Genomic DNA, 110,734 nt, shown 5'->3' with positions numbered 1-110,734 from the left:
TCTTGTCAAAACCAACTCTACTATACGGAAGCGAAACATGGACCATGAAAAGGAAAGATGAAAAACGAATTCAAACAGCAGAAATGAAGTTCCTCAGAAAAACTGCTGGATATATCAAGTGGGAGCACAAAACAAATGAAGAAATCTTACAATCCCTAAAAATCAAACCAATTAATTACTACATAAGACAGTATAAACAAAAATGGCTAGAACATTTAAATCGAATGGACAACAGCAGACTACCAAAAATATTATACAGATACAAAATAAGTGGAAAAAGAAGAATCGGAAGACCAAGAAAGAGATATTATACAGATACAAAATAAGTGGAAAAAGAAGAATCGGAAGACCAAGAAAGAGATGGCATGAGACCGGAACAGGCCACATGGCCTATATTCCATGTTAGGAAGAAGAAGAGGAAGTTTTTTCTTTAATCTTTAACAAAAGCATTAAAAATTATGTAATAAAGATAACAAGATTTAAGTATAATAATGAATATGCCACTGACAAGAGCTGAATATCAGTTTTGTAGTTTAGATAGTTTAGACATTTCCCTGTAAGAGAGAACTTAGTCAAAACATTAAATTAGCTGAATTTCAGTTCAAGACTTTCTTCAAATCTTTTAACTTGTGGATCTCAGAGCTGGGTTAGAAGTAAAACACTTAATCAAACACTAGAGACTGCAGATACGAGAGTCCTGAGGAAGATTAGAGGCATGAACAGATGGCATCAATGGCAATATCATATTAAAAAAGGATATTAGGAAAGAACTTGACATTGTCGGCATCCAGGAATGCGTTAGCAGAGCTAATCTCAGGTGGTACGGTCACTTAAACAGAATGGACAAAGAAAGATTAGCAAAACAAGTGTTCTCTGCCAGGTTGGCAGGAAAATGACCCAGAGGAAGACCAAGATATAGGTGGATTGATATGGTACAAAGTGCCTTAGAAGATAGAAATATAAGATCTGATATTGTTGGAGTCTTGACAGGTAACAAATTTGATTTGGATGAAAATTGCAGATACGAAGTTAGTAATGATGTAAATTTTTCATGTAGTACTATCATATCCTGTACACCCCTTGAGGGTACATGACAGGAATTTGATGATGATGACATTTCCCTATCGATTATACACTGTAGGAAATGTAATAAAGAAAATCTCCTTACTTGAAATAGACGGCAATTATATAACTTTTTTTATTGTTTTAATTACTGCAGACAAGATCTAGGATATGCATTTTATACTAGCAACATAAGGAATGTAAGAAAAGTTGATAAAAAGAGAAAATATTCAGCAATAGAATGAAAATAGTAAATGTAATTCTGTAAGGCTTTATTTAGTGGATTTTCCCATCATTAGAAGATGTGGAAACCCATATTTAAAGACAACATGGATAATTTCCAAGCCATTTTGTGTCTCCACTAAGTTAGGACATGGTTCACTCTTGAGTGTGATAAAACGTCACATAAGGGATATTTTCCATCATTAGTGTGGTAGAGGAAGTGAGGGAAAAGATCAGTATACTATCCATATTTTTTGGTCAATATGCCAATAACTAGTCTTAACTATGCTGCCGGCCAAGACGTCAATGTTATCACTGATGCGAAGTGCATATTAAAATTGTAATAACATTGATATTACATTGAAATATATGATGGATGCAAAGCGTATGAGGATGCATATTTTTTCATAATGGCCGGTAAGGTGGCTAATAAGGAAGATTGGTCAGTCTTCCATGAACATTTCTGATGTTTGAATGGATGATGATGTCATAATAGTTCCATAGTATTATGATGAAGTAAAATTGTCATAGTCATAGTGTAAGAGTTATTCTTCAGTTCACAGGACTGCTACCATATAAGAAGTCTTAAATTATCTAAAAGTGTTTGTATATCTGTAGTTATTCATCTTTCTGCCACTATGAGATATGAGATAGTGGTGACAGGAATATATACATATTATGTTCCTTCCAACCACCAGAGTATCCAATGTTTATTTTGACAAAAATAAAGCATAATAACAGGAATACTACTACCATCAGTCATCACAAGACTGAAAAACCGTCATCTATGCAAATGATTTGATCTACCTTCAAAGAAAATAGTTCTATGAACCTGTTCTTTAACATACTCCATCCGTTAGGAGAACGTAGCAAACTTGAGCCCAACCCTAATAAAGCCAATTTATTAATTCCCAACAAGCGATCCTATAAATATCCTAGGAGTGCCCTTCCTGGAAGCTTAACTACTGACAACAGAAGACTTGACCAGCAAGAGCAAAATCTCTTTACGTATATGGGACGTATCAGCCTTCTTTCTTTTTCAGCAACAACCACTGTCATCAAAATTGTCGTCATCCCTCCACTACGACATGCCATCCATCTTACAGACCTCAGGGAAAATACAGAAGCTGATCTGTACAAACCTATGCTCCATTCCTTTTGAAATCCTGGGTGAACAAGAGATGGATCTTCTGCATCATCTCCATTGCTTACAAGGCAGTTTGATTTCCTGGGTATCATAAGTCGCTTATTCACTAATACCTATTAGAATGATTAAGAAAATTCTTTTCTCCAGTCAACAACATCTAGTCAAGTACTTACTGGGATATTCTCTCTCACTTCAGTATAAGAAACCACAAAGGACCTCGCGCATAAATGATTCCTGAACACAATCAGAATACAAGTTATCTTCTTAGACAAACCTTAGTCAAAGGAATAAATTTGTTATCTCTAAAATCCAATTGGACTGAAAAATCTAATTCCATAATCGCCTAGCACCTAGAATATAGAAATTTTTTCAAGTAGCCACCCTTTCAGGTATGATATGATCTGGACTGGAGGTAACACAGGAATTTTCTGGCGAAAAGGAGAAAATACAGTAAATTTCAGATCGCCCACACTTTTTTTGCATATATATGGAGAGTTTAGAACAGTTAATCACTCCTTTCATTACTGCCCTCTAATAAGATGTATTTAGTTTTGTACAGCCCTGCTTGTTCCCATGGTGACACTAGAGGAAGTTGTATTTCTTCAGGTCCCTCACCAGTAACTAGCAAACTGAAAATCATCTTTCTAATTCCAGAATTCAAGTACCATTTATTGAGAACCCGGAAGCGGGATGGGCAAAAATCCAGCAAAAAGTTATACTCTACAATAATTGAAGCTTTCTACAGCTCTATCTCAAAAATTCTGCCTTAAGAACACTAAATTTTGGGGAACTCTCGGTTCATAAAGCATTGGTGCACTTCACCGATACAATGCATGTTAAGAAATGATGGGAGCTCAAATTTATCTGATGCTTCCCCTTACCTTTAGTAACTTGATCCAACAAGAAATCCAATGAGTAATGTCCCTAGAGGGGGGGGGAGTCCTGTGAAATCCTAAGTGCAGAAGGACAACACAAGGTGGATTAGCATCGAGTGGACTCCCAGCCAGCTATGGACTTCACCTACGCCCTTCTGTCTTTCCTTCAGGTTTTCAGGAGCAGTATGCAGACCTTGGCAATCCACAATCAAGCGGTCGGAATGAACCTACAACTGATACTTTGTAACTGAGGTCTTGGTTCAGACCTGTGGTGTTCTTTTGAACAAACTGACTTGCCTCGTCTCTGAGAGAATCAACCAGTTCGAAACAACTGTCAGGCGAGTAACACTTTATCCAATGCTCTAATATAAGGCGAATATTCCGACGCTTGGCAGTGGTCATGTTATGTAGAGCAGCTAAGTCAACTCCGATGCCTTAGCTTGCACTACTTAAAATAACACATAATAACCTGAGAGCTTACGAAGATTGTATTCTCATAAGCACTTAAAAACATTCACCTTTGAAATAATGTTGGATCTTTAATATCCACTATTTCTGTGTATGTAATTATGCAATTTCTTTGCTTGTGACATTTTTCATTTTCCTTTAAGAAGGTGCCATAATTCTAAATTTTTAATATTTTTTCTTCTCTCAACGTATGATAGATCATATGAATTCAAGTGCCAACAAATCGAAACAATCTGAGACCATTTTAGCTACGCGAAAAAAAGAAAGAAAAGAAAATAGCCTATTTTTCTATAGTGATTACTAAAAATAACTTGCATTCTTCCCATTAATTTAGTACTTCCATCGGCATGCTTTTAAGCAGTATACCTTGAAAATCAGCAGTTACTGAAGCCATTTTTTTCATCTGTCACAACATACATATAGGGATTATAAAAATTAACTTTTTTTTTAAGAAGCGAAGTGCTTCGGGGGCATAGCTTGGTTATTATCGGTCTTGACAAATTCGTGGCTACAGGCCTTCTTTCAGCGTGCCATTTTCAACAAAATACCATGTGATTAGCAACCTGACACCAGCCCAATCTGTTAGCCTTCATGGGAAAAAGTTTCTGTTATAACAGTCAAGTTTTGCTTGATATTTCTTGTGATATACACAAGCTAACGAAATAATTTAGTTAGGAAGGATGTACATTGATCTATTTGCCAAGCAAGTTTCGTTTGCAGTAACTTGATGTCAAAAGTTTATACAAATTAAACTGCACTGCATAATAATAACGATGTTTAATTATTGTTAAACTATCCTCTACTTAATTTGTAAAAAGAAATCGGTAATGAACACTGCTTCAGTCAACGTGGTAACGACATGAATAACCAGCGAGTGAAGGAAGCTTCGTTTTACAATTTGAAGTGCCATGGTGCTTTTATAAACATGGAATGTTCAAAAAGAAAAACATATTTGTTAATACCGAGAGCTTTTGGAGTGGGGGAGAAATCGAGAGAAAGAACTCCAACTAAAGTAAATATAGAAAATATCACAGAAAAAATAAGTGAACACGTTAAGCAGCTCCAAAGTAACAACTGCCGATACTCCTGTGATTCATTTACCCTATTGGATCATTTTATTCACCTTCAAATTTATCGGAAATCTGTTTCGTTTTTTATTCTAACTCTACAACCTAGCAAAAGGGCACTATAATCTGTAGAATTACTATGATGGGTGAAGCATAAGTGCTTTTCGTATTCCCCTTTATCTGAGAAGCAAAATCTATGGATGGGGTATTATTATTGAGCTTTAAGCTTTCCCTACGAGGGCAGTGAGATTAGCTGTGTTCATCTGGATGTAGGATTGACTTAGGTCTTTTGTATTTGCAGTATTCTGATTAATTGTAGTCAGTAGCTTGTTTGATCTGCGAGTTAGGGTGATTTCTTGTCTTGGTAAAGATCATTTCTGCTAGATCACGGAGAAAGGTAGAGATGTAAGGAATGTTGACGTTTCTATGGATCTTTGACCTTTTCTAAACCCAAATTGTTCATTAGGTATTATTCCAAGCTTATCTGTTACAGATTGAAGCTTTGTGAGGATAACGTTTTTCAATTACCTTTCCAAGGCTGTATAGAAGTCTGATGTGTCTGTAACTTTTGGAGAGATTCTTTCCTGATTTCTTCAATGGTATGATGACTGCTGTCTTCCAAGCTACAGGGAAGCGCTGGAATCTGAAGATGGCGTTTGTTATGTTTACTAGATAAACTATAACTTTTCTTGGGAGCAATTTTCTTATTCGGTTAGTGATGCCATCTGGTCCTGGAGCTTTTTTTTGTTCAGATGAATTATGATGTTTATGTTTATGTTTATTATTTCAGGTGGGGGTAATTGGAGTAATATGGTCTGAGTTATGCTTCTAATGATATAAGGTTTTCTTGACCTGATGGTGTTCCTTGTAAATGAGGTTAATGTTTAGGTTTTCATAAGAGGGATTGCATTGCGTTTCTAGGTTATCTATTAGAGCTTCAGCTTTTTCTATATCTCTGTGATCAATTGCTTTCTTCATCTACATGGGGAGAATTAGTTGACTTTTGATGTGGAGCGTTCTCAAGAACCTTCACATGGAATGATCCTATGGGTTTATATTGCCTAATTTAGTTTCCCATTCATGGTTTTGGTGTTTTTTAAGAGCTCCACAGACTTTCATTTAGACTATTCAATGTTATTTTGTCTTGTGGGATTCTCTTTTAGCTTTGTTTTTGGCTCTGATCAGGTCCATGATTTCCTCAGGGATCCGACTGATTGGGTGAAGGACAGTGGTTTGTGTAACTGATGCAAGTTCTTTTTTCGATTTGGCTGGTTAGGTTGTTTACAGCTATATCTCTCTCTTTATTGTGGATGACGGGTACTGGGCCGATGTGCCCTGGGAGAATTCTAGAGAACTTGCTCCGACCTATAAAGGAGTGTAGTGGAGAGAGCTGCTCCTGTGTACCGAGTTTAAACCGGATGGGGTTTTGGTCAGTGATATAACTCATTTATCATTTCCAGCTGATATTGGTATGTCATGTTTCTGAGAATAGCGATGTCAAGTGCATCTGAGCTTCCAGCTGGTCTGTGATGAGTAGTCTCTGTGGGTCCAGCTATGGTTATGGAGGTTTGTGTTGAATAATTGTATAAGGTATGGCCTTTGTTGTTGGTTGTGGAGCTGAACCAAGCTGTATGCTTGGCATTAAAGTTTCCAGCCATGATTATGGAGTCTGTGAAGCAGAGAATTGAGTCCAAGTCAGATACTAGTAATGGAATGCTGGGTGGGTTGTATGCAGCATACATAAATCCTGATTCTACCGGCGTTGTTATTATAGTATGAACTTCAATACCTGTTATCTCTAGGCTCGTGGTTTGTAGATTGATTAAGACGTTGTGTTTTAGATAATTTTTACTGAATACAGCTGTGCCTTCTCAACTGGCAATAAGTGTCTGTTTTGTACATTGCATAGCCTCTCAGTTTAGGTTTATTTGCTGGTCTCAGGTGCATTTCATTGATTAAGATTATGTCCAGATGATATCTGTGAGTAAACTCTTGTAGTTCTAGGATTTTGTTGGTCAGACCATATCCATTCCATGTTATGATTGTGAGGGAGTTGGGTTTGAGTTTTCTTTTATTAATTACTGAGGTCTTCCAGAATTGATTGAGTACTTTGAAGGATGCCGAGGGACTAGTTTTGCTGAATTCCTGTAGCATGGTAGTCAGTGAGGCAGTTAATATTGATGTTAGATTAGAGCTTGTTTGCAGAATGAAGCAATCTTAGCTGGTGCAGCCTTGGCATATATTTTGGTGATGATTGGGGTTGCCTTCCTTCCTGTATTGCTTAAGTGAAGGTTATTTGGGCTGGAGGGTGAATTGCACGGTTGCTTGGAACATCATTGTGAAGAGATGGAGGGGTAGCGTTTGCTGACCTGTGGTTCTTTTTATGAATAATGCAGTTGACTCATTTCGCCGGTGTAGATTGTGGTTTGGTGCATGTGACCGTCTGGTGGTCCTCGCAGCAGTTTAGACACCTGAAGTCGGCCTTATTCTGGGAATAAGGCCGACTTCAGGTGCCAAACCTCTTGCATTTATGGCACTGCCCTGCTGATGCATTCTTTCTTAGCAGCTCCGTAGAAATTCTGAGGTCGCAGATATCAGTTCATAAATCTTTTTCTGCATTTTGTCGATCTCTACCAGTGGCATTGGACTTTTATCTGACCTGAGCATCCTGCTCACTTTCACTGGGGTCAGATCTTGACTGGTAAGATCTGCAGTGATTTCTTCAGGGGGGGGGGGTGATACCTTCAATGACCCCACGAGGTACCTTCAGGTTTTTTCCGCCGAATAAAGCAAAGGTATGGTACGGAAGATTTTTGTTGTCCTTTAACTTTGTCATTTGCCTATAGTCTGTTACAGTGGATGATCTAAGTTTTTAGCCCAGGAATATGAGATGTTATGTTCCCTGATGGCTAATGAGACAGAGGTCCATTTATTTTTATCCCGTAATACGACGGGGAGGGGGACCTTTTCCATGTTCCTCGGAATGTCCTGTGTTGGTGAGTCCTCCTCCTCCTCCATGTGATGTGATCTTTTGTTGGGGAGTTTTTGATAGCAAAACAGTAGTGAATTCTCCATGGGTTCTCATCCTCGCCATTTGAGTCATTTTTTGGGTGTACAGGTTTAAAAAGAAACCTGTCAATCTGATTCACACTTTGTCATTAAGAGCTTCAGCATGTCTAGTGCCTGTTCTTTGTTTAGGTTCAGGATCTGTTCCTTGATGCTTTCCATACTAACGTGTCCTGTCGACTGGAGTTATTTAAGGGCTGTAAAGAGTGTGGGAGACTTTGCAATGAAGTAGGCCGGTGAGCCTACAAGTATAATCCCGCAGGTCTAACGACCTGCCAGCACAATCCTGTTGACTGGAAAAGTCAACTAGCCGAAATTAAGAGGCATTGTTGTATTGTAGGGTTGTGGGAAGAAACCGTGAACTTTATTGGCTCAACTTGAATTACCTACTTGAGATTCACTTCTACTATTTGCTACTGTCACTAAAGTGAGAAGTGAATCTCAAGCTGTCAGAATTCAAAATGACAATAAACTGAAACTTAGAAAATTCGAAACCCTTAAACAAATACAAAGGAATTTGACTTATTTGAAACCACACCTCCATCCCGACGAAGTTGTTATTAACAAATCAAGTTATAATCTTTCTGATGGAGAGAAAAGTGTCCTCAATAAAGGCCTAAATTTTGTTTTATCTCCCAGATCTATTCCTAAAGAATTATTACTTACTAAGATCGATAAAGCTACCCCCTTTCTTCATACCCAAGAGGTAAACGTACTCTGCATTGAATTCGTTTTCATCATCAATAACTCCAAACCCCCTACAGAATATATCTCTTCATCGGAACGACAGGCTATTAAGAAATTACAAAACAACAAAAATATAATTATTCTTCCCGCAGATAAAGGCAACGCCACGGTAGTTCTTAATATTGATGTACCTACAGTATATCATAACAACATAATGGAATTGTTACGGAGTGACACTTACTCGATCCTCGAGAGCGATCGCACCCGTGAACTCCACAACAGGACCAACAATCTACTGAGAACTACATATGAACTACCTAGAAACATACGCCTTTCTCTTCGTTCTCTCCATCTGCTTATTCCACAATTATATGGACTTCCTAAAATTCATAAGGAAAATATCCCACTTCGACCTATTATAGAAGGAATTGACTCTCCAATATATAACCTTTCCAAATATCTGGTTAAATATCTGAAATTTTTTTCCAGTAAGTCATCTTTTATTAAAAACTCAGCAGAGTTTTGTATCATGTATAAAATATATTATTATTAAGGAAGATGAAATCATGGCTAGTTTTGATATAGTCTCCTTATTTACCAATGTTCCATCCACTCAGGATACCAATGTAAACAAAATTATGGTCTTGCAATGGATAATCCGTTGACACCTGTACTTGCGAACATCTGTTTAGAAGATCTGGAAGATAAAGCTATCTCTTCTTATTCTTTGAAACCAAGAATTTGGAAAAGATATATTGATGACATTTTCCTGATTTGGAGCCATTGCCGTGAATCTCTCCTGAACTTCATAGAACATTTAAATAATCAACATCCGAACATAAAATTTACGGCTGAGTGAAGCTAGTGGTTCTCTTCCTTTTTTGGACCTCAAACTGACCCGTTCCTCAGAGAAATTAAAAATCTCGGTTTACAGAAAACCTACCCACACCAACAGATATCTTCGCGGTCGATCCCATCATTATCCTCAAAAGTTTGGAATCATTTCTACACTAGGCCATCGTGCTCACTCTCTTCTTGATGATGAGATAGAACTTAATAAAGAACTCCATTTTCTCAAGTCTACTTTTCAACTAAATGGTTATTCACAAAAAAACAATTGGCAAATTCGTATTAAATTCACCCGCTCGCCATAATGAAGAGACCAATAGTGTGAAAGGTAATATTTCTATACCATACATAAGCTCTGTCTCACCGAAATTGGCCAAGGTTCTTAGGAAATACAACATAAGAACTTTATTTACTCCTGTTTCGAAAATCCGCTCCTTAGTGAGCCGTAATATCACAGTTGCACCAGATTTGGTGCAATTGTGATATACCATACTTTGACCAAACAGAGAAATCGATCGAGTTACGCATTGAAGAACATAAGAGAGACGTCAGTTACAAAAGAACGCGAACCAGTGCTTTGTCTAGTCGTGTTCTGTTCTCGGCCGATTTTAATGAAGAAAACCTTAGCCATACAGTCCTATGGGACAAGTCTAATGACCTTTTAACCTTTTCCATTGCCACGATGAATTAGAAAGGAAGATAATAGAAGCAAAAGAAATCATTTTCAAACCCTACATCTCAACAACAACAACCTGAGTTACCACTTTTCAGGCTGTCATTGTGCTACGATCGAATACTGGCGTTCCCGAGATGCTTTGCGCGCCCAACAATGAACCAACGAGAGAACAGTTTTGAATGCGCAGACTCCAACGTTGAAATATACACACGAACTTTCCGTGATGTTAACTGTTATTTCCTCTATGTTTTACTGGTTATTTATTTTTTAATGTGCACCATCATTCAATTTTTTTAAAAAATGTGTATCAACCGAGTAAATCAATCTTCCTTATTTTTATTTTTTATTTTTATTTTAAACTGATGGAATCAATAACTTTAGTGAATATATTTTAATTTAAAATAACGTGAGAAGCAATTATAGGCACCGAGATTATTGGCTTGGGTCCAATAATTTTTCAAGTTATTATTATTACCGTAATACTAGTTTTATAACGCTTCGCTATACGACGATCCCCTTATACAACGTTTTTCAATTATAACCAGCGCCAATTTATAACAGAGGAGGGGGGAATAGAAGTTCTGACGAACATCCACAACAAAAATCACTTCATTTGATGCCTTCTTATATATCTTTTAAAAAAGTACAATTTGATTAAAGACAGGGAATTAAAGGGGTTTGTGATATGTTCTTTCTTGTGATTATTTCAGTTGCTTTAATATCATTGTTGTTCTAGACGATTATCAAAACATTCCAGCCACCCTATCCTACAATTCAGGAATCCCTCATATAAGGGTTTAAGCAACAAGCTGCTACCGTGAAACAATCGCTGCGTGTCTCCGTGGCTATTTGTTTATAACGTTGGTTGCTCATTACATCTCTTTGTCTTTTGGTGTTTGGATGATTGTGAATTATAAATTGTTTATACTTATTATTTTCTTTTATAGTTGTTCATAATGTCATAGTTTTGATAAAATTCCGAATATGGTTACTATTGTTTCCAGCGAAAACAAGTCCCGTAACTTATTACAGTACCTACTAAGAATAAGATGATTAAATTTGTCGGCAATGCTGTATCAGAGAGAGAGGCCACAGGCTAAACTTACCTCGCACTACTCTTGTTACATTTGTTGAAAAGAAAGTTTTAGTTCTCGTTTGTTTGTCATATCCCCACGTGTCTCCCCAGGGCACAGAAGTCTGTCATACGTCAGTTTACTGTCCGAATTTAACCCTGTGAGAATGGCTAGTCCTCGGCAGAGTGCCAGCACCATCGAGCGATTGAGCCCTTCCAACTACTAACCGACTTGCTTAACTTTCTGCGTGAGCCATTAGTAGCAGAGACTCTATCAATCAACCTACCTTCGCCTGCAAGTTATACAGGGTGTCCCAAAATTCACGCAAGAAGTAATTTTGATAGAAAATACAGGTTTTTAATTAAAAATTGTAATTTCTTATTGCATGGAATAGCATATTGGGTAAATGGCCTCCACGGCTTTGCTGGCACATACGCACTCTTTGTCGAAATTTTCCATGACCGTTTTGCATAAATGTGGCTGAATTTCGTTGATACAGCGTTGAAATTCCTCCTTCAAGGCGTGGGTGGTCGTGGGCTTGTTGGTATAAACCTTAGACTTAAAAAAAACCCAAAGAAAAAAGTCCAACGGCGTTACGTCACATGATCTGGGCGGCCAATTCTGATCACCAAAACGGGAAATTACACGACCAGGAAATGACTCATGCAGTAATTGAATTGTTTCTCGGGCTGTATGGCATGTGGCACCGTCTTGTTGAAACCACATGTCGTCCACATCCATATCTTGCAATTTAGGAACAAAAAACTGGATTATCATGTCGCGATAGCGAGCACCATTAACTGTTATTGCCCTACCAGCCGCATTTTCGAAGAAGAATGGACCGATGATGCCTCCAGCCCAAAATCCGCACCAAACAGTGAAACGTGGATGCATTTGTTTCTCAACAATCACTCGGTGGATTTTCTGAAACCCAAACGCGACAATTTTGTCGATTAACGAAGCCATCAAGATGAAAATGAGCCTCATCGCTGAAGATGATTTCGTTCGAAAAATAAGCATCCACTTGTTCCATGATCCATTCAACGAACTCTCTTCGCTGTGTGTGGTCAGTAGGCTTCAGTTCTTGAGTCAATTGAACTTTGTAAGCATAAAGATGCAAATCTTTCGTGAGAATACGCTGTAGAGAGCTTCTCGAAATGCCCAATTCAAGACCACGGTGGCGAAATGATATTCCTGGACTCTCAGCAACACTCTCACGAACTGCTTCGATGTTTTCTGTTGAACGACTTGTTGAAGGACGTCCAGAGTGTATAAGATCACTAATTGATCCAGTTTCCATGAATTTTTAAATTAATCTTTTCACAGTTGATGAAGTTCAATCACTATTCCGACCATATTTTGTGCGAAAATTACGAACTGTAGCTGCCAAACCTTCATTATTTTTAAAATATTGCTCAACAATGAAAATGCGTTGTTATTTCGTGCAGCGCTCCATTTTTAATAACCCTGAACTGTCAGCTGTCACGCTGTGTATTTTTTTTCTCGTTGGCAACACTTTACCGCACAAATGGCGCTAAATTTAAATCTTGCGTGAATTTTGGGACACCCTATAGTTCTTAGTCAAGTGAAAAGTGTGACACTAATTAATACTACAGTTATCAATAAACGTGACATCTTATTGACGGAAGGGGAAAACTTTTAATGTTGTAGATTGTAGATTAGTGTCTAAACATGTCGCTGTGTGCTCCTTTAAGCCATGCGATTCAGAATAAATTTTACGTTTCCGAAAATTATTCTAAATATCTCTTTTGCATAACAGATGAAAACGAATGCTCTATTTACATCATTTTCACACAGATAGGACTACGTAAGACATTGTTTAGACATTACATGCACTCTGCAAGTGATAAAAAGGCAGCGATTCACTATACGATGAAATTCCCTATTCGGCAATGGTTTAGAGTCTAATCCAGTGTTTCTCAACGTGGGGAGTACACCTCATAGGGGAACAATTTGAATATTTTGGGGGAAATTAGAAAATGATGTTGTATTTGTCACCTCATCACCGATATACCCAAAAAACTCACCATTGTCGGCAATAAATTGTCGCTGTTGCAACCCTGACTTTCCGAGAAAAAAGCTGACATCACTAGTACAGCAGTCAGTATCAAGAATAACTCTCAGAAGACCAAAATGATGAGTCTATTAGAATTTATTCAACATAAAAGAAACAATACCATGGCTTTCTGACGAGACAGAAACGAAATACCAAAATTCAACCAGTTTTGCAAAAAAAAAAAAATACTTATTTTCATATTTAGTTGAATGTGGCATTAAATGACTTGCTACTGAAAAAAGAAATCATCTGGATATCACAAACCATGGGGATTTGAGAATGAAAACGGCTAAATTAGTAACTCAAAAACTCTTTGCAGCAGACATCAAGCTCAAGGATCGCATTAACTTGGATTTTATTTTCTCGAGTTCAGTTCGATTTATGTTTTAGAATATACAAAGTGTAATATAAAATTTATATTCATTGAAGAAAGTCAAATTAAAAACACTTTTACCTATGTTCCTTTTTAATTTAAAGTACATATTTATATTATACTTTTTCAGAACTTGGCTATTATGCTAGAGGGGGGGCATCAAAATCTTTGAGGCGTTGAGGTGGAGCATGATCCAAAAAGCGTTGCGAAACACTGATCTAACCTGTCGTGCGACCTGGTATGCATTTATTATTATTAGACGTTCATGAAGTCAACGACTACTCATGGCGGGAGCCCCCTCCATTAAACACACAGCTCATCATACCGTGTCTTGAATGCATCCACTTTCTCACACCCATTACGCTTCCAGGCAACGCATTCCAACCACTCTCAACTCACCACGAAAAAAAGAAAAAAAACTTTTAATACAGCGTCCTGGGATGGCCTCTTGTTCTCCCCTATCTCCATCCATTCTATGAAAAATCTCATACTCATTAATCCAATAATTACCCTTTAATAACGTTATAATGTCTGGTGATGCTCCACTCGTCCTTCTATCCACTAGACTCTACAATGGAATTCCAGCGACTACAATCACCTTAGTCAATCATCTCTGAACCCTTTACAAGATATCTTTATCCTTCTGAAAACCACGCAACGAAATCTCGGTACAGTAATCCATATACAGTCGGAATAAAGTCTTCTACAATGGAGTCACTACATCTTTACGTTTACATATCAGTGTTCTTCCACAACTCCTAACGAGGATTGTTAGGACTTAGACCTAGCAGAGATAACAAACCAATCAGTTCACAACAAATAAATGAAGTTGCTATTGTCGTTTTTGAGGAGGCCGTGAATAAGAGCGTTGGTTCCTGCTTTGGACATGCTGTATCAAGATAGATGCATATGCCTTACACAAATGTCTAGAAAATTCTATGAAAGATTCTGATTTGTTACTCATTCAAGATAATCCTGACACTAGAGTGGCACCCAGAGCACGTTGAAAGTCGATTTATATCCAGTTTAATATTTCTTGCTCGAGTGGACTTTTATGCTCTATGGCCATTTATGATGTTGTGTGTGTGTGTGTGGGGGGGGGTGAGTCTCAGTTTCACCTGATTGGAGCTGTGAATACAGACAATTACTGCTTATGGGCTATGGAAATTTATTTTCGCATAATTTTGCAGCAAATGAATCGCTGGATCATACTCCACAAGGCGTTCAACAGGGATATTTAATTACGATAATCCTGTATGTTAGCCATATACATCAATATGAAAACACACACACAGTATATACACGGAGTTGTCAAATTATTCAGTTCAGTGCACGACTATCTCTAGCGCAGTTTCAAGTACAGGTTACAGAGCAAACATCAACAAGACATACCTTCTTTCTTCACTGGAGGTCATTGCTGAAAGTAGATTTTGTTATATATCAGCAGCATGGAGACGATGGTGGACAAAAGGCATGTGTCAGAACTAAAAAAAAAAAAAAAAAAAGGAATTTTTTCTGCACTATGCTAATAGATGTCTCAGATTTCACTACTCATGCATGGTCTCCATGAATCAGTCCAGTGTAGTAGTAGTATTGTAAGAAACATGTTTGAGCTGACCAGAGTTAAAAGTATAATTGCTTGTCGACCATGTTTGTGGAACATAAGGAGGATATTCCCCATCTTGAATAGCCAATGATTCATCAGATCTCAAATGAATTGAACACAAGATGAATAGCCTCACTACCAACATTTTGATATCTATTACAAACAGATTCCTTGTCAACATGATATTAGGTATGTGGTCACAGTTCAATGTATTTGAAGCATGGTTACGGAATTATTTGACACTTAGTTCACCCCTGAGCTAAGAGTTGGATAATCACTGACCTACAGCACCTTTTGTAGCTTGAATGGACAAAGGACCAAATTATAGGTTTGAACATCTCTTGAGTTTAACAAAGAATAATTTTCAAAGATACGTCAGGCCTCCATTAAGCAGTGCGATTATCTCAACTCAGACAATCAAAATCATTTACTTCTTAAAGACAAATAAAGAACCTTGTCTCATTTGGAATTAGGCCCACTAACTTTAAAACTGACTAAAATCCTATATTTTCATTCAAACCCGATTTATTAAGAATATAAAGAAAAATAAAAAATATTAAATCAGCTAATGCCTTTTATTTCCTTATAGGGAGTAGGCGTTGGGGGGAACTTTTTCTAAGACCTTTCTTCGACCGATTACCGAGTTATTTGATCTCTGGCACGGGTAAGCAGGTTTTTCCTCCCAGAAACTCGGGTTTTTTATCCTGTAAACTGAAGAAAATCGACCATAGTACCCACATTATCTCAGACAGTAACATATCTTGTTAGGGTTAGGTACCAAGAGATAGCAGCACTTGTTTGCCAACCTCTTCACCAGTGGCTGCCTATAATTAGTGATAGTCGTGGGCAAGCTATCTCTGATTGGCTACCGGTGGAGATTGAACTGCCCACTCAGTCTCCAAAAGCTAGATAGGGTATAATGGCCTCACTTACTCCCTATAAGGGAATAAAAAGGTGTTAGCTGATTTTTTAGCTAGCTAGGGAGTAGGCGAGGCTTTTAAACCCTATCTAAACCTTTGGAATATGAGTGGGCAGTTCAATATCCACTGGTACTCAATTAGAGATAGCTGGCCCATGTCTATCACTAATTATAGGCAGCCAGTAATGAAGAGGTGGGTAAACAAGTGCTCCCTTGGTACTTAACCCTAACAAGATATGTTATTGTCTGAAATAATGTGGGTATTATGGTCGATTTTTTTGAGTTTATGGGATGAAAAACCCGATTCCGGGAGGAAAAACCCTCACCTGTATTTAAACATATTTTCGAACAAAGGATACAGTAATATTAAACTTTTTTTCAAAAACCAGCAAGGATATTTTCAGCAAGGATATCATCAAAATTTGTTTGATGATATCCTTGCTGATTTATCTGTATCTGATATTCCTTTTACAAATATTTTCGATTTAATGCGTTTTCTAAAAGAACTATCATTAATGGGGTTTCTCTCCCCAAAACAAATTGAGATTCGTTCAAATTATTCTACGTACAATGCTATTTAAATGAAGTTGAGAAAATTAACAAATAAGACAAATGCATAGGTTCGTTAGAGATTGGAGAAGAACAAATAGTGAGGAGAGAATGGAAAATGAATCTGTTACAACCACTGTCCCACAGTTCAGAAAATCAGAAAAAATACCTTTCATAGGTAACAGCAAACCTAGAGACTGGAGAAGTCAAAATGTGTGTGGTAGTGATATGTTATTTAGGCAGTATAGTGTATATAGAGATACATTCCAGCACTGGAAAGACCCTTGTTTTAACCTAATAGTAAATCCCACAACCCTATAACCCTAATTTTACTTTACGAAGATTGAATAGTGGTTTATGTATCGAGCAAATGATTGAAAGTGAATGCAAAATTAGAATCATAATGGTTTGATTGATGGTGTATCAAAACAATGTTCTTTCCATTTTTGAAATAGACTATTTTGATATTTGATGATCTCTCTAAATACCATATCATTCACACATGCATTCCGACTTCTCTGGTCTAGTTTTTTAAATCTAAAATATGGATCAGATTGATGTTCTGTTCTCTCCTCACTGATTGTTGTTCTCCAATCTATGGGAAACCTTTGCATGTTTCCTATAGAGGCTGTGTTAACTCTCTCGGTTTCATCTAGAATTGTGTTGTACATAGGAAATTTGGATTCCATTCTCTGAAAGGATAATGCTGTTACAACTTAAGGGAAACCCCATTAACATAAATATCATCCAAGCTTATGCACCCACAGCTGACAAAAGCGAAGAAGATGTTGAAGTTTTATGAACACCTAAAAGAGATTAAAAACCTAACAAAGAAACATGATATAAACATAGTGATGGGTGACTTCAATGCAAAAGTGGGAAGAGAGGGTGATGGAGAAATTGTTGGCGAATATGGCTTAGGCACCAGAAACGACAGAGGAGCTCGCCTAGTCCAGTTCTGTCAGGAAGAAGATCTAACAATAGCAAATACCTAGTTTAAACTTCCACCCAGAAGACTGTACACTTGGAAATCGCCTCAGGATAACCAACATAACATTGTCAGAAATCAAATTGATTATATACTGATAAATAAAAGATTCCACTGTAGTATAAAGAGTGCAAAGACTTATCCTGGAGCAGATATCTCATCAGACCACAATCCCATAGTTGCAGAAGTACGTCTTAGATTAAAATCAGCTAAAAAATCACAAAAGAAGAAAAAGAAAATTGATGTAGAAAAACTGAAAGACCCGAACATAAATAAAAGTGCCAAGACACAGCTTAACCTGCGATTACAACAGATTAACATAGAAGAAAATAAAAGTCTGGAATCTCTTTGGAATAGCTTAAAGAATGCCATCGTAACAACAAGTATTGAAGAAGTAGGTTATGTGAATAATATAAAACAACAGGAATGGATGACAGATGAGATTCTTTCTCTTATTGATACAAGAAGAATGTACAAAAACAAAGACCTTGCCAGGTATACAGAAACACATAACATCATCAAGAAAAAATAAAAGAAGCCAAGGAAAATTGGATGAAAAATTTATGTACTGAAATTGAACTGCTTCAGAAGAAACATGATAATTTCAATCTGTATAAGAAAATCAACGAAATTTCTGGAAAACTGAGGAAAAAGCAAATAGTGTCTCTAAGAGACGAAAATGGAAAAAGAGTTCTAGAAGAAGAGAATAAAGCACAGATTTGGATAAAATATGTAACAGAACTTTTCAATGATACTAGACAGAAGCCTATAAATATAAAATATAACATTCAAGGACCAGCAATCATGAAATGCGAAATAGAGAATGCTATACGAACAAGTAAAACAGGAAAAGCCATTGGACCAGATGGTGTGCAAACAGAATTTTTAAAATTAATAGAACCAGATAACATCAAACTTCTTGAAAAACTATTTAATAAAATATATGAAAGTGATGAATTGCCATCGGATTGGCTGAAATCTACATTTATCACTGTCCCAAAGAAACCCAAAGCGAATTCCTGTGGTGACTTCCGACTTATTAGTCTAATGAGCTAAACATTAAAAATATTTTTGAAAGTAATTCAGAATCGTATTTATAGAAAAAGTGAAGAAACTGTAAGTGAAACACAATTCGGCTTTCGGAATGGTTTTGGTACTAGAGAGGCTCTTTTCTGTACCCAAATATTGATACAAAAATGCATAGAAAAACAGAAATCTGTCTTTATGTGTTTCATAGATTTTGAAAAAGCATTCGACAAAGTCAGACACTAACTTAATAGAAGTCCTTCAACAAATAAGGCTAGACGAACAAGACATAAGACTAATAACAAATCTGTATTGGAATCAGTCAGCTACCGTTCAATTAGACAACATTACCACCAGTGATATTAACATCAAAAGAGGAGTGAGACAAGGATGTGTGCTCTCACCACTCCTGTTCAACATATATGCAGAGGTAATCTTTAAATAAGCATTGGAAGAAGGTTCAGAGGGAATCATAATAAATGGAAAGATTGTTAACAACCTTCGATATGCAGATAACACCGTGCTAATTGCAGATAATATTATGGATATCCAAAAACTCATTGACAGAGTATACATAGAAAGCCAAAGAATGGGAATAAATATAAACATCAACAAGACAAAATACATGATCATCAGCAAACATCCAACCTCATCAATGAAACCGACACTCGATGGGAAAAATATTGATCAAGTGTCAAGATATAAATATCTTGGTTACTGGCTTAATGAACGGTGGGATCCAGAAATAGATATAAAGACAAGGATTGAAGTTGCACGGCAGTCCTTCATGAAAATGAGAACACTATTCTGCAATAAAGACCTAAACATGGAAGTCAGATGCCGAATGCTGAAATGCTACGTGTGGTCTATTCTGCTCTATGGAGTTGAAACATGGACATTGAAGGCGACAACCATCAAGAAAATCGAAGCCTTTGAGATGTGGCTATACAGAAGAATGCTAAAGATATCATGGACAGAAAAAATTACCAATGAAGATGTCTTAAAATCCATTGGCAAAGCTAAACATCTTGTACAAATAATCAAGAAACGAAAAACATCATATCTTGGCCACATCATGAGAAACAGCAAATACCAACTTCTACAAACTATTTTGATAGGAAGAATTGGTGGCAAAGGAACTAGAGGAAGAAAAAGAATATCATGGTTTGACAACATCAAGACGTGGACAGGAAAGAGCAGTGCACAACTGCTCAGTTAGCACAAGAGCGCAGTTTGTTTGCCAAGATGGTCGCTGACTTCTATCGACTATCGATAGAAGATAGCACAATAAGAAGAAGACCCCTTCAGAAAAGTCTATTGTGTGAAATATGTACTGTCTGGAGAAAAGTCTACCAGATTTCTTAGAGTAATGGAACTTTCAAACATTAATTGGTGTTTCTTCCCGATATTCATGAACTAAATGAAAACATATTGAACTCTGGTTGTAAAAATGAAACCGATATGTTTTTATTGGTAGATTAATGAACACCATAATAAAAATACCTTTTCCCTTCCATTTTAGAAAAGAAGAAAAAATACTTTTTCTACGTTCTACGTACAACGCATATGCTAAATAACCAATGCACAGCTTCGTTAGGGATTGGAGAAGAACAAATATTGTGGAGAAAAAAGAAAATAAATCTGATAAAAAAATACACATTTTAGAAAAGCAGGAAAAAAAAACTTTTGTCCCACATTTTACTTCCATGTAACTATTCGCTTATGTCTTTTATGTAATGATTTCTCAACACAGTTATTTGTGTTCATTATTGTCTTCCATGTAAATATTTGCTTAATTAAAATGTATTGAACCTGAACCAGTGCTTGTCTATGTTTATTTTATGTTAAGATGTCTACGAAGGGTGATTTAAGAAATATATTAAGATTTTTCGAATATCTTATCCTAAAAGTATTACCAGTTACTACGATCTCGAAACAAAACCTGCCCAACTGATACGTACACGGGGGGAGAATTAATTACCTGTTTGATTAATGGAAAATTACCTTGGAGAGAAATACATGATCTAACTACAACCAACCACAAGACAGGTCTCAAAACTTCACTAGAAACGATGCTGTCACATGTTGACTGTTCACAAAGCAGTTCAAAACGGGGGGGGGGGGGGATTTAATTACTTTTTGATATGGGAGGAACCCTCCTGATTAATGTACATAACGCTAGTCTGATGACCTAAAAATGATTAAAGCTTTCAAGTGAAAAAACCCATGACCCCTACTTGGATCGAAAATCATGTGACCTAAATCAACCATAGAGACTGATAAGGAGATGAATTTAATTTCATATTTATTACCTGTAAAGCATATTGTCTTTCGGACAGTTTGTGAAGTATTCTACGAAATTTGATTTTGAACAAAATTAAAAAATACCATAATCTAGAACGTCGACAGCCCATTATTATCTTTTTCAGAATTTTTCAATAATTATCTTGAATTAAGTTCTTCGAAAATAAATATAATATATTGTCGGCTAAACGATTTGACAAAATTAGCGCAAAAACTTATAAATGACATTGGTTCTCCAAGGTAATGCAATATTTAAGTGAAAAGGTATGCAAGGAACTCTTATTTTGACTTCGGAGAAAATAAAATTTTCTATATTTTTAGTCTATCAAATATAACCAAGCCCATTTTTCAAGCATAGAACAAGGAACCGTAATTATTCTTATCTGCAACTAAGACGCAGCTACCAGCACGAGATAATCTGCTTAAGTGTTGTCCTCAATGTGTGAAAGATTATCGCACACCTTCCATTGGATATGATGGCCGAATAACACTTGTTACCGATGTTCTTTCAACAGATAGCACCCATCGTATCCAGATTTTGCTCGACGTACTTATGTAGACGTCCTGGCCAGTTGAGAGGTCAATGTGTTTTTAAAAGTACACAATTTTACATAAAAATTTGTTTTGATTTTATAATCTTTGAGTACATTTAAAAAGTAAGAAAGGGGTGGTCTATTTAAAATTGCATTGGGCCACCAAAACCAGTAGTGTTAGCACAGTTTGAAATTTTCTTCCCCTCAAGATGATCTTCTATTTGGTGAAGAATGTTATTCGCTACTTTCCTTGAAAAAAAATTATTTAATATTTATGTTAAGTAATAAATATTAATATTAATTTTTAATATATTAAATGAAAATATGTGCGAAGTAAAAAATTCCACCAAATAATGCTCATTAAAATCTTAGAATGTCTTATTCGAATGCTTCATATGACACAAATATCTAGCTTTCTACTACCAAACTACTACTTTCTACTTTCTACTACTACCAAACTGCTTATAGAACTCGTCATTCGACAACAGATCAATTATTCCATTTCTGCCAAACAATAATAGACTCATTTCAGGAAAAACCAACAAAAAAGACAACTGCCATATTCCTTGATATGACTGCTGCTTTTGATCGTGTTTGGATCAAAAAATTAATACAAACAATACATGATATTGGAATTAGAGGAAACGCTTTAATCTGGATTGCTGATTTCATCAGAGGAAGAAAGATCAAAGTCAGAATCAATACAGCAATATCAAAAGAGCGGAGAACCTGGGCTGGTGTTCCCCAGGGCTCAGTACTCAGTCCCTTACTATTCCTTCTATATGTCAATAATATTCATCCCTACCTTACAGAAGACACAAAAGTAACTTGCTATGCAGATGATATAGCCATCTGGCACACTAGTGCTAAAATCAAAGAATCAGAGGAAATTCTAAACAAATCCATGAGAGGATTAGAAAAATGGTCAGACGAACTCAAACTTAAAATCAACCCAGACAAAACAAAACTAAGTACATTTAGTACAGACAGGAAAAATAGACATTCCTACAATCCCAAAGTCATGATCAATAACAAGCTAATTGAAAAAGTCACAAATCCAAAATACCTTGGTATTACGCTTGATCAGGAATTACGTTTTGCACAACACATCTCTAACACTTCCAACAGAGCTCTAAAAAAATTAAATATACTGAAAAGGCTTTGTGGAACAAATTGGGGTGCAAAGCCAAAAATCCTCAAAACTACTTACACTACACTAATAAGGCCAATAATGGAATATGCAGCACCTATCTGGTCACCTTCGGCTTCATCGGTAAAGAAAAACCTAGACAAAATACAAGCAAAAGCATCCAAGATTATCATTGGTGCAGTCTCATCCACTAACAACATCAGAGCCCAACAGGAATGTGGGCTTGACCTGCTGGAGGACAGACGAAAATTTGCCACCATAAAATTCATAAATAATATCAGAAGCTACCAAAGTGATCATATCTCCCTAAAAACCTATGAACATTGGAACCAAATTTGCAGACTTCACAGATCATCGACTTTACAATATGATGACACTATCAGGAAAGAAATAGGTCTTGATCAGCTAAATGTCCACATAAACAAAGAACCTCTATTTTCCAGTCCTTTACCTTCAAATACCTTCATAAATCTAAACCTTACCAAACTCTGTACAAAAAAAGAACCAAAAGAAATGCTTAAAGAAAAAGGCCTAAATACCATCAACCTTCTTTCATCCTCCAAACAGGTTATTTGTTATACCGATGGATCATCAGACACCAATATGATTAATGGAGGCGCTGGTGTTCTCCTTCTACTCCCGAAAGGTGAAAAACTTTCAATAAAAGTTGGATCTGGGAGAATCGCTTCCAATTTTACCAGCGAACTCTACGCAATAATTAAAGCACTAGAAGCCTACTTAAATCTATCATCATCTCAACAATCTGAAGGAATTATAATTTACAGTGACTCAAGATCAGCTATGGAGGCAATCAAAAATGGCAATACCAAGCTCACACAAGACATCCATAAACTCTTAAATCATCTAAAGTGTTTAGGTAAAAGTTGCATTCTACAATGGATTCCTGCTCATGTAGGCATTGATCACAACGAAGCAGCTGATAAATTAGCAAAAGAGGCCAGAGAACTCAACCAAGAAACTCATATGATAACTCTTGCTGATGCCAATGCACTAGCAAAAGCTAAACTAATTCCATTGAAATCAGTGATACAACATCAAATTCCCGAGATCAATGCTGACAGAAGGACCTCCACCACGATAGCAAGACTACGAACAGGACATTATAGAGGAATGAAGATCAATACAGATGATACGAGAACATATAGAAACTGCAACAACTGCCCCAATACTGAACTGACACCCACTCACATCTTTACCTGTCCAGCAATTACAGCAGCCTTGCAAGAAATAGATCCTAATCCTGAACGACAGCTCTATACAAACAAAATCACAGACATAGCCAAAGCAGTACAAAGAGCGCACGGAAACATCTAAGACTCTTCAAAGGACAAGACAACAACATCTAGCTTTCAGCTCAACATCGCTTTGCAGCTGAAAGATTTCGTGTTGTAGGTTATCAGGCACGTCGGTTGGTTCCACATTGAACGGTGTAGCAAAATGTTCAATTCCATTTGTTTACTTTTCACGTCCTTGAATCTTTCATTAAATGCCTCACCAGCATATTCAAGTGTCATAGAATCCTTTTAACCTTTCAGAGTGGGGAAACGCACTGTGTTATTCCTTTCGAGTTGCACTTTCCACAGCCTTAATTTAGCTTCAAATGATTTCACGTTTAAAAGCAGGGAGATGAGAAGCTGCTTGGGTCCCTGCAGCTTGACGTTCAACTCTGAGAGGTACTTGGTAATGTCCACCATGAACGCTAGATCACACAACTACTTGCTATTATTGAGTTCCCTGACAAGTTTTCCCTTCATCTTCATGAACATGTTTCCCTGACTCAGCCAGCGAACTTCACAGAGATAAACAAGATCACCGTACGCCGAATCAAGATCATTCAGTAACTCCTTAAACTGGCGGCTGTTAAAACCCTCTGCTTTTGACAAAATTTATGCATGACACTACTATTGACATCACATTGTTGAGCCGCAACGACAGTGCACAATCAAGACTGAGACGATTCAGTTCTTTCTTGACAAATGCAATTAACCCTTTTTGCGAGCTAACCATGGCTGGAGCTCCATCTGTAGTAAGGCCACGTAAATTTTCAAATGTTAGCTCAAGTTTTTTCATTGATAAAACAAGTCCTCACCTCTTGTAGTGCCATACATGGCTTCCAGTGAGAGCACTTCCCCACTAACGAAAACAGCCAGTTACGCAGTATTTGTTATGTCCGTTGTCTCGTCAAAAGGCTTTTGCCGAGACAACGTCAATTGGAAATTGGAAATCTCCTGCAGAATCCTTCAATGTTTTTTCAAATACTTTTGCTAAGTCAGTAATCCGATCTGAGATGATTTTCCGAGAAAAACTAACACTCTGAAACAATTTTACTTTGTCTGGTGCTAACAACTCCGCAACAGCCACCCCTGCACTCTTTCACAAACTCTATTCCTGAGAGATACTTGTGACATTAAAATAAGAAATATAAACACGTTAACACAAGAAGATTTTAATATTTGCCAAATATTTCAGTCTGAGACTAACAGACTATCCTAAGTGGCTACATAGGAAAAGTTTTTTATAGGTGGAATACCAACAATTGATCATTCAAAATTATAACGAGCCGCGTGATGGTACATTGCTAAGCATTAAAGAGAAGTAAATTTCATCAGAGTGATGAATAAATTATAGCTATTAATTCACAATTTCATATAACAATCTTAATTTATAAATTCAATTAAAGATAACATTAGACTAATGTAGGAATTAAAAGATCTCAATTAAAAAAACAAATCCTATAAAATTCTTACAAAAAAATTTCGATTCCGAAAATCCAATCCAGAACAATAAAAAATCACTACATCGAGTTCCAATTCCATATATTTCTGGAATTTCACAACCAATTTCAAGAATTCTGAAGAAACGTGATTTAACAGCCACTTATATCTCTATAAACAAACTATCCACCTATTTCCCACCTTCTAAAGATAAACGTCTTTAGAAGATTGGAAACTATGTCTCTGCCTGGTGTATATCAAGTTACTTGTAATTGCAATCTGTCGTAATTTGGACAAACCGGACGCTCTGTAGAAAAAAGAATACAAGAACATTAATCGTATTACAACAAATCCGATAAGTCTGGATTGGCAAAACACGGGATAGAGACAAGCCACAACATCCTCTGGTCCAAGACCCTCCTTCTACACAGATATCGCTATAAATTTGAAAGCCTATTCAAAGAGAGTGGTGAGATCTTACTTCAACGCCCTAACTTAATCGAAATGATTGCCTATCCTTGTCAAAAATATGCTAAAGTTTAATCTGGATAACTCACTAGGTTTTTTTTTTTTAATTGAGACCCTACAGTAGTCTAATGTTTTCTTTAATTGAATTTATAAATTAAGATTGTTATATGAAATTGTGAATTAATACCTATAATTCATTCATCACTCGGATGAATTTACCTCTCTTTAATGCTTAGCAATGTACCATCACGCGGCTCGTTCTACTTTTGAATGATCAATGGTTTGTATTCCACCTTGTAAATACTGTTCCCATCAAGCCACTGAGGATAGTATGTTAATTTCAGACTGAAATATTTGGCAAATATTAAAATATTCTTGGGTTAACGTGTTTAGATTTCTTAATTTAGTGTCACAAGTATCTCTCAACAATAGAATTCTGTTCTTACACGGGGAAAAGACCAAAAAAATTGGTAAACTAGGTAATCTATTTGTAATACAAGGTAAGTTACCAACGAGAATCATTTTTCTAAAAAAATGCCGCGACATTCAGATTATCCCTAACTTCGCTAAGGATTAAAGAAACTTTTAAATCTCCTTGAGATTAAATCTACAGGAACACCAGCTTAGCTTTAATCCCTAATCAACTCAGAGCAGCTGAACATGATCTTGCTATTAACATTCGTCAAGTTGCTGATCTCCGAACTTTTATCTCCGCAAACTTAGACCCACAACTCTCCGACATAGTTCTTAATGTGGCTAAACGGTTTATACAATGTTCTTTAAAAAACAGAATCGACATCCGCAAATTCGATGTCCTTGTTTTTAGAGATATCCAGCCTTTCCATGTTTCAGATAATTTGGTCGTCAACTTGTCCGGTCGCCCTTTAACGTGTAGTGAAATACTCATTCTCTCAAAAGGACATGATTTTGGTATAGTCGCTATAAAGATTCCTTATTTAGATTTCCTTGTTAACATCAAACGGAACCTAAGTCAACTCTCTCTCTCTCTCTCTCCGGTAAAAAGGTTAATTCTCTTCGCCTAGAAGTTGCTTCCACGCTACTAAAAGCCAAGCTTCCTCCTTCCAACATATCTCCTTCTGAAAAGAAAGCACTACATTCCTTAAGTAGCAACAGTCACCTTGTTATCACTAAAGCAGACAAAGGAAAAGCAACAGTAATATAATGGATTCCTCAAATTACAGAAGAAACATTTTTCTTTTACTTCAAGATCGCTCAACATACCAAGAACTTGATCACGAATCCACCAACAGGCAACTGATGAAATTAAATTCCCTTCTAGATGAGGTTACAAGTTTAGACGAAGACACTATAGAAAGGTTAAAAACGCATTTTGCAAGACCTCCTAGATTTTATGGTCTTCCAAAAATTCACAAGACAGCCTACCTCTCCGTTATATAGTGGAGTGGATTGATTCACCTACTTTCCGCATAGCCAACTAAATTATTGAAATCACATATAGGCAAATCATGCTCTTTTTTGAAAAATTCTTCTGATTTCTTAAACAAATTAAAAAATATCTCATTAAACCTACTTATCTTATGGTGAGCTTCGATGCAGAATCTCTATATAGCAATGTACCTCTCAAAGAGACCTTACATTTACTGGCTGACATCTTCCCACAAGATATCGTAAAATGATTCGATTTCGTGATGCACTCTGGGTAATATTTCTTGTGTCAAAACAGATTCTACAACCAAGTGGAAGGAACGGCCACGGCAAATCCACTTTCACCTGCTTCAGCCAACTTTTATTTGGAACATGTAGAAGACATCCTTTTTTCATCTATATATCCTCAACCATCCTTTTGGGTTAAATATATAGACGAAATGTTTTCACAGTGGCCTCACAACAGAGATTCCTTACCTTCCTTTTAGCCAAAATCAATTCTCTACACCCTTCTATTAAGTTTACCATGGAGATTGAATAAGACAAGTTATCCTTTTTAGACATCCTTCTCATCCGCTCACCTTCAGGTATTCTGAGAACAACAGCTCACAGAAACCCCACTTTTATTGGATGTTACATTCTCAAACAATCTGCCCATCATCCTTATCAAAAAACAGGAATCATAAAATGTTTAATTGGACGAGCAACATCTAATTGCTCAACTCCCGCGAATTACAAAAAGAACTTTCAACTATCAAACATCACATGAAATTCAATGGCTTCTCCGAAAAGACCACAACATCTGTTAGATTCCTACCATCCAATCCAGAACAACAAAGAATCAATATGTCGTGTTCCAATTCCATATATTTCCGGAATTTAAAACCAATTTCAAGAATTGTGAAGAAGTATGATTTCACAGCCACTTATATCTCTATTAACAAACTATCCACCTATTTCTCCTCTTCTAAAGATAAACGCTCAAATATGTCGCTGCCTGGTGTATATCAATTTCCTTGTAACTGCAATCTGTCGTACTTTGGACAAACTGGACGCTCTGTAGAAAAAAGAATACAAGAACATCAATCGTACATTCTTCACAACAAATCCGATAAGTCTGGATTGGCACAACACAGGATAGAGACAAGCCATAACATTCTCTGATCCAGGACTCGCCTTCTACACAAACGTCGCTATAAATTCAAAGAGACTGCTGAGGCTTTACTTCAATGCACTAACATAATCGGAATGATTGCCTATCCTTGTCAAAAATATGGTAAAGTTTAATCCGGATAACTCACTAGGTTTTTTTTTTTTTTTTTTTTTTTTTTTACTTGAGACTTTCTATTTCCTACAGTAGTCTAATGTTATCTTTAATTGAATTTATAAATTAAGATTGTTGTATGAAATTGTAAATTAATGCCTATAATTCATTTATCACTCTGATGAAATTTACCTCTCTTTAATGCTTAGCAATGTAACATCACGCGGATCGTTATAATTTTTAATGATCAATTGTTGGTATTCCACCCATCAAAAACTGTTCTTATCAAGCCACCGAGGATAGTCTGTTAGTTTCAGAGTATTAGTTTCAGAGTAACATTTGGCAAATATTAAAATAATCTTGTGTTAACCTGTTTATATTTCTTAATTTCACAAACTTTCCCTCTACATGAGGCCTCAGCTTCTTTGCGATTAGCTCGCTCACTACATATCTACAGTCGCTTGGTGTGGCACTGATTAGATCGTCGGCTTGTCGAGAGCTCCTGAAAAGATTAGTAGTATTTTGTGTTAACATTAGAAATTTTACTAGAATTTTAAGTAGTATTGTTTGTTTTTTGTTTCTTGGTGTGTCTGCAATTTTTGCGTGTTTTCTGTTATTTTAATTATTAATTTTAAGATAAGATAGCGTACATATGGCACCGATAAGGAAAAAAATGGCGGCTAGGTCGCCATGTTTGTTTAAGAGTTTGATGTAAACGAATTTATGCAATGTGCTGTCTGTGAGATGTATGCCTTCAGAAGAGCGGTGGGAGTGTGGTTAGAAAGTGATAATGGAGTTAATAGGTGCAGAAAGTGTAAAGAGAATGAGGATTTCAAGTGTGGCGAGAGTGATATCGTTAACGATAGTCAGAATGTAGAAAATGGCGGTGTGATAGAGAATTGCGTGGTAGTGCCAGATAGGTGTGAGAGCGTCGTTGAAAGTGTAAATGAAGGTAGAAATACAGAACGAATGGATGATTTGATTGATAATGAAAATGGTGAGATTAATGCGAGTAGTGAAATTGCCCGTTTGAACGGTGCGATACACAGAGCAAGAAGGCAACTGGAGCGTATGGAAAAATGTGTGCTGAACGTACCGACAAATAACCGGCGAAAGTCTGTGACGGCAAATAATAGAATGTTCGTAAACGTCAATAAAATGAAGGAGCGAGTGCTGTATGGGGATTCGCTATTAAGAGGTGTAATAGTTGAGAGTTTAACGAAGTCGTACCAGCCAGGTGCGAACATAAAGGACGTCAACGAATCTATTCGACTGCTAAAAAAACAGAGGGTGAAAGAGATGATAATCGTGGCAGGAACGAATGATTTGAAAGTGGACAAAATGGAAATGATAGAGGATGTGAGGGAGTTGTTTGAGGTAGCAAAAGAGAAGAGTGAGAGAGTTAGGATGGTGAGTATTTTACCGCGGTATGACAGCGAAGTGTTTAGAAGGAGGGCCTTAATTGCCAATGACTTTATGCGTGGGTTATGCATGGAGAGTGGTGTGGAATTTGTGGAATGAGTTCGATGGGCGAAAGGACTTATATAAGATGTATGGGTTACATTTGAATGGAGTTAGTGTATGGAGACTTGAAAAAGTGTTGATGAATGATGTGGAAGTGGATGTACAGACTCGGGGAAACTAGATTTATTAAGTGGGGGGAGGTAGATATGCAGACTTTAGGGAGGCAGTTGAGTGTATGAATGAGTATATTATGCCCGAGCGAGTACGAAGGACAACAAATCAGAATGGGATAGTTAGTATAAGGCATCAAAGTAGGGATGGGACAAATGGGCTTCTGCAATTCATGTACACTAATGCTAGGAGTATTAGGAACAAGAAGGAAGAATTTTTGGCCATGGTTGGTACTTCCAGGCCGCAGGTTGTTGGTATTAGCGAAAAATGGCTGACAGAAGACGATAAAGCTAGTGGGATTGAATGCGACGGGTGTAGCATGTTCAGGAGTGACAGGGTAAATAAAAAGGGGGGGAGGAGTGTTATTGATGATAGCTGATGAGCTGCAGCCAAGGAATATAGAAGTTGAACTGCAGGATAGAGAAAAGAGCACATTTGAGGCTGTTTGGTGTGAGATAGAATCTAGCAGAACAAAATATACAAGTGGGTGCTGCTATAGACCAGGTGATGGAATAGATGGTGGGGATAGTATGCATAGGCAAATAGAAAAAATGAGTGGAAGGAGGGTAATTATTATGGGTGATTTCAATTATGGTAACATTGACTGGAAAGAGGAGAGGGCACATGGGAGGAAGGAATTGGATTTTATGCGGTTATGGAAAATACAAGGGGGCAGAGAGTGCTGAACCTTGTAATTGCAACTGAGAAGGTGGCTGTAACGAACATGACCATGTTGCCACCAATTGGTGAGAGTGACCATAAGGTCATGACTTGGGAGGTGGCTAAAGGAGTGGAATTTACAATTAAGACAGGGTACATGTGGAATTATGGAGCTGGTAATTATGACAAGCTTAGGTGTGTGCTTGGCTCAGTGCCACGGCATGTAAAACTGCAAGGGCTGGATGTTGATAGTGCATGGGAGGTGGTTAAGAACTGTTTGCAGGAGGCAATGGTTGAGTGTATACCAAGAGTCCGAATAATAAATCAAGTAGGGGTTAAATGGATGAATAACACTATTAAGCTTGAGCTGCAAAAAAAGAAACAATTGTGGAGGGAATTTAAGGAGAAAGGTGACCATCAGGTGCAGGAACAGTATAACGCTCAAGCCAGGATGGTAACAAGGGGTAAGAAAAGCAAAAGCAGATTACGAAAGAAAATTGGCCATGCAGGCTAAAGAGAATCCCAAACAGTTTTTTCAATATGTTGCAAGTAAAAGGAAAAATGCTCATGGTAGAATGATCTTAAAAAATGCTGAGGGTCGGGAGGTAACCGAATTAGTCGATATTGTGGAATTACTGAGCGAGCACTTTGCAAGAGTATATCATCCAGGTGGTGACTTTGCAGGAATGGAAGAACCAACAGCTTATACTGGAATTGTGATGAATGAAGTAGAGGTAACTAGTCTATTACAGAACCTCAATGTCAATACATCTGTGGGATTGGATGGTATACCAGCTTGTGTCGTACGTGAAGCGGCTAAAGAATTGTCAGTGCCCTTGACCATTTTGTTTAATTTGAGCCACGGGTCTGGGTCAGTCCCAAGGGAGCGGAAAGAGGGGGAAATAGTTCCATTGCACAAAGGTAGTTCCAAGGCTGCTGTTGAAAATTACCGGCCAATCAGCATAACAGGAATCATTATCAAGGTCTTAGAGAAAATAGTCAAGAGGAAAATACAAGATTGGATAGAAGAAAATGGGATACTGTATCAGGGACAGCATGGTTTTGTGAAGGATAGGTCATGCCTCAGTAACTTAATCACGTATTATAACAGTGACGGCTGAACTGGATAAGGTTAATGGGTTTACAGTGATTCTACTGGACCTTGCTAAGGCCTTTGACAGGATACCACATGGAATTCTAATCAGTAAATTGCATCATATGGGGATGGACATAGGGTTGGTGAGGTGGATAGGAGGGTGGTTGACGGAGAGATATCAGAGAGTGGTTTACTCAGGAGTACAATCCACAAGACGGCCTGTGCCACAAGGAACTGTTCTTGGACCACTGCTGTTTAATTTATTCATTAATGATATAGGAAAGGATCTGAGAGGAACAGTTCATTTGTTTGCGGATGATGCGAGGTAGGGCAATAGTGAATGCAGATGACGTCAAAATTTTGCAGGATGATTGGGATAGATTGGAGGTCTGGGCTAAGGAGAATGGATGTGAATTTAATGTGGCAAAATGTAAGGTTATGCATTTTGGGGTGAAAAGATTGGCGGCAGTTTACTGCATTGGTGGAACTGTGCTCCAGGAAATTGATGAGGCACAAGATTTAGGAGTGTTGGTGGATAAGGAATTGAAATTTCGAGGACACATTGCAAAAGTGGCCAAATCAGCTCATCAAATCACTTGGTTGCTGAAGAATACGTTGACAAGCAGGTTATTGTTTCTCTGTATCGAGCCTTGATAAGACCCCATCTCGACTACTGTGCCCAGATTTGGTCACCTAGGTTTCTTCTTGATGGGGAGGTGGAGAGGATCCAGAGGCGAGTGACTAAGATGATAGCAGGTCTGTGGAATGAACCTTATGAGAACAGGTTGAGGATTTGTGGGTTGCAAAAATTGGTTGACAGGCAGAGGAGGGGAGATATGATTGAGACATTCAAATTACTGAAGGGTTTCTATAAAATTAATTCAGAAGATATTTTTGAGATCAGGGCTGGTTGTGGGAGGACTAAGGGACATCCATGGAAACTGTTCAAAAGTGTGGTTAGTAAAGGTGTTAGAGCTGGGTTCTTTACTTTTAGAGTGGTGAATGAGTGGAATGCGCTCCCTGAGTCTGTGGGTGGATGCTGTGACAGTGAATGAGTTTAAGGCGAGGTATTATAGATACTATATGAATGTCGAATAGTTGTGATGAATATGATTTGGGGCGGTCCCTCGATGAGTCTAATGACTCCCTGGAGTTGCCCGTAATAATAGTAATAATTCGTCTGCATAACGTTGCCTCTGTTACAACGAGGCCTAGTGAAAGCAGCTTCTTGTGATTCCGTTGAAGAGCATTGATTTTATCCAGACGCATTTGGTCTCCCAATTCATTGAGTTTAGCATGTTTTGAGTTGTAATGGAGCTCGAAATTGGCTTTTTTATTACTGCTAACTCATCGCCACAAACTAGGTACACAGGCCTTTGACATCAACAAAAAAAATAATCATTTGTCCATTTCTCTTGGAAAGAATGACACTGTGCATCAACTTTTCTTTTGTTTGTAATCGACATTTGTAGGATGTCACAGCACTTAAGTTTTAATAACTATCCGGTGTGTGTGTGTGTGTCGCCAGCGACGCGATTATTTTGCTTTGATCGCTGTTCTAAACCTACATCTTTGATTTGGAACATATTCAACGTTCGTACAATCGACTCTAGAGGTCTCGTATGCTTCTCGTCGGCTGCCGACGAGAAGCATACGTGCCTGTTCCGTCATGCACTCGTATGTGCCCTGTCTATTCAGTAATGGACGGAACAAGCAATTACTTGTTCAAAGCAATTACTTTGAGGGACAAGCAATTACTTGCTGTCCCACAAAATTCAGGTCATTATTATGATTCACTTAATAATATAAATTTATGTTGATATGAAAAAAGCTCCTAGATTTATTGAAACTCGAGTTTCGCCTGCGGTTGCCTTGGAAAAGCCAGACCAAATGATGTCGCGGGCCTTATATGGCCCGCGGGCCGGACGTTCCCCACTCCTGCTTTAAATCTTGCAGATTTACATCCGTCGTATACCCCTTTTTGATATGTCAGTCAGCCCTCCTCTTATGTATGGTAATATTGTATAACCCAAACCCATTTTCTCCAATTTATGCAGCAGTCTGCCATGCTGTATTCTGTCAAAAGCCTTAACCAAATCCAAAACTATCATGGTGTATCCATTCCCCTTGTCTATGGTAATATTGTTATACAATGTGAGCAAGTTGCTAAAACATAACCTTTCCTTAGTAAACCCATGTTGTTCATTGCAAAGTAAAGAATCACTGTCAACCTATTTCTGAATGCAAGCCCTGACCAATTTTTTTTTAAATCTTCACCACCACTCCTGAGATAATAATTGGTGGATAGTTGGATACATCGGTCTTTGCAACAACCTTTGTGGAATTACCATACATTCCTGCAGAATCTTCCTTGTTCTGTGACTCATATTAAACCGCCTGGTTAAAGGAATGGCCAGTTCAGCTGAACACTCTTTTAGCACGTGTGCTAAAAGAGTGCTCACTCACTGTTGTGTACACCAATTTGATAGCTTTTAACAAAATGTGCACTCATTAACTGAAAAACCTCTTCTGCATCTGTAACCCTCAGGTAATGAGGATTTAAAAGTTATTCTTTCATATTAATTCTTTCTTTTACTTGCAGCATATCGATAGAATTCTTGTGGTTCTATCATTCCATGAGTTGCCTCAGACTTGCACTACTTGCAGGCGCATCATACATTTTAGCACGCAGAGCTAGTTTTTTTCATACTAGCCTGCTGCTTATAACGTTCATAACGGACGTTATCCTTATGCACACGGTATTCTTTCCACGTCGTCTTTTTCTTACGAATCTCTTGCTTAAGAAGATTACTCATCCATTTGTCTCCTACTCTATTTATTCTTCGAACTCTAGGGACACATTCTGATATCGCATCATTTAAGTATTGTTTAAATGCTTCTCATGCACTGTCGATATTCTTTCCATCCAGCAACCGATCCCCTTCCACTGAACTCAGTATACTCCTCAGTTGGTCATAGTTTGCTTTTTGTAGTTCAGCATGTAACCTTGTCAGAATGGAACATTCATAAACTTAGAAAGTTTTTAACTTGGATATATTATGTATTCAAGATACCAAGTAATTTTATATAAACTTGGTTTTTAATCCTATTTACCAAGTAAACACACAGACAAGAAGTCAAGTTTGTGCCTGCAAGTAGTGCAAGTCTGAGGCAACTCATGGTAGTGCCACTCTAGGCAACTCCTCAGAATTGTATTACTTGCAGGCTCAAACTTGACTTCTTTTCTGTTTGCTTACTTCGGAAATAGGATTAATAGGATGAAAAGCCAAGTTTATATAAAATTACTTGGTATCTTGAATACATAATATACCCAAGTTAAAAAAACTTTCTTCATATATCTCTTATCCCGAGATTTTATTTAATAAGGTCAAAGTACCTTGTGGCAACTTGTTTAGGTAAAATTCATAAGCTCTGCATAACTTCAACCTTAGCATTGTCAGGTCTGGCTCCCACTGACGAGACCGCAATAAAGGTCGAAACCGGTATGGGTAGTGACCATTGCCTTTAACGCATAGCATCATACATCTCCGCAAGGGGATGTGCTTTACATTAAAAGAAAAATACTAAGTAAAGTGATCAGAACTTAATCCACCTTTACCACGAGTTGCCTAGAGTGGCACTACCAGGAATTGCCTCAGACTTGCACTACGTGCAAGCGCAAACTTGACTTACTTGTCTGTTTGCCTACTTGGGAAATAGGATTAAAAACCAAGTTTATATAAATTCATAAACTTAGTTACTTCCCAAGTGTGTACTGCATGATCACTGTAACCAACCAGAGGCAGAATAGTTATGTCTTTAATTGAAACGCCCTCTGACACTATAACCTAATTAAATCTAACACTCTTTACCCTCGAGTTCCTTCTGTCACATGCTGCTTGAGGAAGTTGTCCCGCAACAACTCAACAAATGCATTTTCATTCTTCTCACAAGATTCTACTGCTACCCAAACAATATTTGGATAATTAACTTCTCCCATTATGATTACTCTTTTCGTATTCGTCTTTTCTAGTTGGTGATGTATTTCTTCATAACTTACAACCGATCCACCAGGTCTGTAACAACACCTATGTAATTGATCTTGTTAGATTCCACCTCACACCAGATTGCTTGAAAGTCACTGCCAATGAAATACTGTTAGAAGTTGTACTAAAGTCATAGGTCTCAACTCGAACTAGATTCAAGTCATCTGCTATCATTATCAGCATACACCCCTCCTCTCCTATCCTACCTAAAAATACTGTACTTTGACACTCGATACCAGTTTGTAGGTCTGATTCCAATAGCCAGGTTTCACTAATGCCTACAATCTGAGGTTGCAACATATTGACTAAGACAACAAACTCTATCCCTTTGTTTCCGATACTCCATGCATTCATGTAGACATAAGCGCCTCCTTAGCGCAATTGGAAGAACGACGGTATATTGCGCCCTTCGATTGGAATAGGCCTAAGTTCGATTCTCGTCACTACGGGAGGAATGTTTATCTGGACGATTTTCAATCGAAGATGAGTTAGCCGATCTCAGACGGAGGTAGCAGGGTTTTTTCTCCTGGAAACTCGGGTTTTTCATCCTGCATAGACAAATTGGTCCTTCAGAACACACACACAATTTGCAGACAGAATACTAGTTGTGGTGGTGGGCGGTAGATGGCGTTGATTCGTAGTAGAGATTCGGTGTAGTGGTTGAGACAGTTGTAGGTGTCCTCCCGTGATGAATCTTCAGACTCCATGGAGGTGTCAGGAATAATAATAATAATGTTTGTTCTTATGTATTGCGTTGTCTGCAGTTTGCATGACCCAGTTGGACAAATTACAGATCTCTATTCTTCTCTAATGCCTTACACATGTAGACATCTTTGCACACATTTCATGGGTCCAAACCGGAGGAATATAAAATTGTTATTATTATTACTCGAAAACTCCTAGGAGTTCATGGATTTTCGCATTAGAGCATATGAATCTTTATACGCCAGTAGATTCAAGTATTCCTCCATAGAAAATGAAAAATTTAATCCATATCAGAAAAGAGGGGGGCAGGAATAGTGAAGAGAAAGGCAGAAGAAAGCCACCTAAATGTTACAACTGTAACAAGGTAGGACATTTAGCAAATAACTGCTTGATGAGGAGAAATTCACCCCCTAGAGGAATGAGATATGAATCGAATGTCATGAAAACGTTCTTACTAGAAAACGTTCTCAAAATGACCAGAGAAAACAAAAGGATTACATCAGAAAAAGACCTGATAGTTCTTTGACAGTCATTCAAGGCTTGGTAGAAGGGACACCTTGTGATATCCTACTGAATACTGGGTCCCGCGTCTCAGCTATAACCGGGTCGTTCTTCTAGAGTAAGTACCATATCAATAATGACGTGATAGAGCTGAGAAAGATAATCAAGCTAACAGGTATCTCGAAAACTGTTGTACGTACTCGGAGAAAGATAAAAATATTCATTAAGCTACCTGAGTTTAATTTGAATGTTTTCCAAGAATTGTTAATTCTTCCTACGTCCTCTCGTACGAGCGTTCAAATTATTTTGGGATTAGTTTTTTGCAGAAGTGAAACTTCTCCTGTGATTTCCAAAAAGGGAATATTTCCCTAATGGGAATTAAACGTGCACAAAATGGCAGCAGCAATCCTAGGTCTCAGGCAGGAAAAGTTGATAAGGGAACCAAGCCAGTAAAGAAAGGCAGAACGATGAATAGAAAAAGAAACAAAGATAAAGACAAGTGCCGATTTGACTCGAATGACTCTTTCGATAACCTTTAGAAAATGGAAGTCTCGAAAAGAGAATGGTTATTGAAACATATGCGATTTCCAGTGTTGCACTAGCTAACCCTGTTAAGAAGGAAGACACTAACATAAGTAAGCTAAGGAGTACTGAGACTTTAGGAAGAGTCTTATAAACCTCCTCATCACCAAACCTGGGGTAAGTCCCGTATTATAGAGGCTCAGAAAGGAGATCCTGAGTTGAGAAATATATATGAAAAAATTAAGAGAGGTGACCATATTCCCAGGAACCGAGTATTCCTCAAAACACTTTGCCTAGACAAAGACAGACTTCTCTTGTCAAGGAGGAGAGTCTTGGGAAAGTTTGCAGAAAGGGTTCTTGTTCCAAGAAGTATGATTCCATGGATAATTTACCAGTTCCATGATTCAAACGGACATAAGGAATTTGATAAAACATGGCACCAGATTAGTGAAAACTATACATGAAAAGGAATGAAAAATTATATCACCAATTATGTGGAAAATTTTCTATGGAGGAAGAAATAAATTGCTTTGAGATGATTTATTTCTTCCTCCATAGAAAATTTTCATTAATATTTCAAATTTTTGACTGCTCACATTTAAGTGAGCGTCATGTCATTTACATTCAATCAGAAAAATTTATGAACATTAAAATTATTTTTAACCTCAATAAATGTATCTGTGTATAAATTAGGCTTTCTAAATGCAGAAATAAATATATGATATTTTTGAAGGGGGGAAATACACACAACACATTGTAATAACCAGTTTCTTTTCCAAACCAGCTCTATTTTCATTTTAAGTTGAGGTACTTCAGTTTATGTCAACTCTTAGTAAATGTCCCTTTGACTAAAATAAAGCAGATAAGATGAAGGGCTTGACTGAAGATAATCTGATAGTACCACCTGTCTTTTTATCCCTTACTTGTAATAGTTTATGAATTGCTACACTTTAGATATTGTTCGAATCTGAATTAGGGAAAGTTACAAAACTCCGATGTCGTGTAGAAATTAATGAAAACATACCCAGTCATCTATAGAAATATTAGAAATGTCTGATGAATGACTGCGATTTTCCCTATCAGAGTAGTTATCGCAATATCGACCAAAATGTATCGATACTATACTGCTCAGGTTTCCCTCATTTCCTCCACATCTTTCATTGTGGGCATTAGCAAATTATGCCGGACAAGGTTTTCGCTCCTTGATGTGAACACTGTCCTAACTTAGTGGTGACACAAAAGGGCTCGAAAACAATCCAAGTTTGGATTTTTAAATAAAGGTCTCCAATTATCTAACGATTGCAACACTTACAGTACCAATGAACTAAATAAACTAGGATTGTAAAATTATGGTGCTTAATACTTTTCTTCTATCGGTTAACAGCGATAAGGAAATTTTCTTTACTAGATTTCATAGAATATTTATTTTCTTGTCGAAAGGGAAATGTGTGAATTACAAAGTTCCCGTCAAAGATAGCATAGCTCTTGTCATTGGTTTACTTGAATGTAGTCATCATTCGTAAATAATTATAAGGCCTCTGTTAAAAGATTAAAAAAAGAAACAATATGCATCATTACTATTGCAGAATACTGTATAACTTGTTTTGAAATATTTATTGGAAACTGTGGTAATATTCTTTAATAAAATGGTAATTAATTCTAAAAATAAGACAAATACCTCTGAAACAATGTTATTTAATAATCACATGAAATAATATTAATGACAGAATTACATTTATAAAGGATGCTATAAGAAACCCATAAATGCAATATAAAAATACATAAAACAATATCAAACATCCTCGTCTATTCTAAATTTAATACAGTATTTAGTTACATTCTTATAACATTATAAGAAATGTCGTTTAAAGTTATCTTTACGTTTAAATGCTTTGCTGCAAATTTCACAAGAAAATGGTTTCTGCTGAGTGTGCATTAACGAAAGTGCTTTCAAGTCACATAGTCCGAAAAACTCTTTGTTATACGTTTCACAACTGAATGGTTTAATTCTAGTGTGAACTAGTGAACGATATTTTAAATTAAAACGCGTGCAAAATGTTTTGCCACAAGTTTCACAATAAAAAATAGTTTCTCTTCAATGTGAACTAGTGAATGTGTGTTCGAGTTGGAACGCTTGGAAAACACTTTTCCACAAGTTTCACAAGAGAATATTTTCTACCGAGTGTGAACCAGTGAATGAGATTTTAATTTGGATCGCGAGCAAAACGTTTTTCCACAGGTAGCACAAGAGAACGGTTTCTCGTGAGTGTGAACTAAGAAATGGGTTTTCAAATTGCCTGCTTGTGAAAATGCTTTGCCACAGATATTGCAAGAAAATGGTTTTTCCTGAGTGTGAACTAGTGAATGTCTTTTTAAATCGGATCCTTTGGAGAACACTTTCCTGCAAATTTCACAAGAGAATAGTAAGAGTTTCTTCTCAGTGTGAACTAGTGAATGTGTTTTCAAGTGAGATCGCATGTAAAATGCTTTGCCACAAGTTTCACAAGAGAATGGTTTCTTTCCAGTGTGAATTATTGAATGCGTTCTCAAGTTAAATCGTGTGGAAAATGCTTTACCACAAGTTTCGCAAGAGAATGCTTTCTCTCCAGTGTGAACTACTGAATGTCTTTTCAAGTGAGATCGCGTGTAAAACGCGATGCTACAAGTTTCGCAAGAGAATGGTTTCTTTCCAATATGAACTAGTGAATGTATTCTCAAGTGATATCGTGTGGAAAATGTTTTACCACAAGTTTCACAAGAGAATGGTTTCTCTCCAGTGTGAATTAGTGAATGTCTTTTCAAGTGAGATCGTGTGTCAAATGCTCTGTCACAAGTTTCACAAGAGAATAGTTTCTTTCCAATGTGAACTAGTGAAGGTGTTTGCAGGTGAGATGGTGTGGAACATGCTTTTCCACAAGTTTCAGAATTGAATGGTTTCTTTCCGGTGCGAGTTAGTGAGTGAACTTGTAAATGAAATTGCGTGGAAGATGCTTTGCTATAAACTTCACAAGAAACTTGTTTCATATTAGTATTCACTAAGAAATTACTTTTCAGGTGATGAAATTTTGAAAATGTCTAACATCGCTTCATAAGAAAATGGTTTCATGCGAGTATGTTTCATCTTATCAAAAATTTCACAAGACTGTAGCTGCTGTCATGTGTTAACTAATGAGTATCCTTTCAAATTAGATTTTCTTGAAAACCATTGCAAGATATTTCCATACATTCCCAGAAGATTTGCAGTGAACCTCTTGAAACGTGCTTCAGAATGAAATGCTTCCAATGAATTTGGAAATTTGAGAAAATTCATTTTTTTGCAACTTTCCTGACTACTAGGCCTCATTACAATTATATTCACACATATTTTATTACTTAGTTCTTCGAGTGCTGGGAACTAATTTTGAAATAATATCTATACTTGTCCTCATTTATCGACGTGCGATGTTTCTTCTTGGTATCTTGAGTCAAATTATTTGCAGTTATTTTTTTTCCTAAAAAAATAAATGCACATTATAATAAACATTTGTAATATGCAAAAATCACCCATAATAAAATTTAAATTAATATGATTTTATCTTATTCTCTTAGAAGCTTAAACGTACAATGTGATGCGTGTACCAAAAATTACAAGGTTATTCCTATTTTCATACTACAATGACAGTAATTTTAAAAATTATAATTGTTTTAAATATTTAAATACATTGATTTTTATGTCATATGAAGCATTCAAATAAGGACTGTAAGATTTTAAGGAGCAATATTTGGGTGGAATTTTTTTACTTCGTACATATTTTCATTTAATATATTAAAAATTAATATTTAGTATTAATTATTAATTAACATAAAGCTTTCTGAAGATTGGGATACTTTGCTTGTGGGATCTGTTTCCAAGTCAGTTACAGATAAGCTTTTATGTACTAGCTTCAAACCCACATCTTCCTGCAGCTGAATAAGCTCTGTCTCTATTGAATCAACATCCGTGGTAAAAGTATCAACAACAGGACATCCATCGTTGATGACATCACAAAAGGATTCACAAGAAATTCAAACCATGGCTTAACTTTTTTAGTTTTTCAAACCTATTCCCAAAATCATTATAAAGTGTTTCTAAGTTTCCTTTGTGTTGTTTCAGTTTACTGTGTTTATTTTCAGCATCAGGAAAAGCAGTTATTCTTAATTTAAGGTTGGGAAAGTGCTCAAATTTCTTTGAAAAAAGCTTTATTTAATTCTGAAAACTGATTGGGCAAGTTGTCTAATAACTTTGTTCCTTCCTTGAAGTGCCAGATTTAAATACTGGAGATGTTGCATTACATCAGTAAAGAACATCAAATCCTGTACCCATCCATGATCTTTTAGTTGTGGGTCTTTCTTTTCTTTCATGAAAGCTATGATTGGTTAAAAAAAAAAAAACTTATTCAAAAGATTGGCAGTTGATAGCCATCTTAAAATACAGTAGAATGAAAGGTCACTTGGCTTTTTTCTTCAAGCTCCAGCTCCTCAATAAAATTTCTAAATTCACGGTGTGTTTTTGCACCTGTCCGAATGAAATTCACAATTTTTTAAAACGCAATTTATGACATTGTTGAACTTGAATTGTTTGCTTACTAAATGCTCAAAGTGAATGATACAATAAAAGGACATTCAGGATAGTTGGTATCGTGTGTCAATTGCCAAAGTAGGCCAGTATTTTGACCTACCATAGCTGGTGCTCCGTCTGTTGCAATGCTAACAAGTTTATGCAATGGTAGTTGAGCATTCAATAAAGCTTTGTTATGTGCATTTTTGATATCAATACCTTTGTGGTTTCCTTTAAGGTTATCAAGTCTACGAATTCTTTTACATTTTCATCGATTGTGATATAAGACGAGCAGAGACAAGCAAGTTATTGTTCCTCTGTATCGAGCCTTGATAAGACCCCATCTCAACTACTACCATCTCCACCTCCTTCCTATCAAGAAGAAACCCTGGTGCCCAGATCTGGGCACCAGGGTTTCTTCTTGATAGGAAGGAGGTGGAGAGGATCCAGAGGCGAGTGACCAAGATGATAGCAGGTCTATGGAATGAACCTTATGAGAACAGGTTGAAGATTTGTGGGTTGCAGAAATTGGTCGACAAGAAAAGGGGTGATATGATTGAAAACATTCAAATTACTGAAGTGTTTCTATAAGATTAATTCAGAGGATATTATTCAGAACAGGACTGGTGGTGGGAGGACTAGGGACCAACCATAGACACTAGGCAAGAGTGTGGTTAGCAAGGGTGTTAGAACTTGGTTTTTTACTTGGAGAGTGGTGAATGAGTGTAATAAGTTGGCAGAATCTGTTGTGGGTGCCATGACTGTGAATGAGTTCAAGGCAAGGTATGATAGATACTGTGTGGATGTTGAATAGTTGTTCTTGACATGATGTCTAGGGTCTCCCTCGATGAGTCTAAGGACTCCTTGAAGTTGCCCGTAATAATAATAATAATAAAATGGGACACTGAAAGGAGCATAGCTATGAATTTTTCAAGGGTGCCAATAATCAAGCTATGCTTCCAATACACTTCGTTTCTAAAATATCTTAATTTTATAATCCCTGTATGATGAAAAAAATGGCTTAACAATAAATGCTGATTTTTAGAGTATACTGCTTAAAAGCATGTCGATGGATGCATAAACAAGTTAGTTAATTACAGTAATCACTATAGGAAAATGTCTTTTTCTTCTTATCCCTTTGTGTAGCTGAAATATTCGCACGATTACTCCGGATTCTTGTCACTTGAATGAATCCATATGATTTATCATACATTGGGGGAAGAAAAAAAATGAAAAATTTTAAATATAGTGCCTTTTAAAAAGGAAAATGAAAAATATCACAAACCAAGAAATTGTATCGATTATTATAGAAATAGTGGATATTAAAGATCCAATATTATTTCAAAGCCGAATGTTTGAAGAAACCATGAAAGTTTCCAAAATCTGACCTGAGAGCTTAGGAGAATACAATCCTTGTAAGGAATGGTATGGTTATTTTAATTGTTATTTTAAGTATTGCAAGCTATGGCATCGGGGTTGAGTTAGCTTGCACTATTTAAAATAACACGACCACTGCAAAGCTTTTACATATGTATGCTGTTGATATATGGCATCTCTGAATGTTTGTCAAAAATTATGAAGAAATACAAACTCGCTGCTACCTATAAACTAATCAACCAAATTCACAACTTGCTACCTTCTCCAAAAGACAAACTCTCACCAATGATGCTTCCATAGTAAGGCCAATTACAAGAACATGTTACTTCGCATAGACAAACAGGAAGATCTGTAAATAAACGCATCTCTGAACACCAAGACTACACCTGTCTTATGAAACCTCACCAATCTAGCCTTGCACAACATGAAGTTTAAAACGCTAACCACAGGACTCAATGGTAAAACACATCTACTACATAGATCCATATATAAAACTGAACGTTTGTATAAAGCAAGTGCCCTAGTCTTACATCACAGACCCAATCTTAACCATAACAACTCTTTCACTATCCCAAAAGTCTGGGAAATTGTTATCCTCAATTGTATAAAATAAATTTATCAATTATATTTTAATTTAATTTAATTACAGCCCAATAGTTTTTAATCCTTAAACACATTATTTTATACATAGAGGATTCCAATGTAAGCATGTGTACTAATGTTTTTTTTTTAATATAATTCCTATTGTTTAATAACTGTACTGATGATGTCTTATGATACTTAAGATGAAATATTTGCATATTATCAAAAAGTTAATTACTTGGGCATATGTATGAAATTTTAATTATCGGAATTATCGACACTTTCGGGAATCCTACGTTCATTAGTTTTGGTTGTTTTCTCTTTAGTGTCAGCAGCTCTTCTGTCTTATCAATAATAGATATTTCACACATGCTAGTATTTTTCTGTAGATCAAAAACCTCTCATAATACACAAAAGTATTCATTTTTATTCCGGAATAGATAAATTTTTACTACTTCTGTTGTTTCTGAAGACAGAATGAAAATGTCCCTATACCGTTAAAAACTTTCCAATTTCAACAGATGCTGTACTGCACAAGCCAGAAAAACAAGTGACTTTCTTTTATCACTAAATACATCTGTGTACTATATTTAGGAACAATTTGTGTAATCAAAGACAGTCCGCACAGTAAGCCTAGTGCAGTGATGGCGAACCTTTTTAACCAGGTGTGTCAAACATCTTTTTTGTTTTAATATTGACGTTGTTGATGTGCCACTTGTATACATGCATTATAAATTTAACTACATAATCATAGTGGTGACTTATACATATCATATCAGGCTATTCATTTAATAGGACATTCACATAAAATCTATGAATTCATATTATACAATTAATTTAATAAACTGAAATTACAAACTTACATTACATTTAATGACTTTTCTGTTGCTGAGTGCTGGTAGAAAGTTGCTTTATAGAAGGGCTATAGTGGATACATTTTAATGCTACACAGGCAGCACTCAAATCATTGCTCAATCTATTTTTCCCTTTCGATTTGATATTATTTAAGGCAGAAAATAGAGTTTCACAAGAGTATGTAGAAGAGAAAATTGTTAGAAGAGCTATAGCAAAGATTTTAAGAGCATGAAAGTTTTCGGGAAGGCTATTCCACACGCTTAGAATTTCACAATCTGAATTTTTACATGCGGTATCATGCAGACATTTCCGCTCAAGTTCTTCTAATTCATTTCTAAGAGCAATAAACTTTCTTTTCCAGATAGGATTACACTGGAAGTCGGCTAGTTGCATTTCTAGATCTTTTAAATCCAACAACTCAAAGCCATCTAATTTAAGATCCATGAATTCTGTTTCATCAGGATACTTTATGAATTGGATTGTTTGTTCCAATATTCGAAATTGCTCAAATCTAGAAGAAAACTGCTCTGTTACTGACTTTAGAACTTCGATAGATTGATTGATATGTTGTTCACGATTTTTGGGGCTGGTTTCATTAAAAAAAATTTCACTCTTGGGAAATACTTAAAATTGTTACTTTCTAAATCACGTTGAAATATTTTGAGTTTATTCTCAAAGCCAAAACCTACCTTCGCCTTAATTGAGAGCAATCTCACACGATTTATCGGTTTTTTCATCAGAATACCAATATTTTTCAACATCCAAGGTGTGTCACCTGAAACCCTCAAGTGTGTCAGTGCTGACACGTGTGTCATTGGTTCGCCATCACTGGCCTAGGGGCTTTGCGCTTCGCAACCATATGCCTGGGGTAGGAGTGTCCCAGGCTCCATTCCCGTCGAAGACGTGAGGAATTTGAGGATCTTCCTCAGCCATAGCCAAGTTAGCCGGTCTTGGGCAGTAGGGTTTTTTCTGCCAGTTTATCTGGCGTTTTTCATCCTGCAAGCAAACCGGCCCCGTGAACATACGCTGCTACAGTCAAAAAATATATTCCCCAGCAGCAAGCTAGGCGACAGGTAGGCTGGGAGTGGTACTGACAAGAAAGTCGCATCTAAATAACACACGGACCATGCATAGGAAGCGGGAATAACGCGTAGTGAAAGAAGAAGTGTAATTAAAGACAACTCGAACGACACACTTAATGGAACACCCCGCTCCCGCAGACGCTGCATGCATGCAAACGGGGCATATTTATTGTGGCAATAAACAGAGAAACTACTAAAGATATTTGTCTTTAGTTAGTTTCTGTCTAACAGCTACATTCAAATTTTCAGTTCCAGAAATATGTGTAAAAGCTGTTTATAATAGCCATTGGATGCAGAAAGCACTCAATTTTTGAGAAGCCAAATGAATATAACTTGACATCAGTTTGATATCATCCAGCCTCTTAAATGCTAATTGCGTTTAAGTGTCTGGATGGAACTAAAGCCTTGTGAAAATGCGACCACTCGACCTGGAAGCATACATAAGCTAAAAGTTAGTACCGGCCAGGGAATAAGGGAACGACAGAGATACCCAGGTACGAACGAGACATGTCAATACAATTTTAAATATGGATGGTATGAAGGTCACACGACACAACACTAATGAAGGTTGCCGCTTTCGATAACAAAAAGATACAATAGGTGGTGCCACTAGTTTCTTCTATTTTCGAAAAGTTCGGTTTCTTTTTGGACAGAGGGTGTATGTATGTATTATATACTATACTCTTACAATAAAATACTCTAGTGAAAAGAAAATCATAAGGAGGTGAAATATTATGATTGCTTTACGGTAACCTATTGCTTCGAGGTAGCATAGTCTATACACTAATGCAGAAATCGTTATATTTTCATTTCATACTAATTAATTAAGTAATTAATAACAGTTAATTCTGTGCAGTTATGATTTAATACTGCATCCTTACGTTTGTTTACATTTCTCTGATTCCAAATGGCCATGTACGGTCTGTGTTTCTGTGCGTAAGTTATGATAAATTTTAACTCTTCATAACTGTACATCTTTTATAGCAATAAATCATAAAATAGACTAGTATCTACATCTATTTCATGCATTCATGACATACCTAACTTTTATTTATTTATTTCGATATTTCTAGACTATGCGGTTCGTCTGCGAGTTATGGTCTAAAATTCGTTTTATTTTTGCAAGAACCTGACTTAACTGAATAGCGATCCTCAAAATATAACACAATCCGCTTTTTCGCTACCACCAGAAACGTAAATAATATAAGCATAACAAGAACACTAAGCTTATGACTGTACCAAAATCAATCAACGAAATTTATTCAATGGCAAAACATGTAATTATTTCAACTTATTTTATCCGATATTTCTTGTCATTCACATTACGTTGATATGATGGATGAAAGAAACTTGCGCATTAAATTAACATAATTATGTATACAAACGATCCCCAGCATTTTGGATATTGACTTCAATCTTTCACGTCCTATTCACCACCCAAACGAATTGAAAATAAGGGCGTCTCCAGCAGAGCGCATGCAAGACATTCTCTTATTTTGATGACATGTTAGGCTTAATATGAACGGTTGAATGAACAAGGAGCTTTCAATATTCATCCGTTGGCGGCGCGGCAAAATAGGAAGCACACAGAACTGTTAACTTACCGCACGTGTTGAGTCTGCCTTAGACTTGACAAGGAAAATCAGCTTTTCCTCTCCTCGACATGTCGTCTCATGAAAACGAAACCACATAGAGACGGAGCTGTGTTGTATCGTTACAATTTCCCCAAATCAGAAGGGCCTCTTGCGTATTACGCCAGCATATCATCTGTCGAATCCCAGTTAATCTACAACACACGCGTAGTAAACACGAGCAGTCTGCAAAGCAGCTCGCATCATGGCGCTGTACTCGTTCCTTTCGCTATACTTACTAAACAGCACTAAGCGGTGGGCGTTTGAGATTTTCGATTTATTCCGCGGGAAAGCGCGAATCATGTTACTGGTCACGTGATATAAGCTGAATTGCTAATATCCCAGAGAAAAGGATTTACCGAAGAGATTAGCCTGAAAAAAACTAATCCCCGAAAGCTTTGCTATGTGCGGGTGCCTCTTCAAAAACTCGGGCGATCTCTGGGATCACCGAATAATCAGTGACGCAAAGGATCATTTAATTTAGATTGTGTTATTAAGCCTGTTACTGAGTAACGAGTTAAATGATTATTCGGGTTACTTGATGAGTTTACAGTGATCAAGTAGGGGGGGGGGAGGATCGTCTACTATTTGGATAAGACTCTTTATTTATACAGCGGTCTCCTAGTAAAATCAATCAGTTCGTAACAGCTATCAAGCCACTGAAATATTATGAATTGGACTAATAACATGAGAATATAGAAACGCTTGGGCAGCGGTTGCCGAAGATCATATTCTCGAAATCTTTCTGTATAATATAACAAAGGTTAATTACTATTGGTGACATCTGCATATAGCTGAGTAAACTTTTGAAACCTATCATACTGTACTAAAAACTGTTTCATAATTGAATTTACAGTGATTCTACTGGACCTTGCTAAAGCCTTTGATAAGATATCACATGGAATTCTAATCAGTAAACTGTAGCATATGAGAATGGATATAGGGTTGGTGAGATGGATAGGAGGGTGATTAATGGAGAGATATCAGAGAGTGGTTTATTCAGGAGTCGAGTCCAAAAGACGGCCTGTGACTAGTGGTGTGTCACAGGGTTCTGTTCTTGGACCACTGCTGTTTAATTTGTTCATTAACGATATGGGAAGGATCTGAGAGGAACTGAGCATCTGTTTGCGGATGATGCAAAGTCAGGTAGAGCAATAGTGAATGCACATGATGTCAAAATTTTGCAGGATGGTTTGAAGGACTGGGCTAAGGAGAATGGATGTCAATTTAATGCGACAAAGTGTAAGGTTATGCATTTTGGGGTGAAGAGATTAGCAGCAGTATATCACATTGGTGGAAATGTACTCCACGAGATTGACGAAGCCAGGGATTTGGGAGTGTTGGTGGATAGGGAGTTGAAGTTTAGGGGGCACATTGCAAAAGTGGCAAAATCAGCTCATCAAATCACTTGGTTACTGAAAAACACTTTAACGAGCAAAGACAAACAGGTTATTGTTCCTCTGTATTGAGCCTTGTTAATACCCCATCTAGACTACTGTGCCCAGATATGGGCGTCAGGGTTTCTTCTCGATGGGGAGGAGGAGGAGAGGATCCAGAGACGAGTGACCAAGATGATAGCAGAACTATGGAATGAACCTTATGAGAACAGGTTGAAGATTTGGGGGCTGCAAAAATTGGTTAATTGGCAGAAAAGGGGTGATATGTTTGAGTCATTCAAATTACTGAAGGGTTTCTATAAGATTAATTCAGAGGATATTTTTCAGAACAGGACTGGTGGTGGGAGTACTAGGGGCCACCATGGAAGCTGGGTAAAAGTGTGGTTAGCAAGGGTGTTAGAACTAGGTTTTTTACATGGAGAGTGGTAAATGAGTGGAATAAGCTGCCAGAGTCTGTTGTGGGTGCTATGACTGTGAATGAGTTCAAGGTGAGGTATGATAGATACTGTGTGAATGTTGAATAGTTGTTGTTTGTCAAGATGAGAACAGGTAGATCTTTGATCTTGGACTTCCCTCGATGAGTCTAAGGACTCCTTGGAGCTGTCTGTAATAATAATAATAATAATAATAATAATAATAATAATAATAATAATAATAATAATAATAATTAGCAAACAATTAACCACTACCCCACCTTCCATTCCCTTCAATCATTAATAACAGTGCACAGCACAGTTCAGATTACTACTTAATTCGAATGAATCATTCCAATAGTGCAATGTTAGATGATCTGAGTGTATGAAACACTCAGCAATGTAGCCAGACTTTTACTTCGGTAGGCAAATTCGTAGCATGAAACTTGCAATACTTGGTAACATATCTTGCCACTGGCGCCCTTGGAAACTGATCCAATGCCAAAGTTTTATTACGCCACTGGGAATACAGCATGACAACGCTCAGAAGTCTGTCAAAGATGACATAGATCAAGTTTTAAAAGATTTAATCGTATTTTACTGCAAATGTTTTTTTTTTTCTAATTCAATGCATTGGGAAAAATCTCATTCTTGATATTTTCTATTAAACAACAAAGAAATACTCAGAAAATATTTTACTTATTTATATACATTTATTTATATTTACATTTACGGACATTTATTTACACATACATTTACTACAAGATATCACTATAGCCAAATTCTATTTGGCTATACTGATGTGTCGAATAATATTCTTAAAACTTCACCCTATTATACACTGTACTGTTCTGAAAAAAGTGCACGACACTGTGAAGCAGCTTAAATAACAGGGAACATGGATTTGATAATATTTGGGTTTCTGTGTGAAAAGAGAAGCATACAGTTGACGAATCGAGACGAAATGGCCTGAAGAGATGGAGAAGAGCATGTGCCTGGTATAATCAAAGCCACATAATGTTTGCCATCTCTTCAGGCTCTTTTCGTCAACTACTTTTCTAAGAATTTTCCTTTGTTCACTGAAACTCCGTATACATTTCACACAATGATACGATACATAATATCCGTCGTAAGAAAAGGACGATGTGGAAGGAATGTCGTGTACATAAAGATGACGTCCATTATGAACGTCATAAGCAGCAGGCAAGAATAGTCACAACTGTTGTACAGAAAGAAAAGTGTGAGAATGAAAAGAAACTTGCTCTGCATGCTAAAGACAACCAACAAAAATTCTATCGATATGCTGCAAGTAAAAGAAAGAATGAATATCAAAGGCTAACTCTTCCAAATCCAGACGTCGTGAGGATTACAGATGCAGAAGAGGTTGCTCAGTTAATGAATGCCCATTTCGTTAAAAGCTATCAACCTGGTGAATGCAACATTGAAATCACTGTTACGTCTTCACTACATGTAAAATGAAACGCAGGTATGCGTGTGTAGTCGAGATATTCGAGCTGTTGCAAAAATTGAATAAGAATTCATCAATAGGGACTGATGGAATATCATGCTAAAAGAGTGTTCAGCGGAACTGGCCATTCCTTTGACCAGGTTGTTTAATATGGGTCACAGAACAGGGAAGATTTTTCAGTAATGGAAGGAATGTATGGTAATTCCATTGCTCAGGGGTGGTGCAAAGACCCATGTAACCAACTATCGACCAATTAGTATCTTCTGAGGAGGTGAAGATTTTGGAAAAATTTGTCAGGGCTTGCACTCAGAAATCGGTTGACAGTGAAGCTCTACTTCGCAATGATCAACTTGGGTTTACTAAGGGAAAGTCATATTTTAGCAACTTGCTCACATTCTGTAACAATGTTACCATTGAACTAGACAAGGGGAATGGACACACCATGACACTTTTGGATTTTGCTAAGGCTTTTGAAAGAATACAGCATGGAACACTGCTGCATAAATTGGAGAAAATGGGTTTAGGTTATACAATATTACCATAGATAAGAGGAGGGTTGACTGACAAATATCATAAAGTGGTATATGGGGGAACTGAGTCTGCAAGGTTTAGGTGTACCACAAGGAGCAGTGTTTGGTCCATTGTTATTCAATCTGTTCATTAATGATATTGGGAAGGATTTGACAGCGACACACAATTATTTGCTGATAGTGCAAAGATAGGTAGGGTAATCAATAATGCTGCTGATATTCAGTATTTGTAGAATGATTTGAATAGGCTGGAATTGTTGGCATGGGAAAATGGGTGTCAGTTCAATGTGAATAAATGTAAAGTGATTCACTTTGGCATGATTAGATATCCAATGTCGTATTATATTGGTGGGATTAGGCTAGAAGAAATTAATGAGACTAAGAATCTTTGAGTGTTAATAGATAGAAAGTTGAAGATCAGGCGTCATGTGGGAAATATTGCAAATACAACTCAAAAGATAATTGCAGTGCTGAAACGAACGTTCACTTTTAAGATAAGGATGTTATGTTGGCTCTTTACACGGCCTTGATTAGAACTTACTTGGATTATTGGGCGCAGGTCTGGTCGCCTAGTTTTCTTGTGATACTGATATATTGGAGAGGGTGCAAAAGAGTATTAAAAATGATATCAGGATTGTGGAATGCTGATTATGAAGCGAGTTTGAGAATTTGTAGAATGCAAACACTAGCTAACAGGAGAAAGACGGGTGATATGATTGAGACTTACAATCTTCTGAAAGGGTCATACAGGATTTCAAATGATGGAATTTTTCAATTTATGGAGAGTGGGGGAAGGACAAGAGGGCATCCTTAGTAGCTGAAATGAATGCCGCCAAGAAAGCGGTGAGGGCTAGATTATTCTCTTAGACGGTGGCGAGTTATTGGAATGGTTTGCCTTTGGATGTTGTGAGTGCGAGCAGTGTGAATGAATTCAAGAATAAGTATGATAGCTGGTGTGTGTAGTATGTGGTCTCCCTCGATGAGTCTCTGACTCCCTGGAGGTCTCTCTTAATAATAATAATTATCAGAATTGGGCACACTTTGGATAATCCTACATTCACTTTTATTCTTAGTGTAACCGAAACTTCAGTCTTATCAATAATAGAAGATATCTCACATATGCTAGTATTTTGGTGTAGATCAACAACTTCTTAATATACACAGAAGTATTCATTTTTATCCAGAAATAGATAATTTTTTACTACTTCTGTTGTGTCCCAAGACTAGAATAAACATGGCCTCGCACCATTAAAAAACTTTCCAACATCAAAGATGCTATTCTGCATAAGCAAGAAAAATAAGAGGTTTTTTTATCACTAAATACAGTAAACAGGCATTTGCATACTATATTTATTTAGAACCAATTAGTGTAATTAGAGACAACTCGAACAACACACTTAATGGAAAAACATTATTTCCTCATACTATGCTGCATGCACGCAAACAGAACAGATTTATTGTACAGTTAAATAAGCATATGTCCTAGTAGCTGCTTTCAAATCTTAGTTCCAGAAAACGTAACAGATGTTTATAATGGTCATTACATACAGAAAGCGCTCAATTTATAAACAGCAAACCTAACTTGAAACTGGTTTGAATTCTGGATGATTGGTTAGGTTTCGCTTGGACTTTTGACGAGATCAGACGTGTTATTTTAGAATGAGCCTGATTAGATTTCATACAAAGTTTTTGGGGAATCTCATTTTGCACTGGCGTTGACACAGTTCGATTCCTACTGTCTCCCCCTCTGCTTGAAAAATGCACGAGGGCTGATGGCTGTATAGACCTTACCAGTGAAGAGGACCAGTGGTGGATTTATGGTTTTTTAGGGAGGTAGGTTTCATTCTGTGTCGAAGTGACTTCTCAGCATACGTTCCCCATTTATTAGGATATTTTAAACTGAAGTATTGAATTGCTGGTAGACACATTTGTGTCTATAGGACCTTGCTAGGAGATCGTAAGATCTTCGGTATTTTGTCAGCAGACCCTCTAACATCTGCAGGATTGTCTATAGACACTGGAATATTCTCCAACAATATACGGTGAACAAAAAAACGGAAAACATAAAAAAAATCAAGGACGCCATTCAAAACCTAACAGAGATCTGACACTTAACATTATGAAATTTACCTTAAAGAAATTTAAGGAAGAATGGCCCCACATCCTGAATATCCACCTCAGGTTAATGACATGGAAGAAGGTGATGTGGACACTGAAGGGGACTTCACACCTGTTCCACCACCAAAGACTCCCCAAAAATATTATTGTTCTCAGGAGGAACAATTAAATAAAAGGCAAAGAACATCTGATGATCATATAAAAGACGATGTAGCAACACATGATATCCAAGATACCAAGACAGAAAAGAAAGGGTCCCTCTAGTTATCTTCCCAGACAAATAGAAGTGGACTTCAGGCTCAAGGTACCAAGGAGAACAGAACATCAACTTTTCCAGGGCCAGCAATACAGATGAGGATGTAAGATTCATCCTGCAACTGTCTCAGATTATCGTAAGATGACGAAAATACTGGACAACTCCACATTACCCTTCCATATCTTCGCACTAGCAAGCGAGAAAAATCTTAAAGTTGTGCTTTGAGGGGGTTGCTGAAGGCATCACAACTGATGAAATCACTACCAACCTCATCACTCAAGGAATGACCCCAATCAAAGTTAGCAGAATGCTGAGATCTGAAAAAAAGTCAATGCCGCTGCTTCTGGTCGAAATAAGCAACACACAGAAAAGGATATATGAAGTGACAGATATTTGCAGGCTCAAAATTACAACCGAGCCTCTAAGGAAGAAGGCATCGGCAGGGTAATGCCATGGCAAATTTCGGGAATTCCAAAAAGACCACATCCCGCAATTGCGAGGGGTGCCTTTCCCACCCAAAAAATCGTGGTCAGCAAGAGGGAACCCTGCTCCCCCATGCAGAAACACCATAAGCACCAAGCAGGTCGCCCTCCTGAGTTATTTTCTACACCTATTTCTAAAGAGGCAGATAAATATGCCTTAGAGGAATTCATTTGTACTATAAACCATTTAGTGTCAACAATTCGTTTTGGGGGAAGTTCTCATTTAGCTTTATAAGAAATCCTCTTTGTGTGTTCAGTCTTGATATTTTCTTTAAAACAAAAAACTTCACTAGATTATAACCCTATTTTGACAAATCATGAAGAGACTAACAATCTGTTATGAAACATGCTCAAATGGCCTACAGATCTAAAGAAAAAGTTGACATCTATGTTCCCCCTAAACTCCATGATCAATATGGAGCACGCAAGGTACACAAGACTATCACCTGATTCATGAGAAGTATACAACGAAGCTGCAATTCCAAAAAATGGAAAGAAAAAAAAGGAGGAAAGAAGTGAGAATGGAGAGAAGTAGCAAAATATTAAGGGTAGAGGCAGAGAGAGAAACACACCATTTCTGACTACGAATCCTCACTCTCAGCAATGTAGGAAGGTACGCAACCTTCATCCATGACCAACACATACGCAGAGGTGGCACGAACATGATTTCCTTCATCTCAAGAGCAAACAATCTCCAATCTCTTGGAGCTTGTTTCTGCTTCATGTCTGCTTTTGTTTCTGTTTCTGTTTCTGCTTCACTTGCCACCATAAGAATTCAGCAAAGAAATCCCCCTCACCATCTTCCAGAAAGAGTTCTATTTAGAAATCCAATCCATATTGACACCTCTCTACAATATATAAAAAATTCAAACCAAACTCACTCATGATTATAGCATGAATGCTTAATGGCCTGACAAATAAAATTCTGGATCTGCAAGAGTTCAGAAACAGATATAATCCAGACATAATCTTCATCGGTAAATCACACCTCAGACCATCTAACAACCCCAGATTAAGAAGATATACACAATATAAGACAGGCAGACTTAACTCTAGTGTTGGTGGCACAGCCATTTTATGAAAAATTATTTAATCCACAATGCTTTAACCAACCCTATAACTTTGAACTGTGAAGTGACAGATGTGGAAGTGCACACCAACAATGCAGGTAGACTTAAAATCTATGCAGCAAACAATTCTCCCAGCATTCCACTGTTGACATCAGATCTAGACTCCATCTTCAGCTCCACTGATTCCATAATTATAGCAGGAGACCTCAACTCCAAACATAGAGCTTGGTTCAGTTCATCAATCAACTCCAAAGACCATACTTTAACTACACATCTCTCAATTCTTCAATGGTAGTCCTACCGAACCCAACCACTACAGCCCATGAGGAAGTTCGGATGTACTAGACAGTCATCTTCAAAAACATAAAATTTCAATATCAGCTGGAGACATTAGAAGAGTTACTTCAGATCATAACAACATCCAGCTCAAGCTAGGTACCCAGGATCAACACTCTTTTATAACATGGGATAAGCTCTCTTAAGTTCTCCGAGAGGACATCGGCCCACTTCCTGTCATTCGCAAAACTCAGCTATAGGCAACCTAACAAGACAAATTAGCACAGCAATAGCATCAGTCACACAAACTATTGTCTTCCACTCTTCCAGTCGGATTTCAAAGAAGTTATGGACCTGATCAGAGCTATAAACAAAGTCAGAAAGCGATATCACAACACAAGAGCCCCGCAGGAAAAAACAATCTTAAACAACTTGAACAGACAGGTTCGAGAAGCTCTTCAGTAACACAGGAATTCAGAATGGGAATCTAAACTTACAGAAATCAACTCAGAAGATAACTCGTTCTGGAAATTTCTGAAAACTCAGAAATGTATCAAAAGACAACCCTTCCCTCTGTGAAGACTAAAACTGGAATTGCACACTCAGATGAAGAAAAGGTAGAAGCCCTAATGACAACCTGGAAAACCAATGCAACCCATCTTAACGAAATCTAAAATATTAATCTCATTTATAAAATTCATCGTCAGGTCAGAAAAGCCTTAGGACAGCGTAAACATAACTCAGATCTCATCACCCTCACTACTCCAACAGAAATCAATGTTATATCCCAATCGAAGATAAAAAGTCTCCTGGTCCCGATGGCATCACCAGTAGAATAATAAAATTACTCCCAAGGAAGGCCATAGTCCATCCAGTTAATATAACCAATTCCATATTAAGACTCCAGTACTTTCCCACAGCTTGGAAAGCTAGTGACATCATTCCTCTGAAAAAGCCTGGTAATAACTCACAAATCCCCGAAAGCTACAGGCTAATCAGTCCTCTTTCCAACCTCGGTAAAGTAACAGAAAAAGTCAGTCTAACAATGCTACAACCAGCAGTGGACAAACATAAAATAATCCCAAGTGAGCAATTTGGTTTATGCAAGGCTCACTGCAGTGCAACAAATTCACCGATTAACAGAACACATCATCCATGATTTCAATCGGCACCTCCACACAGCTGTCTTGTTCTTGAATGTTGCCAAGGCCTTCGATAAGGTCTGGCATCAAGGCCTTATCTTCAAACTTATTGAAAACAACTTTAGCAAAAGATACATGCAGATAAAGCTTAACGGAATTGTTTCATCAATGAGCAAAATCCTAGCTGGTGTACCACAAGGCTCCCTTCTGGCACCACTACTGTTCTTGATTTACGTATCAGACATCCCTTTAAATTCAAAAACAACCATTGCGGCCCATTATGCCGATGACACTGCTATTCTAGCAAGGTTTCAGGCCTCGTCTGACAATCAGGGGGACTCAAGGAAGTATCAATGCACTGGAGAATTGGTTCAGCAACTGGCGGATTCAAGTCAACCCCCCTCTCAATAGCTCAGCCATGTTATTCTCTTGAAGAAAGGTCTGCATTAAAGAAGGTATCCTGCTTTCTGGATGGTCAAAATATTCCCATGGCAATGGGACCAAATATCTTGAGGTACTACTGGATAAAAAAAAACTCCTTTTTAACAAGCACATTCAATTCATTGGCTCCAAGATATCCAAAGTAATAATAGCTCAACTGTACCGAATGATCAACCGCAAAAGTAAAGTGAACTTACCAAACAAATTACTCTAACGGATGGTTATACATCCGGTTATTACCCACGCCTCACCAGCATTGAGTCACATTTCACGATCAAACATTTCAAAACTACAAAGAATCCAAAATAAATGCCTAGGGATGATTCTAGATGCCGCGTGAATTATCAGAAATTCACAGATTCATCGAGAAACTGGCATTCCATACATATCCTCCTTTCTTCGCTATCTCGCAGAAAATGTCTTCGTCAAATCATGTTCGTATTCAAACCACCTGATCATACAAGCTGTCAATAACAACGAGACTGAGTACTACAAATACAAAATATCGAAGGCTATTCTACTCCCAACTGTTCATAACTAGTACAACTGCCCTCAGAGGGCCAGCGTAAAGCACACAAAACTTCCTTTACAAAGGAGAATATGAAAAGCATTCTTGCTTCACCCATCTTGACAACAGCGTTATACGTTATAGTCTGAATTTCATTTCTGATATTCGATATTATTCACACACTTTGGATGGAACTCGGTGGTGTAGTTAGAGCTTTTGCCACCTGGGGCGATCCCTGAGTTCACCGCCCCTCTCAATACACACCAAAAATACTACAAAAAGTCAAAACGACGTATAGGGAAATAAATTAAAATACTATGTTTATTTTTGAATTAAAAATTTAATGTCAACATTCTAAAATGTTATTTTTTCTTGCAAAATCGTCGATGACATTTGCGAAATCTATTTCATGGTAACGTAGGTAATTCTTAATTTTATTTAGAAACACTCCTTTCAAAACAGAAATTGTGAGGAAAATTCGCAGTAGTATTAGAATATTTGGAACTGATTCTTGAGACTGTATTTTAAAATTAACTGCAAAAATTCAAAAACGTTCAAAGTGCCGCACAAGGCGATGCGCCGCTCCCCCCCCCCCCTCGCTACGCCTCTGATGGAACTAGAGCTTTCTGAAATTGCGACCGCTTGACGCGTAAGTCGCACACATATGCTAAAAGCTAGTACCCGCCAGAGAATGAGAGAACGGCAGACACCCAGGTTCAAACGTGACGTGTTAATATAATTTAATTTTAAATATGGAAAGCCTAAAGGTCAAAGGACCAATAGCTATGCTTCACGGGCGCTGTTTCTGTGAGAAACTCAAAGGGTTAATGCCAATGGACAAGGGCCAAGTGTTTCTGTGAGAAACCCAAAGGGTTAATGCCAATGGCCAAGGGCAAAGGCCAAAGGGTTAATGCCACTCTGGTATTTGCCAATGATTAGGTAATCATTGGCAAATACCAGATTGAGAAACGGAGAATTTTAATGTTGATAAGATTTTTAAACACATCCATATAATCCGCACAGAAACTGGAAAAAGTAATCACTAGGGAAATTATCATTTTTCCGGAATGAATCAAAGAAAGGCTGATAAAACTAGCTTTACTTTTTTTTACACAATTTCCAATCTCCTGTTTTTCCTTATACATTGTATTATCACATCATCATATAATGAAGTTTTTTCCCCCTTCACCTCCATCATCAATGTCTTTTCAATAGCGATTAAGCTGGCCGAACAGCTTTTCTTGTGTTTGTGTTCCCCTATTAAATGCATGTATTCTCTTCATAATTTTAATAATTTCTTATTAAAATTCTTGTTGTCCGATGGTGCAGTGCAGATCAATGAGGTCAGTTGACATGGGTGTGATTAAACGTGAAAATTTTATTATTCTCTTGGGTAGATTATACAATTTGCCAAACATATTGTTGTATAGTCCAATATGTCGCTTAATGAAAAAATTATTGCCGTATTATCAGTATAACTGATTAGGTTTCCTTTCAATTCCATTCAACAGATGTCGTTTATATAGATCACACACACAAAAAAAAAGTCTCAAGTCTCTTTACTTTTATCTAAAAGTGAGCCTTGAGGAATACCCGTTTTGATGAGTTGATATTCGTTCAAGCTGCCGTTTCTTTGAATTGCTTACCATCAGTTTTCTAAATAAGATTGAACCATAAGTGGTGGAAATTCTCGGAAAGAATTTTTCTTTCTAACTAACTTGACTTGAAAGTAATCTAATCAGGAATAATCAGTTTTATTTTCAAGAAACAAAAACTGCGTTACAGATAACTGATTCGAACACGTACATCCAGCTTACGTTACCAGGAGTATTTAATAAAGCAACTTGAGGGATTAGGCCGATGAGCGCTGAAAACAATATATATACATGAGCTATACTACTATTGATAATTGACGGTCACTTAACAGCACAATGCAACGTATATCTGAGACTTCTCAACAAAACTAACCACGGGAGGTAGTAGTGAAGTAAATCCAGTGCGAAAAACGAATCTTTACATATAATTCGCTGAAAGTGATAGAAGCACACACACATTTCAAAACAGTAGCGCATTCAGGATTTAATCTTGGAGGGGGTAGGCCGAGTTGAGTAGAGGATTTGAGAATACACACGACGCATCGCATACGACCTATGACTGAACATCTGCAATGATCATTAATTCATAAGTAGTATAGAAATAGAAGACACGACACAACATAAATAAAATAAAAAAATGAATTTTAATTAGGAAAAGATTTTTGGAAGATTTTCTAGTGTTGTTTTTTCTTTTTCTTTGGAGGGGGCCAGGACACACTCTGGGTTCGTCAGTGTTTCAAAACATGGAAAGAGTAAACCCTTTCTAATATTAAGCTTTCAAAGCTAACTTTCATGGAATGGACAATGTTTTCATGGAGAAGTTTTCTAACTCATGATTTTCTTCCATTACATTTCCCAATTCGTTTTTTTTTTGTATTTTTATTTATCGTACCTCTTTTCTTTTTTTTTTTTTTTTCCAAGAGAACATTTTAATCTTTTATTGTCCGCGCGGTTCCCTACTGGCTTTGCGCTTCGCAACCATATGCCTGGCGTAGGAGTGTCCCAGGTTCGATTCCCGTCAACGACGTGAGGAGCTCAAGGATCTTCCTCAGCCATAGCCAAGTTTGCCGGTCTTGGGCATGGACAGCAGGGTTTTTTCCGCCAGTTGATCTGGTGTTTTTCATCCGGCAAGCAGGCAAACCGGTCCGAGCACACACACACGGATTACAGTCAGGAATACTGACCCTGCCATAGGTCTGATTCGTCAGCCTATGCCTGTTCAGGAGCCCAGATAAAATTTGAGGGGACTAGATGGTACCGTGAACTCCCGTAAAAAGGGGGAACGCTGTATCATCAAACGGAATTTATTTATTTAATATTTAAAAAAAAAAAAATCAGCTAACGCCTTTTTTATTCCCGTATATACGGGAGTAGGCGAGGCCATTTAGCCCTATCTAACTTTTGGAGACTGAGTGGGCAGTTCAATATCCACTGGTACCCAATCAGAGACAGATGGCCCAAGGCTATCACTAATTAAGCGGTACGCAGTGAAGAGAGACGGCTCAAATGTGCCGCCATCTCGTGGTCTCTAACCCTAACACAATATATTTTAATGTCTGAAATAATGTGGGTTCTACGGTCGATTTTCTTGAGTTTACAGGAAGAAAAACCCGAGTTTCCGGGAGGAAAAACCTGCTTGCCCGTGCCAGAGATCGACTAACTCGGGAACCGGTCGAAAAAAGGTTTAGAAAAATTTCCTCTAGTCGCCGACTAGACTCGAAACCAAGACTTCCTTCGTGCGGCCTAGCGCGATGGTGTGCAAACGCCACATCCACTGAGCTACACAGGCCTAATATTTTATTTTATTTTATTTTATTTATTAACAAACTCCCAAAAAACTGAGAAATGTACCCATGTGTACACTCATCAGTATTCTTAGCTTAATCCTCCCTTATTAACGGCAATTACTAGACTACTTCGATAAGGGCATACGGCACTTGTTGTCATTCAGACATCAATGAAACATGATTGAAAAATCTGCATTAAATGATTTTTTTTCAATATCACCAATATTTTTTACTCTGAAGTAATATATATTTTATTATTATCCTTTGAGAAATCCTTTACATCAAAGGATTAATTCAAAATAATAATGTTTAATGCTCTTCCCCTTATCCTCGTAAACCAAATGATTGGTAAGATAGCAATGCCACTTTAGTTTGGAAAAATTATAGAACAATATATTGATTTTTATGTCTTTTCTTTCTTGTGTTAACTTTCATGTCTCTATATATATGTGTGTCGGTAGGATTGATTTGCCTGTTTGCCAGAGGAAACGCCTAGCGACCTTTGTATTAGACCTGCTAAATTTTAATCGCATTCAATGCAGATTTCTGATGAATTTTCATGCACTTTATTTTATTTTGCCTAAAGCATTTTATGCATTATAAGTAATGCATTTTATGCATTGTTACATGGATTACAAGGGTTACATGTAATTATAACAATGTTGTTAAAAAATTAAAACAGATACAATGTGCATCATTACGATTGCTAAATGTTGCATAACTTGCCTTGAAATATTTATTGCAAACTAATACTATTCTTCAACGAATTAATTTGTAATTAATTCTAAAAATTACCTAAAAAAATGTTATTTAATAATCACATGGAGTAGTATTAATAACACAACTACATTAAAAAACGATGCTGTCTCCAAACCATAAAAGCACTATATTAACACATAAAATAATTACGAAAACTTCCTCGAATATTCTAAATTTAATATTGAGTAATATCCTTACAACAATATAAAATAACGACACATAACAGATGGGGTTTATTTCATTGAATATCTTATACATTGAAGAATGAGCAAAAAGCTACCTAAAACAAACTTGAAAATACTACAATCAATATTAACTCATGTAAAACGATCTGTTGAGCATTAAAAATACTCAGACGAATGCTTTGGATTTTTAAATTATTTGTACTTAGAAAGATGCTGTTGAACCGAGGTTATTTTTTATTTTTTAAATGAAAATTATTGCTTTTAATATATAATTGATTCAGAGACACCTATTATTACAATAAAATGCAAATCAGTACTTGATTGGTTTTAAAATAATCTAAAGTGACATTAAAATACAAATGAGTAGTTCTTGGTGTTAGGGAGGACTCAACAGTTCTTTGGATGAATCGAAGAATATGGCTTAATGCTTGGATATAATGATTATAGAAACTATTATATTATATGAGAAAATATATGTAATTAGGATTAATTAAAAATTGGAAAATAACTTGCTTTTTAAATATAAGAGAAAGAGAGAAGTTTTCTCAGTACACATTGAATTTATTTCTGTTATGTGATCAAGAAAAAGTATAAAAAAGGAATAAAAGTATATATATTAATATACACAATAGAAACAGATTCGTTCTCCTGGGTATGAAAAACCCATTTTACAGCACTTCATATCTAAATGACATTGGCCACACAACAAAACTAAAGATAATTCCAAAGAAGTATGCATTAGAATTTATTTAGCAACGAATTAGGTTGATCTTGAAGTAAACATTCAAATTAATTTAAATGTAAAAAATATCTTGGCCCATGTTCTTAAAGTTTTTCTTCCCTTTTCTTTCATTTTACTATGAAATGAAAGTATTCTAGCAACAACTGATTTAGAGGACTTTTCACAAATTTCAGACAAAGGTATCTTATAGTGAACTAATAAATGCCTTTTCAGATAAACCAATAAAGAAAATTCTTATCCATGTTGCACAAAACAGAATTGTTAGCCTATCACTGAAATTGTTAGCCTATCACTGAAAGTAGTTAAAAGTTTATTAGCTAAAAATGATTATTCAAACCAGCCATTCTCTTCACATACTCAACATTTCAGTCCTTAGTCTTAGTCAAGTGCCCTTCTGCCTCTTTTTTCAATCTCTCCCCTAGCTGTATAAGGGAATAACCTAGGTTATTCCCTTATACAGCTGAATTACTCTCTTCGTAACCCTACTTGAGTGTCCTTTGCATTATGGCAAAAAATTTCTAAATAGTCTTAATAACTACTGCAATGTACCATCCAGATTTCAACTCCTTGCTCAGCTATGCTCTCAAATCTGTAATTTCCTCCATTTTCTGAAGCAAAGTTTCACAAGGAAATTATCTCAACTACAAGTGAAATAACAAATGACTTTTCAAATTTCCAACAGAATGGTTTCATCCCAGTATGAACTTGTGAAACATGAAAATAATGATTTCTTTCTAGTGTGTTAGTGAATGATTTTTTAAACTAGATTACCTTGAAAATGCTTTGCCACAAGTTTCACAAGAGAATGGTTTCTGCTGAGTGTCAACTAGTGAATGTGATTTCAACTCAGAGTGTGGAAAATGCTTTGCCACAAGTATCACAAGGGGAAGGAATTCTTCCAGTGTGAGTTAGAGAATGAGTTTTTAAACGAGATTGCTTTGAAAATTCTTAGCCACAAGTTTCACAAGAGAATGGTTTCTCGTGAGTGTGAACTAAGAAACGCATTTTTAATTTGCTTGATTGTGAAAATGCTTTCCCACAAATGAGTATTAATTAACTTAAGGAAGAATTCGCAACGTACACTAGAATATAAATTAAATTAAACTGTAATATATATTTCCAATATTTCGAAACATCACGTTGCCATCTTCAAATGAACTTAAAATAAAGACACATGCATGCTGACACTACACACAATAAATCAGGGTGAAACGAGGAAGCTATTGTTTATCCTAAAAGTCCTGATGGTCCCCCCCCCCCCAGCGGCTATATAATTCTTGGCCGTTGGCAGACGGTCCCTTGATGTACGTCTGACAAATTTGGGGCAGTCTAATGCAACCAAATTTGTTGAGGTTTGGCATGTTTCTTAGGGCTGAGGCTGATTCCATGAAGGGTCTTTCAAATTTGAATTTGCTATGGTGTATTATTGTGGTTTTCTTCTGCCGTTTTCTGTGGCGTGTATCCAGAGCGTGGTCTGCAAGACTAGAGTGGCTATACTTATGTAAACGGATATAGTCCTTGTGTTCTGAGATTCTGACATTCGCTGTCCTGCCTGTTTGGCCAAAGTAGGACAGCTTACAGCTGCAAGGGACCTCGTATACACCAGGTAGGTCTAGGGGAAGTGGTTGGTCTTTAGTGGAGCGGAAAAAGGATGCCAATTATCTATATGGTCTGTAACAAGAGGTCAAGTCATATTTTTTTATGATTTTGTTGATTTTTTCTAGGTGCCATGGATGTAGGGAATGGTGATGGATTTAGAGTAATCCTTGTTGTAAAGTGGGGAGGGTTGTGATTTACTGGTTTCAATATTTTTTGGATTTTTTTGTGGGGGTAGCCATTGGCTGAGAAAGTGTTGAGGATGTGATTTAGTTCAATGGTTAGGGCATTGTCATTTGAACAGATCAGTTTAGCCCTGTTGTATAGTGTCTTAATAACTCGATATCGTTGTGAGGGATTGTTGGTGAATGTATCTGCCTGTGTTTTCTATAAACTGAGAAAACCAAGGTTCCATCAGGCTGGCGGATGACTAATGTGTCTCGGAAAGGGAGGCTGTTGTTTTCCTCTTTTTCCAGGGTGAACTTGATTCTGGGGTGTTGGTTGCAGAAGTGTGTTAAGAAGGAGAGTAGTGTATCAGAGCCATGTGACCAAATAGCGAACACATCACCATCAACGTAGCAAATCGATATGGTTGGTTTTTGTGGGGCAGAGTTTAAGGCTTTCTCTTCAAAAGTCTCCATAAAGAAGTTGGCCAAGAGTGGGGAGAGTGATGAACCCATGGCTGTCCCCTCTATTTGTTCTAGAAATTTCCCTGCCAAACGAAATAGCCTGAGTTCATTGTGAACTGAAATAAGGCTGAGATATCGGAAGGAAATTTAGCTTCGATTAGCTGTAAGGTTTCTTGAGTGGAACATTTGTGAATAAGGAGAAGACGTCAAAACTGACCATTATGTCAGTAAGTTGGGGTGTAATGTTTTCTATGCTGGCTTTGAAGTGGGCTGATTTTTTACGTGTGATGGTGTGTTGCCAGTATAATGTGTGAGCGCTTTGACCGAATGTTTAGCTAATTTGTATGTGGGGGAATCAATGCCATCCACTATGGGACGTAATGGCACATTTTCTTTATGTATTTTAACAAATTAAAACCGTTTAACTCTATACCCCCAGAGTTAAACGGTATCAGTGTTTATGTAACATGGCACTTCCTCTTTAAAAATAGACTCGAAAGCATTAACAACAGCATCTGCTGATTTCTTCTTCAGTGTTCGAACCCACGCAAATCGAGAAAAACAATCAATGCATACAAGAAGGAAACCCCCCCCCCCCCATTCTCTTTTGCATGGGATAACATATCTGCGAAATCACATTGAAAAGTGTGTAAAATTGTCGGGACTTTGATTTGATTGCGTTTAAACTTTCTTCTAATGGGTTTATGTCTCACAAAAGTAGGTTATAACCAACTTTTCACAGTTTCATGTGGCAAATTTGTATGTTTCTGTAAAGCTTTGATACTTCCAAAACTAACTACTGTATTAGGATTATAGTAATCTGCTAACTTTTCCATTACTATCAATGCTTTTTTTTTTCTTTGCAGGTGAAAATCAAGAACCATTGCAAAAGTGGCAGATACTGGCTTTTATAGCAGTACTGCTAATATTAGTGTGCACGGAAATTGCCATACTCATCTGGGAAGCAGTATCAAAATCAGACAATCGCGCATGTCTCATCAAAGTTACGACAAGAAAAACACCATATGCATTGGTGATATCTGTAAATTCCTATTTCTGCATATTGCATTGTAAATAATACCTGTGAAATAAATATGTAAACTTAAAAGAACAAACAGTGTCGCTGATGTGTTATGTATGTTTAAATAAGATCACTTTTGAAATCACAGTGAATTCACACACAATTTATTTATTTGTTTATTTATTTAATGAACTTTAAGATTTTAAATTTTAGACAAATCAAAATATTCGAATGAATTATGAATAAAATATGAATTAGAATTAGAATATGAATATGAATATAGAAGAAAATACGCATGAGCTATGAAAGAAAAAGTGTGTGTTTGTGGGACACCAGTATATAATTAAATTATTCAGAAAAGCTCGAAACACAGCCGCCATCACGACTTACTCTAAGAATTCCCACCCTTTAACAGGAAAGAAATACCCCAAAATGTATTGGAAAATTAGTACAGCCATCTATAGAAGAAAAAAAAAACTGTATGTTTGAGTGACATTAGCATATAATTAAATTTTTCAGAAAACCCAAAACACGGCCGCCATCACACTCTACTCTACTCTAGAATTCCCACCCTTTAACATGAACGAAATGCCTCAAAATGTATTGGAAAATTAGTACAGCCATCAATAGACAACCAAAGACAAAACATGACGACAATGACGGATGTGTGTCACCCTGGGAAAATCCCAAGATATCTTATCTCAAAAACATCGCCCACATTTCCATAGCCAAACTAAAACAATATGTGATATCACAGAGAGACATATGTTCCCCAGAAATTTCCAAACACATAACGTCACGATTCTTATCTCTAAATATCACCCATAATTCCATACGCGAACCAAACACACCACATGATGTACCAGACAGACAAGGACCCCAGCGAAATTCCAAACATTCCAAACTCTATAATAACACACATCCGCGTCATGATTCCTTATCTTATCTTGATCTTGATCTGGTTAAAAGTGTCCCACCAATCACGACACGATTCCTTATCCACTAATATATCTCCCTTTTCCATTCAAAACAATAACGTCACTTATTTACAACTAATAAATGACGTCACTTATCTACATCTCATAATAACACACACCCACGTCACGGTTCCTTATCTTGATCTTGATCTTGTCACTAGCGCACCACCAATCACGACACGAATCCTTATCTCTAATCATAACCCATAATCCCATACGCGAACAAAACAAACGACGTGACGTCACACACATATATGCCCCAGGGAAAATCCAAACATTCCAATCTCACGAAGTCACGCCGACAATGACGTCACCAAATGAACCACCAATCACGTCACGATTCCTTATCTTATCTTGATCTTGTCACTAGTGGCTATACTTCTACTAATATCCAAAACATCAGGTCTGCCTAACGATCCATAGTGTGTTGGTTCAGTAGGGCCTGCAATGCCGATGTTTCTCAGCAAAGCGAAGGTGTAGAGGGTCATTCCATTGTTCCATGAGGGATTTTTTCAATTGAGATCTCCTGCCACAATTGTTGATTCATTTGTATCTAGCAGTTGGGAGAGGTCAGAGGATAAGAGAGTTTTGCCTGGAGGGTTGTAAACTGAAAATATTTTTAATTTTCCTACATTGTTGGTATGGATTTCTACCAGTTTTTTTTAGATCAGTTGTAGTGGTCTTCTTAATTTCATTGTACCGGATATTTTTTTGACAAACATGGCAGTGCCTCCACCTCTGAGTTTGAGGTTGTCACAGTGCCATAGATGGGATTCATTAATGAGAAGAATATCAATTTGAAAGTGATCCGCAAATTCTTGCAGTTCCAAAATTTTGTTGTCGAGAACATTTGCATTATAAAATGCGATCTGTATAGAGTTAGTTCAGGTGGCTTGATTACTCATTAATCAAAGAGAAGATGACTTGCACATTTTTGAGGAATTTGATGGTGTCAGACTGGCTGGGAACGTGTAATATGGGACTTTCAGTTCGTCCATAAATCTGGTGAGCTGGCAGAAGTCCAAAGCTCCTACTGGTTGGATCCGAATTCCTTCATCGGTGTTTTTAGCTGATATAAATTTGATGTTGGAGTTCTTCATGGTCTCCGCGATCGATGACCATATTTCTTTTGTTCTTAAAATTACTGGTGGGATCCTCTCTTTGGGCTGCGCCGCTGAGTCCGTCGCTATTCTTTCATCAAGTTGTGCTGTTATGTCCATTGGAGCTGTACTCTCCAGGGGTTGGGGTATTGTTTCAGGTTCCGCAGCAGGAGACTCCTTCCTGCTGACCACCTGATAGTCGCTGGAGTCTGCACAGATGTCATCAGCTGTTGTTGCTGCTCACTGGCGCTGTCTTGGGAAAGGCTGGAAGGAAGTTCAGAGCATTTGGGATTCTCTGTTTTGACCTCTTTAATCTGGTGGATTTCAATTTTACCTGGCCATTTTGTGTGTACTAGGTTGGCTACATGCTTGAATATAGCCAAACGTTCCTTGAAATTGAGGTCGTTGTATGGCGCGTCCATTGTTAGGCCTCAGCTTTGTTCGGGGGGAGGGGGAACTGGACCTGCCTTGCTCCTTCCAACCGGCAGTGGAAATCTCCTTTTAAAAGACGGGAGACTACTACCGGGCACAGGGTGGGGAACAGGAGAGTGCCTGAAGAAATTAGATGTTAAAACCAAAAGTCTTACCTACCGTTGATGTCAAACAGAGAGTGCTCTGGTAGTCTAGCACGCTGCTGGCATATCTTTCTTCCTTAAATAATGAAAGGAAACTGCGCTGATAAACTGCCACTTTGCCAGCATAAATAAATTAATCTGATCCTAAAAAGCCTTGAACTGCTGCGTGAACGATACACTCATCTGAGTCAATATGATCACTGACTACAGTCAAATCTGCCTAAAGAAAAGCCACTCACTAACGAATGATCGAGTCAATAATGATCAGTCAATCGTCAATGAAAAATTTTGAGATCCTACCTTACGATAAAGAAAAGCAGATTGATCCAGATTTTTTAAGTCAATCACCTTGCTTACCACTGTGCTGCAATTTTTTATTAAGTTCATGATATGGAGCTAAACAAATATCCAATTGTCTGGTGAATTTTCCGGAGCTCTCCATTGAGAGAGCGTTATCAGTAAAATAACTTTCTTGCCAAGTTCAAACCTTCTGCTAATCTCTTTAAACTGAATTCTTTAACGGATTCATCGCAATCAGAATCTTTGACAGAATTTTCTCTGCCATTTGGTTCGACATCATCTATTAATTATACCAGTTCCTCCTCATTTAAATGTTTCCCCATCAATTAATTCACTGATTTCGTTTTCAACCATATCGCAAAAGCGCTCTAAGTAGCCATTACTATAAAAATATATATTTTTTTTTACATAAAAAAAGCATTATATATTGTAACTCACCAAAAAAATAAAGCACTCAACTTGAGATTAACACGCTTATGATTTTTAATGCGCTTTCCTAGCAGAAAACGAAGACAATTTTCAACAATAAATATTTTATACGGCAAACAATTGACGTACATATGTGCTAAAGGCTATTTCCCCTAATATAAACTCGCTATTTATAACTACATGCGCGATACGGGCAGACGCAAATTTTACTAAGATAAAATTTGATTTTTAAGTCACGCGTTGAAAACTATATATGAAAAGATAAAGGATTACTACAATGTGTAGACCGCGTTATATCGAAACCGTGTTGTATATATAAGTACCGCGTTATACGAGGGTTACCTGTATATAGGATTAATTCAGTTCCAACTTTATCGCACAATTATTAAGATTTATTGAACTCCAGATCTGATTTTTTTAAGTTGCAGTAATAAGCATAATAATTCCAGCTTTAGTTAAAACGGAGGATTAATAGTAACGATAACTTGCTATGCTCGCTAACATCCACTTTTTTACTCGACTTTTACCCTTAAAATAACCAGAATCTTGATGCACAAAAAAATGAATTCAAAAATCGATTTAATTTATAAATAATAATAAACTTGAAAATCAAATGCTCTGTTTATGTGATATAGAAACTGCTCTTATCCACTAATTAATACAAATAGCAGCAGCACACAAAAAAACCTCTGTTGTCTCAGAAACGTGTTTCAAAATGATCGCCAGTTCAATACTCAGCGATCTGTTCTTTCCTAACAGGATTCTGGGAAATTACAGGGTGAAATATTCTTCTCTGGATTAAACTGCTAAGTCAGTGATTGGTCAACGCAAGTCACACATTTACTAAGAAACAATTTTCAGAGAAGGAGATTGGAATTTAGTAATATTGATAAGAACAATAGTCCAGGTAGTTCAGAAGCAAAAACCATCTGTGACAAAATGAAACTAGTTTATTTAATTAAAAAAAAATACAACCAATTTATTAAATATATCTTTATAGAGTTCATAATTAAAAGGACTCTAATAATAATAATAATAATAATAATAATAATAATAATAATAATAATAAGCGGCATAATAATAATGCTATTTTATTATTATGCCTCTAATATTTCTTCAAAATGCGGCGCTTTTTACAACAAAACTGGCAAAGTTATGTTGAATATATATATGTTCGCAAATATATTCAAAATCCCATTGACCTAATAAAAGTGTTGAATGCTGATGAAACTTCATCAGCATTCAACACTTTTATCTGTTAAAATGCAATCTCCCCCCCGCCGTTAACGGATTATTGTCTTTATGTGCACTGTATTACTTGGAATTTCTTTACTTTTCTACGATATTTGACCTTTTTTTGCTGCACAATTTATTTATTGTGTCTCTTCCCAAATAAAAACGAATTTCACATGTGCAAAAATAAATAATCAAAACGTTTGTTTGCATTGGAAATATTATGTCAAATATTTATATTTTTTAAATAACATTTATTGAAATAAATATGATATTTTGCTTTCTTTCCTTGCAAAATAAAATTATATGGGTGGCACGTTTCAATTTTAGGAACGTTTTTTTTTTTTTAATGAGCAATAAATGATGTTAAACTCAAAAATTTATATCCAATGGTATTTTATCAGAGATTCTTCGCCTTTGTCTTTTGCTTAAAACTGCAACAGTATAATTACTTTGGAAAATAACGAATTCAAACAAAAAGAAAGTGCGCACATGTTATCTAGCAGTATTTGTGTGTGTGTGTGTGTGTGTGTGTGGTGATAATTTTGGGAGGTGGAGAGTTAGCCATTAGCCGAAAATATGTACATAACAGTTAATTCATAACTGCCGTTTATTTCGATTTGTAGGGAGTGATTGGGGGAAACCAAGAAAGTTGAAATGCAAAAACCTACAGATTACGTTTATAAAAATTATGCATTACATGATACGATTCAAGATTTACATATGATTCTCTACAAAATTTAAAAATGCGAACCTTCGCGCAATCTGTGAACTAACCTTCGAACTAAGATTATGAATAAAAAATAAAACTTAATTTGGAACAGATGGAAGCCTATATTCATTTTTAGATTCGGATTTTCATGAATTTATAAAATAACTGTTTGACAAAAATAATTATCTTCAATCAAGTTCTGGGAGAATTTTCAAATGTATTGGAGATTGAAATAATTAGCAAAAAAAATGATAGTGACATTGATCTTTCAAAGTGATACAATATGAAGTGAAGAAAGTATGAAAGGATTTCTTATTTTGCGCTGGCATTAAAAACTATAATTATACGATAAAAACAAGCAGCAAAATGAATATAACTCATTAGTATTTAGTCTGATATAACTTATTCGATATAACCGAGCAAAAGTCTGATATAACCGAGCAAAAGGCAAGCAATTGCTTGCTGTAAGCAACTGAACGTAGCTACTTACTCCAAGTAATCTAGTTATGTGTTCTTTTCAGGGTGAAGAATTATTACCCCTTCTAATGGACATGACGGTCAAACTACACTTCTTATCGATGTTCTTTCAGCAGGTGGACAGAATATTTTCCAGGTTTTCTGGACGTGTATATACGTCCAGCAAAGAAATGGTACGCTTACATACATGAATTTTATGGAATACAGAGTTCCTGTTAGTTTTATATTCTAAGGAAAGAACAATGTATTTCAAATGGAAGTGGGAGGGCTCACAAATTTTTCAGCAGCCTCTAGTTTTTATATTATGAATTTAATATTTAAAAATAAGGATGTTATTTTGCAAATATAACCATGCTGTTTTTTTACTGTTCTTTGTGAGGAGTAAGGTTTAAAATGTGCCCCCCCCCCCTAGAGAGTGAGGCCCCCAGCTTGCGCTTCATGCGCCTAAGAGTAAATTCGGCCCTGCTCTTCGGTAAATGCCTTTCTCTGGGATATTAGGGGTTCAGCTGATATCACGTGAGCAGTAACATGATCCGCATTTTCCCGCGAAATACATCGAAACCTCAAACGCCACCACAACAGTCTAACGCTGTTTAATAGTATGGAGAGAGGAACGACTATAACGTCACGATGCGAGCTGTTTTGTAGACTGCTCGGCTCTTGTATAGTTGACTCGCATAGTTAGAGCCTTAGTTGACAGGTTGTGTCAGTGTGAATTCACCGCGCGTATGTTGTAGATTAACCTGATTCGGCAGATGACATGCTGGCGTAACACACAAGAGGCCCTTCTCGTTTTAGGGAATTGTAACGATGCAACACAGCTCCCTTCTCTAGGATAGTTGTGGTTTCGTTTTCATGAGAACGACATGTCGAGGAGAGGGAAAGCTGATTTGGCTTGTCAAATTTAAGCTGGCTCAACACTGTGGTAAGTAGACATTCTGTGTTCTTCCTGTTTCGCCGCGCCGACAATGGATGAATATTAGAAGCTTCTTACTCATTTAACCGTTGATAATAAGCCTAACATGTCATCAAAACAAGAGAAGGCCTTGCCTGTGATCTGCTGGAGACATACTCACATTTTCACTTCGTTTGGATGTGAAGTTTAGTCCGGGAAAGATTGAAGTCAATATCCAAAATGCTGAGGATCGTTTGTATACATAATTATGTTATTTAGTTAATAATGTGCAAGTTCCTTTCACCCATCTTATCAACGTAATGTTAAAGTCAAGAAATGTCTGATAAAATAAGTTTAAATAATTACGTTTTGCCATTTAATAAAATCGTTATGATTGATTTTGGTACAGTCATAAGCGTAGTGTTTTGATTATGCTTATACAGGATGTCCCAAAATTCACGCAAGATTTAAATTTTGCGCCATTTGTGCGGTAAAGTGTTGCCAACGAGAGAAAAAAAAGAGACAGAGTGACAGCTGACAGTTCAGGGTTATTAAAAATGGAGCGCTGCACGAAATAACAACGCATTTTCATTGTTGAGCAATATTTTAAAAATAATGAAGGTTTGGCAGCTACAGTTCGCAATTTTCGTACAAAATATGGTCGGAATAATGATTTAACTTCATCAACTGTGAAAAGATTAATTAAAAAATTCAAGGAAACTGGATCAATTAGTGATCTTATACACTCTGGCCGTCGTTCAACAGAAAACATCGAAGCAGTTCGTGAGAGTGTTACTGAGAGTCCAGGAACATCAATTCGGCACCGTGGTCTTGAATTGGGCATTTCGAGAAGCTCTACAGCGTATTCTCACGAAAGATTTGCATCTTTATACTTACAAAGTTCAATTGACTCAAGAACTGAAACCTACTGACCACACACAACTCGCAGACGAACCGCATCACCTAGAAATATCAAAAAAAATAAGAAAAAGTTAGGTATGTCATGAATGCATAAAATATATGTAGATACTAGACTATTTTATGATTTATTACTATAAAAGATGCACAAATCTATTATGAAGAGTTATGAAGAATTTATCATAACTTACGCACAGAAACACAGACCCTACATGGCTATTTACAGTCGGAGAAATGTAAACAAATGTAAGGATTCAGTATTAAATCATAACTGCACAAAATTAACTGTTAACAATTAATTTAATTAATTAGCATGAAATAAAAATATAACAATTTATTCATTAGTGTATAGACTAGGCTATCTCGAAGCAATGGTATCGATTATACTAAGGCACCATAAAGCAATCGTAATATTTTCACCTCTTTATGATTTTCTTTTCTCTAGCTTATTTATTGTAAGAATATAGTATAATACATGCATACCATACAAAATATGTGTTAATCGACTGTTTATGTTATTGGTAAGATTTCCGGTCAACAGTAACCTATTAGTAGTTAAGTTTTCTGGCAGTCAAAAGTTATTCGCAGATTTTCGAACAACTCGGGGGGGGGGGGACTCGGCACCCTTAAAGCAGCATTCAAACCGATAATCGATTAATATGAAGGGCAATATTTGATAGCAGATTAATAAGAAAGTAAACTTAATCGTGTAGTTTCGTCATAGTAGCATGACTCATCTTGAAAGTACATATCAGAAAATGGCTGATGAGGTCATTTATTATGCTGGTTACCCTTCCTTAATAATAAGAATTACAGGCAAATCACAGAAATAATGAAAATATGTGTGTGTGGGGGGGGGGAAGCGTTACATAATGCATAGAGCAACCGATTTATTTCGAATATAGTCATTTATGAAAATAACCTGCCTCGTTGCGCATTATCCATTCGATTTCGATAATTTATTCCAAGTTTCTTTCCTGACGGATGCAGAAGTGGGGATGAAATTTGAGGCTATTACTTTGTTTTCTTTTCTCAGAATCAAAATTTCCATCTCAAGTTCGTCAATGTCATCTCCACAACAATAATAATGCTACTAATAACTGAAAATATTATTTTTAAGGTAGCTGCTTATATGTATAAAGTGAGCCATGCTACAGGCCTTCTCAGTTGAAAACTTGATCAAACAAGACACCACAACCCTCAAGGTAAAACTAACTATGAACCTCAATTCTGATCTCCAAACCATTCTTCAATAGCAGTCAGACAACAATGACAATTTAAATGTTTGCAAAAATTCTGTTCTGCCTTCTTTCAGACAATAACCTCCATTTCTTCCCAACCTTACCTTTAACAAATTACCTATATTTTATGCAAGATGTGATCTCTCTCTCTCTCTCTCTCTCTCTCTCTTTCCGATTAACTTGACATCAACACTCTCCTGGCATAAACACATTAAAACCATTACCTCCTCACCATACACAAACTTAGGATTCCTCTTTTTCTCAAGGCATTAATTTGTCTCTGAACAGCCATTAACTTGTACAAATCCACTCATCTATTGAATACTTCTCATATATATTATATACAGGGCTGGCGAAAGTGGGACTGCAGGGCCGGCATTGCAGGTGCTCACCAATAAAAGGTGGGTGCCTTTTCAAAGTGTTAGTATGAAGTTTCAATCTTTCTATAAATTTTTATAAATGAATTAAGTAATAAGAATTAGTTAAGTCAATATAATGCTGCAAATTTACATATTCTGCATAGAAATAGATCAGATTTTCTCCCACTAAGATTGTCATGGATGTGGCTTCTTAGGCAGCAAGCGCACTGCTTCGCTCGGCTCAGAGCAGCCCTTTGCAACGACCCTATCCCATAATGCATTTTCTACGGGACCTTAGAGTCTCATTCTGCTGAAGCGCTAGTAGTCGTTTGGCTCGGTTCAACTGGTGCAGAACTGTGAAATCGTCATATCGCCAATGTAAGTAATTCTAACATTTCTAACCAGATGTAATGTGATATAGGATTTTAAGGTTGACAACTATAATGGCCCTTTTCATGGGGATGGTGTCTATTTTGAAATGAAAACAATAAAATTCAGTTAGATTTGCTCTGGTTACTGTTGATAAGCAGTAGATATCATTTACTAACGTGCTGATTTAGCTGCTGGAGGGTGCCCTCCGAACAAATGGGCACTGTCATTTGTTTGGGGGCACTCATTTCAGCTTTGCAGGCAGGCAATGTCCAGCCTTGCTCCAGCCCTGATTATATATAGAATATTCATTGGGGCAGTGCTCTGAAGAGCTCCCTAAATATACTCAATGCAATACAGAAGAGAGTAATTACACCAATAAATGACTCAGCTCTTACAAACTAACTCCAACCACTCTCGTATAATCATTTAGTATGTACTGCATGCATTTCAATATATATTTTCATGATAAATGTTCATCACAAGTATTATTATTATTGTTCCGGGCAACTCCAAGGAGTCGACAGACTCGTCGAGGGAGGCCCTAACATCATGTCAAGAACAACTATTTGACATTCACACAGTATCTATCATACCTTGCCTTGAACTCATTCATGGTCATAGCACCCACAACAGACTCTGGAAGCTTATTCCACTCATTCACTACTCTCCAAGTAAAAAACCTAGCTCTAACACCCCTTGTCAACCACGCTCTTGCCCAGCTTCAATTCATGGCCCCTAGTCCTCCCACCACCAGTCATATTTTCAATATCTTCTGGAACAATCTTATAGAAACCCTTCAGTAATTTGAATGTCTCAATCATATCACCCCTCCTTTGCCTATCGACCAATCTCTGCAACCCACAAATCTTCAACCTATTCTCACAAGGTTCATTCCACAGACCTGCTATCATCTTGGACACTCGTCTCTGGATCCTCTCCACTTCCTCCCCATCACAAAGAAACCCTGGTGCCCATAACTGGGCACAGTAGTCCAGATGGGGTCTTATCAAGGCTCGATACAGAGGAACAACAACTTGTTTGTCTCTGCATGTTAAAGTATTTTTCAGAAGCCAAGTGATTTGGTGAGCTGTTTTAGTCACTTTTGTATCAACAATACTTATCAACAAATTAAGTATCAACAATGCTTAATCCTCTTTTTACCAAATCCATTAAAACTCATGCAGCTGCCACCAAACATTCATTCACAGTCCAACTCCATTCTCATAGAACAAGTTTTTATTCTTCCTGTTTCATTCCTGCTGCAGCACTACTCAGAAAGTCACCCACTAAATGTGGGAGTCGGTTCCAGAGACTGTTAATTGTTAATTTTAGAGTTATAATAATCTAATATTTCACACTCATTATATTACTTTCTTTAGAAATATTTGGCCCTGATGCATCAATCTGTTCTTTCTCATTAGGAAAATCATTTTAATTTCCTTTGCTTTTCTGTCGTGCTTTTTAACATTGAAAATAGTGGCAAAAAAAACAGCACCTCGTTCTTAACCAGTGGTCAATATTAATGTTTCTAAAATATACAAAAGCAAGATATTAATATTGTTGAATATTTTTAATATTACTTCTCATTAGACTGCATTCAAGATTTGTTAACAAAGTAAGTATTTCTTTCTGAAACGCAAATGTAAACTGTTGTGTAACTTCATTGTAACAAGTGATCAAAATTAAGCTGCCATGTTTTAAGGCCTCGTGATGCTGTGTCTAGCAAAACAAATGCTGTGAACTTTGCCTCAGGCGGAAGTGATATCTGAGAGAGAATCAAATTAGTTCCAAACTTAACCCGATGTAGTTATAAACACTGATGGTATCTGCATATCACACAAGTGCCATGATGGTTTAAAATGATGAGTATGGGAAGTTTCCCATCATTCTGGTTTTTAATACCTTTCATAGTAATGATACTAACATTGAACTAACGTGTTTTGCTCATGAAGCTGTACTACTTAAACAATTGCAATGCTGTTGCTGCACTCTGTGAATTTTGTTGCCCGAACAAAATTCACTGTCCCAATGTCTAGGTCTAACTCATAATAAGGATTGTTAGGACTTAGACTTAGCAGAGATAACAAACCAATCAGTTCACAAAAAATAAATGAAGTTGCTACTGTCGTTTTTGAGGAGGCCATGAATAAGAGCATTGGTTCCTGCTTTGCACGTGCTGTATCAAGATAGATGCACATCCAATACACAAATGTCTAGAAAATTCTATGAAAGATTCTGAATTTCTACTCATTCAAGATAACCCTGATACTGGAGTGTCATCCCCAGAGCATGTTGAAAGTCGATTTATATTTATAGTTTAATATTTCTTGCTCCAGTGTACTTGGATGCTCTACAACCATTTATGATTTTGTGCAGGGGGGGGGGGGGTGAGGCTCAGTTTCACCTGATTGGAGCTGTGAATACAGACAATTACTGGGTATGGGCTATGGAAATTTATTCTCCCATAATTTTGCAGCAAATGAATCGCTGGATTGCACTCCACAAGGCATTCAACACGGATATTTAATTAAGATAATCCTGTATATTAGCCATATACATCAATATGAAAAAACACACACACACACACACACTGAGTTTTCGAATTATTCAGTTCAGTGCATCACTATCTCTAGCGCAATTTCAAGTACATGTTACAGAGCAAACATCAACAAGACATTTCTTCTTCACTGGAGGTCATTGCTGGAAGTAGATTTTGTTATATTAGTAGCATGGAGACTGCATGTTTGACAAAAGGTATGTGTCAGAACTAAAAAAGAAAAAGAAATTTTCAGCACTATGGTAATAGATGTCTCAGATTTGACTACTCATACATGGTCTCCATGAATCAGTCCAGTGTAGGTAGTATTATTGTATGAAACATGTTTGAGCTGATCAGAGTTAAAAGCATAATTGCGTATCGACCAATGGTGTGGTTGATATGCAATGTGTGTGGTCTACTGCAGCTCAGCACCCCACACATACTTCATTATGTTGCACCCTCTCTTTGACAGAGACAAAGACTTTCTGGCTGACAATGTGACATCTTAGTAGCCCATAAGGTAAATTGTTTGTGGAACATAAGGAGTATATTACCCATCTTGAATAGCCAATGATGATTCATCGGATCTAGATACATGAGATCTGATGTTACCTCAGATCTCATGTATTCAGTTACCTAATTGCCAATGGCAAGGAGGTAACTGAATCAGCTGAAATAGTAGAATTAATAAGTGAATGAACACTTTGCAAGAGTATATCATCCAGGCTGTGATATTGCAGGAATGAGAGAACAAATGGCTAATACAGAAAGTGAAGTGAATGAAATCAAGGAGAATAGTATATTACAGAACCTTACTGTAAAGCTCGATTCTTACATGAAGTGGCAAAGGAATTTTAAGTTCCCTTACCATATTGTTCAATTTAAGTCTAAGCTCTGAGTTAGTCCTGAGGGGATGGAAAGATAGGAAAATAGTTCCATTGTATAGAGGAGGTTCCAAGACTGCTGTTGGAAATTACCAACCGATCAGGAATCATTGTCAAGGTTTTCAAGATATTAGTCAAGAGCAAACTACAGGAATGGATAGATGTAAATGGGATACTGTATGGAGGACAGCATGGTTTTGTGAAGAGTAGGTCATGCCTCAGTAACTTGCTCACGTTTTATAATACAGTGATGGCTGAACTGGATAAGGGTAACGGATTTGCAGTGATACTGCTGGACTTTGCTAATGGCTTTGACAGGATACCACATGGAATTCTAATCAGTAAACTGCAGCATATGGAGGTGGATTTTAGGGTTGGTGAGATGGATAGGAGGGTGGTTGATGGAGAGATATCAGAGAGTAGTTTATTCAGCAGTGGAGTCCAACAGAAGGCCAGTTACTTGTGGTGTGCTGCAGGGTTCTGTTCTTGGACCACTGCTATTTAATTTGTTCATTAATACTATAGGAGAGGATCAGAGAGGAACTGTTCATTTATTTGTTGATGATGCAAAGTTCGGTAGAGCAATAGTGAATGCACATGATGTTAAAACTTTGCAGACTGATTTGGACAGATTGGCAGTCTGGGCTAATGAGAATGGATGTCAGTTTAATGTAGCAAAGTGTAAGATTATGCATTTTGGAGTGAAAAAATTAGCAGCAGTACAGTATACCACATTGGTGGGACTGTACTCCAGGAGGTTGACGAAGGCAGAGATTTGGGTGTGTTGGTGGATAGGGAGTCGAAGTTTTTAGGTGGCACATAGCAAAAGTGGCTAAATCAGATCACTTGGTTACTGAAGAATTCTTTGACGTCAGCAAGTTATTGTTCTTCTTTATCATGCCTTAATAAGACCCCCATCTTGACTACTGTGCCCAGATCTGGGTGACTGGGTTTCTTCTTGATGGGGAGGACATAGAGAGGATCCAGTGGAGGGTGACCAAGATGATAGCTGGTTTATGGAATGAACCTTTCAAGAACAGGTTGAAGGTCTGTTGGTTAAAAAAATTGGTTGATAGGTGGAAAAGGGGTGATATGATTCAGACATTCAAATTACTGAAGGGATTTTACAAGATTAATTCAGAGGAAATTTTTCAGAGCAGGTCTGGTGATGGGAGAACTAACGGTCCATCCATGGAAACTGAACAAAAGTGTAGTTAGCAAGGGTGTTAGAAGTAGGTTTTTTACTTGGAGAGTGGTGAATGAGTGTGATAAGCTGCCAGAGTTTGTTGTGGGTGCCATGACTGTAAATGAGTTCAAAGCAAAGTATGATAGACACTGTTCGAACGTGAAATATTTGTTCTTTATATGATGTTTAGGGCCTCCCTCTAAGGATTCCTTGGAGTTGCCCATAATAATAATAAGGATATTGAGTTGAAGCCTTACTATAGAAAACATCACAGGAACAGTTTGTCATACTGAATTTTGTTTAGAAGCACTGCCTGTTGACCAACCAGGCCAGGAGATCTGCTTGGTCAACAGATATGTGCAGAATCATATTTACAGAGACTTCTCACTAAGTGGAGAGCGGATACATAAAAGGTTGAGTGGATGATATATCCAATCTCTACAACAGTCTTTGAGTTCAAACTTCATCAGATGCCTGGATGTTTGCGATTGTCTACTAGTGTTGGTAGTGAACAGTAGATGGCATTGGTGTCGATGATATGGTTCCCTGGTGGATTCAGTGGTGTAGATGGAGAGTTGTAGAGTAGATGCCCTCTCTTGATGTATCTTTAGACCCCTCGGAGATGTCAAGTAATAATACTAGTAACATATAGGGAAAATATGGGCACCAAAATTAATAGTTTAAGGAAGGATCATGCCTTGATATTTGGCTTTCAGGAGGCACAAATCCCATAGGAAAAGATCACAAAAAATTACCTGCCAGTAACTTGTGGAGAAAGAAATATTGATTATTAATATTTTGTGGAGAGTATTGATATCTAGTACAAATCTGTCATTTATTATAAGTTATGTTTAACCATAAATTACCAACTTGGAAAAGTTGCTTAAATTATAGTTAACTTAGTTACTGTCACTGTCAGGACATATTTATTTTCTGCTACACTTTATTGCAGGTTGTCTCTTACAACAGCACTTTCCAAACTGTGGGCCACGGCTCCCCTTGGGGGCCATAAGTTTTGTTGAGGGGCCGTGAAATAATGAAAACAAATTTAACATGTTTTAAGACTAAGGGATTTTTTTTAATCTTAAAAGAAACGTATTTATTTTTATTATTTTTATTTCTTTTTTGTTTTTGTTCAAATTGGTTAACAAATTTTGCTTCTTGCATATTTCGATGATTGATGAATATTAGTGAATATATGATTATTCATATAAGTTTCGTTTAAAAGGTATTGATAAGACACACGAAAAAGATTACAAACCAAAATCTTGAATATAAATACAACAAATATTATAATATGTCTGTATTATGATTTTTTTTTTCGAAAAATATATTTCGGATATATTTTTCCTCATATCCCAAATAATCCTATACAAAACATGATGCTTGTTGATACAATATACTGTGTGTGTGTGTGTGTGTGTGTATATATATTTTTTTTTTTACAAAAGAAATTTGTTCAAAATGCAGTTATACTGATATTCTATTACTTACTAAGGTAAAATAACATTTCAAACTTCTTATATATGGTTAATTCATCTTCATTAATCTTCAGAAACAACAGTCCCAACAAGTTTACGTACATAAAGTAATTTAAATCTTAAATCTGATGTAAAACTTATTCATTAACAATATTTTATATGTGTTTTGTACAAATAATATAACAGGGATAACCAGTATTTTGCAAAGGTGAAAATTTATTTGATATTGCCTACTATGATATCTTCTTCATCGCTGTTATCTTGTGTCAATTCATTGCTAGTTTGGTCTACATGTTCACTCTCTTCATTGTCTGTCAGTGTATATAATTCTTGAACTTCTACTAAATCTAATGAACTTTCTTTACTTATTTCCTGAATAGCTTCAGTTTCTCACATATCAGGTTGTTTAATGTTAAGTCCAAAAATCTGTCAAATATTAAAGTGTCATTAATATATAAGTTCAATTCTCGTCGCGATGGGAGGAATCTTTATGTGGACGATTTTTAATCAAAGGTGAGTTAGCATATCTCATATGGAGGTAGCAGGGTTTTTTCTCCCAGAAACTCTGGTTTTTCATCCTGCATACAGACAAATCAGCCCTTCAGAACACACACAATTTACAGACAAAAATATACTGGTGGTGGTGGAGGTGGGCAGTAGATGGAGATGATTGGTAGTAGAAGCTCGGTGTAGTGGTTGAGACAGTTGTATAATAGTAGGTGTCCTCCCGCGATGAGTCTTCGGACTCATTGGAGGTGTCACGAATAATAATAATATAAGAAACAATAAATGTTTCTTATGATAAGAAAAAATAAATATTTAATTTTGAATATTTTGTAAGCTGTGCAGTCAACATCCAGGTCTATAAATATATTTCTTCCATCTCAAGCGATTTTCATCAAAATATTTATAAAATGATAATGATTTAGAAATACACTGCTTGTGGACACCTCCAATGGCAAGGGGCATCATGTCATGTAATGAGTCGCATGCTTCTAGCCAGTATAAATTTGAAGATATGATTCTCCCATATCTGTGCAAAAGAGACATGGTGATAAGATGCCATGTTGCAGGCCTATCTGTTTTGCAAATTGTGGACAAATTGGGATATCTGAGGTCTTTAGTCTGTGATATCTTACTGGAGATGGAGGTAGGTGGGGACCACTGCAAGTGCTGACTGCATTGCACTCGATGTATGATTTTACATAATATGTAAAAATCACCATTCAGTCTGGTGGATTTGAAATTGGCGAATGCATGAAGTTGCAGTTATGGATCCATAAACATATCCATGAATCTTCTTATGGATCTATGGATATGTTTACAGACTCATATGCAGAGATGTTAAATTACACTTCAGAATTATCATCAGGAACTTTGACTCCATGACGATCCTGAATAGTTATCTGGGTCTCCATAGAGTAAAGACTCATGAAAGTGGACACTATCTTAGACAACACAAAGATTTTCATACTGCTCCTTAAACCTGTTCACTTTTTGCATATTTACCAGCTTCTACCAGGCAATAATTTCATGGTCCAACCATCCTTGATGCAGATAAAAGATTATCTTTCAATCTCCTACTCACCAACCCTTTTGCAACATCCAGGGATAGCCTGTTGTCCTTGTTCCTTCCCCCAGCTCTACTACATGAAAAATCTATCCAGTATCAATTCTGTAAACACCTCTCTTCAGTTTAAATGTCTTCATCGTGTCACCCCTTCGTCTTTTCTCTGCCAAACTCTGTAGTTTGTGTACGTTCAATCTATCCTGATAACTAGCATCATACATTCCTGATATCATTTTTGTTATCTAAATCTGAGTGCAATAATCATGATATGTGATCATGCTTTATACAATGGAATCTTCACTCTTTTATCTCTATTGATCAAAGTTCTTTGCAGCCAACTTCTAGGTTATCTTCACCACATCCAACAATATGTCCCATAAACTTCAAATTTTTATTAACCATCATTGCAAGATCCTTTGTCTCTTCTAGTACAGGTCCACCAATACAGTATGCAGTATCTTCCCCTCTGAATATCGCAAATTTCAAGACATTTACATTTACTTGCATTAAAAGGTCATCCGTATTCTTCCAGTCTTCACATCACCTACAATAGCTGAATACATTTTTGTAACCTAGTGACAATATCATTGCCATAAAAGTAAAAAGCAAAGATCCTAGTATTGACTGCTGTGGAACTCTACATGTTGTCTTCATATTTCTCCATCTGCACAACTCTCTTATGCCTGTGAGACAACCAATTTCAGATTCAGTTCACTAAACTGATATCTGACTCCATGTGTCACAAGTTAAATTCCAGCTTATCATGTGGCACCTTATCAAATGCCTTTTCAAGATAAAAAAAAAAAAAAAAAGCAGAACAGTATATGCTTTTACTTGTTCATAATTCTTGTCAAAATTGCTGAAACAAGAATGCCTCTTAACAAATCCATTTTGACCTTTACCAATGATATAGCTCTTATCTGCCCCTTTTTTTATACAATCACTCACTGTCTTCAAAATATTAACTCATACAGAAGAAATACTGATTGGTTCTGTAGTTTGACACCTGCATTCTACTGGCAACCTTGTGGAATGCACTATTTTATCCTCTTTCTACTCACTTGCACTTTCTTAGCAGATAGATGTTTGAACAGCCATAAACCCAAACAGAGCTTTCAGTTTCTTAGCACATTCTCTCAAAACATGCAGCAAAATCCCATCCAAATACACTGCCTAATTGTACTTGACACATATTTTTCTGATGCTCATTTAAATCTATCCATCCAGGAATAAAGCCTCCGTTTTTCAGGGATGAAATGTCCAAATAAGGTGATCTTTAAACAACTCCCATGTCACTGCTTTTGACACCTGACCACTATTTTCAACTGAAAATATTATTCATCTCTAATCAGTTTTCTTCCAATGGCTATGCAAGAAAAGAATTCCTTAGGATTTTCTTTGGATTGTATGGCTAGTTTTTTTTAGTCCAATTTTTGTATTCCATATTATACCAGTTATTTCTGATTTCTTTATTCATGCAGTTTTTGTTTTATCATTCTTTACTTGAGGTATGTAACTTATTATTGCTGGTGATAAGTATTTCTTCACAAGCTCTTATACACTGTGATATCTCCCACTTCTAATTTTTCCTAACCATAGGACTGTCCCAAGCTGCTTTCTAATTTTATTCTAATACACATTTAGTTATTTATTATTTATTTAGTTTAATAATTTATTTAATATTATTATTATTTAGTTAGTTAGTTTAATAATTAGTTATTAACTTACATTTAGTTATTTGTTTCTTTGTATGAGATAAAGTACCTTGAATATTCAAAATTTATTATTTTGTCACTGTTGAAACATGAACACTCTTGTTAGAGACAGAGGATATGTAAGTGTTTATTTGTAATAATAGTTAACAACATTGTTAGTTTGAGACCTGCAGAAACATGATATCATTAAATGAAGATGGTTAATTTGGAAATGCAATAACTGTAAAGAGAAAGAATATCTGCTTGAAACAAGCCATATTTGAATTACTCACTTTTGAGACAGAACCATTACATTCTCGTAGACAGGCTTATACGTTGGTTATGCATTTCTAAATAACTAAGGGAATTGAAACAACGTAGATCCGAATATAAATTAAATTATATTTTAATAGATATTTCCGATATTTCGGCAATGTCACATTGCCATTTTCTAAAGGAACTTACAAAAAGGCAGGTGCACACAGGTAATAACAATACAGTAACTGAGAATGAAGATTTGAAGCTATCGTTCTCCTAGAAGTCCTGATGGTGCCCTCTGGCGGGCTAAGTAGGCGTTCTTGGCCATTGGGCTGAAGGTCTGCTGATGTATGCCTCCCAAATTTGGGGCAGTCGCACACAACCAAATTTGTTGAGGTTTGGAGAGTTTCTTAGGGCAGGGGCTGATTCCATAAATAATCTTTCGAATTTATATTTGCTCCAGTGTATTATTGTTGCTTTCTTCCACCGTATTCTGTGGCGAGTATCCAGAGCATGGTCTGCAAGACCAGAATGGCTATACTTGTAAAACCGGATGTAGTCCTTGTGTTCAGAAATTCTGATATTCGCTGTCCTGCCTGTTTGGCCAAAGTACGACAGTTTACAACTGCAAGGGACCTGGTATACACCAGGTAGGTCTAGGGGAAGTGGTTGGTCTTTGGTAGAGTGGATAAGGGATGCCAATTTTCTGTAAGGCCTGTAACAGGAGGTGAGGTCATGTTTTTTTAGAATTTTGGTAATTTTTTCTGAGGTGCCTCGGATGTAGGGAATGGTGATGGTGATGGATTTAGAATAATCTTTTTTGTGGAGGGGGGGAGGGGGGGGGTGTGGTTTGTAGGTTTTAATATTTTTTGGATTTTTTGGGGGGGGGTAGCCATTGGCTGAGAAAGTGTTGAGGATGTGATTTAGTTCAGTTTTAAGGGCTATGTCATTAGAACAGATTAGTTTAGCCCTGTTGTATAGTGTTTTTACCACTCCATATTGTTGTGAGGGGGGGGGGATTGTTGGTGGATGTATCTGCCTGTATGGGTGGGTTTTCTGTAAACTGAGAAAACCAAAGTTCCATCAGGCTGGCGGGTGACTAGTGTGTCTAGGAAAGGGAGGCAGTTGTTTTCCTCTTTTAAAAAATCAGAAACCCCCCCCCCCTGGTGGACACAGGAAGTTAAAGAGGCAGTGAAGGAAAAGAAGAAAGCATATCAAAAGTTCCTTCAAATAAGTCAGCTTTTGCTCTTAGAGAATATACAGACAAATGCAAGAATGCTAAACACTGTGTAAAACTAGCTAAACAAAAGTCATGGGAGGACTTTGGCAAGAATATAGAAAATAAATATCAAGAAATTGGCAAAATATTCTGGAGGTTGTTGAAGAAGCTTAGGAATGGAGGAAAGAGTGCTGTAAAAGGAGTTAGAGATGATAAAGGTGACATGAAAACGGGAGAAAAAGATATCCTTGAAGTATGGAGTAATTACTTTGAAAAACTGCTAAATGAAACAAGCAGTGATGACAGCAAAGTGGTAAAAAACACTGCCCGGGCATGCAGTCAGGAATACATATCCATACTTGAAGTAGAAAAAGCCATCAAAGGCTTGAAATGTGAAAAGGCAGCAGGAGTAGATGATATTCGACCAGAAATGCTGAAGTATGGTGGTATAAGAGTCTTACAGTGGCTGCACTGCATAGTTCAGAAAGCCTGGACAGAGGGACGAATTCACGATGATTGGAGTTGAGCTCTCATAGTACCCATATATAAAAAGGGAAATAAAACTGAATGTGAGAATTGCAGAGGTATTTCCCTACTGAGTGTTCCTGGCAAGATCTATGCAAGTATACTTGAGAAACGGTTGAGAAGAATTGTGGAAGAAAAGCTTGGTGAAGAAAAAGCTGGATTCAGGCCAAATAGAGGCTGTCAGGATCAGATCTTCACTTTATGACAAATAGTCGAGAAAGCATGGGAATATAATAAAGATCTGTATTTAAGTTTTGTCGATTTGGAAAAGGCATATGACAAGGTGCCAAGAGAGAAGCTATTCAATACGCTACAGTTATATGGTGTCAATGGGGCATTATATCAAGCAATACTTAGTCATTATTTGAGTTGTAAGTCAGTAGTTAGAATTGAAGGAAGCAGGGAGATGGTTTAATGTTAAATCTGGTGTGAGACAAGGATGTACATTATCCCCTCTGTTATTCATTATCTATATGGATCGCATTATGAAGGAAAGTGGTATTAAACATGATATCAAAATTGGAGATGTTAATGTCAGCTCTTTGCTTTATGCAGATGATGTTGTACTTCTAAATAAATCTGCTACAAGTCTGCAAGATTCTCTAACTAAATTGAATAGCTGTTGTAATAGATATGGTATGAAGGTCAGCAATAAAAAGATAAAGACAATGAAAATAGGCAGAATCATTGAAAATGTCAACTGTGTTGTGAATGGAGAACCTGTGGAACAAGTAAAACATTTCAGCTACTTAGGCACGATTTTTAATGAAGATGGTAAATTAAATATAGAAATAGACAATAGAATCAGCAAAACTGGTATGGTGGGAAGTCAATTGAATAAATTCATATGGAATAAGAGAGAAATTAGTCGGAACACTAAATTAGCTGTATACAAGACAGTGTTCAAGCCAGTTTTAACTTATGGATCTGAGAGCTGGGGCAGAAGTAAAACACTTGACCAAAGACTAGAGACCACAGATATGAGAGTCCTGAGAAGCTGAGAAGGATTATAGGCATGAACAGATGGCATCAATGGCAATATCATATTAAAAATGAGGATATTAGGAAACAACTTGACATTGTCAGCATCCAGGAATGCATTAGCAGAGCTAATCTCAGGTAGTATGGTCACTTAAACAGAATGGGCAAAAAAAGATTAGCAAAACAAGTGTTCTCTGCCAGGTTGGCAGCAAAACGACCCAGAGGAAGACTAAGATATAGGTGGATTGATACGGTACAAAGTGCCTTAGACGATAGAAATATAAGATCTGATAATGTTGGAGTCTTGACAAGTAACAGACTGATTTGGAGAAAAATTGTAGATAGGAAGTTAGTAATGATGTAATTTTTTTCATGTAGTACTATCATATCCTGTTACACCCCTTGAGGGTACATGGCAGGAATTTGATGATGATGATGAATATTCAAAAGAAATATTGCTGCTACTTTACCTTCCCATATATGATTTGATTTTCATCTGAATGGATTTGGTGTGTGGAGACCGGAAAAAGTGCTGCTGAATGAAATGAAAGTGGATGTGCAGAATCAGGGAAACTAGAGCTATTGGGGGGGGGGGGGGGGTTGGAAGTGGATATGAAGACATCAGTGAGGCAGTTGTATAATATGCCTGGGCTAGCACGTAGGACAACAAACCAGAATAGGATAGTTAGTAGGAGACATCAAGATAAGGGTGGGACTAATGGGCTTCTGCACATTATGTATACTAATGCCAGGAGTATTAGGAACAAGAAGGAGAAATTTTGACCTTGGATGGCTCTTCCTGGCCACAGGTTATTAGTATTAGTGAGACATGGCTGACAGAAGGTGATATAGCTAGTTTAATAGAATGTGAAGGGTACAGTGTGTTCAGGAGGGACAGAGAGAAAAGAATGGGGGGAGCAGTGTTATTGATGATAGCTAATGAACTGCAACCAAGGAGAATAGAAGTTGAACCGAAGGATAGTGAAAAGAGCACATCGAGGCAAGCAGAACAAAATATATAGTTAGGTGCTGCTATAGACCAGGTAATGGAATAAATAATGGAGATAGTATGCATAGGCAAATAGACTCAATGAGTGGAAGACGGGTAATTATTAAGTGGGGGGGGGATTTCAACTATGGTAACATTGATTGGAAGGAGGAGCGGAAATTAATTTCAGGCAGTTATTGAAGGATAACTACCTGAGACAGCATGTAATGGAATATACTATAGGTTGGGGAGTGCTTGATCTAGTAATTGCATCTGAGAATTTGACTGTAATGTATATGACCACGTTGCCACCTATTAGTGAGAGTGATCATAACTTGATCTGGGAGGTGGCTAAATGTGTGGAGTTTTCATACATTTAGGATAGTAAATCAAGTGGGGGTTAAATGGATGAATAACACCATTAAGCTTGAGCTGGAAAGAAAGAAACAACTGTGGAGGGAATTTAAGGAGAAAGATGACCTACAGGCACACGAAAAGCATGAAGCACACGCCAGAAGGGTAACTAGTGTGGTAAGAAAAGCAAAAGCAGATTATGAAAGGAAATTAGCAACGCAAGCTAAAGATAATCCCAAACAGTTTTTTCGATATGCTGCAAGTAAAAGAAAAAATGTATATGGCAGAATGATTTTAAGGAATGCCAATGGCAAGAAGGTAACTGAATCAGCTGAAATAGTAGAATTACTAAGTTTACACTTTGCAAGTGTATATCAACCAGGTGGTAATATTGCAGGAATCAAGGAACCAATAGCTTATACAGGAATTGAGGTGAATGAAATGGAGGTGAATAGTATATTACAAAACCTTAATGTGAATACATCTGTGGGATTGGATGGTATACTAGCTCGGGTCTTACGTGAAGCGGCAAAAGAACTGTCAGTGTCCTTGACCATTTTGTTTAATTTGAGTCTCAGGTCTGGGTTAGTGCCAAGGGGATAATAGTTCCATTGCATAAAGGAGGCTCCAAGACTACTGTTGCAAATTACTGACCGATCAGCATATCAGGAATTGTTGTCAGGGTTTTGGAGAATGTAGTCAAGAGAAAAATTCAATAATGGATAGATGAAAATGCGATACTGTATGGGGGACAGCGTGATTTTGTGAAGGATAGATTATGCTTCAGTTACTTGCTCACATTTTATAACACAGTGACGGCTGAACTGGATAAGGGTAATGGATTTGCAGTGGTACTGCTGGACTTTGCTAAGGCCTTTGACAGGATACCACATGGAATTCTAATCAGTAAACTGTAGCACATGGGGGATGGATATAGGTTTGGTGAGATGGATAGGAGGGTGGTTGATGGAGAGATATCAGAGAGTGGTTTATTCAGGAGTCGAGTCCAAAAGATGGCCTGTGACTAGTGGTGTGTCACAGGGTTCTGTTCTTGGACCACTGCTGTTTAATTTGTTCATGGATCTGAGAGGAACTGTTTATTTGTTTGCTGATGATGTAAAGTTGGGTTAGGTTTGACATGTTGTGAATCTACATAATGTCAAAATTTTGCAGGATGGTTTGGATAGATTGGAAGACTGGACTAATGAGAATGGATGCCAGTTTAATGTGGCAAAGTGTAAAGTTATGCATTTTGGGGTGAAAAGAATAGCAGCAGTATACCACATTATTGGGACTGAACTCCAGGAGATTGGCGAGGCCATGGATTTGGGAGTATTGTGGACAGGGAGTTGAAGTTTAGGGGGCACATTGCAAAAGTGGCTAAATCAGCTCATCAGATCACTTGGTTACTTAAGAATACTTTGTTAAAAAGAGGCCAGCAAGTTATTGTTCTGCTTTATCGAGCCTTTAGAAGACCCCATCTTGACTACTGTGCCCAGATCTGGGCACCAGAATTTCTTCTTGATGAGGAGGAGGTAGAGAGGATCCATAGGCTATTAATCAAGATGATAACTGGTCTATGGAATAAACCTTATGAGAACAGGTTGAAGAACTGTCGCTTGCAGAAATTGGTTGATAGTCAGAAGAGGGGTGATATGATTGAGACTTTCAAATTACTGAAGGGTTTTTACAAGATTAATTCAGAGGAAATTTTTCAGAACAGGTCTGGTGGTGGGAGAACTAGGGACCATCCATGGAAACTGGACAAGAGTGTGGTTAGCAAGGGTGTTATAACTAGGTTTTTTGCTTGTAGAGTGGCGAATGAGTGGAATAAGTTGCCAGAATCTGTTGTGGGTGCCATGACTGTGAATGAGTTCAAAGCAAGGTATGATAGATACTGTGTGGATGTTGAATAGTTGTTCTTGACGTCATGTTAAGGGTCTCCCTCGATGAGTCTAAGGACTCCTTGGAGTTGCCTGTAATAGTAATAATAATGATATTATAGGCAGACCACGTTAGATCTTTTTGAGCCTTGTTTCCTTCTTTTTCAAAATGATACATTTTCAGTAGAAGTGGTATTCTTTGGGCCAAGTAGGACGCTGAAGAGTAAGCTTCACGAAACTGGGTAATTCAATAATATCCCCTCAGGATCTGAATAGAAGAATGTATTTCAGAATGGATTAACAGATAATCTTTCATTGTTTTGCAAAAAGTGTAATGTCGTATAGTTATTCATTCTCATCATCATCAAATTCCTGCCATGTACCCTCAAGGTGTGTACAGGATATGATAGTACTACATGAAAAATTTACATCATTACTAATTTCCTATCTACAATTTTCTTCCAAATCAGCCTGTTACATGTCAAGACTCCAACATTATCAGATTTTATATTTCTATCATCTAAGGCACTTTGTACAGTATCAATAATCCTATATCTTGGTCTTCCTCTGGGTCGTTTTCCTGCCAACCTGGCAGAAAACACTTGTTTTGCTAATCTTTCCTCACCCATTCTATTTAAGTGACCATACCACCTGAAATTAGCTCAATAGAAGTGGAATTGGTATGAGTATTCATTCTCATGGTGCATAAAATAAATTGAGCAGAGAAAAAGAAAGATGCCATAAAAATAGATGTCAGATAATATTTGATCATAGGATTAGTATACTATATAATATCATTATTTACCAATATATATCTTGAAGTGGTGTACAGGTAATATATGATTGCATTACATGCTGAACTGATATGTTACCAGATCTTATATTTTGGTATTCTAAAGCTATCACATATCAATTCCACTATAATTCAATCTTCCCATGTGTCTTTTTTCCCTCCTTTTTTTTGATCCACACATGGTCTACTCCCATTATGCTTGGCTACTATGCCATCTTGGATTACTGCTGTTTTTCAAGGGTTAAAAGCCAATGCACTACAAGTCTCATATTGTACTCCTTGACAATATTGTAAGAAATATTATTTTTAATCCTTTTGCAGTGCTCTTTAACGTCATTAAACTTCAAACAGGAGCCTTGGTCATCTATTCATAGTTAAATTAAGATCATGTATTCATAAAACTAGAATAATACAAATACAAGAATAATACAAAGGCTCATGTTGAATAATTAATTTTTAATTATAAGATTTTGGCCTATATGTCAAAAGCTTCTTTGCAATAGAAATGGCACAGCATAATATATAATTAATAAAAAAATTCTAGGAAGACTTACTAAGCCAACAATATAGATATAAATAGTCTTAATAATAATAAAGAAATAACTGAATAAACAATTTAAGGAAGGTTAATATATTGATGAGGTACTATCTTTCATAAAGGAGAAAAAATATAGTTTAATAATAGTGTAATAAAAGTGAAATTTAACAAGGTTTGTTATAAAGATATCCGATAAGGTATCTCCTCTAGTAGAAATTTAATCTTACTCCAGAGAACACTGTAGTTTGTAAAGATGTAATGTTCAGCAATGCCAGATTGCTCAGGCTCCAGTTACTTGATGTATGATTTATATTTCTAACAACAGTAAAAGCAACATCTCTCAGTTATTCATCAATTTCCCAGCTAAGGTTTCTTACCAGAATGCGTCATCCCACCTATGAAATTCACAGGTGGTGGTGTGGTCTTGTTTTTCTTGATTTGTGTTTGTGTTGCCATGAATATTGAACTCTGAGAGGTATGTGAACATTCTGGACAATGCAATGCAATCTACTTTGTTTCATTTTTCTTTCAACAAGACTGCACAGTGTCATAAGGCTGCTGTCACTGCATTGTTTCTGACCATGAGAATCGCCACACTTGATTAGCCTCCATATAATCTAGTGTCAGCCCTATTGAACATCTGTGAAATGAACTGGAGTATTGGGTGGTCCACCCCATAACAGTCCAGGACTTCATTACAAGCCAAAAGGAAGAGTCATCCAGAATTCCATTGATTACTTTCCTACACTCGTGGAAAGTATACCCCATAGGATTGCTGCAGTCACAGCAGAAAGGAAATCCTACATCTTATGGTGGATCCCATGTCTCTTTATTCTTCACATTATGGTCTCTGTTGACTTCTTTCCAAGCAGTGTATATTTCTATCAATGAATGTGTGAAGGTGAATGAAAAGGAAAAACCTCCATGTCCTAGGTGGGATTTGAACCACAGCCTTTTGTCTGGAGAGTGGATATGTTAACCACTCAGCTAAGCTGGTAGGCATATCTGGTTAGCCAAGTGGTAGGGTGAAAATTATGTGCTAACAAAAATTATATGTGAAATCTGTATTAACTTTTAACTTCAATGTCCTCCCTTTCTTATACTGATATAAAAGTAGAAGTGTTTTGAAACAACATATATAAACCAGTAAGGTTTGTTTTTCTGTCTATATTAATCTAATGATACTGTTCAAGTTAGACAAATGTTGATGAAATTTAGTATTTTAAAATCATTGCTAGCTTTATTGAAGTCTCATTTCTTTCACGCCATGTTTAGCAACAAAATATGTAATATAACTTCAAATGTAATAAACTAGGTAAAAAGTTCCAAAGGTGGTGTATATAATCAGAACTGGTGATTGGGTGAAGAGAATTTTCCAGCTCCAAATTCAGAATAATTAAATCAATTAAATTAAAGGGCTATTTAAAAAATTAAATAAAAATTCCGATTTACATGACAGCAATAAAAGCATTTATTGTATCTCTCGATGAAATAGCAAGTTAAATAATAAAAAATGAAACTGTGTATTATTTTAATTACATAAAAAGGTGAAAGCTTTCGCTTTTACTCCCAACTTTTATAGGAAATCATTAGCCTGCTGTTCACTCCCTCCAATGAACTTAATAGGTTTTGCAATCTATCTCTTCAAGAAACACGTTAACATATGTCCGTTAATGTGTTTTTCGAAGAGCTAGAACATTTTCTTTTTGGAAAATGGTATGGAGGCTATCGGTGCACTTTCTTCAAGGGGCGCTGAAGTGTGTGGGAAAAGTAAAACAAAAAACATTTTAATATTAGCGTTTATTAAATATGGATATGTACTAAATATATTGTAAAAATACTGCGAATTTTAATAACATTTAGTAAAAAGTGCAAGTTGTTTTTCGCAATGTGTAGTATAGTACTGGCGGATGCACTATACAAGCCGGGCGTTCGTTCGGGAAGTAGCTTTAGAGAAGGCGCCCTTATACTACAAACGTTTTTTTTTTTTTATTATTATATTGTACCGCTCATTCGGCATTCAGGAAGTGAGTTGTGCACGTGTAACTTCAACGTTTGTTAATAATCGAATTGTTGATTACTAAACACACCGTGAATGTGTAGTTAATTCACTCTGAGGTAAGAAGATTTAAATTTTAACCTAAGGCTTTACTAACCAAAAGAAAAATTATGAATTTCTTTAAGTATTTACTTTTTGTGTCTTACGGAATTTTGTTCAATAGACTTATTTTAGCATGGTACTAATAGAACTGATTTAAAATAATTACTCTATCAAAGTTTCTACTGATTTGAAAGTTTCCACATACAGTATTCAATATCTATTCCTTCATTTTACCGTTCGATGAAAGAATTAAACTAATAATAGTATTGCATTTGCCGAAGCAGATAATTCTAATGCCTGACTTTGCAAACTTTGCAACTTTGCTTCTTTGCAAACTACAATCATTTGATCAGCTGTCAGTTGATATTATACTAAGTTTTAGAAATTGTGTTCTATATTTTCACCATATAAAAAACATTTACTTGTATGCTACAAAAAAGAAAGTTCAGTAATGTTAACTTTTGTCTCAGAAACTCTCGAGGCTATTGAGAAAGAAAGAACACTTCTTTTGAATTACAGTGCAGAGCCTCAAGTAGTGTATAATACATCGGCATTGTCTTGTTTTGTTTTTAATTATATCGTAATTAGCAACATCGAGATTTCTTTTAGAAACTGAAAAAAATATTTGTCAGAATAGTTTCTTAATTTATAATAATTACAATTTCACTTTTATGATCGAAAACTGTTATCATTGAAAACTTATGATTTTCTTTAGTTATTTAAGAAAGGAAGAAAGATTTTAATTAATAAAAAAACAGTGCATATGTGTTACATAACAGTTCATCTGGAGTAGGGGTGGGGGAAGAGGACTCCCTGTTCTTCCTTCTCTTGTTTGAAATAATTTAATTTCAAAAATACAATTGTTAAATTGTATTTTTGAAATTACAAAAAATACAATTGTTAAATTACTTTCGTAATTTAACAATTGTTAAATTACGCTCAAAATACAATTGTTAAATCACTTTCGTAAAATACTCATATTTTAATGTAAAATTGTGCTGATAGTATAGCTACTTGAAATATATATAGGTGAAATTTTACGGAGAAACGTGGGAATATCTGGGATGTTAGCATCTTGTTAAAGGAGATGCATTCCTGGCAAACCACGGAGCATCAAATATCATACGGAGACACTTGTTTTGGATAACTTGAAGTGTTTTGATATTGCTATAACCGGTGATCCATATGTTAAAGTGAGTCTGATAATTGTTTTGTAGATGCGTAGCTTGTTTTCTGTGCTGAATTGGTGGCTTCGGTTGAGAAGAGAGTAGAGTTGTGCAATTGCAGAGTTTGATTTGTTGCTGGCATATACGATGCGAGGGTTAAAACTGAGGCAGTTATCTAGCTGTATGCCTAGTTATTTGATTATGGATTTCCATGGAATAGCTGTGTTGAAAAGTTTGACTCCTCCATAGTGGGATGCTTTCCTTCTTGTAAAAAGGAAAGCATCCCACTATGGAGAAGTCAAACTTTTCAACACAGCTATTCCATGGAAATCCATAACCAAATGGATTTCCATGGATAGCTGATAATGCTTTTGTCAGCATTATCAGCTATCCTCCATTTCCTAAACCATTTTTCCAGATTTGTTGCTGCAATTTGTAAGTGTTGCATAGCTAGGTGCAGTCTGAGAGATCTGCTCATAATTGCCATATCGTTTGCATAGCAAGCTGTGGTGGTTGATGCTGTGCTTGGAACATCTGGAAAGAAGATGTTAAAGAGCAGCGGTGAAAGCAACAAGCCTTGAGGAACACCTGCAGTAATTCTTTTCAAAGAGGATCTGAGTCCATGCAGCTTAACTTGGAATTCCGGTCTTTTAGAAAGCAGTCAATGAGATTAGTAAGGTAAATTGGAATGTTGGCTGTATTTAACTTATAGATAAGGCCTTTGTGCCAACCCTTATCAAAGGCTTTTGCGACATCTAGAAAGATAGCTCCTGTGTGTTGTCTCCAGTTAAATCCAGTTGATATAAACTGTCAATCTATGAATATGCTGAGTTGTACTGTGCCTGGTACTGAATCCAAATTGTTCTTTAGGAATTATGTTGTTTTGTTCACCTCACCTTGCATGCGATTGAGGATGACTTTTTCTGCAATTTTTCCCAGTCGTGACAGGAGGCTGATGGGTCTGTAATTTTGCAGAAATTGAGGTGCCTTACCTGGCTTGTGAATGAGGATTATATCACTGTTTCCAGCAAGTAGGAAATAATTTAATTGGAGTTTTGCTTTTATAATGGCTACTAAATGCAGGAATGCCTTTAAAAAATATATTAAAAGCTACGTTGGTTCTCAAAGGAAGTGCAATATTTAAGAAAAGGTATGTAAGGATCTCTTATTTTGTCCTGGCATTAAAAATTGTAAAATGAAAGGAGAAAACAAAAAAAAAATAATTTCTATATTTTTAGCCTCTCGAATATAACCAAATCCAGTTACCAACATAGAACAAGGAACTGCATTTTCTCTTATAGGCAGCCTAGACATAGCTATGAACACGAGATAATTTGCTTCAGTGTTCTCTTCATTGTAAAGAATTATCCTGCCTTCTAATGGACATGATTGCCAAATAGCAGTTCTTATTCATATTCTTTCAAGAGATAGCATGCATCATATCCAGATTTTGCTGGACATATGTAGATGGCCTGACTAGTTGGGGGTTAATGTCTTTTCAAAGTACAAAATTTTATATAAAAATGTTTTGATTTTATGTTTGCATATTAAGTTCATTTTAAAAAGTAAGAAAGGAGAATTCTATTAAAATTGCATCAAGGTGCAATAACCCAAAGGGGTGGAACTGCTTGAAATTGCCTTCCAATCAAGAAATCCTTCAAAAATTATTTAATAATTTTTATAGTAAATAATTAATATTAAATATTATTATATTAAATGGAAATATGAAAAAGGAACAAAATTCAATACAAATAATGCTGTTTAAAATCTGACAATGCCTTATTTGAATGCTCCATATAAAGAGAATGAAGTTTATTTAAATATTTCTTAAAAATTATAATTTCCAAAATTACTGTAATCATAGTTTCAATAAAGGATTATCCTTGTAATTTTGATATACACATCACATTATGTTTAAACTTTGACAAAAGAAAAATCAAGAATATATTTTATTATTGGTAAATTTTGTATATTACAGATGTTTGTTATAATATGCGTAATTTTTTTAGGAAAAAATAAACTGCAAATAATTTGACTGAAGATTCCAAGAAGAAACTTCGAATGTTCATAAATCAGGACCAGTACATGTAGCCTCCAATTAACTCCCAGTTCCCAAAGAGATAAATAATGTGTGAATATAATTGTAATGAGGCCTAGTAGTCAGGAAAGACACAAATGAATTTTCATCATCAGCTGAGTTCCAAAAATTAGCTATTAGCAAGTGGAAAATTTTCATGTGAAATATATCATAAGATGATTACTGAAGTAGAAGTTCAAAACAATACTTTTTGTTAACAACTACAAATTATTTTATTAGGTCAAACTCATCTGAAACATTTCATTGTGAAACATGCTTCAAGATGCTCATTGTAAAACTTCTAAGAAGGCATTGTGCAAACATCTGAGAACTATTTTTTGAAATTTCTAACCATGTTTTTCAAGAAAACCTAATTTGAAATAATACAGAATAGTTAATAAAATAACCAGATTCTTGTGAAATATTTGATAACATGTAACATACATGAAACCATTTTTTCTTATGAACGATGCAAAACATTTTCAAAATTTGGTCAACTGGAAAGTAATTTCTTACTGAATATTAATATGATACAAATTTCTTGTGAAGCTTGTACTGAAGTGTTTTCGATGGAATTTCATATAAAAACTCATTCAATATCTCACAATGGAAAAAATGATTCTCTTGTGAAACTTTTGTCAAAGTATTTTCTGTAAGATCTAATTTGAAAAGACATTCACTAGTTCACATTAGGAAAAAACCATTCTCTTCTTAAACTTGTAGGAAAGTTTGCCAAATCTGTCTTGAAAATACATTCACTAGTTCACACTCAGGAAAAACCATATTTTTTTGCACTATCTGTGGAAAAGCATTTTCAAAATCAAGCAAATTGAAAATGCCTTTCTTAGTTCACACTCATGAGAAACAGTTCTCTTGTGAAACTTCTGGCAAGGTATTTTCCAGAAAATTTCATTTGGAAACACATTCACTAACTCAAACCGGAAAGAAACCATTCTCCTGTGAAACTTGCAGCAAAGCATTTTCCACACGATTTGCCTTGAAAAGACATTCAGTTGTTCACACTGGGATGAAACCATTCTCTTGTGACACTTGTGAAAAAACTTTTTCATTGCAGTCTAATTTAAAAATACATTCACTAATTCACAGTGGAAAGAAAAAAACATTCTCTTGTGAAACTTGTAGTAAAGCCTTTTCCTCACGATTTGACTTGAAAAGACATTCACGTGTTCACACTCAGGAGAAACCACTTTCTTGCACTATCTGTGGGAAAGCATTTTCAACATCAAGCATATTGAAGAGGCATTTCTTAGTTCACACTCACGAGAAACCATTCTCTTGTGAAAATTGTGGCAAAGCATTTTCCACACGATTTAACTTGAAAACACATTCACTAATTCACACTGGGATGAAAAAATTCTCTTGTGAAACTTGTTGCAAATCATTTTCTACACAATTCCACTTGAAAATGCATCTACTAATTCATACTGGGATAAAACCATTCTGTTGTGAAACTTGTGGCAAAGTGTTTTCCAGACTATCTCTGTTGAAATCCCATTACCTAGTTCACACTCAGCAGAAACCATTATCTTGTAAAACTTGTGGCAAAGCATTTTCAAGGCATTCTAGTTTAAAATATCATTCAATATCTCACACTGGAAAGAAACCATTCTCTTGTGAAACATGTGGCAAAGCATTTTTCACACGGTTTCACTTGAAAAGTCATTCAGTAGTTCATACTGGGATGAAGCCGTTCTCTTGTGAAATTTGTAGTAAAGCCTTTTCCACAAGATTTGATTTGAAAAGGCATTCACGAGTTCACACTCAGGAGAAACCACATTCTTGCACTATCTGTGGAAAAGCATTTACACGATCAAGCTCTTTGAAAATCCATTTCTTAGTTCATATTCATGGGAAAACATTCTCTTGTGAAACTTGTGGCAAATCATTTTCAACGAATTCTTGTTTAAAAACTCATTCTCTAACTCACACTGGAACAAATCCATTCTCTTGTGAAATTTGTAGCAAGGTATTTTCATATAGAGGTAACTTAAAGCGACATTACTTAGTTCATCTTAAGAAAAACCATTCTCTTGTGAAAGATGCAGTAAAGAATTTTCCCACTCAGGAAATTTGAAAAATCATTTCTTAATTCACTTGCAGATGAGATAATTTCCTTCTGAAACTGCATCAGAAGATGGAAGTTACAGATTTGAGAGCATAATTGAGCAAGGAGCTGAAATCTGGATGGTACATTGCAATAGTTATGAAGGTTATTTAGAAAATTTATGTCATAATGCAAAGGACACTCAATTAGGGATACAAAGACAGTAATTCATCTGTATAAGGCAATAACCTGGGTCTGATGATGAAACATTAGGGGAGAGAGAAAGGTAAGTGACTGAGTACTGAAATGTTGAGTACATGAAGAAAATGACTGGTTTGAATAATCTTTTTTTGCTAATAAGCATTTAGCCAGTTGCAGTGGTAGGCTAAAAATTCTGTTTTGTACAATATGGATAAGAACTTTCTTTCTCAGTTTATCTGAAACCTTTCTCTGAAATTTGTGCAAAATTTTCTTAATCAGTTATTGGTGGAATACATTCATTTCATTTCATAGTAAAAGGGAAGAAAAACTTTAAGAACATGTGCCAATGCATTTTTGGACATTGAAATTAATTTTAATGATTACTTCATATGCAAGATAAACTTAATTCGTTGCTAAATAAATGCTAATGCTACTTTTTGGAATTGTCTTTGGTTTTGTTGTGTGGCTAATGTCATTTAAAATGAAGTGCTGTAAAATGGGTTTTTCATACCAAGGATGAACGATGTTTCTATTGTGTAAATTAACATCAGTATTTTATTCATTTTTTCTGGTTTTTTTGATCACATAACCAAAACAAATTCAATGTGGACTGATTAAACTTCTTTCTATTATATTTAAAGAGCAAGTTATTTTTCAAAATTTAATTAATCCCATTTACATATATTTTCCTCCAATAGTTTCTATAATCATTATATCCAAGCATTAAGCCATATTCTTTGATATATTCAAAGAACTTAAGTCCTCCCTTATACTGAGAACTACTCATTTGTAATTTAATGTAACTTTAGATTATTTTGAAACCAATCAAGTACTGATTTGCATTTTATTGAATAATAAGTGTCTCTGAAATAATTATCTGTTAAAAGCAATAATTGTCATATAAAATGCATCTCTTCAATAGCATCTTTCTGAGTACAAATAATTTAAAAATCCAAAGCATTTGTCTGAGTATTGATGCTCAGAGATTGTTTTACAAGAGTTAATATGTTTGTATTCATTGTAGTATTCTCAAGCTGTTTTTGGAGCTTTTTTGCTCATTCTTCAATGTATAAGATATTCAATGAAATAAACCCCATCTGTTATGTGTCGTTATTTTATATTATTATATTCATTAATAATTCATTATATTTCACAAGAATATTACTTAATATTAAATTTATAATATTCGAGGAAGTTTTTGTTATTATTTTATGTATTTACATAGTGTCTTTATTGTTTAGGTGTAGCATCCTTTTTAAATTTTATTGTGCAATTAATATTACTCCACATGGTTATAAAATAATGTTTTTGAGGTATTTGCCTGGTTGTTTCAGAATTCATTACAAATTAACTCATTAAAGAATATTATCACAGTTTGCAATAAATATTTCAAGGCAAGTTATGCAGCATTCAGCAATTGTAATGATGCATATTGTATCTGTTTTTAATTTTTTTTTAAACATCATAACTATTTAGTGATTACTGCATTCAGTTATAATGATATACATGTTCCACTGACAACAGCTATGTTATCTGTGATGTAATTCAGACATTTCCCTTTCAACTAGAAAAATGAACATTCTATGAAATCTAATAAAGAAATCCTTACTTGACATAAACTTGTGTGAATTGTTTTACTGAATTAATTACAGCAAACGAGCAGTTTGTTTTAAAGTTAACACAGGAAAAGTTTCAAAAAAGACATGAAGAAATAGATCATTACTGTTAACTGACAGAAGGAAACTAAACACTAATTCTGCAATCCTATAGTTTTAGTTCATTGACACAATGGGTGTTCCAATCAATAGATGATGCAGAAACTAGAAAAATGAACATTCTATGAAATTTCGAGCCATTTTGTATCACCACTAAGTTAGGACATGGTTCTCCCTGTATGTGAAAACCGACGGGTTTAAATGCTGGTTTCATGAAAATTCATCAGAAGTCTACATTGAATGCAATTAATCGAACAAGTCGTTCGAAAAAACAATTCACCGAAAAATTTTCAAATGAATTCTTTCATAATTAATTGAAGTCAATTTTCTAGCAAACTAAATTTTAAAAGTGTTCAGTAGCAATACCAAATGTTACTGAAGATGCAGACATCATATGGTCATTGAAGGGTAATAATTATGTCACACTTCAGAGCATATAATGTAAGTATACATACTGCTTCCATGCGCAAATAGTGATTTATCTGTAGAGAGCAAATTTCATTCTACCAATAACACTATTCAGACTGAAATGAAAAATTCAGTGGAATTGCTAATATCATTTCGAAATTTACGAAAATGTAATAAGTGTTTATTTGGAATTAAACTAAACTGTGCAGACAACTTTGTACCAACAACTTCCTCAAATTCCTAAACGAGAGAGTTATTGTAATACATAATATTGACACATTTTTTCTTTGCAGCCCCAGATATCGATGAACTGAAAACTGGAACGGTTCGACAATTTTTTTGTAAAAGTTTCCATGTTCGACCCGCATAATTTATATCAGTCCTGTTCAACTGAAGGTAAGTTATCAGGCCTAATACAGAGGTGGCTGGGAATTTCCTCTGGCATACACGTAAATCAATCCCACAAAAACATATAGAAAGACATCAAAGTTATTGCACGAGAAAGACAAAAATCCATTTTGTTCTATAATTATTCCCAACTAAAGTAGCACTGCTATCTCAGTAATCATTTAGTTCACGAGGATGAGGAAGAGCGTTTTCCCCCTGAATAAATCGAAAATCTCAAACGCCCGCAGCTTAGCAACAGCCTAACGCTTAGTAAGTAGAGCGAGAGCAACGACTACAGCGCAAATCAGATGTAAGCGGATTTGCAGACTGCTCGGCTCTTGTACAGTTGACAGGTTGTGTTAGTGTTCACCATGCGTTTGTTGTAGATTAATCGGGATTCGGCAGACGACATGCTGGCGTAGCACACGCAAGAGGCCTTTCTAATCGGGGAGGGGGAATTGTAACGATGCAACACAGCTCCCTTCTCTAGGATTAGTGGTGGTTTCGTTTTCATGAGAATGACATGTCGAGGACAGGAAAAGCTGATTTGGCTTGTCAAACCTAAGCTAGCTCAACACGTGCGGTAAGTAGACAGTTCTGTGAGAGTTCTTTTGAAAAAGCTTGGTTGCATAACATTTCCATCAATCAACTATTTTCTGGTTATCCGTGATAGGCTTCCAACTTCATCTTCTATGCTCCAATTAATTGCAATAAAAGGTTTGGTTAACTTATTGATAATTTGAAAAGCACTTTTCGAATTATTTTTATTTAAGTCTTCTATATTTTTGCATTCGTCAAATATCCATACGTTTCTAGTGTGTTTGATTTCTTTTTTTAATAATCTTAGTAATATTTTTATACTGTTCTCTATTATCACCGCTATTAATATGAGATTTCAAATATCTTCTTTTGTCGCATAAATCCAAAATATTTTTGGTTATCCATGGTTTATTTATTTTCCTTTTGTATCCAAGGATTTGTCCCATTTCTTCAGCTGTCTCAGTTATCTTTTGTGAGAAGAATTTGGTGTTAGATTCGATATTATTATATTTCTTGAAGCTAGTGTCAAAAATTTGTTTTAATTTATATTTCTATACTATATTTATTTGGGGATCTTTTAATTTATCTACATTATATCTTTTATGAATTGATTTTGTAGGTAATCTTTCCCTCATTTTCATATTTACAGTTGCGATGACCATGTTGTTGTCACTGCCAGTGTCTGCTCCAGGAAGTGATCTGGTTCTTGTGAGGTTGATGGAGTTTTTTAATCTTGTGCTTACAAGGATAAAGTCAATTTGGTTGTGTGTTTTACCATCAGGGGAAGTCGATGTCCATCTTCTGGAAGGTTTAATGGGAAACATAGTGTTAGTAATGATGTTCATTTTCTGAGGCAAAATTGATCAATTCAAAACCTCTTTCATTTGTATCCCCATAGCCACACGGTCCAACAAATGGGAGATAATCCTTGCCAATATCTGATCCAATTTTGGCATTCCAATCACCTTGTACAATCAAAAGGTTTTCTATTTGGTGATTGTTGCATTAATTTGACCATAAAACTCCTCTACTTCAGAGTCCTCATGGCATATCACCATCACACAAGTCTATGGCCTGGTTGGGACATAGACCTGTGTGATGATGATATTGAGTGGTTTTCCTCTTAGGGGGACTAGAGCAATTCTGCTATTGATAGGATTGAATTCCATGACAATTGTGATGATTTGTGTATCAAAAACCTGATACTTTCTTTACCATATCACATCAAGAGAAAAGAAGCAAATGTCCTTCATCTGTTGTTAGCTCTCTTGTTTTGGCCCATCGAATTTCACAAAGAACCATAATAGTCCATATCTTTTAATTTGAGTAATGTGGAATCTGAATCCGGAGCCAGTTTGTTTATCTTTTTTTTTTGTCAATGATAGTGATGATGATGGTAGCACCAGTCACTAACTTTTCATTGCCACTCCTGGAGTTGCTACCAAATGGCAACATGAACCTTGTTGAACCGGGCGATGTCCGAGCCAGCATAGTGTGCTGTGTTAAGTCCTTCGCCATGAATGTCTATAAATATTTACTACATTCTAATTTCACACTGTTCACACTATACATTTCCCATTTGATGTCATTAATTATTGCTATATTGTTATCTATAAAGCAAAGCATGTTCTAGCGATCTGTGAAATATTCTACAAAATTTTATTTTGAACAAAAATAGTATAATCTGGAATGTCTACAGACCATTATTTTCTTTTTCAAAATATTTCAAATATCTTGAATTAAGTTCTTCAAGAACAAATACAATCTATTCTTCGACTAAGAGATTCAAAAATTAGCACAAAATATTAAGTTGCATTGGTTTAGATGCTGGTTTCATGAAAATTCATCAGAGGTCTACATTGAATGCAATTAATCGAACAAGTCGTTCGAAAAAACAATTCACCGAAAAATTTTCAAATGAATTCTTTCATAATTAATTGAAGTCAATTTTCTAGCAAACTAAATTTTAAAAGTGTTCAGTAGCAATACCAAATGTTACTGAAGATACAGACATCATATGGTCATTGAAGGGTAATAATTATGTCACACTTCAGAACATATAATGTAAGTATACATACTGCTTCCATGCGTAAATAGTGATTTATCTGTAGAGAGCAAATTTCATTCTACCGAAAACACTAGTCAGACTGAAATGAAAAATTCAGTGCTGAATTGCTAATATCATTTCGAAACTTATGAAAATATAAAAGTTAATATTCGGAACTAAAACTAAACTCTGCAGACATCTTGTACTGACAATTTCTTCAAATTCCACTAAATCAGAGTTATTGTTATGTAATACATTATTGGTACGTTGTTTCTTTGCAGCCCCGAATATAGCTGAACTGAAAACTGGGACGGTTTTTTTTTTTTTTTTTTTTTTTTTTTTTTTTTGTAGTTTCCCTGAAAGTTATCACACAAGAAAGACAATAAAAACCATTTTGTTCTATAATTATTCTCAACTAAAGTAGCACTGCTATCCCACCAGTCATTTGGTTCATGAGGATGAGGTGAAGAGCATTAATCATTATTACTAATAATAATACATCTACTGTTGATAATATCGTTATTTTTAATTAATCCTATGATGTAAATGATTTCTCAATGGATAGTAATGAAATATATATTAATTCAGAGTAAAAATACTGGAAATCTTTAAAAATTAATCATTAATGAAGATATTTCAATTATGTTTCATTTATTTACTACTGTTTCTGTTATACCTGAATGACAACAAGTGCCGTATACCCTTATCTCATAAAGGCCCTTGTAGGCAAGTAATTGCAGTTAATAAAGGAGGATTAAGCTAAGAATACTGATGAGTATACACATGGGTACATTTCTGGGTTATGGTGAAATAAGCGATGCAGTTTGTTAAAAAAAAAATTAAAATGTTCTCTTGGAAAAAAAAAACGAATTGGCAAATGTAATTGAAGAAAATCATGAGTAAGAAAACTTTTCCATGAAAACATTGTCCATTCCATCAAACAGTTACCTTCTGAAAGCTTAATATTAGAATTGGTTTACTCTTTCCATATTTTGAAACAGTGGTACACCCCGGAAAAATTTTTTTCCTTATTAAAATTATTTTTTTTTATTTATTTATGTTGTGTCGTGTCTTCTATTTCTATACTACTTATGAATTAGCGATGCATAGTGTGTATTCTCAAATCGTCTACTCAACCCCCCCCCCCACCCTCTAAGATTAAATCCTGAGTGTGTTAATGTTTTGAAATCTGTGTGCTTCTAATACTTTCAGACAATTATATATATAAAGATTCGTTTTTCGCACTGGATTTACTTTACTACCACCTCCCCTGGTACGCCTCAATAAACAATGTAAATGCCTTAATTCTAATTCATTTCTGAGCTGCAGCCGCCTTTGAAGCAAATGAAGAACGTGATCCTCCCTCTGATTTTACATACCTCCAAGCGGGGGGATAAAATGTTTATTCCCATTCCGGTATCATAATGTTTTACGGTGTTATGCTGTTTACTTAGAAGATCATAACAAGTACACGTATCGCTCTAACCAAATTTAAAGGTGTTTTATTAAATACTCCCGCTAACGTAAGCTGAATGTACGTTTTCGAATCATTTATCTGTATCCAGTTTTTGTTTCTTGAAAATAAAAACTGATGATTTCTGATTAGATTACTTTTAAGTCAAATTGGTGGAAAAGAAAAATTATTTCTGACAATATCCACCACCTATGGTTTCAATCTTATTTAGAAAACTCATGACAAGCAATGCAAAGAAATGGCAGCTGGAACGATTACCAACTCATCAAAACTGATGTTCTTCAAGGCTCAGTTTTAGATAAAAGTAAAGTCTTCAGAATTTTTTTGTTGTTGTCTATTTTTGTGATCTATATAAACGACCTCTGTTGAATGGAACTGGAAGGAAACCTAATCATCTATACTGATATACAGCAATAATTTTTTCATTAAACGACATGCCAACCATAAAACACAACAAGGAATTTGATTTATTAAGCATGCACATTTTTCAATGAAAAAAAAAAATCAAAATGAGCATTCACAATACTAAGTTTATACTATTTTAACTGAAAGAAAATCAGGCATCTCAATTAAATATCATACTACTTCTTGCGACCCTCAAGTGACATTTGCGAATCTCCTCAATGAGTCTACAACTACCACAATTGGTATACACGTAGATCATAATCTAAAATGCAAACCCATATCCAAGTTTTTACCACCAAATTAACGTACACATTTTATAGAAGGCGTAATGTTTATTACATAGTATTTCATACATTTTTTTACAGATTATTATTATGCACTGGTGTTGAATTCGATGTGGAATTTGTAGCTTAGGGGAGCATACAACAATATCTTTGGCAAATTGTATAATGTACACAAGAGAATAATAAAATCTTCGTGTTTAATCACACCGATGTTAACTGACCTCATTGATCTGCCTGCACCCACAGACAACAAGAATTTTAATAGGAAACCTATTAAATTCTTGCAAGAAAATCAACTTCAGGTTACATTCAAGGAAATTTATAAGCAAGCAGAACTTGTCCTATTGATTCCGAGCTGTGTTGTTAGAGTCGAGCATTCCTTTTCGGCTATGAAGAGAATACATACGCTTAATAGAGGAACACAAACACAGGAAATGTTGTTCAGCCTAAGCTTAAACGCTATTGAAAAGAAATTGATGGTGGAAGTGAAGGGAAAAAAAGCTTTCTTTATATGATGGTGTGCTAACACAATGTCTAAGGAAAAACAGAAGATTGGAACGTGTATAAAAAAGTTAAACGATCAGCCTTTCTTTGATTTTTTCAGGAAAATTTATAATTTTAATTTCCCGAGTGATTACTTTTTCTGTGCGTATTATATTATATATGGTGTATTTAAAAATCTTATCAAAATTCAAATTATCCGTTTCTCATTCTGGTATTTGCCAATGATTACACAGTCCAACACAATTTTTGCTGACTTTTATATGAGACGTGTTTTTTATTAATTTGGGTGCGCTGATTTCAAATATCAAACCCATTGTTCTCTATCACGTCAGGATTTTCCTCTATGGCATTTTCTTTTTGCTAATTTGTAAGTTTTTGATAGTTTTAAGGAGGCAGTACTATTTAGAGGATCAAAAAAATCGATTTTTTAATATTATTTTCTGAAAGTATGTACTTTTAAAAGTTGTTCCTAAATTTTTATCAAGAAATTCGAAAAATTCCGAAGATATAGCCTATTATTCAAAGGGGTGCGCAGATCAGAATCGGAGCGATCACGGCTCTCGCTTGTTAGTAAAATGCGTAAGAACCTACAACGGCACGTACTGGCGCTTTGAATGCGAGAGAGGCCGATAATTAGATACATAACTACTTAACAATATTCATTAAAAATTACAAGAATTTATTAAAAAAAATAACAATTTTACTTACACATGAGTTTCAGGGAATAAATTTTTGTTTGTAGCAATTTGTGCTGTGTGTTCTGTTTTGCAATCCCCTTGAATACTCTAACAGTAGTCGGCCATCATGTGAGAATCCCATCTTCCTTGGCACCGATCTTCCATAGTTTTAAGTTTTGACAAGCGAGAGCGGTGAGCGCTCCGATTCTGATCTGCGCACCGCTGAATAATAGGCTATATCTTCAGGAATTTTTCGAATTTCTTGATACAAATTTAGGAGCAGATTTTTAAAAATACATACTTTTAGAAAATAATATTAAAAAATCGATTTTTTTGATCCTCCAAATAGTACTGCCTCCTAAAAACTTACAAATTAGCAAAAAGAAAATGCCATAGAGGAAAAACCTGACGTGATAGAGAAAAATGGGTTTGATATTTGAAATCAGCGCATCCAAAATAGTAAAAATCAAGTGTCAGATCATAATCAGCAGAAAACTTTTTTTTTTGTTTGCCAGTGTTATCTAATCTCACCATAAAACGTTAACCCTTTGGGTTTCTCACAAAAATGGCCTCGGATTATTTTGTTTCTCCACTGCTAGTTGTAGCCTTGTTAGGATGACTTTTTCTGTTACTTTACCGAGGCTGCAAAGAAGTCTGGGTAGCCTGTAGCTGTGGGGGAGTTGTGTGTTATTACCAGGCTTTTTCAGAGGAATGATGTCAGCAGCTTTCCAAGCTGTGGGAAAGTACTGGAGTCTTAATATGGAATTGGTTATGGACTATGGCCTTCCTTGGGAGTAATTTTATTATTTTATTGGTGATGCCACGGGACCAGGAGCATTTTTTGTCTTCGATTGGGATATAACTTTGATTTCTGTTGGAATAGTGGGGGTGATGAAATCTGAGTAATGCTTAGGCTGTCCTAAGGCTTTTCTGACCTGACGATGACTTTTATAAATGAGATTAATATTTAAGATTTCGTAAGATGGGTTGAATTGGTTGTTTTCCAAGTTATCAATTAGGGCTGCTACTTTTTCATCTCAGTGTGCATTTCAATTTTAAGTCTTCATAGGGGTGGGGGTTGTCTTTTGGTATGTAGAGTTTTCGGAAATTTCCAGAAGTAGTTATCTTCTAGATTGATTTCCATAAGTTTCGATTCCCATTCTGAATTCTTGTGTTTTTGAAGAGCTTCTCGAACCAGTCTGTTCTAGTTCTTTGAGATTGTTTTGTCCTGCGGGACTCTCGTGTTGTAAAATCGATTATTGGCTTTGTTTTTAGCTCTGATGAGGTCCATAACCTTCTCCAGAATCCGACTGGACTAGTGGAAAACAATGGTCTGAGTGATTGATGCTATTGCTGTGTTAATTTGTCTTGTTAGGTTGCTTACAGCTCACTATGTCTTCAATTTTGTGAATGATGGGAGGTGGGCTGATGTGCTCTAAGAGAACATCAAGAGCTTATTCCATGTTATAAAAGAGAGAGTGTGGAGGAGAGTGTTGATCCTGGGTACCTAGCTTGAGCTGCATGGGGTTATGATCTGAAGTAAGCTCTTCTAATGTATCTAGCTGATAATGAAATTTGATGTTTTTGAGGATGACTATGTGTAGTTCATCCGAACTTCCTGATATGTGTAGTTCATCCGAACTTCCTGATGGGCTGTAGTGGGTGGGCTCGGTAGGTCCAACTACCATTGAAGAGTTAAGTAACGTGTAGTTAAATAAAGTACGGCCTTTGCAGTTGATTGACAAACTGAACTAAGCTGCATGTTTGGAGTTGAGGTATCCTGCTTTAATTATGGAATCAGTGGAGCCTAGAATGGAGTCTAGTATACTGATGTCAATAGTGGAATGCTGGGAGGATTGTATGCTGCATTGATTTTAAGTCTACCAGCATTGTTGATGTGCACCTCCATACCTGTCTCTTCAAGGTTC

At 36.2% G+C, this 110,734-nt stretch overlaps 2 protein-coding genes across 4 annotated transcripts; one reads left to right on the top strand and one right to left on the bottom strand.

The window, feature by feature from the left end:
• Nucleotides 1–39,437: 39,437 nt before the first annotated feature.
• LOC150098501 (uncharacterized) lies at nucleotides 39,438–47,988 on the bottom strand. Its single transcript, XM_090405233.1, has 2 exons — nucleotides 47,833–47,988; nucleotides 39,438–41,247 (listed from the first exon to the last, which is right to left on the bottom strand). Exon 2 carries the CDS (start codon nucleotides 40,778–40,780, stop codon nucleotides 39,932–39,934), a length of 849 nt encoding a protein of 282 aa, XP_090261359.1. The 5' UTR covers nucleotides 40,781–41,247; nucleotides 47,833–47,988; the 3' UTR covers nucleotides 39,438–39,931.
• Nucleotides 47,989–72,700: 24,712 nt separating this feature from the next.
• On the top strand, nucleotides 72,701–101,483 carry LOC150098500 (uncharacterized). 3 transcript variants are annotated; one of them, XM_090404827.1, is made up of 2 exons: nucleotides 72,701–73,002; nucleotides 98,032–101,483. In XM_090404827.1, exon 2 carries the CDS (start codon nucleotides 98,935–98,937, stop codon nucleotides 100,192–100,194), a length of 1,260 nt encoding a protein of 419 aa, XP_090260953.1. In that variant the 5' UTR covers nucleotides 72,701–73,002; nucleotides 98,032–98,934; the 3' UTR covers nucleotides 100,195–101,483. The 3 variants fall into 3 exon arrangements, with proteins under 3 accessions (XP_090260953.1, XP_090260954.1, XP_090260955.1); XM_090404828.1 differs by lacking the exon at nucleotides 72,701–73,002 and adding an exon at nucleotides 73,652–73,968; XM_090404829.1 differs by lacking the exon at nucleotides 72,701–73,002 and adding an exon at nucleotides 94,791–94,873.
• Nucleotides 101,484–110,734: the final 9,251 nt, after the last annotated feature.

This window comes from Typopeltis vanoorti, chromosome 15, assembly GCF_054136105.1.
Source record: "Typopeltis vanoorti isolate ZY-2024b chromosome 15, IOZ_Tvanoo_1.0, whole genome shotgun sequence".
Classification (NCBI taxonomy): domain Eukaryota; kingdom Metazoa; phylum Arthropoda; class Arachnida; order Uropygi; family Thelyphonidae; genus Typopeltis; species Typopeltis vanoorti.
Note: the sequence above shows the minus strand (reverse complement) of the source record. Positions and strands in the feature narration are given on the sequence as shown.

Excerpts from the sequence above, each read along its gene's own strand:
- LOC150098500 (XM_090404827.1), top strand. The coding sequence starts at position 98,935 with ATGCCTTTCTTAGTTCACACTCATGAGAAACAGTTCTCTTGTGAAACT.
- LOC150098501 (XM_090405233.1), bottom strand. The coding sequence starts at position 40,780 with ATGAAACAAGTTTCTTGTGAAGTTTATAGCAAAGCATCTTCCACGCAA.